This window comes from Meriones unguiculatus, chromosome 6 (genome assembly GCF_030254825.1).
Source record: "Meriones unguiculatus strain TT.TT164.6M chromosome 6, Bangor_MerUng_6.1, whole genome shotgun sequence".
NCBI lineage: Eukaryota > Metazoa > Chordata > Mammalia > Rodentia > Muridae > Meriones > Meriones unguiculatus.
In genome coordinates this window covers 93,917,545-94,034,856 of record NC_083354.1, presented here as the reverse complement: position 1 = coordinate 94,034,856, position 117,312 = coordinate 93,917,545, and the positions used below count along the sequence as shown (strand labels likewise).

The following is a 117,312-nucleotide window of genomic DNA, read 5'->3' as shown; positions in this document are numbered from 1 at the left end:
GAATCATGGATTTCACAAAATATAAAAATACCGAGAAATCCCAACTTCAGCCAGTGAATCACTAATTGTAACCTTTGAAAAGAAATCCCTCCTCTTGTTGTTTTTTTTTTTTTTTTTTTTTTTTTAGCCAAGGCCTAGAACCTCCCAAATACTTAAAAGGACAAGGGTCTGGACCGAAACCTACATGGCCCTCCCTATTCACATGTCAAGGTCACGTTGATAACCTGTTTCATTGCTTTAAATCAGAGTCTTTTCTTTCTTTTGAAAATATTCTCTCTATCTCTCTTTTCTCATTCTCTTTAATCAACCCATGTTCTAGGAAGGGAATTAAGCTGTTTGGGAAGATCTGGAGAATTAAATAAATACATACTTTCTTAATATGAAATCGGATTAGAATGTATTGTTTTCAGATGCTAGGGTTGGGGGATCGCTGACAGACCTTGCTTGAGAGAGTATTTTCAACTCTTTCAGGCTCTATCTTCTGGTGTTCCATTGGTTTTGGTTTTGATCAGGTTTCTTCCAGCCAGAGTAGGCCTTATGGTGGATCAGGGTCAGTGCCTATTTTGCTTGCAGAGTCTCAAAGGGATACTGATAAGGAAAATACTGCCAGGTGTGTGTGTGTGTGTGTGCGTGTGTGTGTGTGTGTGTGTGTGTGTGTGTGCAGGGACTTGGCTTCCCTACCTTAAGTAAGTTGGAGCATTTCTAGTTTCTCTTACAGAAAGAACCCAGGCCAAGCCATTGACTGTTCTTCCTTGATAAAGGTGGCCTAGGGTGACAAAGCCAGCTCACGCTCTCACTCACCTACCCTCTGACCCCACACAAGGGCAATGCTAGGGAGATATTTAGGAGTGTTTCTAGTTCCTAAGACTCCCTGCCTTCTGGGAAATTGTAAAATTCAATACCACTAACATTTTTGTATTTTCACCAGTTTGGTGCTAAGTCAGCTCCAACCCCATTTTCTAGTTTTAACAAAGACAATTAGGAAGCATTGCACTGGGACATCAGAGAGGTACAACACCAGTTCCACCCAAAGGAAACAAAACAACAATTCACTACTTTATGCCTGTGAATTTTCACTCTGATACCCTAAGTCACCATGTTTTTAGTTAAGTCAAGGTCATGCGGATGACATGTCTCATTTGAGCATAGAGCAAAGTGAACTGGGCTATAACTGCTACCTCTGGAGATGCATAGCCACCTGACATCTGCTCAAAATATCCGAAAAGCTTTTCTACAGTCAGTTGGAAACAAAAAAGAAAACATTCTGAAGAAAGGATGCACTCTTGTTTGAAAAGTGCTGAGTGTGGGGCTCAAATTACCTGACAAAATACCATTTCTGTTGCTGAGCCCAAACAGAAGGCTTTGTTTTGTTGTTGTTGTTGTTGTTGTTTGTTTGTTTCGGTTTTTGTTTGTTTGTTTGTTTTAATTGTGGCAGAGGGCTCTTGGTTGGAGAGGCACTAGGTACATCATCCTCCTTCCTGGTATCTTTTTACTGATGATGTTCATTCTATCCATTTTCAGTTTATGGACCTGAATGTGGGATTGTTAAAGATCCTCAAGGACTTAGGTAGCCTGCGGAGGTGCAAGGTCGCAGAGTGTGCAGGGTATCCCATTGCAGGGAAGTTGCAGAACTTAGCTCCTGTAGGTCTGCAGGATTGTGTTGGTCAGGTGGCTGGAGACTTTAGACCACCCAGGGAGGGGACACTACCCAACACCCTCTCATCTCAGCTCTGGCAATACTAGTCAACTTTCAGTGTTCTGGAGGGGCCTTAGGAAGGTAAGCTAGCTACTCGCATGATTCCTAGGTGTGGGCCCTTTTAAAAATCCTATCCTAAACTAAGCCTGCCAAGGAAAACTCAAGAATCGGAGGCTAGTGCTGGAACATTCGCTCAGTTTTCACTCCACATTCTCTCAAGGAAGATAGACAGGCCATCCTCTCTCCGGGCGGTTTAGGGGACGGAAAACAGCTGGATACTGCAAAGTCCTTCTTTCAAGAAAGCATTTATTTTCTGGACACCTTTAACTCTTGATCAGGGTCTCCCATGATTTCAGCCCAGCAACATGGGCGAGTGATTTCTCCCTAGCCCCGGATAAGGGGTTTCTCTGCAAGCGACCCTCATACTGCCCTGCACACCTCATAACCAAAGCTAGCTTATGAAAACGTAACCCAACTCATTGCCAGAAGTTGTTGCTAATTAGTGAATAATAAACTTCTGTAGCCAGGGCACAAAAGTCTTTTAAAAGTGCAAAGGTGTTCTTTGTATTGCATCAGAAAAGAGATTAGCATATCAATTGAACTGAAGGGACTGGAAAATAAGCCCTCCTCCTACTGGGCTGCTCTGGGTTCTCAGCCTTCCTTCCCCCTCTTCCACTTTCTAACCTTCCTCCCCCCTCCTCCTCCTCCTCACCCTCCTCCTCCTTTTCTTCCTCCTCCGCTCCTTCCTTTTCCTTCTCCTTTTCGATCTCGATCTCTTCCTCTCCCCGCTTCCCGCGGGGTCGAGACACCCTTGGGGTACACTGAGCTCCTGTTAGCGACCGAGACTGTAGAATCAGTGCGCACACTAGGCCACAGGGGCGGCGCAGCGCCCAGGCTTTAGTAGCGCTAAGAAATATGTGAAAGCGCGAGGATGCCAGGAGAAGGAGCCGACACAGAGGAATCGAATGTATGGACCAGGGCAGGGGTGAAGGGAGACTCGAGCTACCCCATCCATCGGACGCCCCTCCTGGGAGGCTGGCCCCGGTCCTACTCTCTAGGCCTACCTAGGGCGCGCAAAGCTCCCAGACAACGGTTCCCATTGTGGGCCACAGGCCACTGCTAGCTTCCGAAGCTCCCGCGGCCTTCCTATCCTGCCCGAGCAGCTGCCCTGCCTCGTTTGCACGTGCTGAAAGGCGGGGAGAGTTTGGGGGAAGCCGAAGACACCATGCGGGAAGCGGCCACGTACTCGCAGAGCCCTAGTCTCCTTGGCTAGTCCCGGGGCGAGGTATTCGCCTACTGCCCAGGCGGGGGTCGCCGACGCCAGGAATCTGGAGAGGCCGAGGCCGGATCAGGCCTTGTCCAATCTCCGCGATACCTCACCTGGACCCAGCCGGTCCCCTGTCCCACCAGAGAAAGTCAACGGCTTGCCCGAGCCAGCTGGGAGACAGCTCAGCAGAAGGAGGTCCCAGGCGGGGCCGCCCTGGCCTCCGGGCGTCGGTTCTCAGTCCCCTACGTCCCCTAATCCCCCCAAGGTCCCGAGCCCTTGGCTGCCCCGGAGGGCCCCCTGCCAGGGGTTGGGGGGCCTGTGGGACCAGGAGAGCAGAGGAGCTGGCCACAGCGCTCGGAACCGAGCTGGAACGGCAGGCCAAAGAAAACTGGCTGGCGGTCACTCGGCGGTGCCTTCCGCTGCCGAGTGGGACCCGCCACCTCACAGTCCGCGGAAGGAACGGGTGCCTGGCCTCGGCCGCTGAGCCCACCCCAGGCTACCCAGCCAAGCAGTCGCTTTTCTCTCCCGTCCCCTCCCCCTTCTCCCCAGAGGCAGCTTCCGTTCTCTAAAACATTAAGAATAAGGAGAAGGAGGAGGAAGAAGAGGAGAAGGAGGAGGAGGATAAAGGGGGAAGAAAAAAGAGAAACGAGAAACGAAAGAAAAAGGAAGAAAAAGGGGAAATCGCTGGGGCTCTTTTTCCCTCTCACTGGTCTAGTTCCCGTTAGACGCTGGTGTTCCGCAAACAAGCGCCAAACTCACACAAGTTTTTCCCCCGAAAACCATCCACTTTAACTGCGGTGAGGGAAAATGCAGAGAGAAAAAGTGAAGGTCAGTGTTTCCCTAAATGGAAAACATCAGAGAGGGTTTGAAAAGAGCTTTGCGTTCCTTGCGAAATCTCCATTGTTACTTGTCGAACAATGGGAGCCTGGGCGACTGCAGGGCTGTGAGAATGAATAGGCGATCTGCGGGACCTGTGCGGGTCAGTGCTTGCGGTCCTGGGCCTAAAGCCGCTTTCTCAGCTTGCCACAATAAACCAGAGCAAAGTTCAATCTTTACTGGGTCACCGGCCATCCTTTATTATTCAACACTTCACAACAAAAAAACACTTATTAATCAGCGCTGACCAGAGGCCCCTTTTGAAACAAGGGGGTTGGGGTGGGGGCGGTGGGAGAGGTGAAAAGAAGATTGAGAACCCTGGGACAGATCTTTCTAAAGCCGGAGCAACCGTAGAGTCCTACCTCCGATGGCTAAAGTTTCTTTGACACAACAAAGTTTTAAAATCAGACTAGAGAGACTTGCATTTCTCATTTGACTTGTTCCCGTCTCTTCTGAAGACTTTCAAGACTTTGTTGCAAGGAAGGATGGCTTTAGGTCAAATTGCTAAGGCCTGATCTTAAAGATCTAATTGCTATTGGAAGAAAAGGCTGTTTCTCAGCTGGGCCTCCACTCGAGATGGTGCAAGGAAGACTGTCCACTCTGCTGTGGGCACCCTGCTGATGGATGAGGTGTCAGGCCAGTCATCATGTGAGCACTGGCTTCCAAATGGTATGAGTAATCCTCAAATGTGCTTATTGCTGATACTGAATATAGTCTGTAGATTTTTGTTCTTCATGATGTTTCATAATCGAGATAGGAGACTGAACTTGCTTGTTAAGAGTAAAAAGAACGATTATGCCTCTGCTTGAACTGAAAATGATGAATAGTTTTAGGGATAGAAATGGTTCTAAATGTTCCTTACCACCAGGAATTGTCTTTCCTCAGACATTTTTTATTTGATGCTTGTACACCGGTTGTGTGTCTTTCACTTATTCTGTTTGGTGGTAATTATTAAAACACACTCAGACATACACGGACAGTTATATACATCAAGGCAAAGTGCTGCATACATCAGCTTTATGGGTTAATTTAATCGACCCAGAACTCACCTAGACACTTTTGATGGCAAAATTTTGCCTCTTTTTGATTGGGAATTGGAAGCTACTGTTTTCTTTCTTTCTTTTTTTCTTTCCTTTCCTTTTTTTTCTCTTCCTTTTCTATTTCTCATTATTCAGGTTGTAATTTGTAATCACTACAAATGAGCAAAGCTCTTTTGTGATGGCCGATGTTTACAAATGAACAGAGGCAGTAGATACTGAATCTTGGTTGTTAACAGACATAACACAATTATTTACTAAAGAAATAGAAGTGAATGTGAAAGTACTCTTTTAAATTTAAATTTTCATTTATGTGCATTTTGGAATATTGAATAACATAACTAACCATCACAGTTGTTATGATTCAAAAGAGGTATTAAATCCACAAAATATATGGATGAGGGATTGTAAATTGACCAAATTAAGCTGTAGAACTAGATGTCTTGGTAATGAAAGCAAGCATGCAGAATTATTTGGTAGTAAAATAAATTGGTATTTGCCAGATTTTATACATAGAAATGTAAAAATAGTTTACATGGTTTGGTCTCAAAAAAGTGTGTTTTACTTAGATTCCTACTATTCAAGATTGACTCTCTTAGGTAGGAAATATTGTGTTATTCAGATTTTGCAGAGCTCAACAATTCTTTCAACATAATAATCAACTGTTATCTGAATTATTTAAAGGCTGAATTAAATAAAGGCTTTGTAGTTGAATGCTGACAAGCTCTCACATGTAGGCAGGAGAAAGTTTAGTGGTCTTTCCTCCTATAAGTATATATTTTGAAAATAATTTTGGCCAAGAGTGGTGAATGATTCCTAAAATTTAGGCATAGACAGGAACAATGAACAATTCCTGCAGAGGTTGTTTTTAAATGAACATATAGGATTATTCAGAGAAACAGTAGTGTGTCACACCACAGGAATATGTCACACACACATACATACACACAAACATACACTACACACTAGAGAAAGCTATACTGATTCAGAAAAGTATTTTGAATATAGAATATATTTATTATAAACATTACTATATAGGACATGACAATTTTTTTGTCATATTTCAAACTTTTGATAATAGGTTTGACTTCTTAACTGTCAAAAAAGTTTATGTTCTATTGTGTATATATTTCTGTTTGTAGACTGCAGATACACACTAAATGCAGCTGATCATCCATGTATTATCTTTTGAGTTCCATTGAATAACAAATAAAAAGCTTTAATCTAACTACATAATACATTGAATGTGTATGTATCTCATCCCATAGCATATTTTAACACACACTTACAGATTTTTAAATACTATTTCATTCTTTCCTTTCTCTTTTCTCCTCCATCTCCTTAAAAAAATAGAGAAATTAAGTAAATGCCATTACAATGACAGTCTCTTAAATATGCCAGTGAATTTGTATGGAAATTAGATTCACTTCTACCTTTGTCAAAAGAGAAATAAATAATACATAAATACATTCAGCAAATGTTTAAAACAGAAACATGTTATTTGGTGATATTCACCATAAAGCAATATTTATTAAATTTGGTACAACTTTATGATATCATTATTATTACATCCAGGTACATTAATTCTGGGATAACACATACACATGGTTGAGTTTTTAATATAAAATATATCTGCTGAATTCTAAAAGTGATGTGACAGATGAGGAGCACACTAAAAATTACTTTGCAGGTATCTAAGACATCAACTTACTAAGAACTATATATTTGGATTTTTAAAAGCCACATGGATTATTATCTTCTTTTGAAAATAATATTTAAATAAATCTCAACTACAAAAGGAAAGAACTATCATGATAGAGTTTGAACACTTTTATACCGGTAAAGAATGGCTAGATGGCAATGAGGGATATTTCTTTTAAAACTCAGGTTCAGTCTGGTGAATGTATTTGAAATCATAGTTCAGTTTGCCTTTGATTTTCCTTCGGGGCAGCTGCACATATTCCCATTCTGTTTTTCCATCGTAAACAGACCTTGTCACATTCAGTTTAAATTTATATCAACATGATGTGACAAACCAGTACCAAGGGGTTATCATTAAGTAAAATGCAAATCCCAACAAATCTTTGCCTTTGTTCTTATTACTTACGCTTTTATCTAAAAATAAGTCAATATTGTTTTTCAAGAGAGAGAGGAGGTAAAAAGGAGCTAGCAGAAACTTGCTGCTATGATTTGCACCATTTACTAAAAAATACTTGTTAGCTGTATACACCTAAGGCTTCTATGGCGATACTGACTTAATATTCATTTATTCATAAGCTTCCAGAACACTAGAGGTTAAAGTTACATTTTGGAGAGTATAAGCCCACTATTTGATTCTTCATTCTAAAAACTTATGAGTATATTAATAATTTTTTGTTTGTTTGTTTGTTTTTTTGTTTTGTTTTGTTTATTATTTATTTATTTTTGAGACAGGCTTTTTCTTTGTAGCTTTGGCTGTCCTAGACTTTCTTGGTAGGCCAGTCTGGACTTGAACCCACAGAAATACCCCTGCCTCTGCCTCCCTGAGTGTTGGAGTTAGAGGAGTGTTTTTAAGAGAAATTTTCATTAGGTTTATATGTTGTGCACATAAACATATGTGATGTACTTCTGTGTAATTCTAGAATATGACACCTAATTCTTTTTATAATAAAGGAAAATCAAACTTCTGACTGAAGCCTTTTTCTCCTTATTGTCCTCCTTCTTATTGTAGTAGCTTCCTTAACTAATTGCATTTTGCCTTACACGTTATGAAAGCCATTTTAGCTTTGACATCAATTTCTTACCCAGAAAACTATGTGCTTATTAAATAATCTAAGACAAAGTGGACTATTCTAGAGAATTTCACCAAATGATCTAAAGATATACTTGTATACGTTTAAGCTGTTTTAAAATTCTAATTGTTTACTGGCATTTATCATATCTGCAAACCTCAGAATTTAGTGTTCTCTTTATAGCAGCTTTTTAAGAAAGGCAAACTCAAGTTTTAGAAGCTCCTGCAGAATAAAAAGTAAACAATGTAATTCTTCCCCTTCATGTATTCATTTCTTTGACTTTTTCTTCTCTTTTATTTTTCCACTTTTTCCTCCTACTTCTCTCTCTCTCCTTGGCTTGACTGTGTTTCAGTGCTGATGATCTTTACTTTGTTTTTGTAGTTTAAATGTAGATTAATGCTCTTGTGGCTTAAATGTAGATTAATGTTCTTAAACTCATATAATGCCTAATGTATTTGACTTTTAGGGGGAGATATTTAATAGAACAAAGGTATTTGGAAGTAACATCTATGAATCAAATAAGGCTTTGGTGGCACTGTTAATACTGTCTAACTAATCTTTTCATGCCAGTAAAGAATCCTATTTTTAAGTTTTTCTTTCTCTACCATTTTCTACTTTTTACTAAGTACAAAGAAATGCCTTAAAAATTACGTTCTGGTAAAAATTATTTGTTCCGTACCAGTTGACAAAGGTAACAAGAGGAAAGAGAACTCTAGTCTCAAATCATGGCTTCCACTTTGAAGTTCATGCAAGTCTGCAACAGTATAAGGTTATGTTTTATGGATGTGCCCAATGTTTTATTTCCCAGTAGTTACATGTACATTGTAGTTGCTTGAAGACCGTATTTAAAATTAAAACCTGAATACAGGGGCATGTATTTAAGCATATTTTAGAAGAAAAAGCATTAGAGAGGACAAAGGTCAAAGCTATGGTAAAAGGAAAATAATCTTATCTCCGAAAATGCACAGTTACAATTCATTGCCTTAATTGTGTCCTTAGTTTTAGAAAATGACAGATAATATACTGAGGTTTTCTTGGACGTTTCATCTTTTCTTGAAAGACAGTTTTTATAAAACCGGTGGGGCTCCACTCTATCTCAGCAGCTCTACATCCCATTGTGGTACATTGATACTTTGAGACCTAGTGATAAAAGGCTTTGTTTGTACACATACATCACTAGATATCTGGAATGAGTAATTCCAGGGACACTTTGAAGAACTTGAAACTGGATATAATGGTTTAATTAAAAATGTTCTAAGTCAATGATAGCAGCATGTTGAACCAACTAGATCACCTTTCATCTGGGAAGCTAAGTAGTCTTAAACTTTGGTTGGTACTTGGATAGGAGAAAGATTGGAAACCTTGACCTGACAGCTTTTCGACGTTGCTGTGGCAGCTGTCACCCCAGGTGTAGATTCACAGTTTCTCCAAAGTGGTTGGAAAAATAATCTCATGGTTTAGTGTAGACCTTCCTATGTTTACTAGCGTCAGCTCTGATGATTCTGCAACTTTAAGGAGAAAGTACCCCGAGATCTAGCTTCCCTTTCTGTTCTGAGTATTTCTTTTCTCTTGTTACCACCTTTCTCTTGCTCCTCTCCCCTCCTTGTCTTGATTTCACAGTGAATCGATCTCATTGGGAGATGTATACTTTGTTATCATTATCTTGTACTTTATTATCGTTATCTTGCATTGTTAGCAATGCTTTAAAAATAGTTGGGTTAGGCCTTTAATGAAGTGTCATGACTTGATTTTTGTTCTCCTTTTTATCTTCTGAGTGTTCTACTCTTCAACAAAACATCTTAGATGAATGTCCTTACTGAGTGTAAGTCTCACTTTGTAACATCTATTGGTCAGGTTGGGGACATTGAAAAGCTCAAATTGCAAGTGTGATTTTATTTTAAGATCGAGCTTGGACAGCCCAAAGTTTACTGAGGTGACAGTATCTCTCAGATGTTCTAGGCATAATCTCAAAGCTTTATTCTGGATTTAGAAGTTCTGAATCTGGAAAGATAAAGTATAAGGCTTCTCTTCCTGCCTGGATAATTTCAGTTTTGTCATGTCCTGATTCTGTGTGTGTGTGTGTGTGTGTGTGTGTGTGTGTGTGTGTGTGTGTAAAGAATGGTAGGAGTTGGTGATAGCAAAAATAGTTTAAATTAGAGAACAACTTGAAAGTTGGAATGTAGATATGCTTCTAAAAACAACTTTCAGTGACTTCAGAAACATGAAAATACGTCAGACAACCTATGACAAATCCTCATGTAGTTTCCTTATAGTTTATTTGTGGATATGTAGCTATACCGGTGGATCTAGGGACTACATATACTTAAAAATACAAACTGCCTGGGAGATAACATAACTGCTTTATGGTAATGAAAATTATCCGGTGTGTCCTCTCACCTTAATGTGAGGCTCTGGAAAGAAGAGAGAAAAGAGCTGGTGTTCTACTGTGTGTCCTGTGTCAATGCTTTTCCCAGTTCTTCCACAGAAATGTTATTTTACGTGTTCTCATGAGGACATGTCAAGGTAGTAGTTTTCCTTCATTTTTAGAGAAAAGAATGTGAAACCCGAGGTTGGAGTCAGGGCTTCTTACATATACTGGTCGAGGTATATTTTAGAGCCAACAAGTTTTGGAATTCAGGTAATAATTAAAATAAGTTTGTCTCCAGAATTCGTATGCCTTCTCATCAACCAGATATATCCCATAAGATTTATTTTTCTCATAATCACTCATTAAAGATATGACTATCTAATTACCGTGCATGTTTCCAGAACTTTCTTACTCCATATTCTTCTCTGGGCTAGTCGTTATCTAGCACCTTTTTCTTTGAGCAGGCACCCAGCATTTTCAGACATTCCTTCTACAAGCTGCTTTTGATTTTCTGGCCCCAGCTTCGGCTTGTTTGTGAGGCTTTCTCCGGGACATGAGCTTGAGTTGCTTTTTCTTTGCATGGCTATGTGAAGCTGTGGGCTTGAGGCCAAACCTTTTTATAGTACTCACATGAGTCAGAATGTTCTGTTGCATTAAACTGTGAAACAAAGGTATTGAGAAAGGGCACTAGCAATTTTGCTTTTAGAAATTTAATTTTGGAATGTAATGATTTCTTTTCTTCCTTTTTTAGTTCTTTAGTATTTATAGTAAGAACTCTTGCTTTTGCTACCCAATTTTATGTCTCATTTCACAATATATCCAAGTAAATCATGAATTTGAAATTTTGGGGACTTTAGCTAGTTCTTCATTGACATTATACATTATTTAGCCAGCAGAGTTAACACTATCAAGCTTTTGGTTCACCATATTGATTTAGTATACATTTGATGCCCAGCAGTTAATTCTCAAAGAAAGTAAAAATAAACACATCTTTTTTTTCAGTCTCCTTGTCTTAAAAAAAAATAATGTTTTACCAAAGAAATGAACATTTACTGATATTGGTAGATGACCTATATAATAGTAAGTAATGTCAAATAAAAAATCGAATTATAAATACTAGAATAAAACATTTGAACTCAAACTTGTGTTTACTGTTTAGCTTTTAACATTAAAAATATTTTTTACAGTTATTAATTGAATAATTAATTTTTTGAAGACTTTTATATTAAATTTTGTAAACTTCTGTCACAGATGATTGTTACTGCAAAAATAAAGACTTTGAGAAAGATAATCTAAAAATTACTTTTATTGAACTACAAACCTCAAAGATAATATGGGATTATAAACCACAGATCAACAAGTTAATACTACAGTTTGGGTGATAACAATTTCATAACTAAGATAGAAATATGGAAGATACAATATTAAATTTTAAGACAGATTTCAGGAATCACATTAAGTGTTTGTTTTATGACTAACACCAACCTTGGATATTATTGGTTGAGGCTGAAGATACTTTTTGCAGCTGTACTTCAAGTGAAGGGTTAAAGGTTCAAATAGAAGAAAAGAAAAAATAATAACAAGAGTAATAATTTTTGAATCTCTACAGTAGAGTACTATTATACTAATGTCTCAAATAGAGGAAGGGGGCATAAAGCTGGAATGGAAAAAAGAGGAGTGAATAGGAGGCAATCAGGCTATAAAGTGATTAATTGCATAAATAAATGAAAAAAAAATCAGACCTTCCTTGTTTTGGAGTCAAATACCAGGTATATAAGTTTGGCTTTGTCTTCATTTCTTCACTTCTATGTAGAAATAAAATTTCTTTCATAAAATACTCATTCATTAATTGGCTGAAAATGCTAATAATTTTTATTTCTGTAAAAAAAATCTATTTTCAAGTCCACAAAAATCAGATATGTTTAAAATATGGTTCTATGTTCATGTGAATTGGGTCTCCATATTTGGATTGTTTAAACAGGTACTGAGAATATATAAAACATACACTAGTTTCTTGGACAGATTACAGCTGGTTTTAAAATCATCAGGTCATAACAGATTTGTGGAAGAAAATGATTTCTACTGGTTTTACCTCTGGATTTATATGTCTTAGGTTTATGAGTATATCTCCACATGTGTATGCTTGAATTTTCTTTTGAATTTTAGGTAACTATATATTTCGGTACCCAAACCTTCAGATTAGATTTGAATTTAACTTTGTATTAACATCTAGTTTCTAGAATGGTTGCTTCATCTGGAAGTATAGCAACATCTGCCAGTACTCAGCAGGATGTCTTAAACTGGTATTGCTGTCTCTGACCAGTCAGTATAGCTTTAAGTAATTTCTGCTTCAGGTTTGCAGGAATTCATGTAACAGTATAGTATCATTTGTGACAGAAGTTAATTTTGCTCATATGGTCACTTTCCAAGGTGAGTTTTTCTCATATATATGTGTTTTCCCAGAAAAGGAATAAAAGGAGAGTTAGGGGCTTCAATTTCCAGTTTCAGCTCCATCATACTGAATTAGGTCATGATCAATGCTGTTTTCCTCAACCACAAAAACAAAACAAAACAAAAAAAAACCTAGATAAACAGCATGTGTCCCTAGTGTGGAGGTCCAAATTGCTGGATTTTTAGGTTGGCATTCTCACTGATGCTATCTCATCTTTCCAAAGAGTGAAAGTGCGCCTGTGGTCCCTGAATCAACTCTGTATAATCTACATAGCTAATAGTGTTGCCTACAGAGAGATTTGCACATATTCAATAAATACATGTTGTTTGAAATTCTTGATGATTAATTAACAATCTAGTGAAAGCCTGTGATCAATGTTGATGACTAAACCTTAATGGCAAAATAGTTAAAATTTATTGAGTGCTTCTAATGTGTCAGGGATTCTATTTGCAGTTTGCATATGATATCTTCTTTAAGCAAACTTCCAGGAAACACACCTAATTCCTTCTAGAAAGTTTTGACATTCTGGTATTATATGCCATTCTTTTTAGGATAAGGCCTTTATGCTAGATTTGTATGAAAACTCCCTAGGATGCAAACTGAAAAAAAATTCAATAAATGAAAATGGGTTTGTATTGGGAAAAACAGGGCTTAATATCCAGAAAAAAAAAAAAAAAACTCTAAAACACCAGGTGTACAAATTATACCTTGAAAAACTACTAGATGTTTAACTGAGAATCTTTATCATTCATTGAGACCTCTGTTTATCTGAATATTTAAATAGGCACAAAGTAACTTTTGCTTCCTTTTAAAAATTCTTTCAAGACACCACTTTCTTCTTACTGCCCTTTAATAATTCATTTTTTAAAAAAAGATTTATTTATTTGTTCTATATGAGCACTCTATCTGCATACACAGCTGCATGCAAGAAGAGGGCATCAGACTCCAGTAAAGATGGTTGTGAGCCACCATGATGTTGCTGGGAATTGAACTCTGACCTCTGAAAGATCAGACAATGCTCTTAACTGCTGAGCCATTTCTCCAACCAATAATAATTCTTTTATTCAGATTTTCATCATATCTCATATAAAATGTTCCAATTGCCTCATCTGTGATCTTTTCTGCTTTCTTGCTGACAGAGTAAGTTTACAAACACTCAAACTGGTTGTGTTAACAACACCCTAACACCTCTTCTAGATATTGTTCATGTTTCCTCTCCCTCTTTTTCTTGTTCTCTCTCTCTCTCTCTCTCTGTTTCTGCAAGCTCAGATAATTCCAGCTTCAAAAACATCTCTGTCTGGCCTTCTTTCTCTTGTTTAGTGCCAATGCCATGGCTTGAACCACCAACATCTCTCTCCCGATCTGCTTCAGTAGTCATCAGATTTATCTATGTGCTGATTCTTCCTCATTTGTAGCTTGTCCTCCTTAGAGCTTGCAAAATGAGGTATTAGAATATCTGAATACATCACATTACACTGTTCAGGGAGCCTCAGGTTTCTGCCACACTCAGAGTACATCCCGAACTACTGCAGCAGGCAAAGAAGCCTCACCTGTTCCCCTCGCCGTCCACTCTTGCAGGGGTTCTTTCCTTCTTTTATCCCACTTCTATCCAGATACTTTCATTTTCTTATTTTACTTCCTGTACGTGTGTGATGAAACTGCGATTTACCGCTTTTAATTTTTTTAAGTGAGTTTAGAGTTAAATTAACACCTTATTTCTAATAAGATTATAAGACTATGAATTTACAAAATATCAACCTTATTTTTGTCTTAACATCTTTGTTGATTTTTTTTTACCCTTCTTAATTAAAAACTAAAATTAGGTCCTAATTGTCATTCTTATTGTAGAACCAGTACTTGTCTGTGGCAGGAAAAACAAAAAAATGTAGACAGTCATAACCAGACAATATTCCTCCCACATGCCCTCTTTCCTCCAGGGGTTGTAAAGTTTAAACGCTTTAACATCAATTGAAAATATTTGCTTCTGCTTTTGTCTACCTTGATTTTTATCCCACCCTCTTTACTTGGTTGTCCAATGATCTTCCCTTGGCTGCTAATTGACTATTGGAAGGTTTCCTTTTTACATACCTCACTTATGAGAATTTCTTGCTGAATTGCATCTTCTTTTGTCAAGTGATGTTTATATTCTTGTTGGAGATCAGGGACAGAGAATCTTATTTTTGAATTTGTTTCTATTACTTTAGCATAGCATCTGAACTGTAAAATATTGTCATTAATATATCACTAATATTAATTTTCATTAATATATATATTATATATATAATATATATATTGGGAGAAAATAGCCAATAGGTATGAAATATAAAGTTCAGGAGCAGGTACACATTATGTGATAACAGTATAAAAATGCTGTTTCCCAATAAGTCAATGATTGTTAAAGCCCCCTTTTCAGTAGGGAATCTCATCACCATTTCCTTCTTAATACATAGGAATAATGCAACTTTGGGAGCTTGAAGAAAGTATAAAAAAAAAACCAAAAAAGTTAGAGAACTTGAGTAAGATGTTTGTCATTTTTCTGGTTATATTGCTTTACAGTATTCAATCTATTCATATATAAAACAAATCGTGCTTTCTGTGGTAACAAATGATGTGCCATGAGGGCATGTTTGTCGCTATCTTTTTAAGCTCTATGTGTTATCAGGATAATGAGAATTTGGCTTAAATGTAACCTACTTTTTGAATCAGTAAAATGGCTTCTATTTGGCCCTGCCATCTTTATGGAGGGGCTAAATCTATGGTCTCGGCAGAATAACACCACATTTACAGAGGAAGAACAATACTTAGGGATGGAAAATACAGATAATCTCAGAGAGTAGTTCATTGCAGATTTTCTCATTTGTTAGAAAGCACTCTACTTGTCTTTGTGAAAGTGAGTAGGAAAGCAGATCATATTTAAAAAAGGTATTGAATGTGGAGGCCAAGATGATAAAACTGATTTAAAATTCTTGTTATGTTTTTCCAGCTGTACTTCCTGTGGATACATATTGAATACCCTTATCTAAGAAAGATTTTTTTTTCCTGGAAATAGCTATCTTTTTTCTAATGCCTACCATGTATCCTATATTCTTGAGCTTTTCGAACAAATCCTTTATGATTAGAATGAATAATTTAATCAAGATCATGAAACTAGAATTTAACCTAATTAAAAATTATTTTCTATATTCCAAAGCCCTTGACTCTATTATGAGAAGGACTTAGGAAGAATGCCTGAAATGTCAGTGTGTCATCTAAAAATATTTTTAGATTCTTGAGGGGAAACAGTTAGGGAATGTTTCTTGTAGGTACAATTTACATTGTAAATTCCAGAGTGAGGCTACTGTGAATGTAGAAGGTTGTGGAAGATGCCTCAGGGAGAGAATATAAAGTCAGGGAAGAGTGCCAAGTACTCTTTGGCTTTTAGGTCTGAAAAAAGACTTGTAAGAATAACAAAATTGATGTTTAAAGGAAGTGAAGGTCATCCTGCAACTTAAGAATATGAGAAGCTAGAAAGTGAAAGATCTTAGACGCAGCCTTCTAGGCAGATACAAAAGCAACAGTGAAGCTATTGAGGAAACAAGATACAGAGAAAACAAAATTCTTCTGATGCTTTTATCAGGCAGGCACAGCACAAGCCAGAGAACAATTGCCAAGTACAATTTTGTAAGGAGCTCTGGAGGCCTCTCTTGATAAGGAGCTTAAAGATTGTGCTTCTGAAGGCTCTGGTCCTCAATTCTAGAGTGAGACAAAGGCATAAACACTGAAGTTTGATCTAGGTAGAAGAAGTCAGGTAGACAAGACAGAGTTCAGGACTGCATTGACAGCCTGGATGACCTAATGATGATAGAAGCACTGAATCTTTTGGAAGGCTTCCTGACTAAGGGACAGAGTCTAAGATAAGTAGGCTGCAATTGCTATCTTGTTCTTAAAGAAGAGAACCTTGTGGAAGGAGGTGGAGGAGAGTAGAAAAGAAACAAAAGCCTTAGGAAGATGAATCAGTCAATATAACAAAGAAGGCAGCTTAGACTTAGAAAAACAGCTGTGGGGAACTGAACAAAAACACTAAAACGCTACATTGTCATAAGTATATTAGCCTAGTGAACAAGCTCTATAAATTTAGCAATGTTATATAAGAATCAATTTTTCTTTTTTTAAGTCTTTATTTTATTTTTTAATTAATTTATTTTTTATTAATTACAGTTTATTCACTTTGTATCCCAGCTGTAGTCCCTTCTCTCATCCCATCCTAATTCCACCCTTTCTCCCTCCTCATCGTTATCTTCCAGGCCCTTCCCCAAGTCCACTGGTATGGGAGGTCCTCCTCCTCTTCCATCTGACCCTAGCCTACTAGCTGCATTGTCTTTCTCTGTGGCTTGGTAAGGCTGCTCCCCACTCAGGGGGAGGTGATCAAAGAGCCTGCCACTGAGTTTATGTCAGAGACAGTTCCTGTTCACTTTAATAGAGAACCCACTTGGAGACTAAGCTGACATGGGCTACATCTGTGCAGGGGTTTTAGGATATTTCCATTCATGGTCCTTGGTTAGAGTATCAGTCTCAAAAAAGACCCCTGGGCCCAGATTTCTTGGTTTTGTTGCTCTCCTTGCATAGCTCCTGTCCCCTCAAGGTCTTTCCACCTCCTTCTTTTTTTCATAAGATTCCCTGCATTTTGCCCAAAATTTCGCTAAGAGTCTCAGCATCTCCTTTGATAGCCTGCTGGGTACAGTCTTTCAGAGGCCCTCTGTGGTAGGCTCCTGTACTGCTTCCTCTTTTCTCCCTCTTCTGATGTCCATGCTGTTTGCCTTTCTGAGTGAGGATTGATCATCTTACCCAGAGTCCTTTTTCTTGCTCAGCTTCTTTAGGTGCACAGATTTTTGTAGGTTAATGTATATTGTTATATATACATATATGATATGTCTAATATCCACTTATAAGTGAGTATACAACATATTTTTCTTTCTGCTTCTGGGATACTTCACTCAGGGTGATCTCCTCTAGTTCCTACCATTTCATGATTTCCTTGTTTGGAATTGCTGGGTAGTATTCCATTGTGTAAATGTACCACAATTTCTGTAACCATTCCTGTGTTGAGGAACATCTGGGTTGTTTCCAGATTCTGGGTATTATGAATAAAGCTGCTACAAACATGGTTGTACAAATGTCTTTGTTGTATGCTTCAACATATTTTGGATATATGCCTTTAGGGATGGTATACCTGGATCTTGAGGAAGCACTATTTCTAATTGTTTGAGAAAGTGCCAGATTGATTTACAAAGTAGTTGTACAAATTTACATTCCCACCAGCAATGGAGTAGGTTCCCCTTTCTCCACATCTTCTTCAGCATGTATTGTCACTTGAGTTTGAACTTAGCTATTCTGATGAGTGTAATGTGAAATCTCGGGTCATTTTGATTTGCATTTACCTGATGACTCAATAAATGGGACCTCATGGGAAGGGTAGTATAGTCAGGACATTCCTGGGAAAGCTTAGAAGCAGTTCTCCTGGTAGAAAGTTAAATGATTCATAAGAAAATTTCCATCATTACAATATCCTCATGTTGTACAAATAATGAAAGCCCCCCAACCATGTAACATGCAGACAGTCCAAACAAGTGGGAGGCTGCACCACAGCAATTATAGCACTAGGTTCAGCTGAGTAGGATCTTTGTCAAGCATTTTTGTTGGCTTTATGATTTTTGCTGTTCCCATTAGTTAATGGCTGTGCCAACCATTTGGAAACATGACAGACAAGCTTTCCTAAGGAGATAGCACCAAAATTAACCACCAAGCACAGTATGTACTTGAAACTATAGAAATGTCAGTATGTGCTATGCCGAGATATTCAGTCCAACAGTAGTGATTCAGAAACATGAAGGCTTGTACTCTTGTTCCTTCTCAGAAAGGTTCTAAGTTTTGTTTTCTATTCAGTCAATCAGCAACAAACACCCTGCCACCATTTTCTTCAGTTTCAAGTATTGAAACGACCCAGAAATTGTCCAGCATCTGTGACACTTAGAGTTAAATTACGGTTTTCTCAGTAGTTCTGTCTGTTGTGTATATCATAGAAAAAGTGTGGAGGAAAGCCTTGAAACTGTAACTTCTGTAGAGATAGTTGTAGAGAATTGTGTAAAGGTCAAATGTATTGTGTGTTGCTATAACGCTGGGAGGAACGTTATAGGCAAAAGCTTCAACCTCTAAGAACAGGGACTTCTATCTGCCTTTAGACTGCTTTTTCCAACTCCTGCTTAGACCCTCATAGGAAGACTTCTGTTTCTGGCCCTTAGCAAGATCTTCTTTGCAGGGATTTGGCCTTAGCTACATCTACTACCTATCAGCAAGATAAATATAACTTTCCCTCTCATGTAAAAATCTATATTTTTAAAAAAGTGGATACTTACAACAATAGGAAAGTAGAAAGAAAATTATACAGATGGGGGAAGAGGCAGAAGAGGACCAAGTACAGGAAAAGGAGGAGAAGGGGAAAAGAAGACAAAAAATAGGGCAACAGGGGCAAATATGAGCAAAATGTGATGAGATATTTGGTTGAAAAAGTCATGATCGAAACCACGATTTTTTATACTAACTAAGAAAATAAATTTTGACCTTGTGTGTGACCACACTGTGGGTCACATGCAAGGACAACTGAGACTTTTCAGAGATAAACTTTAAGTTTTAAATGATTTCTTTTTCATATGGCATATAGTATAAAATATGTCAGGTAATTTACCATTACTTTTCAACAGCTGCCCTATGGTGAAAAAAGTCAGGCACAGTATGTACTTGAAACTATAGAAATGTCAGCATGTGCTATGCCTAGATATTAAATCCAATAGTGGTGATTCAGAAACATGTATTGCATATACACCATATGGGCCTTAAATATTTATGAAACCTAAAAGTCACAAAAAATAAACCTGCAATGTAAAAGTTAATATATTACTATACTTTTTCTACAAATTAAGTTTTAAGCCTTAAATTTTAAGTTATAAATTGTTTTATTATTGAAAGTAAATTTATAATCAAGAAAACCAATTTTTATTTCGTTCCTAATCTGCAAAAACAAATTGAACAACAACATTACTTTAGGTACAGCAGAAAATAAGAAAGTCTGTCCAGAATTGGTCAGATTCCTCAATTGTTCTTTACATATACATTCACCATCTACTGAGTAGTAATTTCTCATTGTAGGATAAGAATGAATGATAATAGAGGAGAAATGTGAAATTAATCCGTTTGTTTCCTTTCGCAGTGAAACAACTTAGAGAAAAAGCAGAACTTGGAGGGCAATTGTTTAGCAAGCGTTGCGAGGAAGATTTTTTCAGAATTAGGAGGCATAATACATTCTTCTCCTTCCCCTACACTCATCATGCCCTCTGAGTTCACTGTGGTGTTACATGGCATAATTTAATCTAAAAGCTCTGGGCTAGTAGCCCAGAAAACTGGCCTCTAACTGTGGCTTTGACTCTAATTACTTACGTCTTTGTCTCCTAATTTATAATTGAGAGACCGATTAGTTTATCTTTGAATGTGATGTTATAAAGATTATCAAGCTTTTTACGCATTTACAAAAAAAGACTTTGGGTGACTAGGAACCGTAGACCTGAATACAATGCTTCTACTCTCCTTTCACATGTACTTAGCATAAGTGTTCATGAGATGCTTAAAACAAAAGAATAAGAAGACATGGAAAGGCTTTAGGAACCATCTCTTCCTCCCTAGGTGCCAAGTACACTGTGGACCTGGCAAGACACTACATGGCCTGCACTCAAGGCCTTTTAAAGACATCCTTCTTTTGATTTTGGCTGACTAGAAAAAAAAAATTTTTTTAAATGTTAAGAGGAAAATGAGCAAGTTCAAAACCAATAAATGTGAACCCAAAACTTTAACAGACTATCTGTTTAGTTTCGTGCACATTGTGTTGAATAATTTGATGGGCTATATTTGAAGTTCTCTTTTTAGAATATATCCATCTGCCTCTACCTCTCAAGTGTTGGCATTAAAGAAGTAGGCCACCACAACCAGCATAAAACTATATTTCTAAGAGTGATGATTGGGCACATTGGGGGTATACCTTTCATCAAGATGCTGACTGCGAAATTATTTTTTATTATATATATATATATATATATATATATATATATATATATATATATATTCTATTTTAATCATAGGTCATTCACTTGTATCCCAGCCATAGCCCTCTCCTTCTTTCATTCCCAATCTCACTCTCCCTCTCTCATCTTCTCCCTGTCCTCTTCCAATTCCACTGATAGGGGAGGTCCTCCTCCCCTTCCATCTGACCCTAGCTTTATCAGGTATCTTCAGGACTGGCTGCAATGTCCTTAGCTGCGGACTAGCAAGGCTGCTCCTCCCTTGGGGGGGGGAGGGGAAGCTCAATGAGCCAGTCATTGAGTTCATGTCAAAAATAATCCTTGTCCCCCTTACTAGGGTACACACTTGGGTACTGAGTTACCATGGTTACATTCGAGCAGGGGTTTTAGGTTATATCCATGCATGGTCCTTGGCTGGAGAAACAGTCTCATAGAAGACCCCTGTGCCCTGATATATTTGGTCCTTGTGGGTCCCTATCTCCTCTAGTTCATACTAACTCCCCTTCTTTCATATGATTCCCTGCACTCTGCCAAAGGTTTGGTTATGAGTCTTAACATTTGCTTTGATACACTGCCAGGTAGAGTCTTTCAGATGCCCTCCACGGTAGGCACCTGTCCTGTTCCTTGTTTTCTCCTTCTTCCAATGTTGATCCCTTTTGTCTTTCTCGGTGAGGATTCATCATCTTACCCGTGGTCCTCTTTCTTGTTTATCTTCTTTATGTATACAGATTTTAGTATGTTTATCCTATCTTATAGGTTTAGTACCCACTTATAAGTGAGTATATACCGTGTATGTCTTTTGGCTCCTAGGATACCTCACTCAGGATGATCTTTTCTAGATCCCACCATTTGCCTGCAAATTTCATGATTTCCTTGTTTTTAATTGCTCAGTAGTATTCCATTGTGTAAAAGTACCACAACTTTTGTATCCATTACTCCGTTGTTGGACATCTGGGTTGCTTCCAGGTTCTGGCTACTATGAATAAAGCTGCTAAAACATGGCTGAACAAATGTCTTTGTTGTATACTTGAGCATCTTTTGTATATATGCCTAGGAGTGGTATAGCTGGATCTTGAGGCAGCAGTATTCCTGATTGAGAAAGCACTAGATTGATTTCCAAAGTGGCTGTGCAAGTTTCCATTCCCACCAGCAATGGAGGAGGGTTCCCCTTTCTCCCCAACCTGTCCAGCATGTGTTGTCACTTGAGTTTTTGATCTTAGGCATTCTGATAGTTGTAAGGTGAAATCTCAGGGTCATTTTGATTTGCATCTCTCTGATGGCTAAGGATGTTGAGCGTTTCTTTAAGTGTTTCTCGGCCATTCTACATTCTTCCACAGAGAGATCTCTGTTTAGCTCCATACCTCGTTTTTTAATTGGATTGCTTGAATTAATGCCTTTTAACTTCTTTAGTTCTATATATATTCTGGATATCAGCCCTCTGTCAGACATAGGGTTGGTAAAGATCATTTCCCAATCTGTAGGCTGTCGTTTTCTTCTGACAACAGTGTCTTTTGTTTTACAGAAGCTTTTCAGTTTCATGAGGTCCCATTTATTGATTGTTGCTCTTAGGGACTGTTGCTGTTGGTGTTATTTTCAGGAAGTTGTCTCCTATGCCAATGAGTTGTAGGCTCTTACCCACTTTTTCTTCTAACCGATTTAATGTGTCTGGTTTTATGTTGAGGTCTTTGATCCACTTGGACATTAGTTTTTTGCAGGGTGATAAATATGGATCTATTTTCATTTTTCTGCATGTAGACATCCAGTTGGATCAGCACCATTTGTTGAAGATGCTGTCTTTTTTCCATTGAATGGTTTTGGCTTCTTTGTAAAAAATCAAGTATTCATAGGTGCATGAATTTATTTCTGGGTCTTCTCGGTTCCATTGATCCACCTTTCTGTTTCTATGCCAGTACCATGTGGTATTTATTACTATTGCTCTGTAGTATAGTTTGAGATCAGGGATGATGATACCTCTGGATGATCTGTTGTTGTACAGGATCATTTTGGAAATTCTGGGTTTTTTTGTTTCTGAAGATGAAGCTGAGAATTTTTCTTCCAAGGTCTGTAAAGAATTTTGTTGGTATTTTGATGGGAATTGCATTGAATATGTAGATTGCTTTTGGTAGAATGGCCATTTTCACTATGTTAATCCTCCTGATCTATGAGCACGGGAGATCTTTTCATCTTCTGATGTCATCTTTGATTTCTTTCTTCAGGTACTTGAAGGTTTTTTTCGAACAGGTCTTTCACATGCTTGGTTAGAGTCACCCCAAGGTACTTTATGTAATTTGTGGCTATTGTGAAGGGTGTTGTTTCCTTGATTTATTTTTCCGCCCTTTTGTCTTAGGTATACAGGAGGGCTTCTGATTTTCTTTAGTTAATTTGTATCCAGCCATTTTGCTGAAGGTGATTATCAGCTGAAGGAGTTCTCTGGTTGAATTTTGGGGGTCGGTCATGTATACTATCATATCATCTGTGAATAGTGAAACTCTGACTTCTTCCTTTTCGATTAGAATTCCCTTCATCTCCCTTACTTGTCTTCTTGCTCTAGCTAGGATTTTATGTACTATGTTCAAGAGATATGGGGAGAGTGGGTAGCCTTGCCTTGTCCCTGATTTCAGTGGGATTGAATTAAGTTTCTCTACATTGAGTTTAATGTTGACAATAGGTTTGCTGTATATTGCCTTTACTATGTTTAGGTATTTGCCTTGTATTCCTGATCTCTCCAAGACTTTAAACATGAATGGGTGTTGGACTTTGTCAAATGCTTTTTTGGCATCAAAGGAGATGATCATGTAAATTTTCTCCTTCAGTTTGTTTATATGGTGGATTACATTGATGGATTTCCATATGTTGAACCACCCTTGCATGCCTGGGATGAAGCCTACTTGGTCATGGTGGATGATATCTTTGATATGTTCTTGGATTCAGTTTGCAAGTATTTTATTGAGAACTTTTACACATCTTTTTGATTAATTTTGGTTGAAAGTCTATTTTATTAGATATTAGGATAACTATTCCTGCTTGTTTTCTGTGTCCATTTGCTTGAAAAGCATTTTTCCAGCCCTTTACTCTGAAGTAGTGTTTATCTTTGTTGCATGGGTGTGTTTCTTGGATACAGCAGAATGTTGGATCCTGTTTCCGTACACATTCTGTTAGTCTGTGTCTTTTTATTGGAGAGTTGAGTCCATTGATGTTTATAGGTAATAGTGAGCATTGAATGTTATTTCCTCTTATTGTGGAGTTGGTGGTGTTACAGTGATTCATCGCTTGTTTTCTTTTAATTTTTGTTGGGAAATTATCTGTATCCCAGGGTTTTTTTTTTTGGGGGGGGGTATAGTTTTTTTTTTTCGTTGGATTGGAATTTTCCTTCTAGTATCTTCTGTAGGGCTGGTTTACTTTTCAGATATTGCTTAAATTTATTTTTGTCATGGAATATTTAGTTTTTTCCATCTATGGTGATTGAAAGCTTTACAGGGTATAGTAGTCTGGGTTGGCATCTGTGGTCCTTAAAGCCTGTATGACATCTGCCCAGGCCCTTCTGGCTTTCATAGTATCTATTAAGAAGTCCAGTGTGATTCTGATAGGTCTACCTTTATATGTTACTTGGCTTAGCCTTTTTCCCTTGCTGCTTTTAATATATTTCCTTTGTTCTGTAGATTGAGTGTTTTGACTATGATGTGTCTCAAGGAGTTTCTTTTCTGGTCTAGTCTATTTGGTGTTCTGTAGGCCTCTTGTATGTTTATGGACATCTCTTTCTTTAGGTTGGGGAAATTTTCTTCTATTATTTTCTTGAAAATATTTTGTGGACCTTGGAGCCTGGATTCATCTTCTTCAGCAAATCCTATTATTCTTAGATTTTGCCTTTTCATGGTGTCCTTGATTTCTTAGTTGTTTTGTGTTTGGGATTTTTCCAATTGTACTTTTTCTTTGAGAGAAGTATCAATTTCTGCAGCACCAGAGATTCTCTCTTCCATCTCTTGTACTTTATTGGTGATGCTTAACTTTGTGGTTCATTCTCTTTTCTCTAAGTTCTCCAGCTCCAGAGTTTTCTCAGTTTCTGTTTTCTTTATTGATTCTAATTCTGTTTTCATGCCTTGCCCCATTTCCTTCATCTCTTTGAATATGGATTCCTGTCTCTCTACGATGGTTTCTATTTTTTTTTTTGTTCATTTCATCTCTATGAATGAATGCCACTAATTGTCTCTCTACTTATGCCTCTATTTGTTTGTTTGGCAATATTTGCCTCTGTTTCTTTGAGAACTTTGTTTATTTCCTGTTTCCTTTCCTCCAGTTAGGTGGACAGTTCTTTGAGAAGTTTGTTTCTTCTTTAACTGTCTGGATTTGAATGGCTATTTCTCTGAGAGTTTTGTTTGTTTCTTCCTTATGTGCCTCAAATAACTGGATAAGCATAGCTTTAAAGTCATTTTCTTGTGTTTCCAATGAGTTGGAGTATCCATTAATTTTGGGGGTTGCCATTGAAGCCATAATGTCTTGATTTATGTTGAAAGTGTTCTTTTACTGACCCCTGGCCATTTGGTTATCCATAGCGTTCACTGTTTGTTCCTGGATTCTGCAGATCAGACTGGTCTTTCTTTGGTGTCTTCAGGGGAATGAGAGAGGTCCAATGGTTACAGTGTGTGTGTTGGCATTTCAGCTGTATCTATGGGAGGAAAGTCCATAGGTGCAAAAGGACAATGACTGCTAAATTATAACAAGAATTTTCTTCCCTTCTGTAAACCAACAAAGCTCTGAATTAAAATATAATATTCTTGGATTGGTAAAACTGAGAGCTCTAACTGGCTTTGCCAGCCTCATTCCTTCCTCTCTCCCTGATTCAACTTGATGCCAATTACCAAACCACAAACAGTATAAGGAAATGAATCAATCCCTTAAAGAAATCTAGGAGACACAAATTATTGAAAGAAACAAAACAAAACAAAACAAAAACTCTTCAAGACCTGAAGATGGGAATAAAATCAGAAAACCTAAACTGAGGGAATTCCCAGAATGAAAATGTAGAAATTAGAAAGGTTACCTTCACCAACTGAGTACAAGAGAAGAAAGAGAATCTTTTGCATTAAAGATATGATAGAAGAAATGGGTATGTCAATCAAAGAAAATGTTAAATATAAAAAGCTCCTGACACAAGTGATCTGGGCAACTATAAAAAAGGTCAAATCTAAGAATAATAGGAGTAAAATACTCTCTCCATCACTCCTCCCCCAACATGATACCTCCACTTTCCCGCCCCACACTTTCCTGAACCCAGTCCCCTCTAGCCATCCATCCCCAATGTCTATTCTATTTATCTTTCTCAGTGAGATTCAACAATCTTCCCTTAAGTCCTCCTGTTAGTTAGCTTCGTTGAGTCTGCAGATTGTAGCATGGTTATTCTGTACTTTGTGGCTAAAATCCGCTTGTAAGTGGGTACAAACATATTTGTCCTTTTTAGTCTGGGTTACCTCACTCAGGGCAGACTTTTCTCATTACATTAATTTATCTGTAAATTTCATGATGTCATTGATTTTAATAGCTGGGTAGTATTCCATGTGTCAATGTGCTACATTTTCTATATCTGCTCTTCCATTGAGGGTCATGTAGGTTGTTTCCAATTCCTGGCTATTAGGAATAAAGCTGCTATGAATATAGTTGATCTAGTGTCTTTGTGGTATGGAGCACCTTTTGGGTATATGTCCAGAAGTGGTATAACTGGGTCTTGAGGTAGAACTATTCCTAATTTTCTGAGAAAGCACTAGACTGATTTCCAAAGCAGTTGTAGAAGTTTGCATTCTCATATGCAGGGAAGGAGTGTTCCACTTGTTCTTCATCTTCACCAGCATGAGCTGTCCTTTTACTTTTTTATTTTAGCCATTCTGATTGGTTTAAGGTAGAATCTCAGAGTCATTTTGAGTTGAATTTCCCTGATGACTAAGGATGCTGAACATTTCTTTAAGTGCTTCTCTGCCATTAGAGATTCCTCTGTTGAGAATTCTGTTTAGATCTGTACCCCATTTATGAAATATGTTATTCAAATCAAATAACATGATGTCTAGTTTCTTGAAATTGTTGTATATTTTGGATATCTGTCTTCTTTTGGAGGTAGGGTTGTTGAAGATCTTTTCCTATTCTATCAGCTGCTGTTTTGTCATTTTGACAGTGTTCTAACAGAAGAGTTTTAGTTTCATGAGGTCCCATTTATTGTTGGTATTAGTGCCTGAGCTATTGGTGTTCTGGTCAGGAAACTGTCTCTTGTGCCAGTGCAGTCAAAGGTATTCCCTTAGTCATTTATAATCTATCTGGATTTGTGCTGAGATCTTTGACCCACTTCGATGTGAGTTTTTTGTGGGTTTATAGATATGGATGTATTTGTATTCTTCTACATGAAAACATCCAGTTAGACCAGTATCATTTGTTAGAGATGCTTTCTTTTTTCCATTGTATAGTTTTGACATCTTCGTTAAAATTCAAGTGTTCATCAGTTTGTGGGTTAACATCTGGATCTTCAATTTGACTCCATTGTTCAACCAATCTATTTTTATGCAATACCATGTGGTTTTTATTACTGTTGCTCTGTAGTATAGCTTGAAATTAGGGATAGTGATTGATGATACTTCCAGAAGTTCTTTTATTGTACAGGAATATTTTAGCTATCTTGGGTTTTTTGTTTTTCCTTATGAAGCTGAGGAATATTCTTTCAAGGTATATGTAAAGAATTGTGTTGGGTTTTGAATTTTTTTTAATTTTTTAAAAAATTCTTTATTAATTATACTTTATTCACTTTGTATCCCCCTGTGGTTCCCTCCCTCCTCCCATCTCAATCCCTCCCTTCCTCCTCCCTCTGCATGCATGCCCCTCCCCAAGTCCACTGATAGGGGAGGTGTTCCTTTCCTTCCTTTTGATTTTAATCTCATCAGGAGTGGCTTTATTGTTTTCTTCTGTGGCCTGGTAATATTGCTTCCCCCTCAGGAGGAGGTAAATAAAGAGCAGGCCAATCAGTTCATGTCAGAGACAGTCCCTGTTCCTATTACAATGGAACCCACTTGGAAACTGAACTGCTGTGGGCTACAAACAAAACGACTGCCTACAGATTGGGAAAGGATATTCACCAACCCTATATCTGACAGAGGACTAATATCCAGTATATATAAAGAACTAAAGAAGTGAAACAGCAAAAAATCAAGTAATCCAATTAAAAAATGGAGTACAGAGCTAAACAGAGAATTCTCAATAGAGGAATATCGAATAGAAGAGAAACACTTAAAGAAATGTTCAGCATTCTTAGTCATAAGGGAATCACAAATCAAATCGACCCTAAAATTTCACCTTACACCCATCAGAATGGCTAAGATTAAAAACTCAAGTAACAACACATGCTGGGTTTTTTAATTTTTTAAAAATTTTTACAATTTATTCATGTTATAATACCGATTGTTGCTCCCTCTCTCATCTCCTCCCAGTTCCACCCTCCATTCTTCATTCCCCTCTCCTCTTCTTCTAGTGAAAGGGTAAGTTTTTCTCTCTTGACATCTGACCCTAGTTTATCAATACTCATTAGGACTGCCTGGATCCTCTTCCTCTGTGGCTGGCAAAATCACATACCCAGTTGGAAGTGTTCAAAGAGCAGGCAACTGAGTTCATGACAGAGGAAGCCCCAACTCCCCTTACTTTGGAACCCATATGGAGACTGAGGTGCCTATCAGCTACATCTGAGCAGTGAATCTAGTCCCTCATCATGCATGGTATTTGGATGGTGCATAAGTCTTTGCAGGATCTACTGGAATCATATGTTAGCTTTGTTTGTCTCCTTGTGGAGCTTCTGTCCCTTCCATGCCCTTCTAACCCACCTTCCCCTTTCTTCTATGAGACTCCTTGTTCTCTGCTAAATGTTTGGCTGTGAGAATCAACATGTGTTTAAAACCTTAGTTGGGTGGAGCCTTTCAGAGGACCTCTCCATTCTGGTTGGAGTGCAAATTTTTACAACCACTTTAGAAATCAATTTGGAGCTATTGTTAGATACAGGTGGTTATTTCAATTATCTTATATCTATTGAGACTTCGCTTTGTGACCAAGAATATAGTCTGTTTTGGAGAAGATTCCATAAGGTCCTGAGAAGAAGCTATACTATATTTGTGTGTGTGTGTGTGTGTTTGAGTAGAATGTTCTGTAGATATCTGTTAGGTCCATTTGATTCATAACATCTGTTAGTTTCATTATTTCTCTGTTTAGTTTCTGTCTCAATGACCTGTGTATTGGGGAGAATGGGCTGTTGAAGTCTTCCCGTATAAATGTTTGGTGTTCTATTGTAATTTAAGTTTTAGTATTATTTTTTTCACAAATGTGGTTGTCATTGCATTTAAGGCATAGATATTCAAATTTGAGTCTACCTCTTGGTGAATTTTTCCTTTGATAAGTATGAAGTGTCCTTCCCCATCTCGTTTAATTTTGGTTGCTAGTCTATATTATTAGATATTAGAATGTTTATTTCAGCTTTCTTTTTGGATATTCTTGCTTGGAATGCACAGGTATGTTTTTGTATGTAATAGAGTTTTGGATCCTCTTTTAACATCTATTCGATTAGCCTGTGTCTTTTTTATTTTAATTTTTATTAATTACAGTTTATTCACTTTGTATCCCCCCCATAGCTCCCTCCCTACTCTCCTCCTAATCCCACCCTTCTTCCTCCTTTTCTACCCATGTCCCTTCCCAAGTCCACTGATAGGTCAAGTCCTCCTCTCCTTCCTTCTGATCATAGTCTATCAGGTCTCATCAGGACTGGCTGCATTGTCTTCCTCTGTGGCTTGGTAAGGCTGTTCTACCCTCATTGGGAAGTGATCAAAGAGCAGGCCAATCAGTTCATGTCAGACACAGACCCTGTTCCCATTACTATGGAACCCACTTAGACATTGAACTGTCATCAGCTACATCTGTGCAGGGGTTCTAGGTTATCTCCATGAATGGTCCTTGGTTGGAGTATCAGTCTCAGAAAAGACCCCTGTGCCCAGATTTTTTGGTTCTGTTGCTCTCCCTGTGTAGCTCCTGTCCTCTCCACATCCTTGTCTCTCCCCCTTCTAATCATGAAGGAGGACTCTGGCTAAGTTGCTCAATCCCCATTCAAAAAGGCAAAGAGGATGGAAGAGGGAGAAAACAGGGAACAGGAGGGGAGCCTACTACAGAGGGCCTCTGAAAGATTCTACCATGTAGGGTATCAGAGCAGATGCTGAGACGTATAACCAAACTTTGGGTTAAGTGCCTGTGTCTTTTTATTTGGGAATTCAGTCTGTTGATATTGAGAAATATTAATGACCAATGATTTTTTATTTTTTGTTGTTAGTGGCAGTGGTGATATTCTGTGTGTGTGTGTATGTACATGTGTGTATGTGTGTGTGTGTACAAAGTTTTTGTGCTTCACTTATTTTCATTTTGCTGATGTGGAATTATTTATTTTCTGTGTTTTCTTAGGTATAGTTAACCTTCTTGGTTGGAGTTTTCCTTGTAGTATCCTCTGTAGGGATGGATTTGTGAATAGATAATTTTGAAACTTGGTTTTGTTGGACTATCTTGTTTTCTCCCTCTATTGTTATTGATCATTTTGCTAAGTGTATTACATATGGTTGGCATTTCTGGTACACTAGAGACTGCAAGACATCTGCCTAGACCCTCTGGCTTTTAGAGTCTCTGTTGAGAAGTCAGATGTAATTCTGATAGGTCTGCCATTATATATTTCTTGACCTTTTTTCCCTTGTGGCTTTTAATATTCTTTTGTTATTATTTTATGTACACTTAGTGTTTTAATTTTTATGTGGCAGGAGAGTATTCTTTTATAGTCCAATCTACTTGGTGGTCTGTTAGTTTTTTAAAAAAATATTTATTCTTTTATTAATTACAGTTTATTCACTTTGTATCCCAGCTGTAGTCCCCTCCTTTATCCCCTCCCAATCCCATCCTCCCTCCCTCATCTCCTCCCATGCCCCTCCCCAAGTCTACTGATAGGGGAGGTCCTCCTCTCCTTTTCTCCTCCCCTACCTATCAGGATTGGCTGCATTGTCTTCCTCTATGACCTGGTGAGGCTGCTTCTTTCTCATGGGGAGGGGATCAAAGAGATTTTTTTAAAAAATGTGTATAGCCACCTCTTACTTTACATTATTGAATTTTTTTCTATGATTTTGTTGAAAATAATTTCTGGGTCTTTGATTTGAGAATCTTTTTCTTCTATTCCTATCATTGTTAGAGTTGGGGTTTTTGTTTGTTTGTTTGTTTGTTTTCATAGTGTCCCAGATTTTTGGTACCTTTTGTGCCAGAAACTTTTTAGATTTGACATTTTCTTCAACCGATATATGGATTTTTTTCTATTGTGTCTTATGCCTGAGATTCTCTTTTCCGTATGTTTTATTCTATTGGTGATGCTTTGTTGTTCCTGTTTTATTCTCTAGGTTTCCTATCTCCAGGTTTCGCTCAATTTGTGTTTTCTTTGTTTCTTCTATTTCCATTTTCAGGTCTTGAATAGTTTTATTCCTTTCCTTAATCTGTTTGATTATATTTTCCTCTATTTTCTTAAGGAATTTATTAATTTCCTCTTTAAAGGCCTCTGTCATCTAAATGACATTGGATTTAAGGTAATTTTTTATTTTGGATATTTTTTTCCCCTTGGTTTCTGTTTTTGTTATGTTTTTGTTTTGTTGGTTGTTTTGTTTTGTTTTCTGACTTGAGTAGCCTGTGGTAATAGTGACTAGCAGGTCTTCATCTTCAGTATGGTGTCTGTGTTGGAGTTTTTTTTCTGGCATGTGTAAACTCTGCATTTTGGGTACTAATGTTGCCTCCTGGGCCCCTAGTACCAATGTGGCCTGAGATTCCTGGTGGCTGAATGGTCTCCAGGAAATCAGGCAGTGTTGTGGAGCTCAGGGTATGGGGTGCAATTTACTTCTGTAGGGAATGCTTTCAGGGGAGTTGACGAGGGGTTATGGAGGAGTGTCTCTCTTGGTGTTCTTGGTGCCACCTGGTCTCCAGAAAATCAAGCAGAGATGCTGGTGGGAAATGTAGTTCAGGGTATCCAGCAATAAATCTTTTGATCTATAGTGATGTCCTTCGTGAAAGGAATGGCAGCACAATGGTGGCCCAAAACTTGTGGAAGTACTCATGCAATATCTGATCTGACTTAAGACCTAGTCTATGAGTTGTACAACATAGTCAACACTACATGGGTGATCAAGGACCAGAGACAAGATAGCCCAGAAAACTAGAGTCCATTTGCTTTACAAAATGTGTAAAACAAACAAAACAAGAAAATAAAACAAAAAAGTAACAATAAAATAACTCCTAATGGTATTTTGCTATATTCATAGACCAGTGACTTATTCAGCCACCATAAGGTAGGCTTCCTTCTGAAGCAGATAACAACAGTGCCCTATAGCTAGACGTTAGGCAGAAAGAGAACTTGGAGCACAGAACTCTAAATGAGATTTCTCCATCAAATCACTCCCCTAAGCACTTAAGTAACAACCCCTTCCCAAAGAAGTGGTTAATGGAGAAAAGTCCTTCTAAATCAATGGAGCAAAGGTGATATAAACTCACAGAGACTGAAGCATCAAGCATGGGGCCTACACATGGTCTCTACCAATTCTTCTGTGTATACATTATAGCTGTCACTTTTGTATTTTTATGGGACTACAGAAGGTGTGAATGATGAGTGAGTTTCTAGTTCTATTTTTTGTCTTCCCTTGGACTCTTCTTTCTGTTAGTTTGCCATGTCCAACTTCATCATGGTGGTTTTTGTTTTATTTTATTTTATTGTACTAAAATTATGTACAAAATTGTGTATCAAATTTAGAAAAAATAGCCCCAGCCCATTGTGATTAAATCCACAGGTGAGGTGGTGGTCCTGGGTACAACCAGAGAAAGCTAAATGAGAGTATATCAGTAAGCAGTACACTTTCCTTGGCTTCTGCATCAGCTCCTGCCTCTAGGTTGGATTTCCTGCATGGCTTCCATTGGTGGATTGTGATTCAAAATATGAATGCCAAATAAACCCTACCTTCCTCCAAAAAAGAGAGAAGGAGAGAGAAAAAGAGAAAGCATTTAGATGAAAATGTCTTATAAGCTTTTCTCAAAGGTTAGTCCTTTTAAAAATACACCAAATGGAAAACTTTCTTCCTTTCAGTTCAGGTAAAAATTTTCCTCCTTCTATATGAATATGCCTCCTCCACTCACTTGTAAAGACAAAGGTAAGGTAATGGTTAGGGTAATGTGTTTCAGGTTTTTATCTTTCAGTTTCTTTGCCTATATTACTTCTTTCAACAAAAGAGTTTTCAAACATGCTAGTTCATAAACGAGTCAAGTGAAAGAAAGTTAGGCTCCTGTGACTGTGGTCTCAAAAGGTTTGCTGCACTCCAGACCCTTCTCTTCCTTTTGCTCTGTGGCCACAAAGAGGCGAACAGCTTTACTCCATATGTAATTTTTCATGAGTTCCCTGGCTACAGTGCCAAACCACCATGGACAGAAGTGTTTGAAACCTTAAGACAAAATTAGCCTTTTCTCTGTGTTAGCTGATTGTCCTGGGTGTTTTGTTACGGCAGTGGAAATCTAAGTAACATCTTTTTTTTTTCTTTATTAATTACACTTTATTCACTTTGTATCCCCCCTGCAGTTCTCTCCCTCCTTGTGTCCCTGTGTTATTTATTATGTATACAGTATTCTGCCAGCATGTGTTACTGCACGCCAGCAGAGGGCACCAGATCTCACTATAGATGGTTGTGAGCCACCATCCGGTTGCTGGGAATTGAACTCAGGACCTTTGGGAGAACAGCCAGTGCTCTTAACCCCTGAGCCATTGCTCCAGCCTGAGTAATATCTTATTAAGAGGGATGAACATATAAACTGATGAAGCTGGGGACAGAGAAATAGACACATTAAAAGTTTGAATTTATGTCTAACCAAAAATCAATGGAGCAGTATAAATCAGGAGGCATTGCATGTGAGGTATTGTCTCCCACACCCAGACACTGGAGATGTTGGCTTTAACAGCACATTATTTCATTGTTCTGCAAACTGCTTACAGTGGGTCTGTAAAGCCTTTTTGGGTTGTAACAAGTATAGTGACTGACTTTGAAATGTTGGTCTTTTATTTGTTACATTCTACCTTAAAATGATGTCACAACAACATGCAGTTTGTTACGAAGCAAATATGAACAAGAAAGAGAGATATATATGGACTCAAATTCTATGTGTGATTTCATGAATATTTTTTAACAATTCTTTGGACTCATTTAGAAAACAGAATTTGAGCTCAAAGTACATTATTTGTTTGTTTGAATTTTAGGTAATGCGCTAACTTAAAAGAGCATGGTTTTGGTGTCTACTTTATAGCCAACTAATTAATATGTGGTAAGTACTATTGTTTGATCAAGCTGTCTGTCCATCTGACTGTACTTTAAAGGTCTTTTAAAATTTATTTAGAGAAGCTGAATTTTCACAAGTAACACAGAAAGTTATTGATATATTCTTTCCAATTAATAATTTGTGAAAGAGCTGGTTTCTGCCTTCCACCTTCCCGATGGTGAGTGCTCTCTGTCACAAACAACTCCACATTTGGCTAAGGCTGAGGATCTGGCTTGCTTCCATGTATGTGGACCTATCTGCATTGCCCACGTGGCATGCTGAGGTTGGCTACCCAGAGGCTACTTAAAGTGGGCTGGCTTTACCCAGGGTCAGATGATTGTTCAAGGTTCCTGAATAAACTGCATTGAAAAAAAAATAATTTGTGAAAATGGAGTAGCAAAAATTAGAAAGAACTTACAGAGTATCTATTTTTTAAAGCTTTATGATGCATGCACACGCACACACACACACATAAAGGCACACCCTCACAATCAGCCTATGGACCTGATCAGCACTTATTCCTTCCATAGAGTAAAAGTAAGCACGACTTACTATTATTTTAATGCAAAGTCATCAGGATAATGCAAAAACAGCACCAACAAGTACATAGCTTTTTAAAAAAAATAGTGGTCACCTATTTTATATTTTTAAATTTATTACATTTTATTCATTTATATACAAGCTGTAGCCACTTCTCTCCTCCACTGCCAATCCCACCCTCTTTCCCTCTTTCCCTCTTCTCCTTTCATGCCCCTTCCTGAGTCCACTGAGGTTCTTCTCCCCTTCCATCTGACCGTAGCCTATCAGGTGTCATCAGGACTGTCTTCACTGTCTTCCTCTGTGGCCTGGTAAGGCTGTTCTTCCCTCAGGGGGAGGTGATCAAAGAGCCAGCCACTGAGTTCATATCAGAGACAGCCTCTGCTCCCCTTACTATGGAACCCACTTGAAGACTGAGCTGACAAAGGCTACATCTTCAGGGATTCTAGGTTATCTTCATGAATGGTCCTTGGTTGTAGTATCAGTCTCAAAAAAGACCCCCAAGCCATATATTTTGGTTCTGTTGCTCTCCTTGTGGAGATCCTGTCCCCACAAAGTCTTTTTATCCTCCCCTTATTTTATAAGATTCCATGCACTCTGTCCAAAGTTTGGTTATGAGTCTCAGCATCTGCTTGGATAGCCTGCTCGATAGAGTCTTTCAGAGGCCCTCTGAGGTAGGCTCCTGTCCTGTTCCCTCTTTTCTCCTTTTTCCAATGTCTGTCCTGTTTTCCTTTCTGAAATGAGCATTGATCATCTTACCCAGGGTCCTCCTTCTTGCATAGTTTCTTTAGGTATACAGATTTTAGTATGTTTATCCTATATTATATGTTTAATATCCACTTATATGTGTGCATATACCATGTGTGTCTTTCTGCTTCTGGGATACTTCACTCAGGATGATCTTTTCTAGTTACCACCATTTGCCTGCAAATTTCATGATTTCCTTGTTTTTAATTGCTGAGTAGCATTCCATTGTGTATTGTATTACAATTTCTGTACCCATTCCTCAGTTGAGGGACATCTGGATTGTTCTGATGAGATCCGATAGGCTAGGCTCAGAGGGAAGGCTAGGAGGACCTTCCTGATCAGTAGACTTGGGGAGGGGCATGAGAGGAGATGAGGGAGGGAGGGAGGGTGCAATTGGGAGAGGATGAGGGAGGGGGCTACAGCTGGGATAAAAAGTGAATAAACTATAATTAATAAAAAATTAAATAAATTAAAAAATCAATAATCAAAAAAAGAGTAGGAATAACCGGGAGAGAGGGTAAGGCGAGATAACTGGAATACAATGATGTGAGGCATTATTGAAATAGGCCAGTTCTCTGGGACAGGGGAGGCCCCACAAAGCTTATGGGGCCACTTTAGCTGAGACTCACAGCAGTGGAGGATATGTAGCCTGAAGTGGCCATCTCCTATAGCTAAGCAGATCTTCCTGTGGAGAGACACCAACTCACTCACAAAACTTTCTATCCAAAATTTGTCTTGCTTACAAGGTGTGCAGGGACAAAGATGGAACAAATATTGAAGGAATGGCAAATAAAGGCTGATCCTGCTTGAGACCCATCCTAAGGGAGAGAACCAATCCTTGAAGCTATTGATGTCCCAGTGTTCATATAGATTGTGTTTTTTGGGGATGTGCACATGTACAGCATTTCATTAAGATCTCATGGACATGATGTATAAGGTGTACAATAAAAGTGGACTATTTCATAGTAGATGTTGGATCCTTAGCATTCTACTTTTGTATTATTAGAAAACAATGATACAATATGAGAAAGAATTTTCATATTGTTTATAAAAAATTGACAAGATTTTTGAAATAGTCAAAGAATATACTGTTATTTATATATGTATAGTATAATTAGTTTATATTCAAAGACAAAATATTTTTCATAAATAGTTAAAATTTAAAAACAACTACTATTTCTACCGGTTTGCCTTGCTTCTAGTTTTTATAACATTGTTTTCTAGATCAATGCTTTTCATTTTTATGTTGGGAGTTAAAAGCTGGTAGCTCCTAAAACCAGACTGATTTCTTAAGCAAATTCACCATAGCTATACTGACAAGATAATATATGTTAAGCTTCTAAAGTGCCCTTCAAAATATAAAATCAAAAGACATCATCAATTTGAAAGATAGTAATAGTGATCATATGGTTCAATTAATGACTATTTTTCTGCTGTCTTTCATATAGTGGTATTTGAGCTTTGGCTTGAACACTTGCATAACAGGAAGGAACTATCTGCAGAGGCACGTAGGTACTTGGACAGCTCTGGCTGTCAGAAGCATTGCACTAAGCCTGTTCTTCACACGTCTTAATTCTATTCTAGAAGTTCATGGAGCAAGTTTGATTCATCTAAACGTTAGAATTTCAAACATATGGGGACAGATCATTCACAGAAAAGTACATTGTACATGCAGCACACATGGCAGAGGTGGTGCTTCTTGGGAGACTTAAGAGGACATGATGTAGATCAGTCCAGGGACCAGAGGAAACTGCTGGAATCGATTTCCTGTTTTCTTCTTCTGGTTTTCAGAAGCCCTCTGTAGAAGGTTCCTAGGTTGTTTCCTGTTTTCTTCTTCTTCTGATGTCCATCCTCTTTGCCTTTCAGGATGGGGATTGACCATTTTAGTTAGGGTCCTCTCTCTTGCTTAGTTTCTTTAGATGCACAGATTTTAGTGGGTTTGTCCTATGTTGTATGTCTATATGAGTGAGTATATACCGTGTGTCTTTTGCTTCTGGGACAACTCACTCAGGATGATCCTTTCCAGGTCCCACCATTTACCTGAAAATTTCATGATTTCCTTATTTTTCATTGCTGAGTAATACTCCATTGTATAGATATGCCACAATTTCTGCATCCATTCTTCAGTTGAGGGGCATCTGGGTTGTTTCCAACTTCTGGCTATTACAAATAAAGCTGCTACAAACATGGTTGAGCAAATGTCCTTTTTGTGTACTTGAGCCTCTTTTGGATATATGCCCAGGAGTGGTATGGCTGGATCTTGGGAAAGCAATATTCCTAGTTGTCTGAGAAAGTGCCAGATTGATTTCCAGAGTGGTTGTACAAGTTTACATTCCCACCAGCAGTAGAGAAGGGTTCCCCTTTTCCACAATCTCTCCAGCATGTGTTGTCACTTGAGTTTTTCATCTTGGCCATTCTGATGGGTGTAAGGTGAAATCTCAAGGTCGTTTTGATTTGCATTTCCCTAATGGCTAATGAGGTTGAGCATTTCTTTTTTTTTTTTTTTTTTGTAAATATATTTTTATTTTTATTTTATCAGTTACATTTTATTAACTCTGTATCCCAGCCATGTCCCGATCCCTCATTCCCTCCCAGTCCCTCCCTTCCTCCCTCATCTCCACCGTGCCCCTTTCCAAGTCCACTGATAGGGGGGACCTCCTCCCCATTCATCTGATCCTGTTTTATCAGGTATCTTCAGGACTGGCTGCAAAGCCCTCCTCTGTGGCCTAACAGGACTGCTCCTCCCTTAGGGAGTGGGGAGACCAAAGAGACAGTCATTGAGTTCCTGTTAGAAATGTTAGAAATAGTCCCTGTTCCCCTCACTTTGGGAAACCAATTGGTTACTGAGCTACCACAGGCTACATCTGAGTGGAGGTTCTAGGTTATATCCATACATGGTCCTTGGTTGAATGTCAGTCTCAGAAAAGACCCTGTGCCCAGATATATTTGGTCCTTGTGGAGCTCCTATCCTTTCCCCATCAGACTAACTCCCCTTCTTTCTTATGATTCCCTGTACTCTGCCAAAGGTTTGGTCATGAGTCTTTGCTTTGAAAACACTGCTAGTTAGAGTCTTTCAGATGCACTCAGTAGACTCCTGTCATACGTTCAATGCACATCCCATCTGTCTTTCTAAATGAGGATTTCTGCCATTCGATATTCCTCTACAGAGAATTCTCTGTTTAGCTCTGTTCCCCATTTTTTTTAAGTGGATTACTTGGTTTGCTGCTTTTAAGCTTCTTTAGTTCTTTATATATACTGGATATGAGTCCTCTATCAGATAAAGGGTTGGTGAAGATTCTTTCCCAATTTGTAGGCAGTCACTTTGTTTTGATGACAGTGTCCTTTGCTTTGCAGAAGTTTTTCAGTTTCATAAGGTCTCATTTATTGATTGTTGCTCTTAGAGCCTGTGCTGTTGGTGTTCTGTTCAGGAAGTTTTCTCCTGCACCAGTGAGTTCTAGGGTATTCCCCACTTTTTTTCTAGCCGATTTAATGTGTCTGGTTTTATGTTGAGGTCTTTGATCCACTTGGACTTCAGTTTTGTGCAGGGTGATAAGTATGGATCTATTTTTATTTTTCTACATGTAGACATCCAGTTGGACCAGCACCATTTGTTGAAGATGCTATCTTTTTTCCATTGTATGGTTTTGGCATCTTTGTCAAAGATCAGGTGTCCATAAGTGTTTGGGTTTATTTCCGGGTCCTCTGTTCGGTTCCATTTATCTACCATTCTGTTTCTATGCCAGTACCATGCAGTTTTTAAAACTGTTGCTCTATAGTACAATTTATTACAGAAGAGGCAAGAGTTTGAAAGGAGAGGAAGAGATGGATCTTTGAAACTAACATAATGTTGTAGAAGGAATATAAATTTATGTCAACATCTTACTTTTAGCCCAGAATTGCTAAAACACTCCCATACAAGAACAGATCATCTGGAGGTATCACCACCCCTGATCTCAAGCTATACTATACAGCAATATTAATAAAAAAACCCTGCATGTTACTGGCATAGAAACAGAATGATGGATCAATGGAACTGAATAAAAGACTCATAAATAAACCCAGACTATGTATGGATTCCTGATTTTTGACAAAGATGCCAAAAACATTCAGTGGAAAAAAGACAGTGCTAGTCTAACTGGATGTCTACATGTAGAAAAACAGAAATATATCCCTATTTATCACCCTGCACAAAACTGAAATCCAAGTGCATCAAAGATGTCAACATAAAACCAGAAACACTGAATCAGTTAGAAGAAAGAGCAGGGAAAAACCTTGAATGCATGGGCACAGCAGACAACTTCCTGAACAGAACACCAACAGCACAGGCTCTAAGATCAACAATCACTAAATGGGACCCCAGGAAACTTAAAAGCTTCTGTAAAACAAAGGACCTGTCATCAGAACAAAACGACTGCCTACAGATTGGGAAAGGATCTTCACCAAACTTATATCTGACAGAGGACTAATATCCAGTATATATAAAGAAATGCTCAATGCCCATAGTTATCAGGGAAATGCAAATCAAACTGACCCTGATATTTCACTGTATACCCATCAGAATGGCTAAGATAAAAAACTCAAGTGACAACACATGCTGGAGAGGTTGTGGAGAAAGGGGAACTCCTCCTCCATTGCTGGTGGGAATGTAAGCTTGTGCAACCACTTTGGAAATCAATCTGGCACTTTCTCAGACAATTAGAAATAGTGCTTCCTCAAGATCCAGCTATACCACTCCTAGGCATATATCCAAAAGATGCTCAAGTACACAACAAAAACATTTGCTCAACCATGTTTGTGGCAGCTTCATTTGTAATAGCCAGAATCTGGAAACAACCCAGATGTTCCTCTATAAAGGAATGGATACAGAAATTGTCATATATTTACACAATGGAATACTACTCAGCAATTCAAAACACGATATCATGAAATTTGCAAGCAAATGGTGGGAAATAGGAAAGATCATCCTCAGTGAAGTATCCCAGAAGCAGAAAGACACAAATGATATATTCTCACTTATAAGTGGTTATTAGACATATAAGATAACCATACTAAAATCTGTACACCTAAAGAAGCTGAGCAAGAAGGAGTACCCTGGGTAAGATAATTAATGCTCACTCAGATACGCAAATGGTATGGACATTAAAAGAGGGAGCAAACAGGGAACAGGACAGAAGCCTACCACAGAAGGCCTCTGAAAGACTCTATCCAGCAGGTTATCAAAGTAGATGTTGAGACACACAGCCAAACTTTGGGCAAGTGCAGGGAATCTTATGAAAGTAGGGAGAGATAGAAAGATCTAGAGGGGACAGGATCATATCAAGGAGAGCAACATATCCAAGAAATCTGAGTCCAGAAGTCTTTTCTGAGACTAATCCTCCAACTAAAGACCATGCATTGAGATAATATAGACCTTCTGCACAGATGTAGCCCATGTTAGCTCAGTCTCCAAGTTGATTTCCTAGTAAGGGGAACAGGGACTATCTCTGACAGGGCCTGTCACTAACATGAACTCAGTGGCTATCTCTTTGATAACCTCTCCGTGAGGGGGGAGCAGCCCTACCAGGCCACAGAGGAATGCAATACAGCCAGTACTGGTGAGACCTAATAGGCTAGGGTCAGATAGAAAGGGAGGAAGATCTACCATATCAGTGGACTTGCAGAGGGACATGGGAGGAGATGAAGAAGGGAGGGTGGGATTGGGAGGAAATAAGAGAGGGGGCTACAGCTGGGATACAAAGTGAATAAACTGTAATTAACATAAAAATAAAACATATAAAAATAAACACCTAAGCCTATTTGGGCAAATTTTTGGTTCAGGCAAGTCATGGAGAATTGAGTCAAATCAAAACAGTTGCTTGAAATATCATGGAGAACTGAGTATGTTTAGGCAGGGAAGAACAGGGTCCTTTGCTTATGACATTTTTCCTTATCTGTAAAGGAATGATAAGGGTATATTTAATCCAGTTGGTTGTCAAGACAAATGAGTATATGAAAGAATTATCATATCACCTGAAAGCAAGTAAGCATCAGAAATACTTCTTAATATTAATGTTGTATGTTGGTCTCAGCTAAGTGATATGCTCATCACAGTATGACAAGAGAACTTTTAAATAAATAAAACATCTCTATCCTTTTTTTGTTAAAATTGTAGAATTCAATAAATATAATATTATGTAGACAAAGAGAATTGGGCCAAAATTGCATCCATTGGGCATTTAGAGCCCAAGTCCTTTGGTTCATTTTATAACCACAGCAATGTTGCTCTTTGCCTTCAGAAGTCACATACAGGAGTATGGTACATTTGAGTCCAGCTTGGGCTGTATACCAAGATCTTGTCTCTAACAAACAACAATAACCACAAAACCAATAGCAATCATCACAACATGAACTTTTAACATTGGAAATATACGATTTAAAATGTACTTTTAATTTTATATGGTTAAACTGATTTATACTCATATGAAAGACAGGAAGGATGGCAATTTATGATGAGGAAGTAGTACTGTATGCTTAGTCCTCATATGAACCTTCTTCTGAACAAACATGAACAGGTTTAGGAAGAGAAAACACATAGCCAATGATGTATCAGTCACAATCATCACTTACCAAAGTTACTATTTACCCCCAAAATACATCATTATTTGCGACAGGACTCCTCACTATAGTCCTCAAATGAACAGAAGGCTTTCACTTTTCATTGCCTAGGCTCGGTGACTTTCGAACAACATTTGAAAAATAAATATCTAATTTAAAGTAAAAAATAACAAGTGTCTTTCAAGAGCAGTAAAATATAAATTTGATTATTTGAAGCAAACAATAAGAAAGAATGTAATTAAGATTCACACAGGGTCTACTTATTATATGTAAAATTCTTAGAAACATGGAAGATTGACAGAGATGCTTGTACATCATTGCTCATCTCATACCTAATTATAATGGACTGTGTTTTGGAACCAATTAAAGTGTCTAACAAAGGATGGATAAAGAAACTGTAATGTATATACACAATGACCTTCTTAAAAACACTAGTAAGTGTGAGGTAATATCATTTGCTAGAAATATATTTGAAAATAGTCATATTAAACAAATCAAACTAGTATCAAAGACAAATGCCACATTTTTTCTCTCACTGGTGTGCTTTGGTTTTTAATATAGATGAGTTAAGTCATGAATGATCAGGTGACAAGGGAGTGGAAAGAAACCTTCTATGTTGTGCATCAGTTCTCAACCTGTGGGTACTTGTGACTTTTTGGAGGCCAAATGACCTTTTCATAGGTGTTGCCTAAGACCATCTGAAAGCACAGATAGTTACATTATGATTAATGATACTAGAAAAATTACAGTTATGAAGTAGTGACAAAATAATTTTATGATTGGCAGTCATCCAAATATGGGGAACTGTATTAAAGGGTTTAGTATCAGGAACACTGAGAAGCACTGATTTAAAAGAACAAAGATGACTGATGGAGCAGGCAGAAGTGAGAAGGAAGAAAGTAGCAGTGTGTGGTGGGAACTGCTCAAATTACATTAAGTGAGTGAATGAAAATGGCCTTTGTAACCCAGAATAATAAAATAAATAATTGAAAATGAGAATGAGAATTGAAAGCAAAATAAGATAAATTATTTTATAATATGCAATGTATGAATAAGCTAGAAAATTCAGGCATAAAAAGATCATATGTACATAATGTCAGTAAGCTGCTGTCTCCAGCTCAGTTGTCTTCTTTGTGAATTTTGCTTTCACTGACTTCTGGTATAAATAAAACAGTAATAACAAGGACTAAAACCAACTTAATATATGTCTGGCAGAGTTCAGTGTTCTAAGATTCTTAGCTCATCTACTGATCACAGCATATATACCATAGTTGTAAATTAAAATTTTTCTTACTACTTCCAAACTGAGAAAATTGAGATACACAGTGGTTAGATGATTATTTCTCTATAAACTTCAAGTCAGTGACATGACCTGACACTATCTGACTTCCCTTTGTGACATTACCTGAGCAGAGGCCATGAATATACAAGCACACAATCGAATATATGAAAATATAGAAACACATACATATACATATATATATTATGTGTTTTAATTTTCACACTTAATTGTTCTTGAATGTTATTGCATATAGAGTTGCTAAAGGATTACTTTGAAAAAAAAAACAGTTGTATAGTTCTCAATTGCAAAGATAAAGCATAATTTCTAACTTAATCCCCTTCTGATAAATATTTAGATTGTCGCTGATCTTTTGTTACTATAAACACTCCTGTCATGGTACAAATTTGTCACATGTGTGAGGGTTTAATGTACTGTAGTTGGCAGTGATCTATATAAATATATCAGAATAGTATTATTTTCTTATGAACTAAAACACAGGGACATAGGGTACTGCTCAGTCATAGAGCACATGTCTAGCATGCATCAGATGATTAATTTAATCTTTAGAAGGAAAGAAGAAAAATAAACTCAAATAAATACAAAGTGCCACGAGGCATTAAAGAATAAAGAGTTTGTTCAAAGCCTCAGAGATGGTAAATAATAGTAGAAATAAACAAACCTGGATATTTTAGGCTGAAAGAAACACATTTCCACTTGGTTATAAAAGTGATATTCATCATAAATAATAATTATGCAATTAGTTATATAATAACTATATAATATGTATGTAATTATACAGTCTAGCTTTACTGTTAGATATTACTCTAAAGAAATAATGCACAAATGTACATGTCTACAAATATACAGATGTATATATTAAAATGTAAACATTATTTTATGTATTTCTAAACTACATAGCTGATAATTACAAGATTTATTAGAGCCATGGGATCAATATGATCTAGTGTCGAATCAACTGAAGTAGACTCTGATATTCCAGATTGCATAATGTGGGAAATTACTTCACTACAAACAGAAATTCAGCTAGGAGTACAGATATGACTGTGTGAAAGCTTGAGCTCCAAAGTTCAATGACACGAAATGATCACTCCAGCTTCCACACATGCTTGCTTTAATGGGGAAAGGCAAATGAGTCCTGTGTCTGAAGTATGCAATGTTTTCAGGAATAGGATCTTATGTTTAAGTGCTGGAAGGCCACCAAAGGTAATGGCATCAACTTGTGTTATTTTGGTAATATCTTTTATTACCATGAGCATGAACTTGAGAATTTTCTCATGTCCGGTATTGGGAGTATTGTTAGACAACCTATGACACTTGGGCACAAGTATTATGATTTTTAAATAGCATAATTTGTATAAGCATGCACTCATATATTATATATGTATTTTTCAGCAAACAGAAATAATGTGTTTCTTTATTAATTTTTTAATTAGTTCTGTTTATTCTTTTGTCTATCCCTCTATGTTGTCATCCATTCTCCCTTCTAGGCTAATGTTCCCATTTTCTCCTGCATACCTCCTTTGTTTTACTACCTCCCTCTAACTGGAGACTTGAAAAAAAGCATACAAATAAACTAAGGTACAGGAAAAGATGCTCAACACTCTAATATCAGAGAAATGAGAATTAAAAGCATAATGAGAAATTACTTTCTACCCATTATCTTGAAATGATTAGTACAGCAATAATGAAAAACAGGTGAAAGATACATGTATCATCAATGATGTGAGCAAAAAAGAACCCTTGTACACTGTTGGATACATTGTAAATTGTAGAAAAGAGCATAAAAGTTCCTCAAGAGGTAAAGAAAGAGTCACCATAGTATACATAGCAGTTCCACAGGTGGAATATAGCCTGAAGAATCAAAATCAATGTGCAAAGAGAAATCTGCACTTCCATGTTTATTGATTATATTTCCAGTAGTCAAGAATGAAAACAACCAAAGTTCCCATCAAATTGAAACAAAATTTAAAAAACATGGTATATATATATATATTGTTGATATAAATATACAACAATGAAATATTATTAACCATTACACTCTGTCACTTATCATATAGATAAAGCCAAAGAGCATTCTGCTATGTAAAATAAGGCAAGCACAGAGAGCAGGAACACTGCATGGTCTCTCACATGGAACCTGAGACAACTGAGAAAACAAAGAATGCTGATTATCAGGCCTTGAAAAGAAATTAATGGGAAAAACAGAGACATTTATCAATGACACACAGTTCATTTCACAGAAGGAATAAGTTGTGATCTATTGCATGTGCAGTCATTATATTTACTAACAATAAATTGTATATTTCAAAATAGATGAAAGAATGGATTAAAAATTCTCTCCATAACAAAAAAGATAGTTATTTGAGGTGATAGATACAGTAATTAGCATCATTTGATTGTTTCATAGTATATTTGTGGACCAAAACATAACCTTGAATCGCATAAATATGTGCAAGTATTATTTATCCATCAAAGATAAGACAAAATTTTTAAGAGTACAAGGAGTTTTTCCTATAATTTCACTCCTCCTGCTTCATTCATCACCTGCATTATATCAAGATGAATGAGACTAGTTTTATTATTGACTTCAGTCCTACTTAAAGACTGGTCATTCTAGATGAACTGCATCCTGAAGTAACTTCTCCTCCCACACATTTTTCTTTTCCAGTGTCTCTGTTACACACCCCTCATCTGCTCACCTTGAAACTGCAATTGGAATGCAGTCAGTTATAGGCAATCTCTTTTTATGTTCTTACTTTGAACAAATCTGACTTCCCTTCAGGATGCAGTTTCTTCATGAATCTGCTCAGGTATTGGTTAATTTTCTTCTGTAATAATTTTTTCAAAGGTATGGAAGTGGGTGGAACATTTGTTTTGCCCTTTGTGTCCCTTTCTTGAATTTATGCTCCCCTCCCTCCCAAGCATCCTTTACTTATAGCCTCAAATCATCAAGCCATCCTAATACCTTCTGGCTGCTAGTATCATAAAACCTTCATCATTCTCCTCATTCCTTGCAGAAGTAACAAATTCATGTTTGTTGATACCATTTTCAGTAATGCTCCAGCACACATCTTGTCCATTTTAGTATTTTTTTTTTTGAGATTTTTATCTTGCCCTTTTTGGTTTTTCATTTCTTTAAACTCTCTAAAGATTTTATTCAGGCATCCAACATTGGTAGTGTAAGAGTCATTCAAGCAGTACTGGTTTTGAAGGTATGAAGGGGGTCATAGAAAGCACTGGAGGCTTGGCATTGTAAGAGGCCACGAAAGGTCATTGGTGAAGCTGAAGCTTTAGTGGCAGCTGAAGATTAAAGGGGTCATGCAGAGAATTTGAGGCTTGGAACCACAAAGAAAGCTTATGAGACACTATTGGTGAAAGTGCAGCACAGTTGAGGAAGAACACAATGACAGTTTTGGAGAGGCCAGTACCATGGAATGACTACCAAGACAAGAGCAGCAGTGGAGTGGAGCCTGCCAGAGCATAAAAGACAAGCTATGTGTGCTGCAGAGGGCAGAGATGGAGAAGTGACCCAAGTCCTTTGGAGGATGCCAGAAAATCATGAGTGAATCTCAGATAATTGACCATTCAGATTTTTATTGGAGTTTGGCTTTGCTTGGTTTAGATTGTGACTGTACCCTGCTTTTTCACTCTTAAAGAAGGTATTTAATTTGATTTTGATTTTTATGAAAGACCATAGCTGAAAGATTGTGAGCTTTTAAAAGAGATTTTGGGGTTTTAGAGACTGGATATTTTAAAGAGATTGAAATTTTAATGTGTTTGAATTTGTAGAGTCAATGGGACTTTCAGATTTATTACTGTTAAAATGTGAGATTTTGGGAGATGAATAAGAAAAGAATGGTGTGGCTTAAAGTGATGTGCGTTTTTGTAAAGTTGGCAGGTTGTGCCAGCTAGTCTAATGTCAATTTGACACAAAAACTAGTGTTATCTGAAAGGAGGAAACCTGAATTGAGAAAAATACCACCATAAAATCCAGATGTAAAGCATTGATAGGGAAAAGCTCAGCCCACTGTGGGTGGGTCCATCTCTGGCTTGGTGGTCCTGGGTTCTATAAGAAAGCCATACCCTTCCATGGACTCTGTATCAACTCCTGTCTCCAGAATTCTATCCTATTTGAGTACCTATTCTGATTTTCTTCAATGTTGAAGAGTGATAACTATAGAAATAGTGAAGATAACAGAAATCATGAATTATATAGACCTAACACATATCTACAGAACTCTTCAACCAAACAAAAAAGAGTATACTTTTTTTCTCAGCATCACATGACCATGTAGTGGTCACAAAACAAACCTTAACTGATACATGAAAATTTAATTAACCCATTGTTCTTTATCAGATCACCAGGGATTAAAGCTACACCTCAACAACATAGAAACAGCAAAAAATCTATACACTCATGGAAACTGAACAACTCCCTGCTCAAAGATCACTGAGTGAGGGAAGAAATAAAGAAACAATTTTATAGATGTCCTTAAATTCAATGAAAACGAGGGCACAACTTAACTGAAATTTATTGAACAACATGAAAGCATTGCTGAGACAAAAGTTCATAGCTCTGTCATCCTAAAGAAATTTAGAGAGATTCTATATTAGCAACTTAACATATCAACTGAAAGCTTTCAAAAATGAAGAAGAAGAAGAAGAAGAAGAAGAAGAAGAAGAAGAAGAAGAAGAAGAAGAAGAAGAAGAAGAAGCGAACACATTCAAGAGAAGTAGATGGCAGGAAATAATCAAACTCAGAGCTAAAATCAATAAATTAGAAACAAAGAGAGCAATACAAAGAATCAACAAAACTAAGAGTGGATTCCTTGAGAAAATCAACAAGATAGACAAAGAAATTCCTAGCTAAACTAACTAAAAAGGCAGAGAAACAATACCCAAATTATCAAAGCCAGAAATGAAAGGGGGACATAACATCAGAAACTGAGGAAATCCAAAGATTTCTTAGGTCTTAATTAAAAAATACTGTACTTCACAAAATTGGAAAATCTAAGCAAAATGGAAGATTTTCTAGATAGAATTCACCTACCAAAGTTAAATCAAGATCAGCTAAACAGTTTAAATAGCCCTATAACATCTAAGAAAATAGAATCAGTCATCAAAAGTCTCCCAACCAAAAAAACAAAAAACAAAAAAAAACAAAACACAAAAAAATTAAACAAAATAACCAACCAAACAAACAAATAAACAAAAACAATCAAGAACAACAACAAAAAAGCCCAGGGTCATATAGTGTTATGCCAGGTTCACGGGACCCTCAGAGACCACCAAGAGATGACTCAATGCAATTGCAAGAGAGGTTTATTATGAGAGCGCTCGAATTGTGGACCCAAGTCTCACTGGCGCAGCAGTAGAGAAGTGGGACCTCGAGTACTGAGTGAACAGAATTTTTAAAGGGAAAGTCTGTGAGCAGGGGGTTTCCATGGCAGCAAGCAGGGGGGCACAAGCCTTGGTGTTACAGAATTGGGTGAAGTTTAGCAGGGCAGGGTGACCTTTTCTGAGGTACATAATCACAATGGCTAAGGCATATAATCACAATGGCTATTTTTCTAAATCATATCTGAAACATTGGGGAGAATTTTCCCACCCGATTCTCAACTAATTCCCTTTGATTATTGCCAAGGAGTTTGTCTCTATTTCCTATGAAGCATTTATTCTGTTATATTTCCTGGAGGCTGTTGCTAGGAGAGTTATCTTTGTTTTCTGCCAGGTGTACATTTTGTGATATTTCCTGGTACCTGAATTTAGTTCCCAGTTAAGATCTTTATTACAAAATGGAGTTATATTCAGGCTATCTTAAGCTCTTCAGTAGTTTTAGTGCAGAATTCTACTAGACTTCAAAGAAGAGCTAATACCAATACTCCTCAAACTAGTCCACAAAATAGAAACAGAAGGAACACTACTAAACTCATTCAATAAAGTGTCAGTCACCCTCAAACCTAAACCACACAAAGACTCTACAAAGAAAGAAAATTTCAGACCAATCTCCCTTATGATACAACAAAACAAACAAACAAACAAACAAAAAACAAACAAACAAACAAAAAAAACAACTCAGGAAGATACTAGCAAACCAAATTCAAGAACACATCAAACACATCATCCATCATGATAAAGAAGGCTTCATCCCAGGGATGCAGGAATGGTTCAGTATATAAAAATCCATCAATGTAATACACCATATAAATATAGATAAATAAGAAAAGTCATTAGATGTAGAAAAAGCCTTTGACAATCTTCCAACAGCCCTTTGTGATAAAAATCTTGGAGACATCAGGGAAACAAGTCCCATATATAAACATAATAAAGGCTATATATAGTAAGTAAATAGCACATGGAGAAATTGACATTATATTGACCTATTTTCAATACTCTCAAGCAAAACTGGTTGCTTTTGTATAATGAATAACAGAAACCAAATAAAATTGTAGAACAGAAATAATATCTGTTTATAATATAAGGATAAAAAACAGGTGATTGAGGCATCCACAGAGCTCTTCAGCCTCAGATGTTGCAAGGTCATTTTTTTAGGAAGATTTTTATAGATCATTTGATTCTCCATGAAGATGGCTTCACAACAATGTGTATTATGTAAGCATGAGGGCCAGAGTTCAGATCCCTAGAACCCATGTAAAAGTCAAGGATGGATGGTGGCCCATTTGCAATACCAACATGTAAGGATCAAGACAGTCAGTCTGTGTAAAACTGGGAGCTCCAGGTTCTTTAAGAGACCCTTCCTCAACATATAAGGTAGAAAGTGATTGAGGAAGATATCTTACATCAGCCTTGGGCCTTCGCATCCACACACAGTAATGCAGCTCTCACATCTATCCTTACATGTAAACACTCAAACACACATGAAATCAACCACATACAAAAAGTAGCATGCATTTGCTTATCCAAGATATTTAATGTTTATGTATGTGTGTATGTATATTTGCATAAATAGGAAATATATAATTGGATGCAATTATATACAGCTACATATGTGTCTATACTTTGGATTTATAAGTATTTACCTGATTGTTTCTAACAGTTTAATCAATTTGGTGATACTTCTGTGAAAAGTTTCAATCAAAACACTTAAAGAAATGCTCATCCTCATTAGCCATCAGGGAAATGCAAATCAAAACGACCCTGAGATATCACCTTACACCCATCAGAATGGCCAAGATGAAAAACTCAAGCGATAACACATGCTGGAGAGGTTGTGGGGAAAGGGAAACCCTACTCCACTGCTGGTGGGAATGTAAACTGGTACAACCACTCTGGAAAGCTATCTGGCGCTTTCTAAGACAATTAGGAATAGTGCTTCCTCAAGACCCAGCTATACCACTGCTAGGTATATACCCAAACTTTGCTCAAGTACACAAAAGGGATACTTGCTCAACCATGTTTATAGCAGCTCTATTTGTAATAGCCAGAACTTGGAAACAAGCCAGATGTCCATCAACGGAGGAATGGGTACAGAAATTGTGGTATTTTTACACAATGGAATACTACTCAGCAATCAAAAAGGAGGAAATCATGAAATTTGCAGGCAAATGGTGGGATCTAGAAAAGATCATTCTGAGTGAAATATCCCAGAAGGATAAAGACAAACATGGGATATACTCACTTATATAGACCTATAAGATATGATAAACATAATGAAATCTATACACCTAAAAAAGATAATCAATTGAGCGGACATGGGGTAAGATGATCAATCCTCGTTTAGAAAGACAGATGGGATGTGCATTGAACGTATGACAGGAGTCTACTGAGCGCATCTGAAAGACTCTAACTAGCAGTGTTTTCAAAGCAAAGACTCATGACCAAACCTTGGCAGAGTACAGGGAATCATAGGTAAGAAGGGGAGTTAGTCTGATGGGGAAAGGATAGGAGCTCCACAAGGACCAAATATATCTGGGCACAGGGTCTTTTCTGAGACTGACATTCAACCAAGGACCATGTATGGATATAACCTAGAACCTCCACTCAGATGTAGCCTGTGGTAGCTCAGTAACCAATTGGTTTCCCAAAGTGAGGGGAACAAGGACTATTTCTAACAGGAACTCAATGACTGGCTCTTCGGTCTCCCCACCCCCGAAGGGAGGAGCAGTCCTGTTAGGCCTCAGAGGAGGGCTTTGCATCCAGTCCTGAAGATACCTGATAAAACAGGATCGGATGAATGGGGAGGAGGTCCCCCCTATCAGTGGACTTGGAAAGGGGCACGGTGGAGATGAGGGAGGGAGGGAAGGACTGGGAGGGAATGAGGGATCGGGACATGGCTGGGATACAGAGTTAATAAAACGTAACTAAAAAAAAAAAACAAAAACAAAAACAGTAGTAGTAGTAATGGTCCACTTCATCTAAGGTTCATTTTAAAAACAAATTTCAAAATTATTTTTGACAGTATACATGATGATTACTTAACCTTGTGTATTGGGGCAATCTCATATCTAATATGCTAATTTCATATATCTCAGTAAAAGATTCCATGATCATCATTTATATGATAATCATAAGTAAACTGGCCATGACTAGCTACGGCCCAGGCAGTCCTTGCCTGTTCTGTCTTTAAGTCAGATGAACACTTAGGGATCTTTGCTCTAGTTACTCCTTAGATGCCTTATGGGAGTCACTCCTGATATAGCTACGTTTGACCAACTGCACCTGTTCTGACTTATTCATTGTTGTGAGTCTACACAAGCTCACATTAGGGCATGGGAGAAAGTGCTCACAGAACAGGGCAAAGCACTTCACATTTTAAAAATTTAGTTGATCTAAATTCTATAAAGTCATAAAATAATTTTGCTTATAAAAATCCAATATATATTTACATATTCGCCTATAAATATCAATTCTGATTTTATATTTTAAGTAACATAATTACTAAAGAAACATGATAAACTATTAATTTTTTGTAATTTAGATTTTTCCTTTTTGGTTTTTTTTATTATATAATTCAATTTACATCTTGGTCACAGGTCCCTCCCTTCTCTCCTCCCAGTTCCACTCTCCTTTCCACATTCCTTTTCTTCTGTAACTCGAAATAAGGGAGCCCCCTACCCAGACACCCCAGCTCACCCATTCAGAGGGATACTGAGTTCATCTTCCTCCCTTGTGGCCTTGTAGAGAAGTCCCATCAGGGGGAAATAATCAGAAAGCAGGTAACATAGTCTGTGTCAGAGATATTCTCCACTCCCCTAACTGTTGAGCCCACATGAAGTCTAAGCTGCCCATCAGACTTACCTTTTTGGGGTCTTGTGCATTGTAGTATGTCTATCCTTTACCATATGGCTAAAATCCACTTATAAGTGAAAACGTAGTGTGTGTGTTTTTCTGGGTCTGCGTTACCTCACTAAGGATGATCTTTTCTAGTTCCTTCCATTTGCCTGCCAATTTCATTATTTTCTTGTTTTTAATGGAGATTCCATCTTCTACCTGTCAGAATGGCCAAGACCAAAACTCAAGTGACAGACAGTCCATGCTGACAAGGATGTGGACAAATGGGAACACTCTTCCTTTGCTGGTGGGAGTGCAAATTTGTGCACTAATTAACTTTAGGAAGTGTAGATGTTTGGGGACTACCTTAATAAATGAAGCAGAAGTTTAATTAGTATTATGAAAACTTTGCTATTTGATATTGAGAAATGTAAATATTCATGAGTTAAATTCATTGAGATATTTAATGAAAATGAGACCACAAAAATATTTAATTTTATTCATGTTAACATAACTAGAACAAAGGTCTTTTAGCCATATCTTATTCAATCTTTAATGTATATACAAATAATTTAGATAACATTTTAAATTGAAGATTATTATTTTGACATACTGAGAGTATAACAAACTTCCAATAATAACCTTGTTTGGGCATACTGTGAGCAGCAAGAACTAGGGAACAAATAGATTAGTTTTCTTTCGCTTGTCAGTTTTTTGCTATCATCTTACTTAATCAAGTTATTTCATTATTTAACAACAAATGTTGTGTTTCTTTGGGAATAAATCATTCATTACAGTGAAGTTATTGCCACATGCAGTGCTGCATTATTAAGGCTAATTTTTCAGTTATGTAACTTGCTTCATCCTTTTTGCATGAGTATAAATAATCTAAATAAATAATCTAGAGTAGACTGTTATCTTTATAAGTTAATTTCATCAATGTTTCAGAAGAAAACAAGCTTAATTTCTTTTGTTAAAAATGGAAGTCACATTGTGTTTCTTGTTGACACTATCAAAAATTACTGCTCCATTCATAGGAGTATATATTAATGTTCAGTCTTTTTGGTAGGAAATCAGTGGGACATGATTAAGAAAAAATACAAAAGAATAAAAAAATTAAAATATGTACTCCAACTAAGATATTAAGAGTTGATTAAGAGTTGATCAGAATCATCATTTCTTGCCATTATTTGTTTGACATAGAAATAAATATTTCATGGAAATTTTACAGTTCTATGGGAATCCTCAACCAGACTATAGCCAAGACTATATGTTCTCCTCCCCAAACTGAGAGCAAGGCACTATTGCTGTAAATAACACCTAAATAACTCACTAAACATGAAGACGTTGATCTGGTGCTTATGCAGAACATTCACTATATATTGTAACATTTATGTGTGTGTGTTTGTGTGACTGTTTAAATTTTATTCATTTAATCACTTTACAGCCTGATGCCAGCCCCCTCACTCTTCTCCTCCCAGTCCTACCTTCCTGCCCCTTCCCCCTTCCTCCCCTCTCCTTCTCAGAGAAGAAGGAGGTCACTAGGATGTACAAACCCACCCTGGCACCTCTAGTCACAGCATGACTAAGCACATCTCCCACTGAGGCCAGAAAATGCAGCCCAGCTAGGGGAAAAAGATCCAAAGGCCAACAACAGATTCAGAGACAGACTCTGTTCCTGTTGCTAGGAAAACCATAGGATGACCATGCTGTACATCTGCTACATTTGTGTAGGAGTCCAAGCCATGTAAGCTTTTGAGATGGTGGTTCAGACTCTGTGGGCCCCCGTGGGCCCAGGTTAGTCCATCCCGTGGGAGAGAGGCAGTCCCTGACACTGTTAATGCTACTCTGTTAAGCTTGTAACAGGAGCCTAGCATAATTTTCTCAGGGGCTTCATCCAGTAGCTGATGGAAGCAGTTGCAGAAAAGTACACTCAAAACATAGGCTGAGCTCTGGGAGGTTGGAGGAAGAGTAGGAGGAAGGATTGGTGTCCTGCTTGCAAGATATACTAGGACAATGGAGGCACAAAGCTTATGGGAGTAACCAACCAATACATAATTTGATTTAAGGCCTACACCACAAGATGGAAGCAATATCCAACACTGCTTGGGTGACCAAGAACCAGAGACTAGATAAGTCCAGGGACCTAGGGTAAAGCCAAATACTTCTGGTCTAAAATATGTAGCTATAAAATGACTTGGAGTGATGTGTTGCAACACTCTAAGAGGAGAACCTTGCTTGGCCATCATCAGAGAAGTTTTCTCCTGCAGCAGATGGGGAAACAAACAAAAACAAAAACAAAAACAACAACAACAAAAACAGAGGCCCACAGTCAGACATTATGCAGAGAGTGAGAAAACTTAGAACACTCAGCCTTAAATAGGTATCTACATCAAATTCCTTCCTGAATAGCTTAGGGAACCCCTCGGAAGTGAAGGCTGAAAGACTGAAGAGATAGAGTGGATACAGCACGCTAAGGAAACAATGGTCTCTAAATCAACATGATCAAAGCTCATATGAGGTCACAGAACTGAAGCAACATTTATTGTGCTTGCATGGGTCTGTACTGGGTCCTCTATGTGCATATTATAGCTGCCAGTTTAGCTAGTTTGTTTTATTTTTTCAAGACAGGATTTCTCTGTGTAGCCTCGACTGAAGCCTAGTCTGTAGACCAGGCTGGCCTCAAGTTCAGAAAGATCCACAGGAATTAAAGATGTGTACTACCATCCACCAACTGGTTAATATTTTTATGGAATCCTCTGATTCTATTGCCTGCTCTTGGAACTCTTTCTTTTGTTGAGTTTCTGTGTCCAACTTTGATATGAAAGTCTTATTTTGTCATGTTTGGTTGTTATCTCTTGGAAGTCTGTTCTTTTATAATGAGAGACAAAAAGCAAGTGGATCTAGGAGGATGGAGATGTGGGAAGAAACTGGAAGAAGTGGAGGGAAGGAAAACTATAATCAGGATATGTTGAATGAGAAAAGAATCTATTTTCAATAGAAGGCAAAAAAAAGATTTTTTTTTAAATTTTATAATAGTTTGTACCATACTTAAGAGTAGTAATTCTGATTTTAAATTATATTTTTATTAAAAGTAAATACTTTTCTCCAGTGACCTAGCAAGGTAGTCCTGCCAAGGGAAAGTGATCAAAATGCTGGCAAGAAAGTCCATGTCAAATACAGTCCCCCACTTTCCTTACTTGAGGACACTCACAAAGCCTAAGCTGTTTATCTGCTACATTTTGTTGCGGGGAGGATCTAGGTCCAGTCCTTGCATGGCCCTTGGTTGATGCTTCAGTTTCTGGAAGCCACTTTAGGCCCTAGTTAATTGACTCTTTTGGTCTTCTTGTGGAGTTCATGTCACCTCTAGGTCCTTTTCCTTTCCTCCCACTTTTCCACAAGACTCCCTATGCATTGCCCCGTTTGGCTTTGAGGTGCTGTTGAGTATAGACTCAGATGACAACTCTGATAGACTCCTATCTGCAAATTTAGCAGAGTATCCTTCATAGTTCAGGGGTTGCTATCTTTAGGGAAAGAGGACATGCTCAGTCCTGATGAGATTTGATGAGCTGGGTTGAATAGGAAGGTGGGAGAAGGCATGGGGGAGCAAGGGAAGTTGGGACTGGCACAAAAAGGACAGAAGAGACTACAACCCTGATGCAAAGTGAATAAAAATAAATAAATAAATTATGTTAAAAATAATTTTTCATGTTGTTTTTGTTTGTTTTGTTTTGTTTTTTGACACAGAGATTCTCTGTACAGCAGAACTCTGACTGTCCTGAACTCACTTTGTAAACAAGGCTGGCCTTGAACTCATACAGATCTGCCTGCCTATGTCTCCCAAGTGCTGGGATTAAAGCCTTGTGCCACCATACTCAGAAAAATATTTTTTCATTCTATATGTTTTGATCATGTTCTTTTCCCTCCTCCAACTCCTCCCAGTTTCTCCCACCTCCCTACTCACAAAGCTTTATGTTATTTATCTTTTCAAAAACATAAAACAAAAATGAAAATCAAAACAAATGTGCATGCAACAACAACAACAAGCCCCCCCCCAAAAAAAACAAAACAAAACAAAACAAAACAAAACAAAAATACCAAACCAAACCAAAAAAGTGCACAAAACAACATGGAGTTCATTTTGTGTTGCTTTCCCACTGTTGGGCTTAGGGCCTGCCCTAGAATGGAATTGCTATATCCAGGGACACTTGATTGGTGAAAACTTCCCTTTTCCATGGTGTCCCTAATCATGCTGGCAGATGTATTACATTTTGCCTTTCTCTGTAGAATTTTAACATTCCTGTATAATTTTCTCATCTACCTTAAATTGCAAACCAGTGTCCTGACTCAAGAAATGCCTGGTGTTAGTATTATGGAGACATGAGAAGGTGTGGTTTAAACTTACACTACAAAGGACATGGTCGGTAGATGTACAATGAAGCATTACAGATTTGAACATTTATTAGATTCACATAACTTTTATTATCTCATGGGTCTGGCTTGCTTAACAAAGAAATGTTAGACACTAATGACTTGTGCAAGAAAGAAGAGAATGTATTCAGAAGCAACCAATACCTGTTACGAGATAGAATGAAAACCCAGGGTAGTTTTAGCCAGGACAGCATGCTAGATTCCAAGTAAAATACACAAGTAAAATATTTCAAACATTGTGTAAGGAAGCTAAAGATAAACACTAGAGAATATAGAATAATTGTTTTGTTTATAATTCTTTGAAACTGTAAGTTCCCAGGTTGTTCACATTAAACATTCATAGATCCATAGCATTTTCTCAAAGATATTGGAGATAAGGAAACTTTATGAATTAAGGGTTTGCCAGCTCTCCAAGGTACCAGGAAGCACAGAGACCTGGCAAATTTGTAACTTCAGGTTTTAGAATTTTTTTGAGATTATGTCACAGTTACATCTTTACTGCCTTGCTTTTCCTCCCTGTAGATCTTATTTTAGTCCTCCTACTTTTTCAAATTCATGGCTGCTTTTTAAATATTTGTTTTTGTTATTAAGTATATACATATTTGCATATATTCCTAAATAATACCTGAGCAGTTTGTATAATGTTACTTGTATGTATGTTACATATATACCCATATTAACACGTATAAATAATTTCATTTAACATGTTCTTTTTTGGTTACAAAGTGACACAGAATAGGAGAGTAATAGTGGGTATTTCAATTTTGTGTGTACAGAGTTATGAACGCTAAAAGTATTCTAGGTATTTTTTGGGAAAATGTCTTACTGGACAGAACCTAAATCACTCCAGTGATGATAAAATTGTCATGATGAACATAGTCATGATGGTTTAATACTAGTTTAAAACTGCAAAACAATGAAACATTGACTGTGGCTGCAGTTTTAGAGCGCAGCATACCTCAGACAGATCAAATAAAAATCCACCACCCCCAATACAAAATGAGTATCATTCTAGAATTCTAGAATTACAGATTCAGGAAAGTAAAATTACCAGGGTTTAATAGTTTCCTGTTATATTTTAGACATTACCAGCCCCAGTAGCCTAATATTACTAAAATTTTGAGCACATGTGAAGCTAAATCGGCATTTGGATCTTAGTCAAGAAGTATTCAATATTTGAGTTTTGTTTCATTGACATTTTTTTTCCAATTCTACAACTGCAAAATTTAATTCATCTACTATTGATTAAAATTTTGTTACATATAAAATAATACTACTTAGAGAGTAAGCATCTTAAAATATCACCAGGGAAATAAAATTTGCATCTGTAAAAATTTTCCTGAAACATATTTATTATTAAAAATAAGAAATACATGTAAGTTGTATATAAGCCAAGCTGAGGATAGAGCTGGACTATGTTTAGTTTTTGCTCTGTTTATAAATATTGCTGTAGTACAAATCATCATTATTTCTAGCCTGAAGTACTAAAGTAATTCCCTGGCTTACTTCAGTCTTTTAATGTTGCATTTCCAGAATCATTGTTTGTTTTAAAACGTGTTAGGAATGTTTCAAGGCTAGAATAAAATTATATAGTTCTTCTTTAAAATAACCCAATGGCCTTTTTGCATTATTAGGCAGCAAACACAGGACCTTGTACATGTTTTATTGTTTTTTTAATATAAGATTGTGCTCCAGCCAAGGACCACTCATGGACATGGCCTGGAACCCCTGCACAGAGGTAGCCTATGGCAGTTCAGTATCCAAGTGGGTTCCATAGTAATGGGGACAGGGACTGTCACTGACCTGAACTGATTGGCCCGCTCTTTGATCACCTCCCCTTGAGGGGGGAGCAGCCTTACCAGGCCACAGAGGAAGACAATGCAGCCACTCTTGATGAGACCTGATAGACTAGGATCAGAGAGAAGGGGAGGAGAATCTCCCTTATCAGTAGACTGGGAGAGAGACACACAGGTAGGGAAGAGAGAAGGTAGGATTGGGCAGGGTGGAGGGAGAGAGGTATGGGGGGGCGATGCAAAGTGAATAAACTGTAATTAATAGAAATAAAAAATAATTAAATAAAAAATTGTATTTGTTACACTGCTTGTATATTTTCTCTTTTTCCTTCTTTTATTAAACAGATCATTTTCTCATTCAATATAATTTGAATATAGTTTCTCCTCCCTCTACTCCTACCAGTTCCTCTCCACTTCCTCTTCCAACCAGATCTGTTCCATTTCTGTCATTAGAAAAGAACAGGTACATGATTTCTAACCCCCATTTCCCTCCCCACCCCCTCTCTCACCCAGTTCCTTTTCTCCATCTACTTCAGATGACTTTTATTCTCCCTTCTATGTGAGGTTAAAGCGTCTTCCCTTGGGCCCTCCATATATGTTACTTAGTTTATTTGGCTCCGTGGATTATAGTATGGCTATCCTGTACTTTATGACTAATATCCACATTTGAGTAGGTACTCTGCAGACTACCAAAAGAGAAAAATTAACACATGTGTGTTTCTTGGTCACCCATAATGATCTTTTTTAGTTCCAACCATCTGCCTGAAAATTGCATGATATCTTTGTTTTTAATAGATGACTTGTAGTTCATTGTATAAATGAACCAAATTTTCTTTATTTATTCTTCAGTTAAGGGACATCTAGTTTGTTTCCAGTTCTTGGATGTTGTGAAAAAATCCGCTGTGAACATAGTTGAGCAATTTTGATTTTGGTGTGGTGGAGCATCTTTTGGGTACATACCCACATACCCAGGAGTGATATACCTGGGTCTTGAGGTAGAATTATTCCCGTTTTTTTTTTTTTTTTCTGAGAAAGCACCAGATTGATTTCCAAAGTAGTTGTAGAAGTTTGCACTCCCCCAGCAATAGAGGAGTGTTCCTCTTGATCCTCATCCTTGCCAGCGTGAAATGTCAGTTGAATTTTTGATCTTAGCCATTCTCACTGGTCTAAAATGGAATTTCAGAGTAATTTTGATTTCCATTTTCCTGGTGACTAAGTATGTTGAACAGTTCTTTAAGTTCTTCTCAGCCATTTGAGATTCCTCAGTTGAAAATTCTTCATTTAGCTCTGTAGCCCATTTTTTAAATTGGATTATTTGGTTTGTTGGTATTTAATTTCTTGAGTATATATGTTGTGTTTTAGGACTCCATAAGATATTGGGTTGGTGAAAGAATATCATTGAGGGACATCTTACTGTTCTTTTATTTGTCTGTTTAGAACTGTTGTATTTTTTTTTTCCTAGGTCTCTGGGCTATCTAGATTCTGTTTCTTAGTCATCTAAGCATGGCCAAGTTTGTGTTCTAACTCATGGAACTTAAGTCAAATCAGACATTTGTTGGTTGCTCCTCCATTGTTTGTAGCACCTATGCCCTCCCATGTTTTTCAGGCAGGGAAGATTGTAAATCAAGTGTTTCATGGTTAGATTGATATTTTTATTTCTCTTTGCAGAGTACCTTTATGTGCCATAGACATTAGAGCATGGGCAGTGGGGTTAAGGTTATATATATGCACCAGCTTGACCTCTATGTTTACTGAGTTGTGTGCATGCTGTCTTTATCAATGGGGCCTTGTCAATTTGTGGAGAGCAACCTATTGTCTTGCCAACAGCCTTGGTTGTTTTAAGATTCTCATTGAAACCTTTGCCCAAAACTCAATTGGATGAAACCAAGCCCTTGCACTGGAGGCTTTGTTTGGTGATAAGATACGATAGGTAGGGGTTCTGACTCTTGTTAATTGAAGATTTCATTAGGATCACTTTCATCTAGTCCAGGAAGTTTCCACTATACTACATTTATTCTAATATCATCTTCAGTTCCTTTCTCAAGTGTCTTAAAGTTTTTAATCATACAAGTATTTTGCTCAATTGTCTAGAGTTACCCCAAGACATTTTATATTATTTAAAGCCATTGTGAAAGAGGTTTCCTGGATTTCTTAGCCTGTCATTTGTATGTAGGAGGGCTACTGATTTTTGTGAGTTAATTTTGCAGACAGCAACATTGCTGAAAGTATGTGGCCTTGTGAAGATTGGTGCAGGAGGGACAGGAGGCAGCTGCAGGTATACTCCTCCTGTGGTAAAGATAAGAACTGGGGCATTAAACTTGGACAAAAAAATAATGAGAAGATCTGCAATTAGCTTACCTGCTGGGTTCTGAGGGAGGCTCTATCTTGATTTTATCAGATCTGATTTTATATTTTGATTGGATGTTTAATTAGTAATATATTTACTGATATCAGGTGTAAGTCTCTCATTGATGTTAGTCTTTATTGTTTCATCTATTTTTTCTTTTTTAATTTTTAATTTTTTATTATTAGTTACAGTTTATTAACTTTGTATCCCAGTTGTATCCCGCTCCCTCATTCCCTCCCATTCCCTCCCTCCCTCCTCATCTTCTCTCTACCCCTTTCCTTTCCAAGTCCATTGATAGAGGAGGACCTCCTCCCCTTTCATCTGAACCTAGTTTATCAGGTATCTTCAGGCCTGGCTGCAAAGTCCTCCTTTGTGGCCTAGCAGGGCTACTCCTCCCTCAGGTGTGAGGAGGAGGTCAAAGAGCCTGCCATTGAGTTCATGTCAGACATAAATAGTCCCTGTTCCCCTTACTAGGGTACCTATTTGGATACTGAGCTATCATGGGCTACATCTGAGCAGGGATTCTAGGTTATATATATACATGGTCCTTGGTTGGAGATACTGTCTCACAAAAGTCCCCTGTGCCCAGATATATTTGGTCCTTGTGGAGGTTCTGGCCTCTCCTGGTCATACTAATTCCCTCTTCTTTCATATGATTCCCTGTACTCTGCCGGAAGTTTGGTTATGAGTCTCAGTATCTGCTTTGATACACTGCTACGTAGAGACTTTCAGAGGCCCTCAGTGGTAGGCTCCTGTCCTGTTACTTGTTTTTTCCTATATCCAATGTCCATCCATTTGTCTTACCCAGGGTCTTCTTTTTTGTTTATCTTCTTTACATATACAGATTTCAGTATGTTTATTCTATCTTAAAGTTCTAGTATCCGCTTATAAGTGAACATATACCTTTTGTGTCTTTCTCCTTCTGGGACAACTCATTCAGAATGATCTTTTCTAGATCTCACCATATGCCTACAAATTTCATGATTTCCTTGTTTTTAATTGCTGAGTAGTATTCCATTGTGTAAAAGAATCACAATTTATGTATCCATTCTTCCATTGATGCACATCTGTGTTGTTTCCAGATTCTTGCTATTATGAATAAACCTGCTACAAACATGGTTGAGCAAATGTCCTTGTTGTGTACTTGAGCATCTTTTGGATATATGCCCAGGAGTGGTATAGCTGGATCTTGAGAGAACTCTATTCCTAGTTGTCTGAGAAAGCACCAGATTGATTTACAAAGTGGTTGTACTAGTTTACATTCCCACCAGCAATGGAGGAGGGTTCCCCTTTCTTCACAATCTCTCCAGCATGTGTTGTCTCTTCAGTTTTTTATTTTAGCCATTCTGATGGGTGTAAGGTGAAATCTTGGGGTTGTTTTGATTTGCATCTCTCTGATGAGTAAGGATGTTGAGCATCTCTTTAAGTGTTTCTCTGCCTTTCTTTATTCCTCTACAGAGAATTCTCTGTTTAGCTCTGTACCCCATTTTTTATTGGATTGCATGATTTATTGCTTTTTAAGTTCTTTAGTTCTTTATATTTTCTGGAAATCAGCCCTATGTCAGATATAAGGTTGGTGAAGATACTTTCCCAATCTGTAGGCAGTTGTTTTGTTCTGACAATAATGTCTCTTGCTTTACAGAAGCTTTTCCGTTTCATGAATTCCCATTTATTGATTGTTGCTCTAAGAGCCTGTTGCTGTTGTTGTTCTGTTCAGGAAGTTGTCTCCTGTGACAATGAGTTCTAGGCTGTTCCCCACTTTTTCTTCTAACTGATTTAGTGAATCTAGTTTTATATTGGGGCTTTGATCTACCTGGATTTTAGTTTTGTGCAGGGTGATAAAAATGGATCTATTTTCATTTTTCTGCATGCAGACATCCAATTGGAGCAGCACCATTTGTTGAAGATGCTGTCTTTTTTCCACTGAATGGTTTTGGCTTCTTTGTCAAATATCGAGTATTCATAGATGAGTGGTTTTTTTTCTGGGTCTTCTAAATGGTTCCATTGATCCTCCTTTCTGTTTCTATACCAATACCATGCGATTTTTTTTTTTTTTTATTGCTCTGTAGTACAGCTTGAGATCGGGGATGGAGATACCTCCAGATGATCTGTTGTTGTACAGAATCATTTTGGAAATTCTGGGTATTTTGTTTCTCCATATGAAGCTGAGAATTTTTATTTCAATGTCTGTAAAGAATTGTGTTGGTATTTTGATGGGAATTGCATTGAATTTGTAGATTGCTTTTGGTAGGATGGCCATTTTCGCTATGTTAATCCTACATACAGATCCATGAGCATGGGAGATCTCGCCATCTTCTGATATCTTCTTCAATTTCTTTCTTCAGAGACTTGAAGGTTTTTGTTTTGTTTTGTTTGTTTGCTTGTTTGTTTTTTCAAACAGGTCTTTCACTTGCTTGGTTTGAGTCACCCCAAGGTACTTTAAGTTATTAGTGGCTATTGTGAAGGGTGTTGATTCCCTGATTTTTTTTTTTTTTTGGCCCTTTTGTCTTTGGTATACAGAAGGGCTTCTGATTTTTTTGAGTTGATTTTGTATCTATACACTTTGCTGAAAGTATTAGCTGAAGGAGTTCTATCTGACCACCATGGACTAAAGCTGTTTCATCTATTTCTTTCTACATCTTTCTTTTTTATGTTTTTGAATTAATTGAAATTCTTACTATTTGATTTTATGACTTATTGGCTGCATTCTTTAATATGTGATTCACAATACATTTTAAAATTTCTTTTGATTTTCATCCACAAACCAGAAAATATTATGTATCTATACTAAGAATTTAAAGCACTGTCTGTACTTTCTATAATGATTTGATTTTTTGTTTGGTGGGATTGTTTGCTTGTTTGTTTTGAGACTGGATTTTCCTCTGTATCCCTGACTGTAGTGTAGACAATGCTAGTCCAAACTCTGAGAACTGTTTCCTGCGTATTGGGATTAAAGGTTTGTGCCATTACACTCAGCCTTTGTGCTTTTATAAAAAATATAATTTTAATCTATTACAATTTATTCACTTTGTATCCCAGTTGGAGTCCCACCCTCATCCCTTGTCAATCCCACCCGTCCTGCCTCCCTCATCTCCTCTCATGCTCCTTCCCCAGTCCACTGAAATTGGAGGACCTCCTCCCCTTACATCTGACCCTAACCTATCAGGTCTCATCAGGACTGTCTTTCATAGTCTTCTTCTGTGGCCTGATCAGGCTGCTCCTCCCTCAGAGGGAGGTGATCAAAGGGGCAGCCACTGAGTTCTTGTCAGAGTCATCCCCTGCTCCCCTTACCAGGGAGGCCATTTGGGGACTGAACCCCAGGATACCTCTCTGGGGTCTAGGTTACCTCCATGAATGGTCCTTGGTTGGAGTATCAGTCTCAGAAATGACCCCTAGGCCCAGATTGTTTTGTTCCGTTGTTCTCCTAATGTAACTCCAAACCATTCCAGATCTTTCTTTCTCCACCTTCTTTCATAAGATTCCCTGCATTCTGCCCAAAGTTTGGCTATGAGTCTTAGAATCTGATTTAATACCCTGCTGGGTTGAGTCTTTCAGAGACCCTCTGTGGTAGATTCCTGTCCTGTTCCTTATTTTCACCTTCTTCTGATGTCTATCCCATTTGCCTTTCTAAATGAAGACTGAGCATCTTACTCAGGGTCTTCCTTCTTATTTAGCTGTTTTAGATGTACAGATTTTAGTATGGTCATCCAATTTTATATGCCTAATATCCATTTATAAGTGAGAATATACCATATGTATCTTTCTGATTCTAGGATATCTTACTCAGGACGATCTTTTCTAGATCCCACCATTTACCTGCAAATTTTATGATTTGCTTGTCTTTTAATTACTGAGTAGTATTCCATTGTGTAAATGTACCACAATTTCTGTATCCATTCCTCAGTTGAAGGACATCTAGTTTGTTTCCAGATTATGGCTATTATGACTAAAAATGCTACAAACATGGTTGAATAAATGTCCTTGTTGTATACTTGAGCACCTTTTGGATACATACCTAGGAGTGGTATAGCTGGATCTTGAGGTAGCGCTATTCCTAATTGTCTGAGAAAGCACCAAATTAATTTCCAAAGTGGTTGTACAAGTTTATGTTCCCACGTGCAATTGTTGAGGGTTCTGCTTTCTCCACAACCTCTCCAGCATGTGTTGTCACTTGAATTCTTGATCTTAGCCATTCTAATGTGTGTAATGTATAATCTTAGGGTTGTTTTGGTTTTCATTTCCTTAATGAGTAAGGACATTGAGCATTTCTTTAAGTGTTTCTCTGCCATTCAATATTCATTACTGATAATTCTCTGTTTAGCTCTGTACCCCACTTTTTAATTTGATTGTTTGATTTGATCGTGTTCACCTTCTTCAGTTCTTTATATATTCTGGATATTAGTCCCCTGTCAATCAGTTATAGGGTTGTTGAAGATTCTTTTCCAGTCTCTAGGCTGTAGTTTTATCATGACAATAGTGTCCTTTGCTTTACAGAAACTTTTCGGTTTCATGAGTTCCCATTTATTGATTGTTGCTGTTAGAGCCTGTGCTGTTGGTGTTCTGTTCAGGAAGCTGTCTCCTGTGCCAATGAGCTCAAGGCTCTTCCTCATTCTTATTTTAGGTTGTCTGGTTTTATGTTGTGGTCTTTGATCGACTTGGACTTTAGTTTTGTGCAGCGTGATAAGTATGGATCTATTTGCATTTTTCTACATGTAGCCATCCAGGTAGACCAACAACATTTGTTGAAGATGCTATCTTTTTTCCATTGAATGGTTTTGGCATCTTGTCAAAGTTCAGGTTTCTATAAGTTTGGGCTTTATTTCTGAGTCTTCTATTTGATTCCATTGATCCACCTGCCTGTTTCTATGCCAGTACAATACAGAATTTATTATTTTTGTTCTATAGTACAGACAGAGATTACATTGATGGATTTCATTATATTGAACCACCCCTGCATACCTGGGATAAAGCTTGCTTGGTCATAGTGGATATATTTGATATGTTCTTGGATTCAATTTACAAATATTTTATTGAGTATTTTTGCTTCAATGTTCATAAGGGAGATAGGCTTGAAATTCTCTTTCTTTGTTGGATCTTTGTGAGATTTAGGTACCAAGGTGAATGTGGTTTCACAGAATGAGTTTGGTAACATTTCTTCTGTTTCTATTTTTTGGAATAGCTTGAAGAGTATTGGTGTTAGATCTTCTTTGAAGCGCTGGTGGAATTCTGTGCTGAAACCATTCTCCTGTTTGTTTGTTTGTTTTCTTTTGGATGGGAGACTTTTGAAGACAGCTTCTCTTTCCTTAGGGGATATAGGAATATTTAATTTATTTACCTGGTCTTGATTCAGCTTTGGTAATTGGAATTGATCCAGAAAATTTTCCATTTCTTTTAGATTTTCACATTTTGTGGTATATGGACTTTTAAAGTAAGACCTAGTGATTGTTTGGATTTTTGCAGTGCTTGTTGTTATGTCCCCTTTTTTATTTCTGATTTTGTTGCTTTGGATAGTGTCTCTCTGCCTTTTAGTTAAATTGGCTAAAAGTTTGTCTATCTTGTTGATTTTCTCAAAGAACCAGCTCTCTGTTTCATTACTTCTTTGAATTGTTTTTTTTTTTTTTTGTTGTTGTTGTTTGTTTGTTTCTATTTAATTGATTTCAGCCATGATTTTGATTATTTCCAGCCATCTATTCTTTCTGGGTGTATTTGCTCTTTTCTTTTCCCTAGGGCTTTCAGGTGAGCCATTACTTTACTTGGATGAGACGTTTCAAATTTCTTCTTGAAGGCACTTAGTTAAATGAACTTTCCTCTTAGTACTGCTTTCATTGTGTCCCATAAATATGGGTAGGTTGTGCCTTCATTTTCACTGAATTTAAGGAAGTCTTTAATTTCTTTCTTTATTTCTTTCCTGACCCTGCTGTCATTGAGTAGCAAGATGTTCCATTTCCATGCATGTATAGGCTTTTTGCTATTTTTATTGTTGTGTGGTCTAGCTTTAGTCCATGGTGGTCAGATAGGATACAAGGGATTATTTCAAGCTTATTGTATGTGTGGATGCTTGTTTTGTGACCAATACATGGTTTATTTTGGAAAAGGTTCCATGAGGTGCTGAGAAGAAGGTAAATATTTTCATGCTTTGGTGAAATGTTGTGTAGATTTGTTAGGTCCATTTTATTAATGACCTCTGTTAGAATCATTGTTTCTTTGTTTAATTTTTATTCTGTTGTCCTGTCCTTTGTTGACAGTGGGTGTTGAAGTCTCCAATTATTAATGTGTGGCAATCTGTGTGTTGTTTACGTTTTATTAATGTTTCTTTTACAAATGTGGATGCCCTTGTATTCAGGCCATAGATGTTCAGAATTGTGATGTCTTCTTGGTGGAAGTTTGAGGAGTATGAGGTGACTGCCCCTATCTTTTTTGATTAATTTTGGTTGAAAATCTATTTTATTAGATATTAGAATGGCTCTTCCTGCTTGCTTCATGGGTCCATTTGCTTGGAAAACTGTCTTCCAGTCCTTTACTCTTACATAATAACTATCTTTGTGACTTAGGTGTGTTTCTTGTATGCAACATATTGTTGGGCCTTGTTTATGCATCCACTCTGTTTCTCTGTGTCTTTTTATTGGAGAGTTGAGTCATTGATGTTGAGAGAGATTAATGAACAGTGGCTGTTAGATCCTTTGAATTTGATGTTGGTTATGGTAATGTGTTTGTGTGCTTGGCTGCTTTTAGTTTTGCTGTAATGAGGTTATTTATTTCCTGTGTTTACCTGACTTTAGTTACCTTTCATGGATTGTATTTTTCCTTCTAGTATCTAGTGGGTAGGTATTGTAAATTTGTTTTTCTCAGTGAATATCTTGTTTTCTCCATCTATGATGACTGAGAGTTTTGTTGGGTATAGTAGCTTGGGATGACATCTATGTTCTCTTAGGTTCTGCATGATATCTGTCCAGGCCCGTTCATAGTCTCTGTTGAGAAATCAGGTATGATTCTGATGAGTCTGACATTATGTGTTACTTGACCTTTTTCCTTTTCAGCTTTTAGTAATTTTTCTTTGTTCTGTATACTTACTATCTTGATTATTATGTGGCAGGAGGATTTTCTTTTCTTGTCTAACTTATTAGGTGTTTTGTAGGCCTTTCCTTTAAGTTGGAAAAAATTTCTTTTATGATTTTTTTGAAAATATTTTCTGAGCCTTGGTAAAAGGAATATTATTTTTCCTCTTTTCCAATTATTCTTTGATTTTGTCTTTTCATGTTGTCTTGGAGTTCTTGGATGGTTTCTTGTATGGTTAAGAATTTTTTAGATTTAACTTTTTTTTTGATGGATACATTGATTTCTTCCATTGTATCTTTCACACCTGAGATTGATTCTTCCATCTCTTGTAGTCTGTTGGTTATGTTTACCTTTATAGTGCCTGTTTTCTTCCCAAGTTCTTACTCTCCATGATTTCCTCCATTTGTGTTTTCTTTAATTTTTCCAATTCTATCTTCAGATCTTGGACCATTTTGTTGTTTTCCTTCACCTGTCTGAGGATATTTTCCTTCAATTTCTTCACCTCTTTGTTTGAACATTCCTGTTTCTTTCATTTCTTTCAGTGACTTAATTATTTCCTCTGTGAAGGTCACAATCTTTTTGGCTGCAACTTTCTGTATATCTTTACAGATGTGCATACTCTATTTGTCTTTATCTTCCTACATTTCTTTATGGATGGCCAAAATCTGTTTGAGTTTTTCTTCCTCTAATTTTTTATGCATTTTATTTGTTTCCTCCATTAACTTCCTCATAAGCATAGATGTATAGATGTAAGGTCATCTTCTTGGATTTCACTTATGCTAGGATGACCAGGGCTCCTTTTCCCTGGATATTTGGGTTCTGGAGATGACATATTTCTTTGGGTTTTGTTGGATGTGCTTTTATGTTAGCTTCTACCCATCTGGCTATCTCGGGAGTTGGCTGTTAGTTTCTGGTACCTTCTGGATTTCTGGGGTGGCGAGAATCCCCTTTGCAGGAAAATGGTTGTTCCTTAAGGAGGCCACCTCACCTTATTGGGTATGGCTGGTGCCTCTTAGGAATTGCCATAGCTCACCTTAGGCATATGGACCTGTGTGGTATCTGTGGTTGTTGGTAGTCAGAGGGAACTCTCCTCTTACCAGGCAAAGTCCTGGAGACAGCTGTGCTGTTGCTGGGTTACTTGCTCTGAATATAATGGGCTACTGCTGCAGCTCTTGCACTTTGTTTGCTGGCCACAGTCCTCTTGAAGAGGCAGGGAGCTCTGTGGTTTGTTTGGTTTAGCTAAGGAGACAGGTCGTGCCTTAATGCAGAGTCTGAAGCTGAACCCATAGATCCCAGACTTATGTAGATCTAAGATAGGACTCTGTTCCCCAGTACCCAAGCAGTAATTAGTGGGAGATGAGCACAGCACTCCTGCATGCAGCAGGAGGCTAGAGTTTGGGGCTTGTGGGAGCCCAGAAACTTTTCTGGAGCTGGGTGTTTTGAGGTCAGACCTGATGTTCCTCCCACCATGGGAAATCCTCCCAACAGGGTGTCCCAGTCTGTGGTGTTTTGCAGTCAACAGTTCATTCTGGGATGATGAGCCGAGCATGCAAGTGCAGGAGTGTCACTAGGTGACTGTAGGAACCCGGAAACTTTTCCTGAAAACTTTTTGTCAGGGAAGGGGGCTTTGGCTGAGTGCCCTGAGGTCAGACCTGATGTTTTCCTCAGGCTTGGATTTCCTTCTGACAGAGAAACCCAGTCTCTGGTGCCCTAGGTTCCATAGTTCTGTCTGGGATGGTGAGTGGGACATGCGTGCAGGTCTCTGGGCTGGCAGCTGAGCACTTGCCAGACCCCAGGGATTATCCAGGGATTTTCCACCTTTTCCAGGGATTATCTGGGTGACCTGAAATCCATTCCAATTGTTTCCTTCACAGTGAGTTTTTCTCTAGACTGGAAATCCCAGTCTCTGGTGTTGTGGGCCCACAGTTCAGTCTGGGATGGGGATCAGTGCATGTAGGCTTGTGGCTCTAGGCTAGCTCCTGAGAACCTTCTGGGATCCGGGAACTCTTCAGAGGTTTAGCTTGGTAACCTGAGAATGGATCCAATTGCTTCCCACACTGTGGGATTTCCTCTCACCTGGGAAACAAAATAGCTGGTGTTTTAGGGCCTAGTGTTCAGTCTGTTGTTCGCTGTGCATTGACTGCTAACCTGCTCCTCAGACAGAGTGTCCTCTAGATTCCACCATCTTGTAACCCCCTCCTGCTTCCTGTGCTTTTTAATTACATTTTGCCTTTAAACATGTTACACCTTTGACAATACGTGGTAATGACTTTCTTTTTGCTTTGGTCAACTGTTTGTAAAGAAAATTTGTGATGAAGAGCAGTTGATTTATTGTGTATACAGGTAATCTTTCTTGACTGATATTTATTTGCATGAGTACTCATCCTATCTGCTGATTTTCAGTCTATTTAGTTATGTTCTTTATCAGTTCTTAGATTTTATTTCTACGTCTATTTTTTTTTCACATAATTTTGGCTAGATATGGAATTTTATTTTTCATTTCTATCATCATGTTAGTCTTGTCTTTCAGTTCACTACTTGGTACATATCTTCTTCTTAGAAATTGGAAATTGGCATCTACTTTATTTTTTTCTCTTTTTAGTGCCAGGTCCAGAACCTAAGGCTTATGTTCTCAAGGCAAGTCCTCTCCCACTTAGCTAGATCCAACTGAAAAGTTGGCAAAAATTCTTTTATTGTTCTCAAATTTAATGATCTAATTTTTGGGGGCAGGAACTAATCCTCTAATTTACTAGAACTTCTCATTTTTTTTAATTTTATTTTTTTCTTTTCAGTTACATTTTATTACCTCTGTATCCCAGCCCTGTCCCGCTCCCTCATTCCCTCCCCCTCCCTCACTCCCTCCCTTCATCATCTCCTCCCTAACCCTTTCCAAGTCCACTGATAGGGGGGGACCTCCTCCCCATTCATCTGATCCTGTTTTATCAGGTATCTTCAGGACTGGCTGCAAAGCCCTCCTCTGTGGCCTAACAGGACTGCTCCTCCCTTGGGGGTTGGAGAGGCCAAAGAGCCAGTCATTGAGTTCCTGTTAGAAATAGTCCTTGTTTCCCTTACTTTGGGAAACCAATTGGTTACTGAGCTACCACAGGCTACATCTGAGCGGAGGTTCTAGGTTATATCCATACATGGTCCTTGGTTGAATGTCAGTCTCAGAAAAGACCCTGTGCCCAGATATATTTAGTCCTTGTGGAGCTTCTATCCTTTCCCCATCAGACTAACTCCCCTTCTTTCTTATGATTCCTTGTACTCTGCCAAGGGTTTGGTCATGAGTCTTTGCTTTGAAAACACTGCTAGTTAGAGTCTTTCAGATGCGCTCAGTAGATTCGTGTCATACGTTCAATGCACATCCCATCTATCTTTCTAAATGAGGATTGATCATCTTACCCCATGTCCACTCTCTTGATTATCTTTTTTAGGTGTATAGATTTCATTATGTTTATCATATCTTATAGGTCTATATAAGTGAGTATATCCCATGTTTGTCTTTATCCTTCTGGGATATTTCACTCAGAATGATCTTTTCTAGATCCCACCATTTGCCTGCAAATTTCATGATTTCCTCCTTTTTGATTGCTGAGTAGTATTCCATTGTGTAAAAATACCGCAATTTCTGTATCCATTCCTCCGTTGATGGACATCTGGGTTGTTTCCAGGTTCTGGCTATTACAAATAAAGCTGCTATAAACATGGTTGAGCAAGTATCCCTTTTGTGTACTTGAGCAAACTTTGAGTATATACCTAGCAGTGGTATAGCTGAGTCTTGAGGAAGCACTATTCCTAATTGTCTTAGAAAGTGCCAGACAGATTTCCAGAGTGGTTGTACCAGTTTACATTCCCACCAGCAGTGGAGGAGGGAAAGCAGTGTGTCTTTCTCCACAACCTCTCCAGCCTGTGTTGTCACTTGAGTTTTTCATCTTGGCCATTTTGATGGGTGTAAGGTGATATCTCAGGGTAGTTTTGATTTGCATTTCCCTGATGGCTAATGAGGTTGAGCATTTCTTTAAGTGTTTCTCTGCCATTCGATATTCCTCCATCAAGAATTCTCTGTTTAGCTCCGTTCCCCATTTTTTAATTGGGTTACTTGGTTTGCTGCTTTTCAGCTTCTTTAGTTGTTTCTATATACTGGATATTAGTCCTCTGTCAGATAAAGGGTTAGTGAAGATTCTTTCCCAATCTGTAGGCAGTCATTTTGTTTTGATGACAGTGTCCTTTGCTTTACAGAAGCTTTTCAGTTTCATGAGGTCCCATTTATTTATTGTTGCTCTTAGAGCCTGTGCTGTTGGTGTTTTATTCAGGAAGTTTTCTCCTGTGCCAATGAGTTCTAGGCTGTTCCCCACTTTTTCTTCTAATAGATTTAGAGTATCTGGTTTTATGCTGAGGTCTTTGGTCCACTTGGACTTTAGTTTTGTGCAAGGTGATAAATATAGATCTATTTTCATTTTTCTGCATGTGGACATCCAGTTGGAGCAGCACCATTTGTTGAAGATGCTGTCTTTTTTCCATTGAATGGTTTTGGCTTCTTTGTCAAAAATTGAGTATTCATAGGTGTGTGGATTTATTTCTGGGTCTTCTATGTGGTTCCATTGATCCTCCTTTCTGTTTTTATGCCAATACCATGCAGTTTTTATTACTATTGCTCTGTAGTACAACTTGAGATTGGGGATGGAGATACCTCCAGATGATCTGTTGTTGTACAGGATTGTTTTGGAGATTTTGGGTTTTTTGTTTCTCCATATGAAGCTGAGAATCTTTTTTCAAGGTCTGTAAAGAATAGAGTTGGTATTTTGATGGGAATTGCATTGAATCTGTAGATTTCTTTTGGCAGTATGGCCATTTTCACAATGTTAATCCTACCAATCCATGAGCACGGGAGATCTTTCCATCTTCTGATATCTTCTTCAACTTCTTTCTTCAGAGACCTGAAGTTTTTCTCAAACAGGTCTTTCACTTGTTTGGTTAGTGTCACCCCAAGTTACTTTATATTATCAGTGGCTATTGTGAAGGGTGTTGTTTCCCTAATTACTTTTGTGGCCCTTTTGTCTTTGGTATACAGGAGGGCTTCTGATTTTTTTGAGTTGATTTTGTATCCTGCCACTTTGCTGAAGGTGTTTATCAGCTGGAGGAGTTCTCTGGTTGAATTTTTGGGTCACTCATATCATTTGCGAATAGTGACACTTTGACCTCTTCCTTTCTGATTTGTATCCCCTTGATCTCCTTTAGTTGTCTTATTGCTCTGGCTAGGACTTCAAGTACTATGTTGAAGAGGTATGGAGAGAGTTGGCAGCCTTGTCTTGTCCCTGATTTCAGTGGGATTGCTTTAAGTTTCTCTCCGTTCAGTTTGATGTTGGCTATAGGCTTGTTGTATATTGCCTTTACTATGTTTAGATATGTGCCTTGTATCCCTGATCTCTCCAAGACTTTAAACATGAATGGGTGTTGAACTTTGTCAAATGCTTTTTCAGCATCTAAGGAGATGATCATGTGGTTTTTCTCCGTCAATTTGTTTATGTGGTGGATTACATTGATGGATTTCCGTATGTTGAACCACCCTTGTATGCCTGGGATGAAGCCTACTTGGTTGTGGTGGATGATATCTTTGATGTGTTCTTGGATTCGGTTTGCAAGTATTTTATTCAGTATTTTTGCGTCAATGTAGAACTTTTTTTTAACTGGCATGTTTTACAATTTTTGGAAGTCTCACTAAATCTTTCCCCTGCTAGATTTTTATGTTCTGTTTATTATGTCTACTTATTTCTTTAAGATCTTAAGCAAACTGATAATACCTATTGTAAGGCTGTAGATTGTTAAGTCTATTGTTATTTTGAGTCTGCTTTTGTTAACTGGTTTTAATTTGGAGGCATGTGCTAAACTTGACAGTATTTCATAAGTTCAGTGTCTTTGATTTTGTTATTTTTTTCTTGTCACTTGTATTGACAGGCATTCTAATTATTGATAAGAAAGCTTAATTTTGTTTTGGAACCAAAGAAGTCTTTACTCTGAGGCTACTTGAGTCTCAGTCCTTTTACAGAACAGTACCATGGGATGTTCCAGATATTTAAAAAGTGATATATTTGGCTTACAGGGGCATAGATCTACTTTGGGGAATGCTTGTCCTGCAAATATTATCCTAGATTCCTGTACATGTGCAGCTTGTACCCAGACAAGGGCTCCAGAAGCTTATTCAAATTTCTGGACCTGTTTCTGTGTAATACTTCCTCCATTCTGATGCTATCTTGTGCTGAGGCTTCCTGTGTCTCCCTTTCTACTCTGAGCTTATGATATTCCTCTTCCCCAAACTCGTTTTTATCTTTCAGGAGTCAAAGGTTGTTTCTGCTGGTATCTCTGCAGCTGCAGAAAGGGATTTCATACATACCATGCTGTCTTTATATGTTTGTCATGGGAGGAAAGTAGCTTAGCTGGAATCACAAATTAATCTATTCTCAAACTTTATGTCCCACTTTCTCCTTTTTTTCTTTCTTCCTTTATTTCATTCTTTCCTTTCTTCCCCCCTTCCTTCTTCTTCTTCTTCTTCTTCTACTCTCTCTCTCTCTAACTCATGTTGGTAATTGCATCTGAGTTTCACTTCTATAGTAAGGAACTCTCCTTACTAGACTCCTCTCAGTATTTACCTTTTCACAGTAACTTTTCTTGATCATACTAAAATTACCAACCACTGATTGCAAGAATTCTTTCTTCCACAGAGGTTCTCATCATCTATAATAATCTTACAACAATGTGTTTGCATGTGCCGTATTTCCAAAGTCTTTGTCACGCATGCTCCATAAGGAGAGGAAATCACTCATTATACTCCCATTTTTATTCATTTCTGGATGCATACCTAGATGATACCAAAATCTAGCAAGCAGTTCCCGAATGTATAAAGATAGCATGAAGCCATATGTTCTGAAGTGGATCATAGAGAGGTGCTAAGCAACACAAGTTCAAAGGCCTACACAGCACAGGGGGTTGTACTTCATTCTGGAGAATTTTTTTTCATGCCAAATAAAAAGATTTGAGTACATCATGCTCACAAGAAAATATGTGACTTACTTTATATGCTGGATACTTAAATATGTTTTCTCCTGCCTTTCACCTCCCATATATTTCAAACATATTGTCTTCTGATGAGTGGCGCTACACTGTCTGTGGCAAATTCTCTAATGTAGAGAAAATAATACTTTATATTGTGGTGTATTTAAATATTATATACAGCTATTACATTTGATTATGACAAAGAACCTGGCCTGCTATCAAGTGAACTGTGTCCATATTATTGATGTTAATTTGGGAGTAAATTAAAAAAAAATAGTTAACCTAAATAGCCGCACTGTTCTTAAATTTGCATTATCCTAGGTGCACAGTTTGTATTAATCATCCACTTAACTAAAAAGTAGGTCCCCATTTTGCTACTATTTTGTAAAAAAAAAAAAAAAGTCTGTAACCCAAGATCTTCGGATTTGATATTCTCTAAATATCACTGCCCTACATCATGGAGCACTAGTTCTTTCCCCATTTGGGGATTAATATTTGGGAAAATAAAAGACTCTATGTCAGGTTGTGGGCTCATATTTAGTGATAAAAACCCTCTGAGAATCTTTAACATTTTCTTTGTTTATTTTTCCATTTATTTTTATTTTGTTATTTACAGTTTATTCACTTTGTATTTGCCCTGTAGCTCCCTCCCTCCTCCTCTCCCAATCCCTCCCAACTTCCCATTTCTGTACCTATGCCCCTTCCCAAGTCCACTGAGAAGGAGGTCTTCCTCTCCATCCTTCTTATTCTAGTCTATCAGTTCTCATCAAAATGGCTGAATTGTCTTCCTCTGTGGCCTGATAAAGCTGCGCCTCCCTCAGGGGAACCAGGCCAATCAGTTTATGTCAGTGATAGTCCCTGTTCCCATTACTATGGAACCCACCGGGACACTGAACTGCCATGGGCTGTATCTGTGCAGGTGTTCTAGGTTATCTCCCTGAATGGTCCTTGGTTGGAGTATCAGTTTCAGAAAAGACTCCTTTGTCCAGATATTTTGGTTCTGTTGCTCTCCTTGTGGAGCTCCTGTCCTCTCCAGGTCTTTCTTACTATCTCCTCCTACTTTTATAACATTCTCTGCACTCATCGCAAAGTTTGCCTATAAGTCTCAGTATCTGCTTTGATACCCTGCAAGGTAGAGCCTTTCAGAGGCCCTCTGTGGTAGGCTCCTGTTCTGTTCCCTGTTTTCTCCTTCTTCTGATGTCCATCTTCTTTGCCTTTCTGAATATGGATTAAGAATCTTAGCCAAAGTCCTCTTTCTTGATTAGTTTCTTTAGGTGTACAGATTTTAGTATGTTTATCATGTATTATATATCTAATATACACTTATGAGTGAATATATACTCTGTGTGTCTTTCTGCTCCTGGAATACCTCACTCAGGATGATCTTTTGCAGTTCCTGCCATTTGCCTGCAATTTTCATGATTTCCTTGTTTTTAACTGCTGAGTAATATTCCATGGTGTAGATGTACCACAATTTCTTTATCCAGTCCTCAACTGAGGGACATCTGGGTTATTTCCAGCTTCTGGCTGTTACAAATAAAGCTGTTACAAACATGGTTGAGTAAATGTCCTTCTTATATACTTAAGCATCTTTTGATATATGCCTAGGAGTGGTATAGCTGGCCCTTGAGGAAGCACTATTCCTAGTTGTCTGAGAAAGCTCCAGATTGATTTCCAAAGTGGTTGTACAAGTTTACATTCCCACCAGCAGTGGAGGAGGGTTCTCCTTTATCCACATCCTCTCCAGTGTGTGTTGTCACTTGAGTTTTTGCTCTTAACCATTCTGATGGTATAAGGTGAAATCTCAGGGTTGTTTTGATTTGCATTTCCCTATTGAGTAAGGACCATTTCTTTGAGTGTTTCTCTGCCATTCTACATTCCTGTACAGAGAATTCTCTGTTAAGCTTTGTACCACATGTTTTATTTGGATTAATTGATTTGTTGCTGTTTAACTTCTTGAGTTGTTTATATATTCTGGATATTAGGTCTCTGTCATAAATAGGATTGGTGAAGATCTTTTCCCAATCTGTAGGCTGTTATTTTGTTCTGACGACAGTGTCCTTTGTTTTACAGAAGCTTTTCAGTTTCATGAGGTCACATTTATTAATTGTTGCTCTTAGAGCCTGTGCTGTCGTGTTCTGTTCAGGAAGTTGTCTCCTGTGCCAATGAGTTCTAGTCTCTTATTCACTTTTTCTTCTAACAGGTTTACTGTGTCTGGTTTTATATTGAGGTTTTAAACCCCTTCGACTTTAGTTTTGTGCAGGGTGATAAGTACAGATCTATTTGCATTTTTCTATATGTAGATATCCAGTTAGACCAGCACCATTTCTTGAAGATGATCTCTTTTTTCCATTGAATGGTTTTGGAATCTTTGTCAAAAATCAGGTGTCCATAAGTGTGTGGATTTATTTCAGGGTCTTCTATTTGATTACATTGGTCCACCCATTGGTTTCTATGCCAGTACCATATAGTTTTTAGTATTGTTACTCTATAGTGCAGCTTAAGATCAGGGGTGGAGATACCTCCAGAAGATCTTTTATTGTAGAGGATTGTTTTAGCAATTCTGGGTTTCTTGTTATTCCATGTGAAGTTGAGAATTTTTCTTTCAAGGTCTGTAAAGAATTATGTTGGTAATTTGATGGGAATTGCATTGAATCTGTAGATTGTTTTTTCTTATCTTCAGAGCTTTGTTATTCTTTTTTTCAAAATAATTTCTTTTTACTTGTATATTAGGTATTGGTTGTTCTGTCTGTGTCATTTAGAATAATTAATAATTAAGTGCTTTTAATTGTTAAAAATTATACTGAAGTATAATGAAATTTACACAAATATATATTTTGCATATAATAGTTATATACAACAACTACATTAATATTTTTAAAATTTATTTGTTTTATGTTGTCATAACCTGTATCAAGCAATAAAGATAAATAAACTTGAATTTGCAAAATAAAGTACATCAATAGCATAAACTTTAGATATGTTTTTTAAATAAATTTTTAAATTAATTACAAGTTATTAATTTTGTATCTCAGCTGTAGTCCCTTCCCTCATCCTCTCCCTCATCCTCTCCCAATACCACCCTCAGTCCTTCATCTCCTCTCATGCCCCTCCAGCAGTCCACTGGTAGGGGGGTGTCCTTCTCCCCTTCCATTTGACCCTAATCTATCAGGTCTCATCGGGACAGACTACATAATTTTCCTCTGTGACCAGGTAAGGCTGTTCCCCCCAACAGGGGGAGATGATCAAAGAGTCAGCCACTGAGTTCATGTCAGAGACCATCCCTGTTCCCATTACTATGGAACCCACTTGGAGACTGTGCTGCCATGTTCTGCATCTGTGAAGGGGTTCTAGGTTATCTCCATGCATGGTCTTGGTTGGAGTATTAGTCTCAGAAAAGACCCTTGTGTCCACGATTTTTGATCTGTTGCTCTCCTTGTGGAGCTGCTGTCCCCTCCAGGTCTTCTATCATTTTCATAAGATTCCTTGCACTCTGCTCAAAGTTAGACTATGAGTCTAAACATCTCCTTTGATACTTTCCTGGGTAGAGTCTTTCAGAGTCCCTCTGTGGTAGGCTCCTGTTGCCTCTTTTCTCCCTCTTCCTTTGTCCATCTAGTTTGTCTTTTTGAATGAGAATTGATAATCTTCCCTGGGTCCTCCTTCTTTCTTAGCTTTTTTTAGATGTACAGATTTTAGTGTGTTTATCCTATATTATATGTCTAACATCCACTTATAACTGATTATATACCATGTGTGTCTTTCTGCTTCTGGGATAACTCACTCAGAATGATCTTTTCTAGTTCCCACCATTTGCCTGCAAATTTCATGATTTTCTTGTTTTTAATTGCTGAATAGTATTCCATTGTGTAAATGTACCACAATTTCGGTTTTGAGTCCTCAACTGAGGAACATCTGTGTTATTTCCAGATTCTGGGTATAACAAATAAAGCTGCTATGAACATGGGTGAGCAAAAGTCCTTTGTGTGTATTTGAACATGTTTTGGATATATGCGTAGGATTGTTATAGCTGAATATAGAGGACACACTATTCCTAATAATTTCAAAAAGAGCCACATTGATTTCCAAAGTGATTGTACAAGTTTACATTCCTACCAGCAATGGAGGAGGGTTCCCCTTTATCCACATCCTATCCAGCATGTGTTTTCACTTGGGTTTTTTTAATTTTTATATTTTTAATATTGGTTACAGTTTATTAACTTTGTATCCCTGCTGTATCCCACTCCCTCTTTCCCTCTCAATCCCACCCTCCCACCCTCATTTTCTCCCTGCCCTTTTCCAAGTCCACTGATAGGGAAGAACCGCCTCCCTTTTCAACTGATACTGGTTTATCAGGTGTCTTTGGGACTGGCTGCAAAGTCCTCCTCTGTGGCCTAGCAAGCCTGCTCCTCCCTGGAGAGATGGGTGGAGGTCAAAGAGCCCACCATCGAGTTCATGTCAGAAACAGTCTCTGTTCCCCTTATTAGGGTAACAACCACCTGGATACTAAGCTACCAAGGGCTACATCTGAGCAGGTGCTCTAGGTTACATCCATTCACAATACTTGTTTGGAGAAACAGTCTCATAAAAGACCCCTATGCCCAGATATATTTGGTCCTTGTGGAACTCCTGTGCTCTCCAGGTGGTATTAACTCCCCCCTTTTTTTGATTCCCTGCATTCTGCCAGAGGTTTAGTTATGAGTCTTAATCTCGGCTTTGATACACTGCTAGGTAGAGTCTTTCAGAGGCCATCTGTGGTAGGCTCCTGTCCTGCTACTTGTTTCCTTCTACATCCTATGTCCATCCCATTTGTGTTTCTAAGTGAAGATTGATCATCATACCCTGGGTCCTCTTTCTTGTTTATCTTCTTTAGGTGGATAGATTTCAGTATATTTAACCTATCTTATAAGTCTATATAAGTGAGTATATACCATGTGTGGCTTTCTGCTTTTGGGATACCTCACTCAGAGGATCTTTTCTACTTCCCACCATTTGCCTACAAATTTCATGATTTCCTCATTTTAATTGCTGAGTAGTATTCCATTTCTGTATCTGTTCCTCAGCTGAGGGACATCTGGGTTGTTTCTAGGTTCTAGCTATTAAGAATAAATTGTTACAAACATGGTTGAGCAAATGTCCTTGTTGTGTATTTGAGCCTCTTTTGGATATATGCCTAAGAGTGGTATAGCTGGATCTTGAGGAAGCACTATTCCTAGTTGTCTGAGAAAGTGCCAGATTGATTTCCAGAGTGGTTATACAGTTAACATTCCCACCAGCAATGTTTTTGTTGTGTACTTGAGCAAACTTTGGGTATATACCTAGCAGTGGTATAGCTGGGTCTTGAGGAATCACTATTCCTAATTGTCTGAGAAAGCTCCAGATTGATTTCCAAAGTGGTTGTACAAGTTTGCATTCCCACCAGCAATGGAGGAGGGTTCCCCTTTCTTCACAACCTCTCCAGGATGTGTGTGTTGTCACTTGAGTTTTTGATCTTAGCCATTTTGATGGGTGTAAAGGGAAACCTCAGGGTCGTTTTGATTTGCATCTCTCTGATGGCTAAGGACATTGAGCATTTCTTTAAGTGTTTTTTCTGCCATTCTGTATTCCTCTACTGAGAATTCTCTGTTTAGCTCTGTACCCCATTTTTTTTTAAATCGGATTGCTTGATTTGCTGCTTTTCAACTTCTTTAGTTCTTTATATATTCTGGATATCAGCCCTCTGTCAGATACAGGGTTGGTGAAGATTCTTTCCCAGTCTCTAGGCTGCCGTTTTGTTTTGATGACTATGTCCTTTGCTTTACAGAAGCTTTTCAGCTTCATGAGGTCCTATTTATCAATTGTTGCTCTTAGAACCTGTTCTGTTGGTGTTCTCTTCAGGAAGTTGTCTCCTGTGCCAATGATTTCCAATGTCTTACACACTTTTTCTTCTAACTGATTTAGTGTATCTGGTTTTATGTTGATATCTTAGATACACTTGGACTTTAGTTTTGTGCAGGGTGATAAATATGGATGTATTTTCATTTTTCTGCATGTAGACATCCAGTTGGACCAGCCCCATTTGTTGAAGATGCTGTCTTTTTTCTACTGAATGGTTTTGGGTTCTTTTATTTATTGTTGATTTTAGAGCCTGTGCAGTTGGTGTTCTGTTCAGGGAGTTGTCCCCTGTTTCCAGTGAGTTCAATACTTTTCCCAATTTTTCTTCAAAGAGTTTTAGTGTTTCTGGTTTTATGTTGAGGTCTTTGATCCCCTTGGATTTTAGTTTTGTGCAGGTGATGAGTATGGATTTTTTTTCCCCATTTTTCTAGATGTAGACATCCAGTTAGACCAGCACCATTTGTTGAAGATGCTGCCTTTATTCTATTGTATGGATTTTGGCTTCATCTTCAAAAATCAAGTATCTATAGGTGTGTGAGTTTATCTCTGCATCTTGTATTTGATGCCATTGATCCAGCATTCTGTTTCTATTTTGGTTCTATGCAATTTTTATTACTATTGCCCTGTAGTATGCTTGGGATCACAGATATGGATACCTCCAGATGATCTGTTGTTGTACAAGATTGTTTTAAGAATTTTGTTTTTTTTTGTTTGCTTGTTTGTTTGTTTGTTTTTCCATTTGAAATTGAGAATTGTTCTTTCAGATTCTGTTAATAATTGCATTGGTATTTTAATGGGAATTGCATTCAGTCTGTAGATTGCTTTCGGCAGGATGGTCACTTTCACTATATTAATCCTACTGATCCATAAGCATGGGGGATCTTTCCATTTTTTGATATCTTCATCAATTTCTTTCTTCAGATTCTTGAAGTGTTTTTCAAACAGTTCTTTCACTTGCTTGGTTAGAGTCACACCAAGGTACATTATGTTATTACTGGCTATTGTGAAGGGTGTAGTTTTGTAATTTCTTTCTCGGCCTTTTGGTCTTTTGTATATTGGAGGGGTACTGATTTTTTTTTTTGAGTTAATTTTGTATCCAGCCACTTTGCTAACGGTGTTCATGTATACTATCAAATCAATTGCAAGTAGTGATACTTTGATTTCTTTCTTTCTATTTTATAATCCCATGATCTCTTTGAGTTGTCTTATTGCTCTAGCTAGGACTTCAAGTACCATGTTGAAGAGATATGGAGAGAGTTGGCAGACTTCTCTTTTCCCTGATTTCAGTGGGGTTGATTTAAGTTTTTGTTCATTTAGTTTTATTTTGGCTACAGGCTTGTTGTATATTGCCTTTACTATGTTTAGGTATGTGCCTAGAATCCCTGTTCTCTCCGAGGCTGTAAACATGAATGGCTGTTGAATTTTATCAATTGCTTTTTTGGGTCTCAGGAGATGATCATGTGGTTTTTTTTTTCCTTCAGTTTCTTTACATGTTGGATTACATTGATGGATGTCCATATAGTGAACCAAGCCTGCATGCCTGGGATGAATATTACTTGGTAATATCTTACTGGATAATATCTTATATGTGTTATAGAATTTGGTTTGCAAGTAATTTATTAAATATTTTTGCAACAATGTTCATAAGAGGAATAGGTCAGAGGTTCTTTTTTTCTTGGGTCTTTGTGTCGCTTAGGTATCAAGGTGACTGTGGCCTCACAGAATGAGTTTGGTAATGTTCTTTCTGTTTCTATTTTGTGAAATAGTTTGAAGAGTATTAGAGTCAGCTGTTCTTTGATGGTCTGGTAGAATTTTGAACTGAAACTATCTGTCCCTAGGCTTTTTTTTTTTTTTGAAAGTGAAACTCTGATGACTGCTGTTTCCTTCAGGCATACAGGACTACTTAATCTATTTACATGATTTTGGTAAGTGGAATCCATCAATAATGTTGTCCATTTTATTTAGATTGTTGAATACTGTTTTTGCAACCATTCTGTTAGTCTGTGTCTTTTTATTGGAGAGTTTAGACCATTAATGTTGATATATATATAGTGACCAATGAAAATTTGTTCCTTTTTTGTGGAGTTGGTGGCATTACTCTGTTTCTCTGCCTGTTTTCTTTTAATTAATTAATTAATTAATTAATTAATTTTTTACTGTGAAATTATCTACATTCTGTGTTTTCTTGGGTATAGTTGATTTCACTGTATTGGCATTTTCATTCTGTAGGGATGGGTTCCTGTGTAGATATTGATTAAGTTTAGAGTTGTCATGGATTTATTTTGTTTTCTCCATCTATGTTGATTGAAATCTTTTCTGGGTATAGTAGTTTGGGTTGGCAACTGTGGTCTCTTACAGTCTGCATGACATCTGCCCAAGTTATTCTGGCTTTCATAGTTTCTGTTGAGAAGTCTGGTGTGATTTTGATAGGTCTATCTTTATATGTGTTACTTGATCTTTTTCCCTTGCTTATTTTCATAGTTTTTCTATGTTCTGCAGATTTAGTGTTTTCGCTATTATGATATGAAGGGTTTCTTTTCTAGTCTAGTATGTTTGGTGTTTTGTAGGCCTCTTCTATGTTAATGGACAACATCACTTTCTTTAAGTTGGAAAAAGTTTCATCCATGATTTTCTTGAAAATATTTTCTGGAGGAGAGTCCAGGTTGGCGGCAATCAATGTGTCTCATATCTGAAGGGCACGGGATCTAAAACCTCAAAATTGTTAAGGAGAGGGGCAGCTGAAGCCAGAACATGGACGTGAGGCTTCCTGGGCGAGAGGGGACAATCCATGAGCTGGAAATGTTTGGATCCAGGTCAACCGTGGAGGACTCAGGGGACTGAGAGTGACAAATTTTCAACAGCTCTGCATGTCCCCTTCCTTCAATTATGGGCCTTCCAGCTTGTTGCCCCAATCAAGAGCCTCTGAGCTCAGTGACACAGCAGAAGCAGTGACAATAAGGGCCTCCTACTCCAGCAGCTGCAGCAGGCAGCTATAAGGTTACCCCAGGCCAGCACTGCTGTAGTCTGCTGTATAAGCACCCAGGTCATAGCTGCTTCAGGTGGCTGTGCGGGAATCCCAAGTTGGTGGCTTTGGCAGGCAGTTGAACATGCCTGCCAGAATCATAGCAGATTTCTCAACGGAAACTATGAAAGTCAGAAGGGCCTAGGCAGATATCATGGAGACTCTAAGAGACCACAGTTGCCAATCCAGACTACTATACCCAGGAAATCAACACAAAGGAGAAAACAAAACATTCAATGACCAAACTAAACTTAAACAATATCTACACAGCAACCCAGTCTTACAGAAGATATTAGAAGGAAAACTCCAATCCATAGAAATCAACTTTACCCAAGAAAATATAGGATATAGATAACTTCACAAAAAAATTAAAAGAAATAAATTGGGACTTTGTACCGATGTTCATTTAGGTGTCATCCACCCAAAGAGCATCAGACCCGTCCGATACCTTTTTCTCAGAGGCGGGACCTGGGGCATCAACCCGCATGCAATCAGACATGCTCTTCTCTGGGTCGAAAGCGGCTGACCCTGAATGAACATCGGTACAAAGTCCCAATTTATTTCTAATATCAGAGATCAGACCTCTACTCTTGCCTGATGTGTCTAAAACAAAAAGGGGGAACTGTAGAGAGCTGCGGAATGCTATGCCTTAAAGATGGAGCTGGTTTCCGCCTTCCACCTTCCCGATGGTGAGTGCTCTCTGTCACGAACAATTCCACATTTGGCTAAGGCTGAGGATCTGGCTTGCTTCCATGTATGTGGACCCATCTGCATTGCCCACGTGGCACGCCTGGGTTGGCTACCCAGAGGCTATTTAAGCTGTGGGCTGGCTTTCCCCAGGGTCCGAGGATTGTTCAAGGTTCCTGAATAAACTGCATTGAAAAAAAAAAAAAGAACATTTGAAGCTGCTTGGGGATATTCTAATCATCCTTATGGAATTTTCTGGATTCAATAATAACTACTGTATTATCATATTGCATGTATATTAAGTTTGAATTAAAAATATTTCTTTTAATTTTGAAAAAAACAATTAAAAGAAAACAATTAATAGTAAAACCATCAAGTCCACAATAAAGGGAAAAAAACATTCATTGGTCACTATTGTCTATCAAAATCAATGGATTCAACTCTCAAATAAAAAGACACTGGCTAACAGATTGGTTGCAAAAACAGGATCCAACATTCTATTACATCCAAGAAATACACCACTGCAACAAAGATAAATACTACCTCAGAGTAAAGGGTTGTAAAAATGTTTTTCAAGCAAATGGACCCAGAAAACAAGCTATGATAGCTATCCTAATACCTAAGAAAATAGACTTTCAACCACAATTAATCAAAAAAGATGAGGAGGGGCGCTACATTCTCATCAAAAGAATAATCTACCAGGAGGATGTCACAATCCTGAACATCTATGCCCCAAATACAAGAGCACCTGCATTTGTAAATGAAACATTATTGAACCTAAAATCACACATCGATCCCAACACCATAATAGTGGGAGACTTCAACACTCTGCTCTCACCAGGGGAAAGATCATCTTGACAGAAGTTAAATAGGGAAATAATGACATATATGACATATACAAAGATCCTAAATCAAATGGACATAAGAGATGTCTACAGAACTTTTCACCCAAACTCAAAAGAGTATAGCATTTTTTCAGCACCTCAAGGAACCATCTCAAAAATTGACCATGTAGTTAGGCACAAAGCAAGCCTCAACAAATACAAAAAGATTAAAATAATCCCTTGTATCCGATCAGACCACCAAAGTCTAAAATTAGGCCTCAACAATAACAGAAATAACAAAAAGCCTACATACACGTGGAAACTAAACAACTCTCTACTCAATGACAGCTGATTAGGGAAGAAGTGAAAAAAGAAATTAGAGACTTCCTAAAATTCAATCAAAATGAAGGCACAACTTACCCAAACCTAGGGTATACAATGAAAGCAGTGCTAAGAAGGAAGTTCATAGCACTAACAGCCTCCAGAAAGAAGTTGGAGACATCTAATACAAGCAACTTAAAAGCACATCTTGAAGCCCTAGGAAAAAGAGAAACAAACAACTCCAATAGGAGGAGACAATTGGAAATAATCAAACTTAGAGCTGAAATCAATGAATTGGAAACAAAGAAAACAATTCAAGGAATCAATGAGACCAAGATCTGGTTCTTTGAGAAAATCAACAAGAATAGACAGACCCTTGGGCAAACTAACTAAAAGGCAGAGAGAAACTATCCAAATCAGCCAAATCAGAACTGAAAAGGGGGGCATAACAACAGACACCAAGGAAATCCAAACAATCATTAGGTCTTGTGGAAATCGAAACAATCATTAGGTCTTTCCTCAAAAACTTATATGGCACAAATTTTGAAAATCTAAATAAAATGGACAATTTTCTTGATGATTTCTTTACCAAACTTAAATCAAGATCAGGTAAATAGATTAAATAGTCTTATGCCCCAAAGAAGTAGAAGCTGTCATCCAAAGTCTCCAATCCAAAAAAAGTCCAAGGACAGATGGTTTCAGCATGGAATTCTACCAAATCTTCAAAGAAGAGATAACTTCAATTCTCTTCAAACTATTCCATAAAATAGAAACAGAAGGAACATTACCAAACTTATTCTATGAAGCCACAGTTACCTTGTTACCTAAACCACACTAAGACCCAACAAAAAGAGAGAACTTCAGACCTATCTCTCTTATGAACATGGTTGCAAAAATATTCAGTAAAATATCTGCAAACCGAATCGAAGAACACATAAAAGATGTCATCTAGTATTACCAAGTAGACTTCATCTCAGGCATGCAGGGGTGGGTCAAGATATGGAAATCCATCAATGTAATCCACCATATAAAGAAATGGAAGGAGAAAAACCACATGATCACCTCCTTAGATGCCAAAAATGCATTTGACAAAATCCTACACCCATTCATGTTAAAGTCTTGGAAAGAGCAGGGATACAAGGTACATTCATAAACCTAATAAAGACAATATACAACAAGCCTATAGCAAACATCAAACTAAATGGAGAGAAACATAATCCCGCTGAAATTAGGCACAACTAAAGGAGATCAAGGGGATACAATTTGGAAAGGAAGAAGTCAAAACATGGACAAGCCAGAACATGGACGTGAGGCTTCCTGGGCAAGAGGGGACAATCCATGAGCTGGAAATGTTTGGATCCAGGTCAACCATGGAGGACTCAGGGGACTGAGAGTGCCAAATTTTCAACAGCTGTGCATCAAAATTTCAAAACAATTCTTTACATAACTTGAAAGAACAATTCAATTCCATATGCAAAAACAAAAACAAAGAATTGCAAAAACAATCCTGTAGAACAACAGATCATCTGGAGGTATCTCCATCTGTGATCTCAAACTGTTCTACAGGGCAATAGTAATAAAAACTGGATGGTACTGGTATAGAAACAGAGTGGCATCAAGTGAAAGACACAGAAATAAACCCACACACCTACAGATACTTGATATTTGACGAAGAATCAAAAACTATACAATGGAAAAAAGACAGCATCTTCACCAAATGGTGCTGGTCTAACTGGATGTCTACATGTAGAAAAATGAAAATTTATAACCCTTCACAAAACTAAAGTCCAAGTGGATCAAAGACCTCAACATAAAACTAGACATACTAAAATTGTTAGAAGAAAAAGTGAGGAAGAGCCTTGAAAAACTTCCTGAACAGAACACCAACAGCACAGATTAACATTCAATAAATGAGACCTCATGAATCTGCAGTGGACACTGTCATCAGAACAAAATGACAGCCTACAGACTGGCAAAAGATCTTCACCAACCCTATATCTGACAGAGGCCTAATATCCAGAACATATAAATAACTCAAGAAATTAGAAAGCAGCAGATCAAGTAATCAAATTAAAAACAGGGTACGAATCCAAACAGAGAATTCTCAGTAGAGGAACATTGAATGGCAGAAAAACATTTAAAAAATGCTCAACATCCTTAGTCACCATGGAAATGCAAAACAAAAGACCCTGAGTTTCATATTACACCCATCAGAATGGCTAAGATCAAAAACTTAAGGTCAATACTTGCTGGAGAGGATGTGTAGAAAGGGAACCCTCTTCCATTGCTGGTGGGAATGTAAACTTTTACAACCACTTTAGAAACCAATCTGGAGCTTTCTCATACAATTAAGAATAGTGCTTCCTCAAGATCCAGCTATACCACTCCTAGGCATATATCCAAATTATCCTCAAGTACACAATGAGGACTTTGGCTCAATCATGTTCATAACAGCTTTATCTGTAGTAGCCAGAAGCTGGAAACAACCCAGATGTCCCTCAGTGGAGGAATGGATACAGAAATTGTGGTACATTTACACAATGGAATACTTCTCAGCTATTAAAAACAAGGAAATCAAGAAATTTGCAGGTAAATAGTGGGAACTAGAAAAGATCATCCTGAGTGAGGTATCTCATAAACAGAAAGACACACATGGTATATATTCACTTATAATTTTATATTAGCCGTATAATATAGGATAAATATACTGTAATCTGTATACCTAAATAACCTAAGCTAGATGGAGGGCCCTTGGTAAGATGCTCAATCCTCACTCAGAAAGGCAAATGGGAGGGACATAGGAAGAGGGAGAAAACAGGGAACAGGACAGGAGCCTACCACAGAGGGACTCTGAAAGACTCTACTTAGCAAGGTTAAAGCAGAGGTTGAGACTCAAAGCCAAACTTTGGCAGAGTGCAGAGAATCTTAGGAAAGAAGGGGGAGATAATAAGACTTGGAGATGACAGGAGCTCCACAAGGAGAGCAGGATGTGTTCTGAGACTGATACTCCAACCGAGGACTATTCATGGAGATAACCTCTACCTGTGCCTCTATTTGTTTGGCTCTACGTTCCTGTATTTCTTTGAGAGATTTGTTTGTTTCCTCCTTATATGCTCCTACTAACTAGATAAACATAGATTTGACATCATTTTCCTGTGTTCTCAATGAATTAAAATATCCATTGATTTTGGCATTTGCTAGTGAAGCCATGATGTCCTGATTTTGTTGACTGTGTTCTCTCGCCGACCTCTAGTCTTCTGCTTATCCATAACTTTTGCTATTTGTTCTTGGAGTCTGTAATCCAGACTGGGTCCCTCTGATTCTGGTGTCTGGAGTATTCTTCAGGAAGATGAGAGGGGACCACCAGTTGGAGAGTGGATGTGGTTGTTTCAGCTGTAGCTAATGGAGGAAGGTTGCATGAACTCAAGTTCAGGAGTGTGCGTGGAAGTGTGCCTTGAAAGACAGGGTGCTTGAATGTGTAGATGCCTGGAAGGGTTGAGTGTAAGTGCAGGTGGTTGTGCTGGCTGCATTTGATATCGCAATTCACATGCACAGGTGCCCTGAATACCTTGTGTCCACAGGCCTGTTGTACTATCGTTTAGGTATTCAGATATGTCTGGGATGCACTATTTTGGCTCCAGGAATTATTTGCCCTGGCTCCACTGGGAGACCCACAGAACAGGGGCTTCAATGTTGAGAAAGCTGTCCCAAGGATCCCTAAGTTGCACATAGTGTGGGTGTGGGTGGGAAGGATCTGATGTCTGGCTGCTAGCCAAGGGGGACCCTGGATCTTTGTCTCTGCAGGCACTCACTTGAAGGTGCACTCACTTGCTTGCAAACCTATTTGGAAAGCACAGGGGTTCCCCTGCTCTCTATTTTCAAATTTTGGTCCAGATGGTCAAAGGCTAGTGTAGGAGATCCATCAGCTGAGTGGTGTCCACTGTTTGTCTGCTGGGCAAAGAGGTCTGTACTTGGGGCAGCTGCTTCTGCAGGCTCACTCACTGAGCACAGTCTCCTGCCTAGAGAAGCTGCCTTTGCTGCCTCAATCACTGAACAAGGAGCTCATGCATGGAGCAACTACTGCTGCCTTAGCACAGAGCGCTGTGCTTGGGACAATGGGAAATACAGGCGGGGATTGAATATTCACCACTCTCAGACATCAGGAGATGGGTCCATGGGTTACCTGGATCCAAAATGGCCCAGCTCATAGGTTGTCCTCTCTATTCCAGAAATCCTCAGTGTCAATGTTCTGGCTTCAGCTATCCCCTTCCCCTACTCACCAATTTTGGAGATTAGGATCCTTTGCCCCTCACATATGGTACGCACTGGTGGCTGCCGTCTTGGACTCCCTCTAGTTTAGATATGTTTCAAAATAACTCTCCTGCCTAAGAAACAACAGTTCTAGAAACATTGCAAGAATATTAAAATTTTTATTAATGAATTTATAATGTAGTTAGAAGTATATATATATATATACTTATATATATATATATATATATATATATATATATATATATATATATCATTTAAAACATCTTTAGGTTCTAACCCAGAGAGTTGCTTTTATTTCTTCAAGTTTTCTAAATATTTTGAGTTTCAGGCTTTTACATGAGTGGTGCCAAGGTTGTAACAGAGAGCACTGGCGGCTTTTATGTTGGGATGCATGTGCCTTTCAAGGTCACATATAACCCATTTCAAAAGAAGCTCCTGTCAAAAGTGCTAATTCATTTTGTTTCATTTAGCAGTCCTCACCATTGAGAAAACTTGTGTCCAAACTCTGGAGAGCTCTGATGATAAATTAGAAGCCTTATTCCCAATCAAGGTGGAATATGATATGAAAAAAATTTTGTTGCACTTGATAAGCTGTCTTGTGTTTTTAAGGTTTGCTTATTAAAGCACAATGAAGTCATCGAATACATAAAACTCTGGCTGCAAATGCTAGAGCAGGAAAATGAAAATATAAAGGTTTCTGTCAATCCTGTCCTTAGACTGACTTTCTTAATTGGGTCAAATTTACTTCTGTTGAGTTTTTCTTTCCTCTAAGGTTATTTCGTTTAGTTTCCCAAATGCCAAATTGACAGTGAAATAATAGCTTACTTTTGGAGAAAGAAAATAAAATTAGTAAGGTCAGTAGAAAAAGATAATATAATTGGAATTTAATGTCCTGGAGCAATGGTCAGTGTACTGTTACCAGCCCTTCAAAATGCCTAACTTTGCTATTCTACAGAGCTGTCCTGTAGAGACATTTGTTCAACAAGTCAGTAGAGCAATAGATAAGTGAATCATATTAAGATATATTTGACACTTTTATGGAAATAAGAATATTTTTCAAGTTGTTAAAGCCTTGGTCTACAATAAATGAACACTTAGATGTATTCCTTCATTAGCACATTGACTAGTAAAAATTCAACAATGAAAACCCCCAGCTGAGAGTGGCCATTATCATGGTAAATTCTACCAGAGTGGATGCAGGACTAGCCACAGGACTATCATCATGGATTGCTGCAGCCATGAATCATCTGAAGGAATGGGCGGGCATGGGAGCGTTAGCAGGCCTTCTAGTGTTGGTCTCCTTGGTTTGCCTGTGGTGTATATGCAAGATTAGAGTCTCACAACAGCGTAATGCAGCCATGATCATTCAGGCCTTTACAGCCATTGAAGCAGGACAGTCTCCCCAAGCATGGTTGGCCACCATAAAAAGCTAAAATGTTACGCTCAGGATGCGAGGCTAAGCACTGCTCTCAGGGTCAGCCGCTTTGGACCCAGAGAAGAGCAAGTCTGATTACATGCGGGTTGATGCCCCAGGTCCCGCCTCTGAGAAAAAGGTATTGGACGGGTCTGATGCTCTTTGGGTGGATGACACCTAAATGAACATCAGTACAAAGTCCCAATTTATTTCTAATATCAGAGATCAGACCTCTACTCTTGCCTGATGCGTCCAAAACAAAAAGGGGGAACTGTAGAGAGCTGCGTAATGCCGTGCCTTAAAGATGGAGCTGGTTTCTGCCTTCTACCTTCCCGATGGTGAGTGCTCTCTGTCACGAACAACTCCACATTTGGCTAAGGCTGAGGATCTGGCTTGCTTCTGTGTATGTGGACCTATCTGCATTGCCCACATTGCACGCTGGGGTTGGCTACCCAGAGGCTATTTAAGCTGTGGGCTGGCTTTCCCCAGGGTCAGATGATTGTTCAAGGTTCCTGAATAAACTGCATTGAAAAAAAAAAATAGAAAAGGATTGTTTCAAAAATTATCAGGAAGATTACATAAAAATCATTCATCTGGAAAAAAAGGTGAAATAAATGGAATTTTGTGTTCTTGTCAAGTACTTTTCTCAGTTATGTCCTGAAATTGAGTCACTTCAAGAACACTGCCTCTTGATGAAAAACAGAATAGTTAAACCTGATAATAAACTAAAGTGTTTTTTTAAAAAAAAAGAAAGAAAGAAAACCCCTCTTGTAACTGATATACTCAGGGCAACAAGATTATTAATGGAGAGAGGTTATTTCTATCTATATGACCAAAACTTTGGGATTTCCCACTTTGTTCTGTAATTTTTAAGCTAACAAAGGTCAGTCTGCTGTTAGCATGCTGCAACTAGTTTAATTTTGTTTTACATTTTTTTATGTTTATAAGTTTGAATCTAAATTTGCTGATAGTAGGGCAATTATTCAAAAGCAGCACCGTATGGCTTGGACTTTTAGAAGATGTACTATTCAAGACACGTACTTTCTTGAAAAGTATCAAGTTTCCAATTTAATCTCTGTACTCTTTTTTTCCTATGAATTTCAGATAAAAAAGTGTATTGATAAGTTCTTCATTGTTGCTACAATTGTCAGACAGTGATGTGTGAATCTGTTTTGTATGCTTTTCTCCAAGGCCAGCTTTATTGATGGTAGAAAACACTACGTCATTTTTAAGCCCGAATTCTACCCCATGTGGAATATGTTATGTTGAGGCAGTGATTGCAGTAGAAAGTAACACCTTATTGTGTTTTCTAGCCGAATTTTTGACTGTTTCCTCAAACGGTTAAGTTTGGAACAATGAACTCTGCTGTTTTCTTCTGATGTTCATTAGATGCTTTTAGGGCCTCATTATATGTGTAATTTAGGCAGAATCACACCTCAGTTCTAAGAATCTCTGCTAAACCAGGAGTGAGACATTCTTTATTATGTTCATTAATGTCCTATCATCCAGGTCCAGTATGCAATCAGCTTCTCTTGTTGTGCCAGGATAATTTACTCTACTAATATCAACTAGGAAACAGGAAATAAGCCAAGTTCATGTAAATGTGAGGCTTAATGTGACCACTAATGTTAAGTCACTAATGTGATTACCTCATTTGCTACTACTTCCAAATAGGTGTTCTCAAACAATTAGTTTTTGAGCCTCATGATCTTATTTAGAGCATACACGTTTCCTGATAAGAGAAATTAATTCTGGGAAAACTGAATTTCAAAGTTTTAGTTTAGTTCCTAAATTCAGATATATCACATCAGTTGAACTACCTTTTTCTTGATAATGTGACCTGTCAATATAGTGTGCGCTTCAGAAAAGACATACCAAAGCAGTGAGTGCTTTGAACACCAGCAGCAATAAAGGCAGATAAGATTGTTCTTTGCAAACAGAATATTAAAATTTCAGAGTTTTCAGACATTTCCATATAGACAAATTATTAATATTATGTAAGACCATATTATGACATACTATTCATTTCTATTCTTTTGTTTTAAGAGTGAAAACTTGTACAACCACTACAGAAATAAATGTTTTGTTTTTTTGTTTTTGTTTGTTTGTGTTTTTTTTTTTTTCCAGAAAATTGGAAATCAATGAACCTCAAGATCCAGCTATACCACTCTTGGGTATGTACCCAAAGGAAGCTCCACAAGGACACTTGCTCAAACATGTTCATTGTGGCTTTATTTACAATAAGAAAAAAGTAGAGAAAATATAGATGGGAAAACAAAATGTGGTGCATTTACACAATGGAGTACTAATTAGCTGTTAAAAAATGACATTATGAACTTTGCTGGCAAATGAATAGAACTACAAAAAATCATTCTCAGTGAGATAATCCAGAAATACAAAGACAAATATGGTATGCATTCCCTTGTAATTGGATATTAGCCATTAGTAAATGACAACAATTTGTAGACCCACAAAGATAAGTTTGTAGAAGGAATCTCTTGTGTATTTTATGGATGTAACACCTGTTAATTAAAACACCTTTGGCCTACTGCTTTGGCAGGAAATAAGAGGTAGAACATCCAGTAGGCACAGAAGATTCTGAGGTAGAGACAGGTGCTCAAGATTCAGCCTGTAAGATGTGAGGAAGATGGATGCATGGTGCTTAAGCTCAGGTAACCTGCCACATGGCAAAATGTAAAGTAGTATAAAAGGTTATTTTAATTTATGAGTTAGTCAGAGAAGAGCCTACCTATATGGCTTAGGTATTTGTATAATATTCAGTGAGTCTCATGAGTCATTATTCTGGTAGCCAAGAGATGGGAGGAAAACCACCCACAACATTAGGTAAAAAAAAGAGGTATGAGGTAGGACACATGAATCTCATTGGGAAGAGGAAATAGAATAGATTTTATGGGTGGGCTTGTAGTAGGTATAGATAGAAGAGGGAGGGATAATTTTGAGTTGGAGACGATGGGATGGAGGAAGAGAGTGCAGGGAGAGATGGTTTTAATTGTGTCAACTGGGGAGGTAGTGTGGAAACCTCATGTAGTGGAAACTTCTTGGAATCTATGAAGGTAATCTTGATGAGGATTCTTAGTGATAGGGGATTTAGTGCCTCAACTGACCACATTTTGTAGGCAGGCAAGGCTTCCATTGGAGGGACTGGATTACATTCAGTGGGGCTATTGCCCCAGGGTGTCTTATTTAAATTAAAAAAAAAAAAGAAAACAACCTCAGTATGATGATAAATCAAAGAGTTACTCTCTGAAAACTGATGCAGGAACCATTGCTGAGAAAAACATCCATACAAGTCATTGAACATGGAGAAGTTGATGTGGCGACCACATGGAGAACCCACGCCCACGTTCTAGACTTTTCCATGAAGGAAGGTACTCTACAGGCTATTGAAAGAGAAAGATAGATCCCAACCTAGCCATAAAGTCTTTGACCAATCCTCCTTGCAAAATATGCTTGGGCAGTGGTTGCATGGAACTTGTGGGAGGAGACAACCAATGTCTGTTTTGATTTATACCCACTCCATGAGAAAGAATGAGAAAGAACCCATACACAACACTGTTGGGTAATCAAGAACTATCATGAGTCCTAGAATAAAACCAAATATGATTGGCCTAAAAAAAGTCAGTGAAATAATTCCTAATAATATTCTGCTATACACAGTGATCAGTGACTTTTGCAGTCATCATTAGAAAGGCTTCCTCTAGGAGCAGTTGGGAATGGATGCAGAGGCCCACAGCCATACATTAAATGGAAAATGGAAAATTTGACATATCCATCAAATTCCTCCCTTCAGACATTAGGAAATACTGTGGAAAAATAATTATCAGAGTCAGAAGGAATGGAGGGCACCAGGATAACACCGCATTCTGAATCAACTAGGCAAGGTGTATATGAGCTCACAGAATCTAAAGCAGGAAGCATGTGACCTGCATAGGTTTGCACCAAGTTTTCTGTGTATATAGTATAGCTATTATCTTAGTACTTTTTTTCTAGGACTTCTGGGTCTCTGACTTTATTGCTTGCTTTTGGGAATCTCTTCCTCCTATTGGTTTGCTCTGTCCAACTTTGATAGGAAAGTTTTTACTTTATCATATTATACTTTATTTTGTCACGTTTGATTGTATCTCTCAGAAGTCTCTTCTACTAAGAGACAGAAATGGAGTGTATCCAGAGGGAGCAGAAGCGTGTGTGTGGGGACAACTTAGAAGAGGAGAGGGAGGGGAAGCTATAATCAGTATATTTTGTATGAGTAAAGAATATATTTCAATTTAAAAATTTATTTTTATTTGTGCACATCTGTGTGAGGGCGTGTGGACATGTGTACAGGTGCCTGTGGAAACCAGAAGAATGAGCTAGATTCCTTGAAGCTGGAGACAAAGATGATTCTGAGCCACCTAAATGGGTGTTGAGACCTGAATTCTGTCTTTTGCAAGCACAGCACTCGTTTTGAGCCACCCATCCAGTCCTTTTCTTATTTTTATATACGTATTTGTAAGAAGAGTGTATTTTAGCTTTTATGGGCTTAATTTTATTCCACAGAAACCATAATCAGAATATATATGATTCTGCTAGATTTTTTAAAGCTTTGATAGTATTTTTTTTTCTGTAGCCACATCGTACTTCCTAATGTTCTGGTAATAGATTCTCTATTAAGGCATGAGTGTTGCCTTTAAAATCTTACTATGTGAATGTGAAACTATACAAAATACATTAAATCTTTCCACTGCCTCCCATAATTGCTGACCTCGCAGGTTTTTTCTTCAGCATCTTCTATGTGGACTATTAATGATATTCCCTGTTTCTGCTCTTGCCTTTATAGTTTAGCCTCTGCCCAGAAGCCAAGGGTATCTTTTTTGAAAGTATCACAGGATTCTTCCCTTTCAATAATGTTCTAGTTGTTTTTCATTGCCTTTAAAATCAAAGCTGACTTCCAAGATATGAATGGTTCTTTTTACCAATCTGTCCTTCCCCCATTTCTCACATTTAACCTAGCTCCAGCCTCAGTGACTCTACAGCTGCTGCTGGGAAGGTTACTTCTGTTCATACTTACTCCTCCCCTGGTCTATGCAAGCAGTGTTTCTAAGCCTTTTGTCCTGAGAGCCCTATCTTAATCATTCTTTTCATAGCATTCTATAGGTAGAATAGACAGGATGATAGCTCCTTCTTATATATTATTCATTTTCTCTGTAAGGATTATAAACTATAATGGCATGTTTTTATCTACTTGATGCTAGGATGCTGTGATTCTAGTCAGCTGGAGCTCAAGAGTCAGCATTGGTTAAAAAGACCAGAATCACTAAAATGAAATATGTGCTTTACCATAACATTCAACAAGGGTTAGCTGGAGCTGAGAAATTAGTATTGATTAAGATGGGATCAGCACTACCGAGGTAAAACCTCCTGGGAAATGTTTCCACAAGGTCAGCACAACACAGAAGCTGTGATTCAGAGGGAGTTAAGTCTGTACCTCATGCTGGCTGAAACACTTGGTCATGTGTTTCTCAGGTTGTAATGGTTTTGAAGGCATGAAGGGATTATAGAGAGCACCTGAAGTTTGGCACTATGATAGGCCAGGCCACTGGTGAAGTTGTAGCCTCAGTTTTAGAAGCCCCATGATTGAAGAGGTCATGGAGAGATGCTGAGGCTTGGCAACACATGTCAGTGACAGATATAATGCCAGAAAGGAGCCCAGAAAAGGCTACTATTGAAGGTAGCTGCAGGCAAATGGGAGAAACCTAGAAAAGTTCATTGAACTTGACAAAAGGAGGTAAGACTGAGATGTGAGGAAAGATCTTAAACAACAGGAAGCAAACATGGGCAACTCATGGGACCATGGTATCTATCTTTCTTTTGGTGATATTACTTGTATAAGCTGTACTGAAAAAAATAAAGTTAATATAGTTCTACTGACTTTTTTGCAACTTAAGTATCTCAAACCTATGCACTATTTTCCATTGTTGCTGACTTCCCAGGGTTTTTCATTGTATCTTATAGGTGGATCATCAATGCTGTTGCCTGTTTCTGCTCTTGCCTTTATAGGCTAGGCTCTACTCAGCAGTCAAGGATATCCTTTTTGAAAGTCTTATAGGATTCTTCTATTTTATAAATTTTCCACCAATGGACAAGAGGTTCTTGATGGCATAAAATGTCAGGCTGAGCAAGTCATGGAAGTAAGCTAGTAAGCAGCACTTCTCCATAGCCTTTACTTTAGTTCTTGCCTCTATGTTCCTGTCTTTAGTTCCTGCCCTGACTTCCCTTTATAATGGATTATAAATAGTAAGCTTAGCGAGCAACCCCTGACACTATTAACAATACTCTGCTATGCTTGAAGACAGGAGACTAGCATATCTGTCCTCTGAGAGGCTCCACCCAACAGCCAATAGAAACAGATGCTGAGACTCATGGCTAAGCACTGGGAAGACAGAGTACAGGGAATTTTGAGGGAGAGTATGGGCAAGACTAGAAGGATCCAGAGGGTTTAGGAGCTCTACAAGAAGACCAACAGAGCCAACAAACCTGGGCCCAGGGAGGCTTATGGGGCACCGACCAAGGACCATGCATGGACTCCACCTAAGCCAGTGGCACACTGCATGTTGGCAAACAGTCCTCTCAGTGTCTGCAGACCACCCATGTGACATGAGGGCAAGTAGATGGCCCTATGGACTTCTTTCCCCTCTCATGCTGCTTGGTGTGGTAGCAGGAATGCCATTGTGTACCTATAGCCCCTGGTGCCTGATGGTGTCAGGCAGGACTTTGGGTGTCTTTCTCTGACAGGACCCTGTGTCTTGGCAGTGGACAGGTCTTTGGATGTTTCCTCCTCTCATGCTGCTTGTGTCACATGGCAGTAGGGAGGCCTCTGTGTGTCCTTTGCCCACTTGCTCTGTGTAGCAGCAGGCAGGTCTCTCTATCTAAAGTTGTGTGTGTGATACTTCTGTTACATTTCTTCTTCATAGCAGGCAGAATGCAAAAGCAGTCAGATCCACGTGAACTGGAAGACAGCCTAGAATCCATATCAGGTTACAGGACAGCATGGCAAAATATTGAAATCCTTGCTTGGCATAAGAAATCATTTGTGCAAAATCTTCTTTCTTTTGTCTTTTCTATCTTCTGTTTTCGTCATTTCTAACCTTTTTTTTTTTTTTTTTTTTTTTTTTCCTGGATCTCTGGACATCCCGTCAGGGAATCTGTTACATTTGGTCCATGAGCAGTGTTCATCATAATGCGCATTTATCTTCTGTTTCCCACTGAAAACAATCTTCTATCTGGAATCTGCATGCTACAAAGAATAGAGTATTGTAACTCTCTAACATCATGCCCTCTTGAGCACAGCTGATACTTTCACATTCCTCCAGTGAGAAGTCCACAGCCACATCCCAGAATATTAACAAACTCTGGGGAGCATTTACCAGAGAAACCTTCTTTCTTCTTGTTGCTCTTCTGAGTTTCTCTCTCAGGAGCAAAGACTGGAATTCCAATATGCACCGAAATGCCCTCTTTGGTGAGTCAGTGTCCCTATGCAAGGTTCTCTCAACAACAATTATTGGTATATTTGGCACTGTCTCATTTCTATCCACCTTCCAGGTCTCTTTGTTCTGCATCCACAATGAACAGGTCTGGCTTACTGATGAAACCCATGCGGTATCTGCCTGCTTCCTCCTATTCTATTTAGCACCATGTGGCTTCCTGTATCGCACAGGAAATGACAGGTGTTCCAGTTCTTTCCTCCTACCTGTCCTCTGCTATCTCTTATTTTATGTCTTCATTTTCTTCTGGTTTTACATCCTGATTTTCTTCCAATTCTGTAATTGATTTCAAGTGCACGACAAATCAACCTGTCTAGTTCTTAGCTTTGCAAACCCACCTGGGGCAATAAAGTGGCTGAGACTTAGGGCTTTGCAGTCAGAGTGATCAGATTTGATGCTCACTGTGCTGTGTATTAGCTCTTGTAAATCTGGACAAACTTCTTAAACACTATATCACAAAAGTCAATACATATGAGTCTAATATTGTGGCCTGTGAGGATAATTGTGAGGCCCTAATTCTGGGTGGTTATGCTTCAAAACGTATAGGTAATTCTAATTGATATTCAATGTACACTGGATATTGTGATATTTATGTTTGCTCAACAAAGAGAAGTAGTGTCTCTGGGTCTACCTCTTGACTCTACAAACATCATGTTGGAGCAATTCCTCCTACCTTGGAAGCTCTAGTGCTCTGGAGATCTGCCTCCTTGAAGCCAATTCTTAAATTTAGACAAGCTTTATTTTTGGTAAATTATTCTGGAAAAGTTTTTTTTTTTTTTTTTTTCCCAGAGGACTCAGGAGGATCCTCTGGTCTTGATGCAGTTGCTGAAACAGTTATGATCAATTTCAGTGTTTTGTTTCCCCACTTTTACTCTAAACAGACTCTCCTATGTCCCGACTTTCCCTAGAAAAATGGATGTTCACTGTGTTTTCCCCAGGAAGGTCATGTTGATACTGTGGAGCCCTGATTAATCATTGGCTTTTGGAAAAATAGAGGATTTTCTCTCCATCTTCAACATTAAAAGAAAGGAGAAAATAATCTATGAGGACACTTCAAGTACAAATATATGTAAAGTACTAATAAAGCTTGTCAGTAGTTTTCCCCAAATTTTAGCTTGCTTTTATGTTATTTGAAGATAAGCGCAAAGGAATGAAGAAAGATAGTAATAAAATCAGAATAACAAGTCTGTTACCAAGCTGGTACATTAAAACAGTCTCCTTTCTCTTTTCCTTTCTTTGATAGGCTCTCTACTGCCCTGACTTACAATGTGGCACTGGATTTACGGCAGTCCTTCTGCTTCAGCCTCCCAAGTACTGAAACTACAGGCACATGCAGTTCCACCAAATAAAGCTGCAGTTTTCCCACTGGATACTTACATTTGACAAAATGAAACCAGATCATTGACTTCTCTTCTTGTATTTTTAATTATTTATTTTCTTTTTAATTTTTTATGGCAATTAATATTAAACCTAAAGCCTTGTGCTTAACAGATCAGTGTTTAACCAATAGGTTGTAACCTCAAACTTTGAACTTTGGTTTCAATATGCTCCTTGGCCCATGCTACTGTTGGATTTACCCTGTAACCAAGGGAAGCTTTGAACTGGGGATCCTCCTCTCATGAAACTGGTATTATGGGTCTGTATTACTAGATCTTGTTTTATTTAATGTCAGTTTTTGTTAATTATTATTATTATTATTATTATGCTTTGTATTAACTATAGTTAAAGAATCTAAATTTTTGTAGAAGCTTGAGAAGTCTATTTTAGAAGGTTTAAATTTTACAGTAAAGTAAAAGAAAACTTTCTTTTTTTCTGAGGGTTGCTAAGGCAACATAAAAATATATTGAATTAAAACTTGATCCCCTCCAGGTCTTTCTGTCTCTCATTAGATTCCCTTCACTCTGCCCAAAGTTTGGCTATGAGCCTTAGTATTTCCTTTGGTACCCTGGTGGGTAGAGCCTTTCAGAGGTCCCCTGTGGAAGGCTCCTGTCCTGTTCCTTGTCTTCTCCTACTTGCAATGTCTCTCCTTGCAGCCTTGCCAGGCCACAGAGGAAGATGATGCAGCCAGCCTTGGTGAGATCTGATAGAATAGGGTCAGATTGAAGAGGAGGTGATCCTCTCCTTCAGGGGACTAGGAAAAGGACATTGGGGGAGAAAAGGTAGGGTGGATTGGACTAGGGAGAGACAAAATAGGAAGCTACAGTGGATGTACAAACTGAATAAATTGTAATAAATTAGTAAAATAATTAATTGATTAATTAAAAAATCTTGATTCATGAGTAAGGGGAGCAGCGGCTGCCTCATTCAGAAACTTGGTCACCTGCTCTTTGATTACTTGCCCCTGATGATGTGGCTTTACCAGGCCACTGAGAAAGAGGATCCAGACAGTACTGATAAGACTTGATAAGCTATGGGTAGATGGCAAAGGAGACTTTCCCCTATCAGTGGAGTACGGATAGAGGAGTGGGGGGCAAGAAAGAAGGAGGGTGGGACTGGGAGGAGTTGAGGGAGTGGGTTTCACTCACGATATATAACAAATAAATTGTGAAAAAAATTAAAATTAAAAAAACTGGCAAATAACTATGTTTGTCACCTTTCTATTGGCAAGTAGCTTGGTACCAGATGGGATTCCATAAATAAATACTATGGTTTGCCATCTCCAAAGAAAGATTTACGTTATTCCAAAAAATAAAATACATAGAAATAAGGCAAAAAGATATATTTTGTTTTATAAAGTCAACTAAAATTTACTATATTACTAAAAAATGAGTTTGAAAGAAAGGTTTAAGAAGCCACCCTATACGACTTTAGGGTGTCTCAAAGAGATTGGGAGGGGACTAGGGTGAGAATGTGCCTGGTATAACAGCATTCTTTAATGGATCAGGATCAAAACTACAAACTAAATAAAAGCAAAGAAGATGCTGGAGGCAAGCTTGGGGATTCATTGACTTTCTATGTTCTCTTAATAGTGTCACCAGAGCAATAGGCCCAATCTGGGTGCTCATTGTCAGGCAGGGGACAGATAGGTGGTGGGGTTAGGAGGAGATAGTTTGGATCTGGATTGTTCTATGAAGGGTTATGTGCCTAAGGACTGGTTCAAATGCAGCAGTGTAGAGGTGGTAATGTGTCATAAGGGCTCAGGTGTTATCAGTGTTATGGACCATCACTTGATGGACTGTTTGGGAGTGGTGAAACTTTAAGAGATGAAACCTGGTTGAAGGGAATGGTATCTGGTTACAGGTACTTGAGTTGTATACTTGGTGATTATCTCTTGTCTCTGAGCCTCCCCACTCTCTGCCTCTTAGATGTTAGCAGCTTTGACTCACCATTATGTTCTTTTCTGTGTGAGGCCAGCAGAGATGGAGACAAGTAGTCATAGCCTGAAATCTTGAAACCGTCTTTAAAAATAAACCATTGCTATACTGAGTTGATTTAACTCAAGTATTTTGTCATAAGGAAGAAAAGAGGTATGAAACTGATCTTTGTATAGATGCACTTTGCTTTTAAAGATTGCTATAACACTTGGTGTATACTGTTCCTTTTCCTGTCCTCAAGACACAGAGGTGGAAGTGGGGGGTAATAGTCACTCCTGCTTCCTTTGCTGTTTTCACTTATACATTCTTGCTTTAGAACTTACTGCATTTCAAAGATCCTACAGTTTAATGATAACAAAGTTATCTTACTTCTATTGCTATCATCTTGAATTTTTCTCATGGACTATGTCCTTGATCTTAAAAAGTGGGCTGGTCATTTCAGACTGTAGTGTTCATCTTATAGGTATAGCTGTAACTGATTATAACACTGTTACTATTTTGTACAATCAATAACATGTGACTAGAGGGGTCAGAAAGGGAAAATGAATACCTCCCTGGAATTAGTTGGTAATGGCTTAGATACTTATCTTCGAAAAAAAGCTAAATTTATGCCCTGGTCTTAGTACATTAAACTTCACAAAGAGACGTATTCCTACTCCCTTTGGTTGTATCTCCATTGGCATGTGCAGGGCTCAGTGTTAGTCTTTAAGACTGGAGAAATGTGTGAGGCCATAAATTACTACATGGCATTTTTCTCCTAAGATGCCATGAAGATATTTGCCTTTGTAGTTTTTCTTTTCAGTGACCTAGGAATTGCAAGATCTAACCATATACATTCTGACCTTATTGTCTAATTTCTTTTGAAAGATAAATTAATTTTTATTTACTAATATTAATAATATTTTGCATTTTTATCATTTCTTCTTTGTAATTTTTTTTCTGATATTACTTGATGCCACGTTCTCTGGTTTTGTTTCTACCTCTCAGGTTACTTCTGTCAAGTCTCATTTTACTACCAAAGTTTTCTGTTATTCTCAGTGATAACTTTTTTATTCTCTTTTGCCTTTTCCTTCCTTTCATTGTTCCCTTCATTTTTCTCTTTCTCTCTCTCTCTATGGATATTATATATATATATATATGAAATATGGGAGAATAAATATACATATATATTTTATATACATATATGTATTAAATGTACACATATATCACATATTTATAAACATATTTATGTACACACATATATACATTATATTTCATATAAATTATATGTACATGTTATTGCACTAAATTTAATGCACTAGGATCAAAGTGTATATATTCTTTCTATATAAACAGTTGTCAGAAGATCCCCATTCTAGTAGCCCCGGTTTTCTATATATATTTATTCTATATATGTCTTTTATATACGTATATATAGAGAGAGAATGGAAAGAGGAAAAGTGAATTATCACTGATAATAATATATATGCATATATATGTACATACATCTTTATATTTATTTCTTCCTGATTTTCTTCTCTTTTTCTCTTTTACTTTATAAACTCCCATAATTCTCAGAACTTGTGTCTTCTCAGTCCTTCTCTTTTTCTTCTGATATCAAGGGGTGATATTTTATATTTTTACTAACATGCTATATATGCTTATAGGGCATAGTGTGATAATTCAATGCATGGGCACCAATGTGCATCTGTGATAATCAGATCAAGATGACATTTATAGCTGTGCTCTTCCTTGAGTCTTCAATGTTGAAGCAAGCATTCAGAGCTTCCAAAGAAAAAAAAGCAAAAAATTGCTTTTTGATTATTTTTACATAGATGATCCCCAAATCTTTATCCCTAAATTTTCAATATCTTGCCAAACATCTATATTCATTTCACAATTAGCTATGCTCTACATTTTGCAGGTTTTTCAACTAATTAATACTAAATTAATCCTTTCAGATAGTGGAGAAAGAATACACAACATGTGAGATAATTATTAGAAGTAAATATTTAGAAAAATGGTTATATAGTTTCAGTTGAGACCAGGTTATGTAATTTCACAGCCTAAGGGTATAAAATTAAATTTGAAGACATTACCAAAATATTAATTTGGCTAATTTATTCCTCACTGGATGTTGAGAAGCCCCTGTCCCCTCAGTATGTGACTTTTAGACTGTGGTGGAAACAATGAAATTGTGAGGAGAAATTTCTCTAGGAAAGGAAGAGCAGGTGAGGATCCTGAGCTTGCAAGATTTATGTATTTCTTGGCAAGACCTCATGATAGGGAAAGCTGGCCAAGTGGCAGAACTACTAAATATCAATAATTTAAGCTTTATTAATACAAAACAACATAAATAATAATGTTCTTCGGTGAAAATGTCTATCTCAAAGACACTGTCATCTACCCAGTCACCCAAACTAATAGAATGGGGAACTTCTGGCAACTGTTTCTTTTGTTAGTGCTCCACCATCTGTCATGTAAGCCCGTCTGCTTTTTCCAAATGACCAGGTATCTTGTTGCCTGTGTACCTATCCCAAATGCCCTCCTATTTGTCTCCACCTAAACAGTGTGTGTATATATATATAAAATTATATAACATTATATAAATTATGTATATATAATATATCATAAATAATATATATATAAAACTTTTGTAATTCCGATCTCTATGTAATTTTTTAACACATCGTGTCCCTTCGTGTCTTCATCTCATCTCCAAATCAACTGCTAATATTCTCACATTGACCTGTATGTGTCAGAGCCTAGTACTCACTCGGGATTGGATGGCTACCAGTTCTTAATGTATTTTCTGTACTTATTATATCATAGTTACTGAGATAAGTCTTGCCAGGAAAGTAGCAGGTACAGATCTTTTATTTTGTTGAAGATTTCATATTGAAAGGTTGAGATAGGAGTGGACAGACCTTCATAACGTGTCTCCTGAAGCTGCATGAAAGAACACAGCAGCCTAGCAGAGAGGAATGTCATATTGGCAGCATGTGGTTTTTATAGAAGTAAGCCTTCAGGTTGCTGAGAACAGGGACATAGTTCGAGTGTGAAAGGAGGACATTAGATAGAGAGACTATGAGGTGGATCCAAGATGATGGTGACCAGCTCCCAATGTATTTGAGGGACAGAGGAGCTGAATCGCCGAATTGGTGAGTGGAGAGGCAGTGGAACCCAAAACAAGGCTCCCAGGCTTCTGGGAGAAAAGGAGCAAACCCTGATCTGAGTCCAATAGGGCACAGGTCAACCACGGACATCTCCCTGGACTTCTTCTGGGGAATCAATTCCCGGGCACTTCCCCATAATGGGCAGAAGTGGCAGCGGAGGTACTGCAGTGCATGCAGCAACTTGCAAAGAGCACAGTGCCGCCTGCTCCAAGCACAGATCTCCCTTCTTGAGATTTGAGATTGAGAATGGAGATGAGGGAGGGAGGGAGGGACTGGGAGGGAATGAGGGATCGGGACACGGCTGGGATACAGAGTTAATAAAATGTAACTGATAAAAAAAATAAAAATAAACAAACAAACAAACAAACAAAAAAAACCAAACAAACAAAAAAAGAAATTGTACTTTATTTTAGTATATCACACTTCTGACAGGTCTCGCCAAAGTATTATACAATTTTATACTTTCAGGGCTTTGAATAGTGTGCTTTTTCTGATCTCATCAAACATGATCTTATTAATGTCAATGATCAAATCTCATTTTCTTAAAATGTGAGTTGTGATTCCTGTGTGGATTTGTGAAATATTTGGTGATTGTACTGGTTTTCCATATGTAATACAACCTGAAAATCCATTCAAAATAAAAATGAATGAAATGTAAAAAAAAAAAAAAAAAAAAAAAAAGGAAACATTAAAAAAAAAAAAAAGAGAGAACACTCAAACCCCCAGCATTTCCCCCATGACCTCCCTTCTCCATTCTTAGCAGAGGGGGAGGCTGCAGAGGAAGCACAGAGTGCTTTCCAACTCAGAGAACAGAGCTCAGCCTGCTGTGCCCAGAGCTTTTGGTACAGAGCACAGAGCCATTACTACTCAGCAATTAAAAACAAGGAAATAATGAAATTTGCAGGCAAATGGTGGGACCTAGAAAAAAAAGATCATCCTGAGTGAGGTCTTCCAGAAACAGAAAGACACACACTGTATATACTCACTTATAAGTGGATATTAGTCCTATAAAATAGGATAAACATACTAAAATCTGTACAACTAAAGAAGCTAAACAAGAAGGAGAATGCAGGGTAAGATCAATCCTTACTTGAAAGACAAATGGGATGGACATTGAAAGTAGGAGAAAACTAGAAGCTAGATAGGAGCCTACCATAGAGGGCCTCTGAAAGACTCTACATAACAGTGTATCAAAGCAGATGCTGAGACTCGTGGCCAAACTTTGGGCAGAGTGCAGTGAATCATATGAAAGAAGAAAGAATTAGTAAGACCTGGAGAGAAAAGGAGCTCCTCAAGGACCAAAAACATCTGGGCACAAGGGCTTGTCTGAGACTGACTCTCCAACCAGGGACCATACATAGATGTAAGCTAGAACCCCTGCTCAGACGTAGCCCATGTGGCAGCTCAGTATCCAAGTAGGAACCCTAGTAAGGGGAACAGGGACTGTCTCTAGCATGAACTCTGTGGCTAACTCTTTGACCCCCTCCCCAACGAGGGAGGAGCAGCCTAGCTAGGCCACAGAGGAGGACATTGCAGCCAGTCCTGGTGAGACCTGATAAGCTAGGTTCAGATGGAAAGGGAGGAGGACCTCCCCTATCAGTGGACGTAGAGAGGGGCATGGGAGGAGAAGAGGGAGGAAGGGTGGGATTGGGAGGGAATGAAGGAGGGAGCTACAGCTGAGATACAAAGTAAATAAACAGTAATTAATATAAAAAATAAAATAAAATAAATATATAAAAAAAGAAAGAGAGAATGTGGCCTAAATATGGAGGAGTAGCTATGTGTAATTGTCAGAATCCTAAATCAGTTTGGGAAATACAATACGCTTTGAGTAAACAAAAGACAGTGGGAGATTGAGCAAGAAATTTGTGGAATGAGAGTGTACAAAAGAGGAAGGAGGGGAAGGAGAAAAAAAAGTAGAAAACAATGGAAAGGAAAGGGAATAAGAGATAATTTACTCACGTGAGAATAGTGGTTAAGTCCTGTGATCCTCAGATGGCAAGCTGGAGACTAAGGACTGTCTGCGTTGGTGTACTTCCAGTCTGAGTTCAGGAGACTGTACTTGAAATGCATGTGGACTATATACAATATAGTATTTTAATTCCAAGTCCATAGGCAAGAAACCAAGAGACTCAATGGATAATTTCATTGGGAAAGCAGAAGTGTGTCAGCTCATTTAGCAAACTGGAGAGGGAGACAAAGAGGAAGAAGAGTTCTTGCTTCCTCTGCATTTTTGCCTTCTTAGGGTTTTCAGGTGTTCATATCAATCATACATATCCCTCACATACATACTCAGGAATGATGCTGAAGAAATATCTGAGCACCCATTGCCTAGTCAACTGGACACATACAATGAACAGTCACAAGGTTTGAGTAAAATAAAGATATGTATCAAACTATAAGCTCCTATGGCAGAAGCAGAACTCAGGATCATTGTGAAAGAAGTAAACAAACAAACAAACAAACAAACAAACAAAAAATGCCCATTTGATTCTGAAGATGTGACTTAGCCTCAGACACTAGGGAAGCCTGAATAGTGGTACATTCCAGTAGCTAAAATGAAGAACTCCAAAGCCTGAAATACCATAGTATTCAAGAGGTTCTGCCATTTCCTAGTAAGATTACAGTGGCAATAGCATTGGTACTGGGAAGCCAATTACTGACGTCTATGATTCATACACTTAAATCAAGATATCCTGAAAATGCCTCCTGCAAACTTGCTTGGTTTCATTAGGCAGAAACCTTAGGCTTCAGACTGTGAGTTTACTTTTTCTATACTGAGTTCCTGTGAACTTGCATAACAATGATAATCTTACCTACAGAGAAACAGCATTACTCTTTGAGTTGTCTGGGAGGGTGAAAATCCTCCAAAAAGTTTAAAGACAAGGAGAGGACAAGTGAGTAATGGAAGATACCAGTGGCCATGAAAATCAGAAGTTTATGCAGCAGGAGGAAATAAACTATTCAGTTTGCTGGGTGCTGGAGGGGAGGGGAGGTTCAGGGGAGGTTTTACTTTAGAAAGAATTATTTGGTTAAAAAAAAAGATGTGTTAGGGAAAGTTTCACTGAGTTGGAGATGAATGACAATGAAAGCTTCATATGGAGTTAAGATTCTAAGAGAGCTTCTGGCCATTCAAAGAACAGTATTTCTTGAAGATTGGTGGCTGACTTGGAAATGAAACCTGGATGAATAGCTTTGTAAATGCTTGAATATTTTGACAAACTGAATCATATCAACTTGAATGATTTTATAACTACTTGCATTTGGATAACTTGTGACTCTTAGCTTAAGATAAAAGATAAATTTAAATTGTAGCCCAAGCTGTCCTGGAACTCGAGATCCACCTGCCTCTGCCTCCTTCAGCAAATACTACCGGCCTGCGTCATGAAAAACTCAAGCGATAACACATGCTGGAGAGGTTGTAGAGAAAGGGGAACCCTCCTCCACTGCTGGTGGGAATGTAAACTGGTACAGCCACTCTGGAAAGCTATCTGGCGCTTTCTAAGACAATTAGGAATAGTGCTTCCTCAAGACCCAGCTATACCACTGCTAGGTATATACCCAAAGTTTGTTCAAGTACACAAAAAAGACACTTGCTCAACCATGTTTATAGCAGCTCTATTTGTAATAGCCAGAACCTGGAAACAACCCAGATGTCCATCAACGGTGGAATGGTTACAGAAATTGTGGTATTTTTATACAATGGAATACTACTCAGCAATCAAAAAGGAGGAAATCATGAAATTTGCAGGCAAATGGTGGGATCTAGAAAAGATCATTCTGAGTGAAATATCCCAGAAGGAGAAAGACAAACATGGCATATACTCACTTATATAGACCTATAAGATATGATAAACATAATGAAATCTATACACCTAAAAAAGATAATCAATTGAGCGGACATGGGGTAAGATGATCAATCCTCGTTTAGAAAGACAGATGGGATGTGCATTGAACGTATGACAGGAGTCTACTGAGCGCATCTGAAAGACTCTGACTAGCAGTGTTTTCAAAGCAAAGACTCATGACCAAACCTTTGGCAGAGTACAGGGAATCATAAGAAAGAAGGGGAGTTAGTCTGATGGGGAAAGGATAGGAGCTCCACAAGGACCAAATATATCTGGGCACAGGGTCTTTTCTGAGACTGACATTCAACCAAGGACCATGTATGGATATAACCTAGAACCTCCACTCAGATGTAGCCTGTGGTAGCTCAGTAACCAATTGGTTTCCCAAAGTGAGGGGAACAGGGACTATTTCTAACAGGAACTCAATGACTGGCTCTTTGGTCTTCCCCCCCCCTCCGAAGGGAGGAGCAGTCCTGTTAGGCCACAGAGGAGGGCTTTGCAGCCAGTCCTGAAGATACCTGATAAAACAGGATCAGATGAATGGGGAGGAGGTCCCCCCTATCAGTGGACTTGGAAAGGGGCACGGTGGAAATGAGGGAGGGAGGGAGGGACTGGGAGGGAATGAGGGATCGGGACACGGCTAGGATACAGAGTTAATAAAATGTAACTGATAAAAAAATAAATAAATAAATAAATAAAAAAGATAAAAGATAAAGGAATGCTCTACATGAAGTCAAGTTTCTGTACATTATCTCTGGCTGATTAAAATTATTTTCTCAATGATATAACTATTCTTTTCAAATATAGAAATGTAAAACTTAGTTGTGATATAGTATATAAACTAAATCTTAGATCTATTATAATCAAATGAATGTGTCTGACTAAATGGATTTAAGTACTTATTTCTATTTATTAAAAATTATATTTGGGGGCTGGAGAGATGGCTTAGTGGTTAAGGAGCACTTGTTTTGCAGAGAACCTGGGTCCAGTTTTTAGCATCCACATGGTAGCTCAGAACCATTTGTAAATGCAGTTTCAGGGAATCCAAATTTCTCTTTTTCCTTCCCTGGATACCAGGCACACATATGGTATACTTGCAAGCATTCAGGAAAAACACTCATAGCACGTTAAAAAATATTTTAAAAATGTATCTTCAACAAACTCTTATTTGTAATTCCTTCTGTGATAAATTTGGGTATAAAGAAAGAAGCAACAATATAATTCAGGAATAGTGGTGCACACGTTGAATTTCAGCACTCAGGAGGCAGAGAGACTTGGATCTCTGTGAGTTCACAGCTAGCCTGGACTATAGAGTCCGGGACAGCCAGGGCTCAGTTATACAGAGACTCTGTCTCAAACAAACAAACAAACACCAACAAACAAACGAAAAAGAAAGAAGCAATATATTTATTCCAGAAGGCTATCTCTAATGGAGATCTAGACAAGTAAATAATAAATATCATGAGTGGCATGACTAAGTGAAATGTAGCATACCATGGAAATACCAAGGAAGCTTGTAAAGAAAATAAAGGAAGGATAGCTCAAAAAAATACCTATTGGGATTTTGAGGCAGAAAATAATTAGTTTAGAGAACATTCCAAGAGCCAGTGAGGAAGCCCAGTTAGTGTAGTGTCTGTCTTGAAAGTATGACAGCTTGAGCCAGCTTCCCAGAACCCATATTTTTTAAGACCCTCAAATATGACAGTAGCTGAGGAAGGTAGAAGTCATGTTTTTGTAAGGCCATCCTATTCTATTATTTGAGACTTTGTCTCAAAACCAAGAAGCGTAGACTATGGAGAAGCATCCAAGGAAAATGTTCCAGGAGAGCAAAGAGGCTAAAGGCAGAGGGCACAATGACTTGCAAGGTGAGGACTTAGTTTATGGGAAGTGAAGGATGGAGTCAGAACGTGGTTAAGAGTTTACATGAATTATACAGAGACCTTAAATTAACGAATTGTACAAATAATATTGCTATTTGAGAGGCAATGACAAGGACTTAGGGCAGAAAACGTGAAGATGTTGAAGATTCCTTTTTGATTTAGATGGGGCAATAAAAACTAAAATGTACCTTATCTTATAAACAGTTTAGTTCCCAGGAAGTGTAAGAAATATTGTTTTCAGATGTTGAAAATAAGTAGTTGTTTAAAGAAGTATAATCATATACACACATGGGGGGCAAGATGGTAAGATATGTAGAGGAGGCTTTGGAGATCTATTGAACCTCTTCAGTTCTTTAGTTAAGTAGCAGTCTTACATAGGAGGGGAAAAAACTATCAAATATTTAGAAAACAAAATAAAACATCAAAAATTTCAAATTACTTTAACTTATCCAAGATCAGGTAAAGTTCTACTTATCAAAATGAAAAAAAAAAAGTTTGGTGTGCTATTCCATCACAGTGGTGGGGCTGTCACAGGATAGGATAGGATGCATTCTAGGTTAAGAGGGAGTCCTGGGAGGAGTAAAGATACTGCCTTGTATAAGCAAAGTTAAAACCCAGCTGGGATAACAGCAATTGCTTTTTGAGTTTCACAGGCTCAGAGTTGGGGATGCGTTTTGCTGCAGAATAGCCTGTATTGGCCTCACTCATGCCTGTTGAGATCTGGGACTTTGAACTAACATTTTATATCTTGGGTTGAGACTTTCAGAGATAAATAGGATGGGGTAGATGTATCCTGCATATGGAAGGGGAATAAATCTTTGGTGGCCAGAAGTGGACTGTGGTAGGTTGAGTAATGGTTCAGAAAGAATTTATACTTTAGTCTTCAAAGGCTGGAAATATACTATTTTATGAAGCAAAAGGACTTTACAGATGTGAACATGGTGTTGACCTAGAAATTTCCTAGATTATCGTTGGCCACCTGATGTAGTCACAGGATCTACAGCAGTAAAAGGAAACTTTCACAGGGTTCCCTCCCCCCAGATGCACTCTTTAAAACATCCTGCCTTAGGAGATTTCTGTTAAGAAATGGCATAAAAGCCACCGGTTTCTGAACATGAAACTTTTTTCACTTTGCTTACTTTAAAAGCCTTAAAATGTAGACAAGCACTCTGAGCACCTATGATTAATTAAAAGACTGCATCTGGAAAAAAAAAAATGAAAACACTTGTGACTGACAAAATTTCAAGTTGAATCCTCAAAAGGTTATTACGAGAGGGAAACGTGAACTTGTGCTAAAGGAAAGGCTGCTTTAGCCTTGCCTATAAACTCAATCTCTGTCAAAATAATACTGATTTTTTTCTTAATTTATTTGTTTCTATGCTAAAATATTCTGAACAAAGGAACACAAGGGAGAAAGGCTTTATTTAGCTCACAGTTCCAAGTTCCTGTCTGTTTTGTCACTGAAGTCCCAGGAGTGTGCGAGCTGGTCACATTGCATTCCCAGCCAGTATGCAGAGCGTGAGGAATGCGCATTTTCTACTTCTCAGCTCTCTCTCTCTTTCTCCATTGCACAGAGTCCAAGATTCTAGTTAGGGTATGGCTTCATTCATGATTGTTGGTTGTAGGTAATTTCTATCTTAATTTCTATCTTGGGTATGTGAAGAGGCTCATTCCTGAGCTGGTTCTAGATCCTTTCACGTTAACAACAGTAACCACCAAAGACGTCAATTAATTGTACTAAATAAAGAACTTCAATTTTTTTCACTGTTTATAAACAAGAATACATGGAAAGGAAATATATCTATATCCAACAATTATATATTAAATAAAATATCTTCCAGACACTTTTTATCATAAGTAGATATTTCCTTGGATGTGCAGTCATTAAAGTTTATTCATGATTTTGTTTATGAATAGGTACACTATTCTAAAATAGATAACAACCTTTAAAATTATTGTAAAATAGACAGGGATACACAAGGATATAGGGAAAGTAGATAATCAATCCTCATTTAGAAAGACAGATGGGATGTGCATTGAACGTATGACAGGAGTCTACTGAGCGCATCTGAAAGACTCTAACTAGCAGTGTTTTCAAAGCAAAGACTCATGACCAAACCTTTGGCAGAGTACAGGGAATCATAAGAAAGAAGGGGAGTTAGTCTGATGGGGAAAGGATAGGAGCTCCACAAGGACCAAATATATCTGGGCACAGGGTCTTTTCTGAGACTGACATTCAACCAAGGACCATGTATGGATATAACCTAGAACCTCCACTCAAATGTAGCCTGTGGTAGCTCAGTAACCAATTGGTTTCCCAAAGTGAGGGGAACAGGGACTATTTCTAACAGGAACTCGATGACTGGCTCTTTGGTCTCCCCACCCCTGAAGGGAGGAGCAGTCCTGTTAGGCCACAGAGGAGGGCTTTGCAGCCAGTCCTGAAGATACCTGATAAAACAGGATCAGATGAATGGGGAGGAGGTCCCCCCCCATCAGTGGACTTGGAAAGGGGCACGGTGGAGATGAGGGAGGGAGGGAGGGAGGGACTGGGAGGGAATGAGGGATCGGGACATGGCTGGGATACAGAGTTAATAAAATGTAACTGATAAAAAAAAATAAAAAAAAAAGAAAGGAAAAAAAAAAGTTTTTGCAGCCATAACTGTGTAATTCTTCAGATTCACTATAATTTTCAATGTATGATAAATTTTAGCAAATGTAACACATTGATGCACAATTTCTGTTTATTTCAAATAAATTCGTGATTTAATAATAGCACAAAAAGAACGTTACAAATATAGGAATCTCGGGCTGTCTAGCACCCATTTATCTATGTATCTATATGTAAACTCTAAAGCGTAAAATTCAAAATATAGGGTATCCATTCAGAATTACCACACATGCAAAGACATAGAAAAATATGGCATGCAATGAAGGGAAAACTTAATAGAAGCAGATACTAAAATGGCATAAAAATTAAGTTCTCTAGATGATGATATCCAGATAGTTATTAAAGCTTTATTTCACATGTGTAATAAATTACTAATTGAAAATGAGGATTGAAATTATTAATTGAATATATGAAAGATATAAAATACTATCACAAAATCATGAGAAGAAAAGAATAATCATTCTGTGATAAGGATATTGCATTGTATTAATAGGAGATACTAAACTATAGAGGGAAAAATTTGCCTGCAAATTTAACAGATTTTGTCTTAGTTTATTTCTGCTTCTGTGCTAAAATACTCAGAAGGCTTCTGGGAGAGCAGCCTTACCAGGCCACAGAGGAAAACAATGCAGCCAGTCCTGATGAGACTTGATAGGCTAGGATCCGAGGGAAAAGTAGGAGGACCTCCCTTATCAGTGGACCTGGGGAGGGACATGGGAGGAGATGAGAGAGGGAAGGTAGGTAGGATTGGGAGGGGGCAAGGGAGGGGGCTGCAGTGAGGATACAAAGCAAAGTGCCTGAAATAACACATGAAAAGAATGTTGCAATTTCATTCAATTTCTCCAAAAATATTTGAAGAAAATTGAGCAGCCTTTGGGCTTTCTCTGAGCAGGAGGTCTAGCTCCTCTCCATGCATGGTCCTGGGTCTCTGTAAAACCCCCAGGACCCAAGTTTCTTGGCTCTGTTGTTCTCCTTGTTTAGTTCCTGTCCCTCCAGGTCTTTCTATTTCCCTGGGCTTCCCTAAGGTTTCCTACACTCTGCCCAAAGTTTGGCTATGTGTCTCAGTATTAGTTTCCATACCCAGGTGGGTAAAGTCTTTCAGAGGTCTCCTGTGGAAGGCTCCTGTCCTGTTCCTTGACTTGTACTACTTCCAAAGCCCATTCTGTTTGTCCTCTGACTGAGGTTTCAGCCTCTTCCATAGGTCCTTTTTGTTGCTTAGCTTCTTTAGGACTATAGCTTTTAGTATGTTTATCCTATATTATATGTCTAAAATCCACTTTTATGGTAGGATATACCATATGTGTGTTTCTGCTTCTCGGTTGTCTCACTAAGGGTGATCTTCACTAGTTCCCACCATTTGCCTTCTCAGAGGAAGCCCATAGGTTGTTCATTTTTCCAACTGGTTTCCTCAGTAAGAGGATCAGGGGCTGTCTTTGACATGAACTCAGTGGCTGGCTCTTTGTTCACCTCACACTGAGGGGGGGTGAGGTTTTGCCAGACCACAGAGGCAGATGACTTATCCAGTCTTGATGAGACCTGATAGGATAGGATAAGATAAAAGAGAAGGAGGTCCTCACCTGTCAGGAGACCAGGGAAAGGGCATAGGGAAGAAGAACAAGGGTGGATGTGACTGGGAGGAGACAAATAGGGGAATGCAGTGAGGATGGAAAGCAAACTAATAGTAAGAAAGAAAGAAAGAAACTTGAAGAGATAAAACCTTGGAAAAATTAAAGTTTGTGAGAAAGCACAGACTTTGGGAGAAGCCTTAGTCAAAGTGCAACACAAACTCTTTAGGGTAGCTCAAAATTTAGTAACTCAAAACACAAGGCTACACTGGCCACAGAAGAGATGAAGTAGGAATGGCAAAAGAGTGAGTGTGGAGAGCTGATCCCAGTGAGAAGCAAATCTTTAACTACTGAAAAAAAGAAAATACTGGAAATAGTTTTCAAACTAGAGATGAAAGAAAGTATTTTGTAACAATAAAAAAGTCAAAAAATGATATCCAGAGGATCTATATGAATAAAATAATAAAAGTCCTTCAGCCTTGGTAGACAAATGAGACCATATGAAATAAATTATTTTCCACAATGGATGAAGTATATCAGATATGTTAAACATATGTGTTAATATAAATAATTTTTGTTTTATTAAAAAATAAGGACATGATAGTATGAGACTAGTAAAATGAAATGCATGAAAAAACACAATGCTTATGAGAGAAAAATTGCAAATCCGTTATCACAAGGCTTTTAGTTAAATGTCAAGGTTTATAATATTAATTTGCAAAGATAGATTAGGTGACAGTAATTTTAAACTATAGTTATATAGTAGTGTGTTGTATATAGTTATATGTATTGTATATAGTTTTATATATACATAGTTAAATAATATTTAGATAGTATTGTTTATAAATTTAAATTGTTATTACACACACAAACACAAAATTACAAAAAACACTACACATTGATCCCAGAGAGTGAAATGGCAGGGATTGAACAATTAAGAAATCACCTAGAGAGAGATCCAATAAAGATGAGAGATTTAAACAAGGACCATGCATGGAGGTAATCTAAAACCCCTAGAATCCCTGCACAGATGTAGCCCATTACAGGTCAGTCTCCCAGTGGGTTCCCTAGGAATCGGAACAGGAACTGTTTCTCACATGAACTTATTGGCTGGCTCTTTGATCACCTCCTCCTGATGGGAGGGCAGCCTTACCAGGCCACAGAGGAAAACAATGCAGCCAGTCCTGATGAGACTTCTTGATAGGCTAGGGTCAGACCTCCCTTATCAGTGGACCTGGGAAGGGACATGGAAGGAGATGAGGGAGGGAAGGTGGGATTGGGAGGGGACAAAAAAAGGAGGCTACAGTGAGGATACAAAGTAAATAAACAGTAATTTACAAAAATATAAATAAATTTTTTAAAAAAGTGAAAAAAAACTAAATTGTGCAGATATTCCAAATGAAAGGCATACATTCTCAGATTGAATAAAATCGATCAACAATATGCTGCCTACACAAAACCCAGTTTAGATATGCATACAAATGGGTTAAAATTAAAGAAGGACCAGAGATTTACTATGCTATCATTTATTAAATAAAAGCTGATAGAAAATTTAAATGATATAACCTATTTAAAATTGTTTTGCAATCATGACAAGGAAAAGCTACTCACTCTCTCCATATCTCTTCAACATAATATTGGAAATCCTAGCTAGAGCAGTAAGACAACTAAAGGAGGTCAAGGGGATACACATTGGAAAGGAAGAAGTCAAAGTATCCCTATTCACAGATGAGATGATAGTGTACACGAGTGACCCCCAAAATTTATCAGAGAAGTCCTTGAACTGATAAACAGTCAGCAAATTATTTAAAGCTTAAATCACACATCAATACCAACACATTAATAGTGGGTGACTTCAACACTACACTCTCACCAAGGGATAGATCATCTTGACA

At 38.0% G+C, this 117,312-nt stretch overlaps 1 long non-coding RNA gene across 1 annotated transcript; it reads left to right on the top strand.

Moving 5' to 3' along the window:
- Positions 1–2,129: 2,129 nt before the first annotated feature.
- Positions 2,130–103,321, top strand: LOC132654728 (uncharacterized). The gene is made up of 3 exons (XR_009592425.1): positions 2,130–4,508; positions 93,574–93,620; positions 100,231–103,321. It is a non-coding gene; the product is annotated as an uncharacterized LOC132654728 (long non-coding RNA).
- The last annotated feature ends 13,991 nt before the right edge of the window (positions 103,322–117,312 follow it).